Source organism: Neolamprologus multifasciatus, chromosome 5 (genome assembly GCF_963576455.1).
Source record: "Neolamprologus multifasciatus chromosome 5, fNeoMul1.2, whole genome shotgun sequence".
Classification (NCBI taxonomy): Eukaryota; Metazoa; Chordata; class Actinopteri; order Cichliformes; family Cichlidae; genus Neolamprologus; species Neolamprologus multifasciatus.
The window spans coordinates 23,264,979-23,403,763 of NC_140443.1; the positions used below are offsets into that span (position 1 = coordinate 23,264,979).

Genomic DNA, 138,785 nt, shown 5'->3' on the forward strand with positions numbered 1-138,785 from the left:
CTTTCCGCACTCCTTACTGTCTTAAGAATTGTAAAAATGTCACTTCTGTAGTTATCTAAATATTTACCATTGGCTAACAATGACAAATGGTAGAGAAAGTGTTCCTTTAGGAGAAGCAGCACCTGTGTAGTCAGGTGTATTGAAACACCTGACTACACCAGCAGACAGGCAATCACCACTGAGAGAGGATCTGTATCTGTATTTGTTAAACTTTATCACTAAAGATGTGTGTTCACAAATGAACATAGATTCAAAGAGAAGCAGCATCTTCCCTGCTGTCATGTAAGAATGTTGCTCTTCAAATGGCTTGAAGGAAACTGCAACTTTCTGATAAAGGCCTTCACCGGGCTGTGCATTTCACCTGCACAGGCTCTTGATTTACAGTTGGTATGTAGTTCATTCTTTGCAGGTCTGTCACATTAATAGAAAATGCAAGAGCTGCTTTTCAGTCTGAATTTTCCACCCAGTTTAATTTCTGCTCTCAGGTCCTACACTCTAGCTTTACCCAGGCCGAGCCACCTGACAGTTTTTCCTTCCCACTGTCGCCACGTGCTTGCTCATAAGGAATCACCCGATTGTTGGGCTTTCTCTGTAAACGAGAAAGCCCAACAATCAGGTGATGGTATAAACGGCCGTGAGGCAACAGTCATTCGATACTATACAAATAAAATGGAACTGATTTGAATTAACTAATAGAAAACTTGTTTTTACCTTTATGTGCCTTTTCTCCTTTTGTGTATCTGCTGGTATGAAGACTGCTTATTTTGCAAAAAGCTTCTTTCAGTAAACTTCAGAAGCCTCTGAAATGTACTGGGCAAACTGCATCTTCCAAAGATCATCACTGTGTATTGGAGGAAATCATCGGGTAGCATAAATGTAGTTTGGTCAGCTAACGGGGCCAAAGGACATCACTAGATTCTGTTTCCTTCCTGAGATGCTCTGCCAGCATCTTCATTTGCAGCTTTCTTGAGTGTCTTTCTAACTTATGTCAAAAGCACGCTCTGCTGGGTGAGATCAGGTGATTGTATTGTTATGGAATAATAAGAGATCACCATGAAACTGACTGTCAGTTCATCTTCACCTGATTGACGTCAATTAATGACATCAGTATTAAAGTAAAGACAGTGGATGGTAAAACAGAAAAGCCTGAGAGGTTTCTATAAAACATTCTAACTCAAAGGCCAGATGAAGTGTTTATTGGTACAGTTTGAAAACAAATTGTCACAATGAAATATTTTGGGTACAAAGTGTTCATCATAAAACAAATGGCAAATTACAAGAATCTATATTTGACTCAAACTGCACACAAAGGCACACAAAGTATGTTTATTTCAGTTTTTGCATTCATCCCTGTGTAGTGCAACATTGTCAGTAGCAGTAACGCCACACACTGCAAACATTCGGCGTCAGAGCAGTGCAGCAGAAAGTGTGATAGTTGTGTTCTTTGGCTGAATCACTGTGAATTTACAAATTAAAACTAAAAGCTTTCCTATGCTGTCTCAATACTGTAGGTTACAAAAAACCCTCTTTATTTACTGTGATGACTGTTGCATGGCCTGAATTTTGCTGCAGCACAAAAACTTGTGTCATTCTTCTTTCTGATAAAACCCTTTAAAAGTTTAAATCTGTAAAACAGCCTGCACACCTCTCTGTGGTAATAAGACAGTTTGAATCGGCATAAACAGTTTGATATTCAGCTGGAAGACCCTGATAATGATTTAGGTTTAAAAAAAGAAAAACCTGAACTTATTCCCTTCTTAACATTAAAACACAAAAAGCTTTTCTTTGGAAGGCATCGGAGTGTCTGCCAACAATCTGACACTGGGCTCCTCTAGAGGTAGTCCTTGGGTACGATTGGGTCTCCGTACATGCAGTCCTCCTCTACTGCCAGGTTGTACTTACTGCCACTTCCTCCCTTGTAGGCACTGGTCACGATCCTGAGCCAGCCCTTTTCACCCTGAAGGCAAAAATAAAGAAGCCAAGACTTAAATAATAAAGTCATTCTTTTAAGAAATCAGATACAGGATTTCTTTCTCAAATTAAATAATATTCTTGTATTTGTGACCATGAAAATGCATTTGATTTGATAAAACCGGCTGTAAACAGCAACGAGAAGACATTTCATTAGCTATCTGGCATCGACTCACCCATGGCTCTCCCCAGGAGTTGCGTACGATCCAGTATTCGACATTGTCTTCCACTCCCCATCCTGCCACTGACACGATGTGGTTGATGTAGGCCTCCTCCTGGTACTCAGAGTAGAGACCTCCAGTGTACGCATCCAGCTTATCTGTGGCCATAATCCCGCAGCTAAAAAATAAAAATCATTAAACACCACAGGTTACTTCCTCTTTCTGCTTAAAAATTGCAGCAGTCACTGATGAGTTTAATGCTCTGCTGCACTGACAACATTTCAGCAGCAGATGATCGGATGCTGAAATGATGAAGCCTAGAGAAGCTACTTTAAACCACAGATCTTCTTGACTGCAGATAGAATTTAATAAACATTTATTTCCAAGACAGAAACATGATTCAAAGAAACTACAAAAGCTGCTCAACCCACCACCTTCTAAACAGAGTCAAAATGGGTCAGGGTTGTCAAACTGCCAGGGACAGGCAGATACACTTTACTGACATCACACTATAATAATTGTAGCTTATGTATGTACAGTATGTTCCCCATCACCTCCTAGACGAGCAGACCGACCTTCATGAAACTATATCTATATTTCGCATTCAACTATTTTATGTGATTCCCACAATCGTATATATTGGTACGTTTGCTAGTAATAAATAATACAAGGCCCACTCTTACAATCAAACCTTCAACAAAAACTCAACTAGCTGCCATCACACAATTCAGTAAGTGAAGCACAAATATATACTTTGCTCACAAAAATCCTTGTGTAAAAGCGAAACACTATGCCTTTCATTGGGTTTTTACACATTTCCAAAAATCTCAACATGACAACTCAATGACTGTGGGAAATGTCAAAAAAATTGGATGCTTATTAAAACCTAAGAACTACAAATACTCTCATCTGTCATTGCATCACTTTATAATCTGCAAATAACGAGGATTTGCCCTCTGAGCTTTAAGTTTGACATGTGCCTATAATGCCACAAATGACAATTCACTTTCACTGCAATCGAAGGCGGTATATAAAATGACACTTCTGTCCTACTGAAGCTCAACCCAGAGACAAACTGTTTCAGTATAATCTTTATGTAGCTCCAACAGCTTCACACCTCAGATTTCAACTAACAAAAACGAGACAAGAGGAAGTAGGAGTATTCTAGCTGCACCATATTTAGTACCCGATCACACTACAAACTCTCGTGGATCATGTGCTTATTGTCATCACATTCATATACTGTATTTTTAACAAAATGTGAGTACATTGTTTTGAGTGGAAACTGAGTTGATAATGGAACCAACCCTTCAAAGGGAGAAAGGTCACATGAGACATACTTTTGATTCTTTTAAAAATCTGCGGGTGGATCGATCCAAATATTAATTTGTATAGATACCGTTGTTAGTGTTGCTATCAGATCAATACTTGTGTGTTATGATCCATTCAGTATGTAGCCCACTTCATTGTTTTAAATATATATATTTTTGGGAATTGAAAAAATTATGCCTCAAACATGTACTTTTTGTGTTGACTGTAGCCTGTACCACATTTAAACAAATGAAAGTTGGCCCAGAGAACTAATTAATTATTAAATCAGTGATTTCATGTTTACAGAATTTGTATATCGATGACAAATTTTCTCATAAATCATGACACACTGCTCTCCCCTACATAAGTATGGAATGACAGGAAACGGTTTAGGGTGGAAATCAGGATTCTAACTAGTGTGCTGTGTTGGTTTGGGATATCTGCTTAATTATTAAGATTGAATTATCAAGTAAAACAAAGCAACCAGAATGGACTGTTTTATAAACGTATGAAAAAGCTGCAAACCTGATCGGCCCATTAGTGTAAATCTCTGCCATCATCTTCTCTCTCCCACTGACGGATCCGTAATCTCCCACCTTCCACAGAGTGTAGTTACTCACAATATTGCACACTCCAAAAGTGGTGCAGGTGCCACATTGGTTGAATTTATTGCAATCTTTGGAGAGAGAGAAACAGAACATACATGGCTCAGCCTCACAGGGACATGCAGCAGCCAGCCAGGGGAACATTTTGACCGACCATAAAAACACAAATGTATTGTCTTCTAAAAAATTCTGATGAAGTCCTTTAAATATATTTACTAATCTTAGTTGTTGCATATTTGAAAGAGTCTGTCTACTCTTGCACATGCGGTGAAATACAGTAAATCCTGTGCATTTTAGCCTACACTGTGTAAAAACCTTTTAACGTCAATAATCCTATTCGCCTAGGTTATCAGAACAGCATTCATCTGTCTTGCAGGAGTGTCCTGAGCCAAAACAGGGCCTCTTAGATTAGCACTGAGTAAACGGCATATGATCATCACTCTGGTCACTGTGTACACTTTGAAAGTCTTACTCTGGTCTTTAGCCTGGTAGTTATTACAGGTCTCATCTGGGATCCCGTGATTATTAGCATATTCCCAAACCCCGGTGTGGTCTCCTCCGTGGCACGAGCCGGCATCACCGCAGTCGATCACATTCTGGACAGACAGGTAGGCAGATGGCCACGCTCCTTTCCGCTTAATGTTGATTCGATCTGATTTAATGCAAATAAGAAATAAGTAGCAGCCATTACTTTCTGTTCATCAGTGTCCCTTCTATGGAAAGAAGAAGTGAAAGCACACCTGTGTCATAGTCTTGTGATGCACAATGTGACATAGCTAAGCTTTGCTGAGTCATACCTGCCATCGCACTGGTGCTGCCATGTGCCCAGCAGGACCCACAGTACTGGGGAATGTGCTGGTTGCGAGTAGTGCTGGCGTAGTTGGTGCCATTGATGTTCCTCCAGTCCCACGACTTCGGCAGATCAGAAATGTTCAAATACTCGTGAGGACGAGGTACGGTCCTGTGAACATACGTGTCATCGCACACAGTTACTGGATCAGTCTGATGTTTAAGTTTAATGTCCCCGCTACAACATATAAAGTCTGTTTGAAAATTTTCTTGCGCTTCTGTTTCAGTTCCTCTCTTTAAAAATTACTTTTAAAGTCTTGATACAAGATGCAAAAGAATTGTCCTTCTCACTAGTCTGATGTGCAAAACCTCACATTACAGCTGCAGTATCGAGAAGAATATACCGATATCGTGTGCTCTGTCAGTCCATACCATATAGATTACAAATATGTATTACACATATTACTGGTATTACACAAATGTAATAAATCCCTTGTTTTATTTGCTTTTTTTTTGTAAAAAAAAATAAATTACAAGGCAAGTCTGGCTCCTTGGAAGCAAAATATAAAGACACGAGGGGAAGTTTGAGAGTTTGCAAAGCACTGCAAATTCTTCTTTAACATACCGAATATCTATTTTTGCACTGGTTTCAGAAATATGGCACAAATCAGTTCAAGTTCAAACTAAATAGCGCTCAATTTTATTCTTTTTATTTCACATAGAAGCGCAGATTGCACATAAAGACGCCTAGTATTTAATATTTGTTCTGACGGAGATTTGGGAACGACACGTTGTTATTTCTGAACTCCTGGCTGTTTAGCAGACCTGTTTTTGAATCTAAATGAGTCTTTGGGGGCTGATGGTTGAGCTGCTGGGAACTTCCGCAAAAACGGATCCGCCAAATCCCGTGACCGACCGAGAAAACAGTTTTCTTTTCTTTTGTTACACATTACAAAAACAAAGCAAATAAAACATGATTTTGACTTTCAGTACATGTTTCAGTACATGATTTAAATAAGCCGTACATGTGTACGGCTTATTTAAATCTTTTATATTGAATTATTTATTCATATAAATCTATTAAAGAATAAATAACTTCTTAGTTAAGGTTATTTACAATAGCCAGTTTAGCTAACAGACGGCTGCCGCGAGCCTCGGTTAGTTACTTAGATACTTAAACCCGCTTCTCTTTATAGTTTAAACTACTTGCTATGCTTTATGTAAAAAAGCGATATAAGCCTTTGTTGAACTTACCGCAGTCCAAAGCCGCCTCTCTTCAGTGAGGGGACATAGCACGGCTCCTTCTGCTTAAAAAATACTCCGGCCGACACCTCGGACAGCACGGCCGAAAACAGCACAAGAACCGCGGCTTTGAGAGCCATCTCTGACACCGAGCAGTGCTTTAGTTACGGGACCAGGAGATACTCACTTCTAGAGTTTTAGTCCGCTGCATAAACAACCTGAGAATGAGTTGGGTGGGTGAACGCAGTAAAGATTAACCGGTGCCGATACTAGTCACATGACCCCAACTACGAAAGCCCACGTGCTTTACAAGGAAATCACAAGTCATGTTGTGGCATGTGTGAGAATGGTCTTAATGTGGCACTGTCTGTGCAGCTCAGTTTTAATAATGTTGTAATGACAGTGAAAAACTATCCTAAACTACAAGAGAGGAATTATTACGCAATGTGACAAGATAAGATGAAATTAAACATAAAAGATTCGTTCTTACAATTCTTAAGACAGTAAGGAGTGCAGAAAGGCTGTCAGTATACACAAAAGAATAAAAGAAAGGTAGAACTAAACAATATGTTTTAAAGAGGTAAATTTCAGAAGCCTCTGAAATGTACTGGGCAAACTGCATCTTCCAAAGATCATCACTGTGTATTAGAGGAAATCATCGGGTAGCATAAATGTAGTTTGGTCAGCTAACGGGGCCAAAGGACATCACTAGATTCTGTTTCCTTCCTGAGATGCTCTGCCAGCATCTTCATTTGCAGTTTTCTTGAGTGTCTTTCTAACTTATGTTAAAAGCACGCTCTGCTGGGTGAGATCAGGTGATTGTATTGTTATGGAATAATAAGAGATCGCCATGAAACTGACTGTCAGTTCATCTTCACCTGATTGACGTCAATTAATGACGTCAGTATTAAAGTAAAGACAGTGGATGGTAAAATAGAAAAGCCTGAGAGGTTTCTATAAAACATTCTAACTCAAAGGCCAGATGAAGTGTTTATTGGTACAGTTTGAAAACAAATTGTCACAATGAAATATTTTGGGTACAAAGTGTTCATCATAAAACAAATGGCAAATTACAAGAATCTATATTTGACTCAAACTGCACACAAAGGCACACAAAGTATGTTTATTTCAGTTTTTGCATTCATCCCTGTGTAGTGCAACATTGTCAGTAGCAGTAACGCCACACACTGCAAACATTCGGCGTCAGAGCAGTGCAGCAGAAAGTGTGATAGTTGTGTTCTTTGGCTGAATCACTGTGAATTTACAAATTAAAACTAAAAGCTTTCCTATGCTGTCTCAATACTGTAGGTTACAAAAAACCCTCTTTATTTACTGTGATGACTGTTGCATGGCCTGAATTTTGCTGCAGCACAAAAACTTGTGTCATTCTTCTTTCTGATAAAACCCTTTAAAAGTTTAAATCTGTAAAACAGCCTGCACACCTCTCTGTGGTAATAAGACAGTTTGAATCGGCATAAACAGTTTGATATTCAGCTGGAAGACCCTGATAATGATTTAGGTTTAAAAAAAGAAAAACCTGAACTTATTCCCTTCTTAACATTAAAACACAAAAAGCTTTTCTTTGGAAGGCATCGGAGTGTCTGCCGACAATCTGACACTGGGCTCCTCTAGAGGTAGTCCTTGGGTACAATTGGGTCTCCATACATGCAGTCCTCCTCTACTGCCAGGTTGTACTTACTGCCACTTCCTCCCTTGTAGGCACTGGTCACGATCGTGAGCCAGCCCTTTTCACCCTGAAGGCAAAAATAAAGAAGCCAAGACTTAAATAATAAAGTCATTCTTTTAAGAAATCAGATACAGGATTTCTTTCTCAAATTAAATAATATTCTTGTATTTGTGACCATGAAAATGCATTTGATTTGATAAAACCGGCTGTAAACAGCAACGAGAAGACATTTCATTAGCTATCTGGCATCGACTCACCCATGGCTCTCCCCAGGAGTTGCGTACGGTCCAGTATTCGACATCGTCTTCCACTCCCCATCCTGCCACTGACACGATGTGGTTGGTGTGGGCCTCCTCCTGATACTCAGAGTACAGACCTCCAGTGTACGCATCCAGCTTATCTGTGGCCATAATCCCGCAGCTAAAAAAATAAAAAGCAATAAACACCACAGGTTACTTCCTCTTTCTGCTTAAAAGTTGCAGCAGTCACTGATGAGTTTAATGCTCTGCTGCACTGACAACATTTCAGCAGCAGATGATCGGATGCTGAAATGATGAAGCCTAGAGAAGCTACTTTAAACCACAGATCTTCTTGACTGCAGATAGAATTTAATAAACATTTATTTCCAAGACAGAAACATGATTCAAAGAAACTACAAAAGCTGCTCAACCCACCACCTTCTAAACAGAGTCAAAATGAGTCATACTTTTGATTCTTTTAAAAATCTGCAGGTGGATCGATCCAAATATTAATTTGTATAGATACCGTTGTTAGTGTTGCTATCAGATCAATACTTGTGTGTTATGATCCATTCAGTATGTAGCCCACTTCATTGTTTTAAATATATATATTTTTGGGAATCGAAAAAATTATGCCTCAAACATGTACTTTTTGTGTTGACTGTAGCCTGTACCACATTTAAACAAATGAAAGTTGGCCCAGAGAACTAATTAATTATTAAATCAGTGATTTCATGTTTACAGAATTTGTATATCGATGACAAATTTTCTCATAAATCATGACACACTGCTCTCCCCTACATAAGTATGGAATGACAGGAAAAGGTTTAAGGTAGAAATCAGGATTCTAACTAGTGTGCTGTGTTGGTTTGGGATATCTGCTTTATTATTAAGATTGAATTATCAAGTAAAACAAAGCAACCAGAATGGACTGTTTTATAAACGTATGAAAAAGCTGCAAACCTGATCGGCCCATTAGTGTAAATCTCTGCCATCATCTTCTCTCTCCCACTGACAGATCCGTAATCTCCCACCTTCCACAGAGTGTAGTTACTCACAATATTGCACACTCCAAAAGTGGTGCAGGTGCCACATTGGTTGAATTTATTGCAATCTTTGGAGAGAGAGAAACAGAACATACATGGCTCAGCCTCACAGGGACATGCAGCAGCCAGCCAGGGGAACATTTTGACCGACCATAAAAACACAAATGTATTGTCTTCTAAAAAATTCTGATGAAGTCCTTTAAATATATTTACTAATCTTAGTTGTTGCATATTTGAAAGAGTCTGTCTACTCTTGCACATGCGGTGAAATACAGTAAATCCTGTGCATTTTAACCTACACTGTGTAAAAACCTTTTAACGTCAATAATCCTATTCGCCTAGGTTATCAGAACAGCATTCATCTGTCTTGCAGGAGTGTCCTGAGCCAAAACAGGGCCTCTTAGATTAGCACTGAGTAAACGGCATATGATCATCACTCTGGTCACTGTGTACACTTTGAAAGTCTTACTCTGGTCTTTAGCCTGGTAGTTATTACAGGTCTCATCTGGGATCCCGTGATTATTAGCATATTCCCAAACCCCGGTGTGGTGTCCTCCGTGGCACGAGCCGGCATCACCGCAGTCGATCACATTCTGGACAGACAGGTAGGCAGATGGCCACGCTCCTTTCCGCTTAATGTTGATTCGATCTGATTTAATGCAAATAAGAAATAAGTAGCAGCCATTACTTTCTGTACATCAGTGTCCCTTCTATGGAAAGAAGAAGTGAAAGCACACCTGTGTCATAGTCTTGTGATGCACAATGTGACATAGCTAAGCTTTGCTGAGTCATACCTGCCATCGCACTGGTGCTGCCATGTGCCCAGCAGGACCCACAGTACTGGGGAATGTGCTGGTTGCGAGTAGTGCTGGCGTAGTTGGTGCCATTGATGTTCCTCCAGTCCCACGACTTCGGCAGATCAGAAATGTTCAAATACTCGTGAGGACGAGGTACGGTCCTGTGAACATACGTGTCATCGCACACAGTTACTGGATCAGTCTGATGTTTAAGTTTAATGTCCCCGCTACAACATATAAAGTCTGTTTGAAAATTTTCTTGCGCTTCTGTTTCAGGTCCTCTCTTTAAAAATTACTTTTAAAGTCTTGATACAAGATGCAAAAGAATTGTCCTTCTCACTAGTCTGATGTGCAAAACCTCACATTACAGCTGCAGTATCGAGAAGAATATACCGATATCGTGTGCTCTGTCAGTCCATACCATATAGATTACACATATGTATTACACATATTACTGGTATTACACAAATGTAATACCAGTAACATACAAAATGAGTCTTGAGCCACCCCTCATTTCTTTAGATTTTGCTCAGAAAATGGGAAATCGGTGCAGTACTTTATTGAAATACAGTATATTAAGCAAAAACAGGGTTTGCACAGTTCTAACTTATCTTTTGGGTCTTGTGTCTCAGGTCTTTTTTTTTCGCTATTTCTTAAGGACATTGTTTATCTGCTGCAGAGAGGTTTTTTTTAAGCCCTGCAACATTTTCATTGTTCCTCTATTTTTCCAGTTTCCTTAATTTTTAAGGACACACTACACTACATGCTGTCATATGCCAACTTTCCAGCCAATAGCACAGCTTGTTGAAGAAAAAAATACTATTTTATATCTCTCAGTGTGTGTTTCATAGATTTAACAGAAGAAATTGGAACAAACAATTGTATTTATGTTAGGAAAAATGGTTCTTTATTTGTAGACACAACACTGGTTAATCCCTTGGTCAGGTCAGATACAATGACTAGACTAAAAAGGAGAGAAAAAACAGACAATGTCCAAAGAAAAACTGTGAAAGACCTCCTGAGAGCCTGAAGAACTACTTTAAAGATCACATTAAAAAATTACAAGGCAACTCTGGCTCCTTGGAAGCAAAATATAAAGACACGAGGGGAAGTTTGAGAGTTTGCAAAGCACTGCAAATTCTTCTTTAACATACCGAATATCTATTTTTGCACTGGTTTCAGAAATATGGCACAAATCAGTTCAAGTTCAAACTAAATAGCGCTCAATTTTATTCTTTTTATTTCACATAGAAGCGCAGATTGCACATAAAGACGCCTAGTATTTAATATTTGTTCTGACGGAGATTTGGGAACGACACGTTGTTATTTCTGAGCTCCTGGCTGTTTAGCAGACCTGTTTTTGAATCTAAATGAGTCTTTGGGGGCTGATGGTTGAGCTGCTGGGAACTTCCGCAAAAACGGATCCGCCAAATCCCGTGACCGACCGAGAAAACAGTTTTCTTTTCTTTTGTTACAAAAACAAAGCAAATAAAACATGATTTGGACTTCCAGTACATCTGTGTAAGGCTTATTTAAATCTTTTATATTGAATTATTTATTCATATACATCTATTAAAGAATAAATAACTTCTTAGTTAAGGTTATTTACAATAGCCAGTTTAGCTAACAGACGGCTGTCGCGAGCCTCGGTTAGTTACTTAGATACTTAAACCCGCTTCTCTTTATAGTTTAAACTACTTGTTATGCTTTATGTAAAAAAGCAACATAAGCCTTTGTTGAACTTACCGCAGTCCAAAGCCGCCTCTCTTCGGTGAGGGGACATAGCACGGCTCCTTCTGCTTAAAAAATACTCCGGCCGACACCTCGGACAGCATGGCCGAAAACAGCACAAGAACCGCGGCTTTGAGAGCCATCTCTGACACCGAGCAGTGCTTTAGTTACGGGACCAGGAGATACTCACTTCTAGAGTATCTATCCTAAACTGCAAGAGAGGAATTATTAAGCAATGTGACAAGATAAGATGAAATTAAACATAAAAGATTCGTTATGTGCTGCTGTTTTGTATGCACATTTCTAGTGTATTACTGTCAGTGAACACTTTATTAGGTACAACTTGGTTCCTGGTTGGTTGGAACTTTAGTTGTCATTTGAGTACAGTGGCCTCGCTGTCATGTTCAAGAAAATGTAATCCCCACACCATTACACCACCACCGCCCTGAACTGTTTTGGCAGGATGGATCTGAATGTCGCAAGAGAAATCAGATCATCATTTAAAAGTACATCTTTCACATCTTTTATGATCCAATTTTGGTGAGCCCATGTGATTTGCACCCTGTTTCCTGTTCTTAGCTGACAGGAATCACATCTGGTGTGGTCTTCTTCTTCTGCTTTAATGTTCCATGTGTTGTATTCAGAGATGCTCTTCTGCTTATCTTGATTATATTATAATGGGTTACTGCTACCTTCCTATCTGTTTGAAGCAGTCTAGGGATCCTCCTTTGATCTCTGACACCAACGAGACATTTTTGCTCAGAGAACAGCCGCCCCCTGGATCTTTTGTTCTTTGTTTATTCTTCTTGTGCAGGAAAATCCCAGTAGTTCAGTAGCTTCTGGAATAGGCCACCCAGCAACATCAACCATGCCACATTCAATCTCAATTAAATAACTTTCCTTCCTCTTTCTGATGCTCAGTTTGTCTGTTTGTCAGCTCATATGAGCTGTTCGCACTAAAGTAAAAAGCACCATCACTTCATGCGGATACCCTTTCGGTGCCAGCTGTGGTTGCAAGGCTGGAGCCGAACAAAAACACCCTGATAACGACTGTGTTTAGTCTGTAACTTCCCACTCCATGCAAGGCCACCTGGGTTGGCTGGAAGACTGTTTACTTAGCCTAGCAGGGCGAAGGACACTGTGTCAGCTGAACTCTGGACACGCACACACATACATATACACTGATATGCACACACTCATCCCCCCTCCCTTTCCAAACGCCTTCGATGCTTGTTCCCTCCTGGGAACACGGCGGGTCTGAGCCCGCTGGAATGGTAGCGCTGGGCAGTAGGGCTGCTGTGTTTGCTTCGGATTACTCCTCACCCCCCACCCAACCCTGTGGCTTGTCACATGTTCCATAATGCTGTGCTGTGGACATTTATGTGCTTTTTTGTGCAGAGGAGTTTTTTTGTTTCCTGTTCTCATGCTGTCCTCCCAGGAGCCCAGCATGAGTAGAGGTCTCTTTTTTTCCTCTTGTACTTGTCCCATTGTAGTGTATATTTCAGTGGGGTTTTTTTTTTCTGTAATGTAGCATCCCTGGCTGAATGATGGTCTCTTATACTGATGCTTCACAGAGGTTTTATTGGAAATGTTTTTATTGAAACATTCAGTGAAGACACCGTAAGAGCTAGGAGCAAAACAAAACCAGCAATATTAATACATTAATATTAATAACATCAAAGGAAACAAATTTCTCCTGCTCACATATAGCCTATACATCAAATTTACATCACTCAATTCATTATATCACCTCACTAACTTACAACTACACATAAAGGTCAAGGTTAACAACATAAACTCTATTAAACAACATTTTGATTCCATGTAACTTATTCCGTTAAAGGAAACATTAACAAACCTTGTGCCACTGTCAGCCAGGTACTAATTGGCAAAGAAAACATACATATTTTACACTTTAAGGCACACTATTTATCATATCCTAAAAGAAACGTTACTAACAGCCCTTTAACGGTTTTGTGCCAGTTTCCTGTTTCAAAATAAAAGCATGGGTTTCAAAATAAAACCGAAGTAACTTTCAAACAAACGTAAAAATATTTACCAAATGTAAAGGTCATTTACACTCCCACCAAATCATGAGTGTTTTAACAAAAGGGAGAACCATAACACAAATGATTTTTAAAAACAAATGACCTTAACCACAAGGCATTTTACATAACGAAAACAAAGAATTATCCATGCAAGAGCCTGCAGGTAATGTCTACAAGTCTTTATACAATAAAGGATACAGTCATTGTCTTAGACAGCCTCTAAAAGCAAGATCAGTTTCTGAATGGGCCGTTCAACAATAGATGGCTTGCCAGAACATTGACCCTCCCTTTTCATTTTCTGGTCTCCAAGACGAATCTTAACTTTCCTCACAAGCCCATCTTTATCAGCGACTGTTTCTTCAACTCTGGCTAATCTCCATTCGTTCCGTTGCAGATCATCCATCCTTTCGATGACTATGTCACCAACTTTCAGATTCCTTCTAGAAATATGCCAACGTTGTCTAGTGGCAATATTAGAGAGATACTCTCTTCTCCAGCGGTTCCAGAATTGCTCTGCTAGATACTGGATATGACGCCATCTCTTACGAGCATACATGTCTTCTCTAATGAACGTCCCAGGAGGTGGTAAGGCTCCAGTCGGTTTCATAGTGAGTAGGTGATTAGGAGTCAGCGGTTCTGGACCATTTGGATCATTCAGGTTATCCACAGTGAGTGGACGGCTGTTCACAATAGACATTGCTTCGTAAAACAATGTCCTTAAACAGGCATCATCTAATCTTCCAGGTGAGAGTGAAAGAGTGGACCGAAGTACATTTCTTACTGTTCTGATCTGTCTCTCCCAGACACCTCCAACATGGCTTGAATGGGGAGCATTCATAATGAAGTCGCACTGCCTCTCAGCCAAGAATGCAGTCAGACAATTGACATCCATCTGTTTCATCGCATTATACATTTCATTCTTAGCTCCAACAAAATTGCTTCCTTGGTCACATCTTATTTGTCGTACTGCTCCTCTTATGGAAACAAAACATCGGAGGCCATTAATGAAGGCATCTGCTGACATATCATTCACCATTTCAATGTGAATTGCTCTACAACAAAGGCATGTGAAAAGCAGACCATAACGTTTATTCACCTTACGCCCTTGCTTTGTAAAAAATGGCCCAAAGCAGTCCATTCCGCAATAAGTGAAAGGTGGAGATGGATCCACCCGCTCAGATGGTAGGTCTGCCATTCGCTGCTCCTCCACTGATTCCCTGAGTTTTCTGCATTTGACACACTGATGCACATAAGATGCAACAGCTCTGTTCATTCCTGGGATCCAGTATCCATTTGATCTAATCTCGTTGATGGTTATACCCCTTCCTTGGTGTTTAACCTGTTCATGATAAAAAGCTATTATCATCCTCGTTATGTGGTGGTCCTTTGGAATGATCATTGGATGTTTCTGAGAGGCAGGGAGAGATGCATTTTTCAGTCTTCCTCCCACCTTGAGGATTCCATCTTTGTCAAGAAAGGCATCCAATCGAAACAGTTTACTCTGGCGTGGAAGTTGTAAGCCATTACTAAGTAGCTGGATCTCATCTGGATACACTCGTCTCTGTAAATCTCTTATAATGATGCACTGTGCATCCTCTCGCTCCTGAACTGTGCTGTGACTTGTTGACTTGTCACTCTTGGCTCGGCGAAGAAGTCGCGCAACAGCTTGTTTGACCTTACTCCATGGAGAAAACTTTGACAAGCGGTCTGAAAGAGTCACTTGTTCTGCAGACTCCAAATTTAGTGCTTGAACCTTTTTAACTTCAGGGTCCCCAACTGGGATTTCTGGGATTACCTCTACCTCTGGTGATACCTCTTTCTCCCATAAGAACTTGGGTCCAGTAAACCAGTTCGATGTCAGAAGCTTGCTTGCACTAGAACCTCTCGATGCAAGGTCTGCAGGATTCTTGTCAGTAGAAACATATCGCCACTGCTGAGGAGTTGTACTGAGATGTATTTTCTGAATCCTATTTGATACAAATGTGTGGAAGCGACGTGCCTCGTTGTTAATGTACCCCAGTACAACCTTGGAGTCTGTCCAGAAGTATTCATCAATCCCTGAAATTCCCAGTTCTTCCTTTAGAGTATTGCTTGCTGCAACTGATACAACAGCAGCAGTAAGTTCTAACCTGGGGATGGTCACAGCTTTGATTGGAGCAACTCTGGACTTTGCCATAATCAGAGCACAATGAACAGTTCCATTTTCATTCACATGTCTCAAATATGAGCACTGGCCATAACCATACGTGCTTGCATCAGAGAAGTGATGTAACTCTCTCTTTGTGACCTTTCCAAAGTCAGCTGGTACATAGCATCGGGGTATGGTGATTTTATCCAAATTTGCCAGATCACTCTTCCAGGATCTCCAGACTGGTTGCAGTTTACTGATGAGTGGGTCATCCCAACCTGTACCATGCCTACACATTTCTTGAAGAACCCTTTTCCCAGTTAGCAGGAAAGGAGCAATAAGCCCAAGTGGGTCATAAAGAGAGGCAACAGTGGATAGTATACCACGTCTGGTTTCTGGTTGGTCCTTCAAACGGGCATGGAACCTGAAACTGTCTGACTCAATGTGCCAGTGGATTCCTAAGGCTCTTTCCAGCGATGAATCACTAAAGGCAAGATCAAGAGCCTTTACTTCAGTGGCACGCTCAGATGGTGCTATACTCTCAAGCACCTTCGCATTGTTACACACAAATTTGTGTAGTTGCAGACCACCCATAGCACAGAGCCTTTGGGCTTCTTTTGCAAGCTGAATAGCCTCATCTACATCTGCTATGCTTGTGACACCATCATCCACATAGAAGTCCCTCATAATGAATTGGGAGCCCAGAGGAAACAGGCTCTCGTTCTCCTTAGCGAGATGTTTCAACCCATAGTTGGCACATCCCGGTGAAGATGCAGCACCGAAAAGGTGAACTTTCATACGGAATTCCTGCGGCTCCACACTGAAGTTTCCATCCTTCCACCACAGGAAACGTAGGTAGTCTCTATCCGCTTCACGCACATGAAACTGATGAAACATCCTTTCGATGTCGCACATCAGAGCAACATGGTTCTGTCGAAATCTGATAAGAACACCAGTTAGAGTATTTGTCAAATCTGGGCCAGACAGGAGATGGTCATTTAGGCAAGTTCCCTTGTACTTAGCCGAACAATCAAAAACCACTCTGAGCTTCTCTGGTTTTTTGGAATGATAAACTCCGTGGTGTGGAATATACCATGTTTCGCCTTCCTTCTCTTCACAGAGAACTTCTTCAGCATCATTGTTTTTAATTACCTCATTCAAAAACGTTACGTAGTGAGTCTTGTAGTTCTTGTTGTTCAGCAGCTTTCGTTTGAGATGGTTGAGCCGGATGATAGCTAACTGCTTGTTGTTGGGAAGGTAGGGTCTCTCTTTAAAAGGAAGAGGCATCTCATAGTGACCATGGGCGTTCATGTGAATGCTTTCCTTTAGCATATTCAGGAAGAGGATGTCATCTTGAGACACTGTTCTGCTGTCCTTGCTGATGTCTTTAAAGTCAGACTCAAGTACTTTAATGGCATCGGATGGCATCACTGGAGGAAGCTCTTTGACAGTTACTCTATGGCATATGTTGGTGACAGGAAGAGATTCAAGGTGAGGTGGTGAGCAGCCTATGATGCTCCATCCTAGGTCTGTGCGGACTGCATAAGGTTCATTATCTCTTCCTAGGATGACCTGTCTTGGTGCTAGTGCCTGTGAGCAGTTATAGCCTATTAGAAGACCAACTTCACAGTCTAAATGTGGCGGAATATCATCTGCTATTGCTTTGAGATGATTCCAATGCCTCGCCGTTTCACTGGTAGGAATGTGCCTTCGATTCACTGGTATGCAGTCTTTGGTATAGGCAGGAGGGAGATCAATGTGATTTGTGGAGGTATAGCCACGCACTCTGAGACCTGAGACTCTTTCACTGTGTGTTACTGTGTCCTTTCCAATCATAGTGGTTAGCTTTAGCCTTACAGGATAGGTCTTGGTTGTCAAGCTACGACTAACATCTTCATCAATAAACACAGTGTCACTCTGGGTGTCAAGAAGAGCATAGACAAGCCTTTCTATTCCTGGGTTGTTGGAAGAGGAAACCCAGACTGGCAAAATCATGGATGTAGTCGTAGATGTGTGCTCAGTCTCTGTATTGAGAGACAATGTCGTAACTGCTTCGTCTGTATTCTGATTAGGGGCTAACACAGGATTTATGTTGGAATATCTGTCGTCATGAAGGCAAGTTGGGTGTCGTCCCTTACAGATATCACTTAAGTGTCTGTGGCGGCAGTCTTTAACATTATGGCCTGGTTTCAGACAACCATAGCAGAGTTTGTTTTCCCTTACATACTTTCTTTTCTCTTCCAGAGGCGTTCCTTTAAACTCTGGACAACTATGTAGGTGGTGTTTGTTATCATGACAGAACGTACAAGGGGGCTTTAAGCTTGTCTTGGATGGTACATTCTTCTCATTCTCTGTAAGTGTCTGTGTATGGAGAACAGTAGATTTATTTTTCTTTCTTTCAGATGATGTTTCTCTGCAGGTAAGTCTGATAAACGTAATGCATGGAGGGAAGTTACTGGGTTACAGGCAATCTCTGCTTCTAATGACATGAAGTTGACAAAGTCCTGAAAGGCTGGAAATTCCTGTCTGTCCTTCATAAACTGGGTCACCTTCCGGTTCCACCTTGAAGCTGTCCACTCAGGTAACTTTTGGACCAGCTTTTGGTTCTCTTCACAGTCATTCAGAATGTCCAGCCCTTTAATATGAGGCATGGCTTGCTGACATGCATGTAGGAAGTCGGCGAATGCTCTGAGTTGTTCTGCATCCTTTGAGTGGATCTTTGGCCAGCTAGCTAGTTTTTATCTGAAAGCTCTCTGCAAGACGAATGGTTGACCGTACCTGCTATTAAGATGAGAGATGAGATGATGAGATGAGATAGCCTTTATTTGTCAGTTGCAGGTCTTTTGCCCACAACCGAGATGACAGACCTTGCCGACCGTACATACAATACACAAACATCACATTGGGGAGACAGGTCAGGCTAGGTAGCGAGGAAAAAAAACATCGAAATGTGTAACACAAAAGGATAATACAGGAATGCACAGATATCAACACACCATAGCACAATAAACACAGACAAGCAACATGGGAAAGAGTTCCAGTGTGTACATCTGATCTGGGACCGCTGCAATCTTTCGACTGCGCCTCCAACTGACCCGATGTCCACATCAGAGGGGAGGTAAGCGTTGGAGGTGGCGTTGGATCCAGGGTAGGGAGGGTGATGCGTCAGTGAGTGCTTATCAGTATCAGTACATGTATGTGTGTGCGTGTCGATAGTTCAGCTGAGACAGTGTCCTTCGCCCTGCCAGGCTAAGTAAACAGTCTTCCAGCCAACCCAGGTGGCCTTGCATGGAATGGGAAGGAACAGACTAAACACAGTCGTTATCAGGGTGTTTTGTTCAGCTCCGGCCTTGTAGCTGGCGCCGAGAGGGTATCCGCATAAGTGATGTTATTTTTTTACTTTAGTGCGAACAGCTCATATGAATTTCAAAGCAGTTCTACAGTCCAACACTGGTCCCATTGGAGAGCCGCGAGCTTCGCCATACTTGCTTTCTGTGATGTTGTCATTTCTTGTGCTCAAGGAGCCGATTTCTGAGAACTCACGGCAGTGTGCCTCCCCGAGATGTCATCCAATTTTGCGCCCAGAGATGTTATTCCGGGCTAGCCCTTCCGAGATGTAATCCAGTCTGCAGTCAGAGATCTTATTCTGAGTATTCACAGCAGCCGTAGCCTCTCCAAGATCTTATCTGTGCTGACTCAATGAGCCCATTTTGAGAAACTCACGCCTCTCCCATCGTTCCAATCCCAGCGGGCAGCCTTGTGGGGGTTTGAACAGCCGGTTCCGCTTTCTTAATTCTTCGATAAGTCAGGGCCAAGCCAGCTCCGATCCGCCAGAACCCTGTTACCATGGTTCCGAATAGGTAGATATCTTCAGCACTCAGGCTCACCCAAGCCCAAACTTCTCGTTGAGAAAGGGGTGTCAATTGCATTTAGGGACCAGTTGATCCAATCCATAATTCCTCTTTTAGGTTTTAGAGAACAGACTGTGAGAGAATGTTCCAGGGAAAATACAAAAAAACCCCACGAGACTAGACAAGGACATAAGCAGGGAAGATAAGGGAGAGGAGAAAAGTGCGTCCGCCTCCTCCGAGAGCCAAAGATCCCATGCATCCTTATACGCTTCATCATCCTCCTTGTAAAAGATACCATCAAGTGTCTTTCGTGCAGGACCTCCCACATATCTTCTCAAGTAATGCAGTTTGTCAGCTGAACATATGTTCCTTTTATCTATAAGGGATATGAATGAAGATTTCCATTCAATGAACTGAATTGGGTCGCCGGTGAATACAGGTGGCTCTGGCATTGGAAGTCTGTTCATGGCTATGCTGTCTTGTATTGCTTGAGCTAAGTGGGACACATCTGTCTGTGGAGGTGAAGCTGGAAATCTTATGAGATGCTGAACTGGAGCCAGAGACACAGCTTGATGTGGGTGCATATGTTCCTGGTTCCTTAGTTTGCTGTTAGCAGAGCATAAGCTGCCCTCCTGCATTACGTCTTGGTTGTAAATTGACAATGTTGCTCGTGCTGCTCTTATATCCTTTTCAGCTCTTAGTCTTTCTAGTTCATGTTTTTGAGCTTCAAGATCCCTTTTCTGTTGCTCTACTAAGAGCTGGATCCTTTCCTTTTGTTTTCCTTCCGCCAATAACAACTCATATTCTGCTTCCTTTGCTGCTAATTCTGCTGCAGCATCTGCTCTTTTTACTGCGACAATGGAGTCTATAGTGTGTTGACTTGGAGGTGAAACTGTGGAACCATATATGGAATGAGCATAGTCTCTGTTAAGGAGCTCACAAAGGCGTTCTTTGACTGCTTCACTATCATAGTCTTCGTCAATGCCTGATAATCTTTCATATGCAATTTTAATAATGTCCTTTGTTACGGCCTCACATGCATCAACACGACGTCTCGTTTCACTGGATGGTGTGAGGTGATCTCTGATTTGTACATAAATGTCCGTAATATCATTCATGCATTTCTCTAAGATATCAATGAGAGCTGCGATTTCACTTTCTGGAATGTCTAGCTTTAGCTGATTTCTTGCCTTACGTGCCTGGATCTTCCATTGATCATAAAGGTGCATGAGCCGCTTCTCCCTTTTGTGTGCCTCCTCTCTCTGAAATATAAGCATCTTCTCCGTGGGATTTCTTGGGCGATCAGATCTGCGAAGTTCCTCATCCTTGCTTGCTTGACAGATGTCTGTTATTTGATCTGAGCCTTCTGCTTCTGCAGTTAATATCCGAGATGCTTCCATTTTGAGCGAGTGTCACATGTAACGCTACCGATCTCCGACCTGTATCCCCATGTGATGTCTGTGTTGTGTGTGTAAGGTGGTGGTGGTGGTAGGGAGGGGGGGGGGTCTTTACTGCAGAGCAACCTGCACGTGGCGAATAAAGCCTTGATTGATTGATTGCATGCCTGAATTTACTGAGCTTTAGTCATACCAAGGTTTAAGTCTAAAAACACCCTATTTTGTGTGACATTTTATCCAATACAAGAGGCTATTACTCACACACACACCACACATCTTTAGACACAGAGGGACGTTTTAACCTGGAGATGATTAGGACAATGCTTAATCATCTCCTACTTAATCAAAATACAATGAAATCAGCGTGGTTACACACACACACACACACACATAAATAAAATTGAGTTGCACTGAATACTTTTATTTTAGGTGTTTGGCTATTTTTTAGGTCCCAATGACTTCCTGGTTTTTTGTTTGTTTTGTTTAAACAAACAAGCCTTCAGCTTATTAATTCTGTAGTGACTGAATCTACATACACAGATGACAGATGGCACCACCTTTATTGAAGGACAACACGATTGTCATACGAAGAGAAGAAGAAAAAACAAACTTGTTTGTGCTGGAAATGAACACTTCAACTTACAGTTAACGTCTGGCCTGTGTGTTTTGTGCTGACAAAGCATATCAGCAGTCATGTGACAGAGTGAAACTGTTAAAAAGTGCAGTGAGCACTCATTTTGGTCCAGAGATTAGGCAGTCCAAAGATACAAAGCGTTAACAAAGTGCAGTTGTTACCAAAGAAAACACGTCTATCTTCACTGATCTTGAGCCAGTGATTTTCAGAACGTCTAAGTACAACATGTATGGCATTATTCTCTGTTTGCATAAAGCATGAAATTACAAAAATTTCTGCTGATGAAATGGACACTGGAAAGCAACATTTGAGGTATGAGGTAAAAAATTCAACTGCACTAATTGTAGAATCTGGTAAAAACACAAGCAAAAAAAAAAAAAAGAAGGGAAGAATGAATCAATAATTAATGTAACTAAGTTTGCTTACATTTTAATATAACCAATGAGAACTGAATAATGAAGAAGCTATTGAGGCAATCAGTGCGGCAAGTGCCACGTAACGAGGACAAATGAGGGCCTGTGTTTGATCACAATCATTTATACCACATCTGATTGACTCATTTTTATCTGGTTTATTCGGTCAAGTCAAACACAGAACACAGACTCTAAAACATTTTATCTCTAAATTGGACGAGCACTTGCTTAAACAGTTTGAGTGTGTGGTAGCACAGGAGCAGTCGGGGGAGTGAACCGTGGCGTGTTTTTTTTCCCCTTTCCCCTCATTAGACCAGTCTTCGTCGTTTGCAGTCGCGCTCCATGTGGTCTTCGGACGCGTTGGTGGTTGCACCCAGAGGAGAAACTTGGTTCAGCATGGAGTCATCGGATGCCTGACCAAACAGGGCCATGAGCAGAGCAACACCAAAACCTGTGGCACGCTCTCCCTGCAAGAGAGAAGAAAATAACCTTATCCTCCACTTTCCAATCAGTTATTGCCACCATAATCTCTTGTTGGAAACCTGATTCATCATAAAAGTTGCCACAATAAAGCTGTTTAAATCAATTTCTAACACAAGACAACCACAAATATGGAGATTTATTAGAGAGAAAGCCTGCGCAAGGACTGTTGTTTATGAACTGAATCACAAGACCATGACAGAGCATCAGGAAACCACCTGCAGGAAAGTTATAAAACCAGTTTATTTTAAAGGTAGACCAGTCACAGCTAGTAAGGTCAGCTGATCTTGTTTTGTTCAAACACAATAGGAAGTTTCACAGTGTTTGAGGAAGCATACGCCAGAAAGCAGCTCCTCTAGTCTCTGTGTAGCAAGGAAATCAGACAAGTGTATGCACATCCCTGATAGAAAGAATGTCACGGCATTTACTGGCAACCACTTTATTCCTGTTCTACACGTTCGTTTTTATGCACTTCCGAATACGCTCTAAACCTAAACACCACTGGATTGACACAGCTGGACAGTTTGGTCAAATAACGGTAAAGTCTCATTTTAAATCAGTGCTAATTCTCCTCTCAGCTTTATTCACACAGTCTTTGCAGATTGTGTTTTATAAGCTCAAACAAAGGTTTCCTTAATGTTTAGCTCAGAGGTGAGGCTTTACAGTGATGTTTGGTGCCAACTTCCTCAAACATTCAGCAAAGTCCCTTCTTAAGAGTCTTCACTCAATATTTACTTGACTTGGCACAAATTTGTATGTGTGATTAAAGCCAGTACTCTGAACAACTTCAGTGATACTCTACAATTTTCAACCTGAACCTGAAGCAAAAAACATGCTGCACTCCATCTGAAGCCGGAAACTGGAAATTCAGAATCGAAATTTCCTCCTCAGAAAGTCAGAAAAGCACCACCAACCCTGACTTCACAATCCAATAAACGTAAACAGTAGTAAAACTGAAAACCCTGCACACTGTGACTCACTAAATAAGCCATACGAAAAGCAGCAAACAGACTCTATCCATGTGCGTGCTGCAGCGGTGTTTTAAGTGCACCGCACTGTATTGCTGGTGATGTATGAACATGAACAACATAATGATTTATTTTAGTTATTTTAGTTAGCTTGCTTTTTAAAAATCACATCCACACAGCGAAGCATGGGATACTCACAGCATGAACAGGAGAGGCAATGTCAACATGGACCCAGACACCGGGCCAATCAAAGCCCAGGTGAGATGCAATAAAGAGGCCAGCACAGGAGCTCTGCGCGTTCTCCCGATCCTGTCAATGCAAAACACACACGCACCTCAGCAACCAAGCCTGAATAAATTATAACAGCCATTGAAAAAAATACTAGTGCTGTCAGTGTTAATTTTGTTAAAATGACGTTAACGCCATAACCGCATTATCGCGGGAAATCTCCGTTAGTGAGTTATCACGGATCACCCTAAGCTTGGATATTTTGGAAAATCGTCAGACTTGTTATCAACAAGTCTGACGATAACAAGTCTGCACAAAATTCACAAAACCATACAACTCATAAAACCTTCTGTTTCTTTTCTTCTCTTTAGCAGAGATCAGTGGTTTTATGTGCTGTAAAAACTTCAAAACGGTGAGATCACGTCTCTTCATCCAACCATGTCAGGTCACTTTCTGGAATCACATCTCCCAGATTTTGTCAATATTAAAGGACTTAATGGGGGGCAAGGATAGCTCAGTAGGTAAAGTGGTTGCCCCATGATCGGCTCACTGAAGGCTACCTGGAGGTACCCCTGAGCACCGGGTGCTGCACTGGTGGCTACCCACTGCTTCACTGGGTGAATGGGTTAAATGCAGAGGAGTAATTTCCCTACGGGACTAACACATACACACACATTATACATTAAGTAAGGAATGTATAATGATTTACATAACAATAAAATAAAAATCTCATTGTAATTTATACTGTGCAAACATCCTGAGCCACCCATGTGATAGTACCAAGATGAATGAGCTAAACTGAGCTTGTTTGAAGTAGGTGGTGAAATCCTTACTGCCACAGAGTTCTTCATGTCAGCCATAGCAGAGGTGAACTCGCTGAAGTGCAGCTCGGGGCAGTAGACCAGAGGGTGAGCGAGATCCCCGCTGCTACGGCCCGCACGCACAACTGCAGCTTCCCACTGCTCACTGTTTGTCATCACAGCTGCGTGGTGCTTTCCTGTGGAGATTCCCTGAGCAACAGAAACAAAGAGACTTCAGCTATGAAGCAGCACCTGCCTCACAGTACAGAATGTGTTGATCTGGGCACCTGCAGTGGTTGGTTTAGTGAGTCACCCACCTGTGCACCTGTCAGTGTAGCCATATCCAGAATAATATCAGCAGCCAGGTCTTTGCTGGCATACACTACTCCATCAGCCAGCACCAGCCTGCCCTCTGCATCGGTGTTGTTGATTTCCACTGACCTTTAAAGGGAGAATGGACATTTAATACCACTGCCCACATTCATTCCTCTCGAGTTAGCGTGGAAAATGATATCGGACGCAGTTAATGTGCAGTCACACTTTGATGGCAGAGAGACATTGAATACAAACCACACAGGTAATTTGATACCAAGTGTGTCAAATCAATTTCCAAGCAAATGATATATTACTACTTAAAAATAAATCAATAAAAAAAGTCTCACTTTCCAGAATAGAGAATGTGGATATCATCAGGTCGCGTGGCTGTGGGTCCAACTGAGTTCTCTGCGAGGCAAAACACTGCATGGAGATTATCCTTAAAGCCCTGAAACAAACAGAAGACAGAGGATGATTAAAAGACCTGCTCAAGCCACAGACACCAAGTGGCCTACAGAGTGGTTGGCAACCATGGATGATAGTGGATGATAACCATTGGTTGCTTGGGGAAAATAATTTCCTGTATTCCCCAGCTGGTTAGTAAGTGGTTGCAGGAGGTTGCTTGCTGCTGCTACAGGAAAAATTGGTCACAAACAAGTATAAAGTGCTGCACCTAAAACTTCCTTGTAACCGCCAATGTCGCTAGCAGATTGTCACAGTTGCACATACTTTGTATGAAAAAGAAATAATAATAAAAAAATACAAGCAGCCAAAACAATCAAAAAGAGGTTTTTAGTGCAGCAGCCTCTTCACGACTGGCTTTATTTAGCAACAGCCAGCAACTACTTCCCAATTAGTCATTTGAGACTGAGGCCTAAATGACAGCCAGGAGAGCTGATGTGGGATCCTTCTGTCACCTCACCTGTTTAATGGTGGCCTTGAATGCTCCCAGAATGGCAGCAGCTCCACCACAATCTCTTTTCATCCCTGGCATTGTGGTCTAGAAGAAGGAAAAACCACAACTTATTTACATGTAATGGATCTCTTCTGCAGTGAGCAGGACAGCAATCCAGTTGTCTATAAATTCATTTACAGTAAGAAAAGCTTTTTGGCTGAACTAGTGAATGTAAAAGGTGCTACTTGCTAACAGATTACTGAGAATAGGCTTAGAGCTTATTTAAAAGATCAGCGTGGAGGTTTCCAGGATCATCCAGACTGCCCAGACAGTGGATGAGGAAGTTGTCAAACTTAAGAGAGCAGACAGAGACTTTGGAGGTGCAACATGGTCCACAAGATCACAGTGAAGATTAATGTTTGGGGTACACACAACAAATTCTGTGCTAACACACCATGACTCAGTGCACTGTTAAGGTGAAATACATGAGTTAAGCCAAATATTGTTGCATTTTTCCACTTGATTAACATAATTTTCTATTCCTGTTAAATTATATTTCTATATACAGACAACTCTCACCTATCAGCTATCCCAGTAACACTGTAAAATATACTCAAGTGAGACATGCAGGTCTGTTTTTCTAAATAGATGATTAGTTATCATCTCCACAGGAAACAGAAGCATACCTTTCCCTTAATGCTAAGTCCACCAGTGTCATACACAATTCCTTTGCCCACCCATGCAATTGTTTGGGTAGCGCCTTCAGGAATGTGACTCAGTACTGCTAACGCAGGAGGGTGCTCTGCTGCCTTTCCAACACCATAAATACCTGAGAGGGTGAAGAAAGAAAACGGATGAATAACTGTGACCAGTTACAGTTGCTGTGGCTTTAACACACCACCGCAGGTTTCTGAAAATCTTCTAGAAAATTAAAACCAGTGATCAATTTTTGCCCGCTTTTAACCTTTCTATTTGCCCATTTTTCTTCAGAAAAAGGAACGTAAACCAGAAAAGGGAGAAGAAACAAATTTACAGCACAACAAAGACATAGAGGTAACGGGGGCATTTTCAACGATCTAAAATGTTCAGACTTTTACACAAATTAAGCTTTGACCCATGTTTTGACTTACAGGCACAGTTTTCTATAGGTGCCCATTTTAGCCCTTAAAGAATAAGTCAATTTTTCCATTGAGTGCATTTTTCCTACTACAGCCTGCCACTGATTTGTCCTTTTAGGATCACATTTTAGCTAGCACTTCATTACTGCCTCTTATACACTAAAAACTTTAAAAAGAATATAGAGCCTAGCTTCAAAATATGCTACTAGGGATCAGTCCCAAAAATCTGGTGTCCCTAGGGAAATCTCATCCAAGTATTTCCTGTATATATGCATGTTTAGTATTTGAGGAGTAAAAAGAAATGTATTAGATTTTTTTCCTTAATCCTCTCCATGCTTTAAAGCTAGCTGAAGATTGTTGGCATCTTCAGTTGAAACCAGACACAGTGAACAGCGCAGCTGACTTTCTTTCCATTAGAGTTGCACCACGAGTCTCTCTAGCTAAAGCACACTCAACAAAAAAGTTTGACATAACAATTCTGGAGAACTGTGACAATTCAATCTAAAAATAAAGCACACAGGCATGCGCAGAGGTCGTACCTCCAAACCCTTTTTGTTTCAGTTCCTCTCCACGAATGATAACTGGAGTGATTCCAAGTTCATTCCCCACAGCCCTGATTTCCTGAAACAAAAATTTATGGCTGTGATGAAAAACTGCAGTAGAAATATTAAAACTAGTTTTAACGGATTTCAACCCTCCTTACTTCTAAATTAAAAATTAAAAAGTATTCAAGTGTACATAAAAAAGTATTGTCGATATGTAAGTGATGCAATGGGTTTGCGAAATTAACTCCTGATATTGTAAACAAATATCTTAAGATATTCACTTTCTGTTACTAACATCAATAAATAGACGACAGTTTGACTTAACTTTATAGCCTAATGTGAGAATGGGCAAACTGAAATGAGGACACAGAAGCTTAACAGGTAACGTTTTCATGGAAACGTGTTCCAGGTTAACAAAGTTTATGCAAATCAGAAACTTTCACTTACATCTAAGAAATGATCTGTGTTCATCTCATTGCATGGAGTGTCCACAATGCGAGCACTCAGTCGAACTCCATCAGCAGCGTTAGAAAGACACTGAACATGGGAAGAAAAACAAAGGCCATTAAGTGATGGCAGACCACCCACACACACACAAAAAAGGCAATTATGAGCAGCACTAACAATTAAAACCCAAAACTTTAAAGTACCTCAAGCTCTGCAGCCTCCAGGGGATTGGCATCTTGCCCAACAATCAAAAACTCCACGGTCACATGCTTCTTCTCAGTTCTGCGTGAGGATGCGGAGCGGCGAGAGAAGATGGGGAATGCCCGGGCCATAGCACATGAAGATGCAAACACATCTGAACGCTCACACACCATCTGGAGAGCAGAGACAGACCTATGTGTTAGCTACTTCGTGAAGCAAACAACCTCACCACTGGATGACCCAGATTTGAGTGCCATGGGACTCCCAGAAGTCCCATGGCACAGAAAGCAGGCATCTATAAAGAACAGATTTGTTCTGTAGCTTAAAGTAACCTCTGACTTCCCCGAAGAACAAACAGGAAACAATTCTGATTGAAAATACTGACCACAATGCAGCGGTTATTCCCTCCAGGAAGGCAGGAACGGACCAGGCGGGACACAAAGTGGGCAGAAGACGGGCTGTTGTGCCTGCTGACCCTTGAGGGAATGGCGGCCACTGTGGCATAGTTGAGGTACAGGGGGCAGCTGTCCGTGGGGTTTGGGTTTAAAGCACTCAGAGCTGCCTGCCAGATCTGAGAAAACATGAGGAAAAATTGACATTTCTGACTCACCACAAAGATGTTAAAGCTTTGAAAAACACTTTTTGAAAAATCCTCTAATTCTTTTACTCTTTGTAAACTAAGTACAAGCAGTCTGGGAAATCAACAATCTCTGATGATGTAATAATAATCCACTATTAATATTAAATATGTTATTCCAGATGTTTATGACAGGAATCTACAAAGCGGTTTTGGGAAAGTTTTGGAAAGACTATAACCAGTCAGCAGTATGTACACAGTGCTTCCACCAGATTAAAATCAGAGGCAAGTGAACCAGTAGGTGATGGGAATTTGAGATACTGGGTTTGAAAAATTCCTAGTGTCACAATGTTTCCAGATGCTTTCACACTTATCACCTTACATACAGAAGGTAAATACACATGCTCAGAATAATCAGAGCGCTTCATGGAGCAGGCCAACAGTGTCTAGGCAAATCACTGTACACAGTCTGACGCTCTGACTGGAAAACTGTCACACTCAATGACTCTGAGCGTATTAGTCTGGCCACCAAATCCACCACCAGTGATCTAATCACTCACCAGGAGCACGTTGGACAAACTCCATCGACAGTATGTCGACTATGTTGAAAATAAGTTTACACATATGCGATATGCTGCAGTAGTACGGCATTAGTTATCTGGATACCGAAGACTGGGACTTTAACCTCGTCAATGCTCCAGTTGTAAAATCCTATTCGGAGAAAGGTTAATGACCACTGTCTGGGTTTAAGTACTGCTTTTCTAACTTAAAATCATCCAGGAGTTATGTGACAGTCGGGCAACCGTGGCAGTAAGCAAAATACGAATTACTGGTGTTGTGAGATTTACTTCTACGGTCATACTAATAATAATTGTGATTATGACAATAATAATAATGATAATGGAAAAAAAAAACCCTAAAACAAATAAAACCGCAAACATCTCTTGACTATTGTAGCGCTTAGCTTACTAAGTAGCCTACACTGACACCGTTATAGCTTTGCTCTTTGGACTCTTTTTCGCTAGCTGTGTCATGAAATAACTTAGCTGTGCTAGCTTTTGCTAACTTTTGCTTAGCGTGACGCTAACATTAGCCGGTACCGAGCTTCTGTTATCATTTATAAGATTACCTCTTTGCTAATGACCGGCTGGAGTTTTCCTTTGATCTGGCTCCAGCTGACCTGCTGCAGGTTGGTGTGCTGCCCGATGATCAGGACAGGGCGACTCTGTGGCTCTGAATCACCGGCAGAAACCTTAAACTCCAGCACCACATTCGCCATTTTGGTGACTGAAGGTGCTCAAGTGGACGGCGACGGACACCCCGGACCGGCGACGGCAGCCGGGTGAGGACAGGCTTTAGTGACGTGCTGCGATTTTTATCGACCTCCAAGCACCAGGTGGAACAATATAAGAGCAGACTGTAGTGATTTACACCAAAGTTAAGGTGGTAGTAATAATAACAAAAGCTAAACCAAAACTATTTTTATTTGAACAATTTAGTCAATCAAAATAAACGTATAAAATAAACTAAATAAATAATCCAGGAAATGAAGGAAGCCTGTTTCCCCCACTTTTGTTTTTTTGGCCATCCACAGGTCAATATGTTGAGTTACCTCAAAATGTCCCATTAGGTATCATAACATTTCGACTTAATCACAAGTTTTTTGGCTCTAAATACAAGATTCATGGAGACCATTCAGAGGGTTGGTGTGAGAAAGGAATAGTGTAACACACAGTTCCAGATTAGCTAAAGATCAGGCTATAACAAATAAACAAAACTAAAAGTAATATTTAATACAATAAAAGGGTAACAAGCAAATTCATTCAAGAAACTAACTGAACTGAAAACCAAAATTAAAAAGATTTTCATATAAATCTAATCTGATGTATTCAAAGTTTCTTTGACAAAAATGAATCGAGCCAGTATAAAAATCTGTTTCCTTACACAGCGGGCATCATCTCTAAGGAAGAACACAAGGGTGCAGACAAGACGATGAGCCCAGATGGGTGCTTCCGTTTATCAAACTCTAATAAGATTTTGAAATAATAAAATAAAGACAGCAAGACTTCTTCAGATGGTGGTGATTCATTTATTCCGGCCTATTATGAAGGCCAGCCACAACCAAACCACACTTTCAAGCTGTGACATCCTCAAATTTGAGTAACTTGTACGGAAGACACAGTTTGCTCACATGAAACGCTGCAACAGAGCAATTCCTGAAGTTATTCACAACATTTCACTACACATTGTGTTTAGAAATGCCTAACAGATTTTTTCCCCCCTATTTTAATCCAAACACAACACCATAACCCTAGGAAGGATGCCCTCATTAAAATGTAAACTTTGATGTCAGAGTGCAAATAGTTTAAAGGCATTTTAAGATAACACAGAGGCTACAAGTAGGAAGAAAATATCTTTTGGATAAATGGCATCAGCTGAGCTGCAGGTCTGGCCTTTGACTTAGACTTAAAAAAAAAGGCAAACATTTGATGCACAACACTATTTATAAAAAGTTTGATCTTTAAAGAGAGAGGCAGTGAGGCTTGTTTGTAGCAGCACAGATAATTTTATGTATCTAAATTAATTTGTGGTCACCAATTTTCTTTATAGCAATGACAAAAGTTTGCAAATGTTTAACAGGAACAGATCAACGCTAGCTCCTGTACACGTGCTGTGACTCTGGGTTTCTTCCCCACTGAGATCTTGTATAGAAAAAAACAAAACCCCTTATAACTCACCTAACTGTTCATGCTTTATGATTAAATCAAACACGAATTTTGATAATAAAGCATGTCATTAAAACAAACAAAAAACAAGCTGGGTATCTGTTAATTCCAACTTCTCAAATGTGTGTGTTTGTGATAGATTATAATCATCTTTGGGTCTTTAAACGTTTATGAGAAAAAATAATTCAAAGATGCTTTGGGACTCAAAATTAATTCAACAATTACTATTTCTACTCGACATTTAAAGCCTTGTGAAATTTTTTAAATGTATTTAAAGTGTTCACAGCAACTAATGCATTGATTATTTGCCATTTCTCTCTCTGGATTATTGAACTGATATACTTTACTCATAGTTTATACGAGTATGTAACATCCAGTCTGAGCAGTGCTTGTTATTGCACCGGGATTACAGTACACACTGACCTGAGGTTAATCCAATAATTTGGGATTTTCAAGGTTAACTTCATTTTAAGAGTGCTATATACACTAAACTTGTTAAATTCTCATTTAAACTATAAACATGCTTATGGCTGGTAAGCTAACTGAAGTTTTAAATCATGATAATATCAGAATAATAGGTGGCTTTTATATCAGTGTAGTGTTTGCTACACCCTGTGTAGGATAAGAAAATAGTGCTATTAATTGCATAAAAAGTTTACAGCACCTGTTAGATATATTAAAATATTTATATTTAGAAGCAGCATCTAGTAATATGAAAACTAAGCCAAACACACACACACCACACACACACACACACACACACTAAACACCTGAGCATCTGTGCACTCGTATCAACTGAAGACAAACATGGAGTTTTGAAATTATGTTGCTTAAATAAAAGTAAATACTGATAGTGGATGAGGTTCAGGTGGGGAGGCTTGTGTTGTGTGCTTATTTTAAACCTTCCATTCATATCTAAAGATTAGTACTTCATTAAAATAACTACACTCTTAATAGAGAGAATAATGTGAAAGCTAATATTAGAGTAAGACTAGGTTTTATGCTACTGGCGAGCAAGCATATGCTGTCATGTATAGAAATGCCATGACACGAGAGAGAAAAAGCTATGCATGACCACAGGTGTTCATGGTGACTTTGGGTTACGCTGGGATGAAGCTGCATTTTTGTCACAAAAGTGGCTTACAGGCTAACACTGACTGACAGTGTGAATTTGATGGTCCTGTGCTCAGGCATGGCACAGGTTTCCACTGGCCCCGCAGGAGGCAGCAATAGTGCAGTTCTTCAGGATGGGGCTGAAGTGGGAGGCTGTGTTAGGACCAGCCTCTCTGGGAGGGAAAGGCTTCATGGTGGAAAGGATGAGGGCCAGACACTCTGCTACGTTTTTGTTCGGGGCACAGGCCAGAGCTGGCGTGTGGCCTGCAGAGGATAAAAAGGCAAATCAGTAACCCACACAATCCTCCGCAGGTTGAACATACCTGCTTTGGTATTCTTATCACAGAAATATAATCCCAACCTACCTTCCTCATCTACAGCCATGACTGCTGCTCCTCTGCTCAGTAACACCTGCACAACAGTCGCCAGACCTTTCCTTGCTGCAATGTGAAGCGGCCTGCATGAGAATAAAAGGTCTGACTACAGTGCACTGAGGACAGATTAAACTACAGTGAGATTTATGTTTTTCAGAACAGACATTCAGATTTGTCACATTTTCTCTTTGTCTGCAGAACAAGGCATGACATCGTGTTAACACACAAGTGAATGCTCCAGACTGGCAAAACTGCCAAAACCTTCACTTTTATAGAGCTGCTCATGCTTGCTGAGAATCAGTTAATCTATTTTATTTGATTAGCAGCACCTGGAAGCAGTAAGAGTGCACTTCGCTGCTTGGCTTAGGTTTTGTTTAAAAAAAAAGAAAAAAAAAAAGGACGCAGTGTAATAGGTCATGTCTCACACTGGTCATTTTAAGACCTGCTAAGGATAAGACTATTTTTTTATTTTGTCAGGGAAGGTGTATTTTCTTTTTACCATGATTATATGTTTCTGGGCTTCCAGTGTGGCCAGCCAATAATACTTGGGCAACAAACAGAAACCAGAAACCTTCTTGTGCCAAAAATCTTCCACAGACTCTGCTGATAACTGTTTATGGAGATCAGCTGACTGCTACGTCAAGACAACTCACATTTGGAGAGCGTTGTTTCTTGCATTTATGAGTGAGGAATCGGTGATCTCTCCCAGAATTACCAAGGCACACATCTCATGACCCTGCAGAATAAAGCATGTTAATGTTGTTAAAACCATCCGCTTTAATCAGTGAAATTCAGAACAAGTACTTAGTATTATGAGCCACTACAGGTTTCATATAAGAAAAACTACTATTAGAATTAATTCAAATTAAATCAGAATTATACTCCAGACAGGCCGACAAACAACAGTTATGATACATATTAAACTTGATTTTCATGCATTACATTTCTAATCACCTTATGTGACGGATGTTAAACTGATCTCCTGCTACACTCATGCAACTATTTGTGTGACACTGCATGCATTTAGTGCACCCATTTGTTTGTGTGTATGGGACCTTGCTGCAGGCTAAGTGAAGGGCTGTGTTGTTATTGAAATCCACCAAGGTCAGGTCTGGGGTCGCCTTGTTCAGCAAGAACTCTGAAATACAGGAAGTAAACATCAACAAACCCAGACTACTACACCTCAAGCTGTTGGTTGGTGTTTTCACATGACAGTGCAACAGTGGAACAAACTGGTTTATTAAAAGAAACCATCACTGAGGGATGTGAGAAAAGAAGCTCTCCAGCTCTAAATAGTCTAGATAGTTTTTAAAGGTTTCCAGGTGCAGAAAGAAACAAAAACATTTCAAAGGACTTCCTTGTTTCACACATACCAACAGCTCTGGTCTGTCCACAGGCAGCAGCAACCATCAGAGCAGAGCATCCACAGTGGTCCACAGCATTAACCTGTGCTCCCTGGGCCAGAACCAGCTGCAGCCCAGCAACGTTCCCTGAATATGCAGCAGCATGCAGTGGGGTCCTGAACTCAAGCAAGGTACACATCAAAATACTAGATGAGCAGAAATGTTCACAGCCCACGAAGGAGAAAACACTGTCCAGTTTGGGAAAGGTGATGCAAAAAATTAAAAAATCCATTAAAACCGAATCATACAAAATAACTTGTAGCTTTAGTAGTAGTATCAGTAGCTCTTCAGCAGCCTAGAGCCTGTTTATGTAATATATAAAAAAAATAAATAAATCACACTTTACATCTCAAATTAGGCCACTTTTAAATGAGTAGCAATCATAAAAAATAATATGAGCAGTGTATTATGACTGCTGGGAAATGTATGCCAAGTGTAAAATAAACCTAAAACTATTACATTAACTTTACTGACACCTGCTGGCTGTGTTGTATGAAACCGTCTGAATGAAAGTTACCTACCTTCCTTTGGCGTCACTAATGCTGACAATTTGAGGGCCAAAAGTCTTCACTAGAAGGTCTGCTGCAGCTTCATGCCCTTTAACTCTGCATGTGGCAAACAGAGATGTTTAAAATGTGAAGAACTACACTAAATTTATTTAAGCTGACTTCTAAAAAGCATATGTGTGCACATAATAACTCACAGAGCACAGTGCAATGGGGAGAAGAGACTTCCTTCCTGGATGCTAAAAAGTTTGTTTTCAAGTAAAATGCATAAACATCCTTCATGACCTGAGAAAGGTTGGAAACAAATAGAGACATAATTGATGTTTACATTTTTATTTAAATGACTTAATGCACAATGAAACGCAGTGTCTCTTGATACACAAAAATTATGTATGAACAGGCAGGTCTATTGTGTTGAAACGGCTTAATTATAAACTGCTCATTTGACATGAAGTGCTGCTCTGATGTCTCACCGTGGTAGGCAGCCCAGTGAGTTGGTGTGTAACCTTTGTAGTCCAGCATGGAGTCCAGAGGGTCAGCTTTCTTTGCAGCTTTTAGCAAAGAGCGGAGCAGTTCCGTGTGACCACAGGATGCTGCGAGGTGCAGCGGGGTCCTGCCTCTAGAGTCTCGGCACAGAGCAGAAGCTCCATGTTCCAGCAGAGCAGACACACACTCCTCACTGCCCATTATGACCTGCAGGATGAGTACACAAGATATCATGTGACAGGAGGCATCAGGGTGGTGGCAAAGGTATAATCTTCTATTTGCAATAATTGGTGAGTGCAATGAAAAAAAGTCACATGCGACATGCACACACTCACAGCTCGGTGTAAAGCAGTGAAGCCTTGTTTGTCTGCAGCATCAGGCTTTGCATTTTTCTCCAGCAGTATGTGGACGCAGTCGGTGTGGCAACCGAGAGCTGCCAGCATGAGAGCCGTCCTGTACAACAAGCAGAATTCAGTTGTAGGCATGATTCTGTCACTTCAACTATCTGCTGATTTAGGCTACGTTCACACTGCAGGCGAAAGCACATCAAATCCCATTTTTTTGACCCTATGCGACCCATATCTGATCATGGTATGACAGTGTGAACGGCACAAATCTGATATTTTCAAATCCGATCTGGGTCACTTTTGTATGCGGTACTGAATCCGATACATATCTGATGTTTTAGAAAGCGACTGCTGTTTGAATGGTCATGTCGCATTAAATCCGTCTTTTACGTCACTGACACAAGACAGACGCTAATTATCAGCTCCGGAGAAGCGCCCGATAAGACATCGTGAACGCTTCCTGTCCATCCAGTGTAGATGTCAGTGAAACTGTTGGGAAGACAACGTGAACATTTTATTTGTACTGTATAATCTGCAGATTCTGACAGAAATCTGCAACTATCCATTGAAGCACCGCTCCTCTAAAACAGCAACAAGGATAATTATTAGGTTATTTACATTATTATGTAAATAACAAAATAACTTAAAGCAAAAATTGGGAAATGTAAAGTCCGAAGTATTTATATTAAGGGCCATCAGTCAAACAATATTGTTTGCTCTGGGTCTAAACAGAGCGCTTTGTGTGTGACGTCTTCTTTTGCGCATGCGGGCAGCTTTGAGGGTTCACACTAGAGCGCGTTTGCTGTCGCATTTTATTTGTAGTGTGAACAAGCAGACAAAAAAATCGGATTTGATTAAAAAATTGGAATTGAGCATTCAGACTTGCAGTGTGAACGTAGCCTTAGACTTATGTGGTGAATCTTTGTAGAACCTAAGAGGCTGTTTTATAATCAGTGCCAGCCCAATAAAAACAAACACAATACTGGGACTATTTTCTCCTCACAGGTCTTCACTCCTTGTGGTGATCAATGTTCCCTCTAAGCTGCGCACGTGCGCAATTGCGCACTGCTGGCATGGTCTGGCATGCAGAAAATCTGCGTTGCACACAACAAAAAAAAAAAAAAATCTAACCTGAATTAAAATTAATACTTTAACAATTTTGTTTTGCAGTGTTAGTCAGTAAGTGACTGGCTGCTCCAGTATGGGATTAGAACGATGCTACCTTATCCCATAGTCCAGCCAATAACGTGATTCACATTCCTATATACGCAGCTAATCAACGTCGTTGACAGGCTATGACAGCGTCCTTATGTGCCGACACATGTGTTTTAGCTGGCAAAGCGGCTGATGAGGAGTGAAGCCACGTTAATGACAACGTGTACAACCATTGGAGATGTGAGCAGGACAGACGAACAACTGACGGAAAAAGTGTGGACTTTATACCAGTTTTTAAATTGTGTTGATAGGCCACGTAAAACCAGAGTTATGATAAAAATATATGTAATGTTTGGTTTTCTTTCTGAATACTATCGTTGTTTATATTTACTGCGGGAAGAAACGGTAAAAACGGCGTCTTATAAGGAAAACGCTTGAAAGCGCTCTCCGCCTGTGAGCGAAAACAACACCAGAAAAACAACAGAACAATGAGGCGACTGCTGAGTGCTACAGGTGTTACAGAAGTGATACATCTCCTGTTGTCAGGCCTGCAGGTATCAGCCTGTTGTTCTCCTTTATATTATAGTGGATAGAAATTATTTTTTGGAGTGGCACAAATAATTTGTGTGGCATCAGATTTGATGCAGAACAGCTGATTGTTCTGTAAATAGTTTGAAATGTTTATTTTTAAAAAACGCCTTGGCAGCATTTTTAGGTAAACAGCTGCAAAAAAAACTTTGTTTGCAAAACTCATTTACTTTTTTGAAGAAGTAACTATATAATTAATTGCCCAACATTGGTCATTATATACTGTATTTTGCAGACAGAGTTACAGGACTCTCTCCCAGACCACAGACTCACTCATAATACAAGTCAGAGCTTTATAAAAATAAAAAAGAAAGAAAGTTGTGTTTTCAAAATTGGAGTTCAAGTTATTTTCGTTCATATGGTGTCTGAGCGAACACACTCAGACACATGGTGTTCGTGTGTTTTTTGTTTTTTCAACGAAAGCTAATCATATTTGACACTCGAGTTTTTCCACTTCTTTTTACATTCCCCCACATATGTTCCAGTAGTTTTTGCAAAAAAGTAGCCAGAAATGCACAGGAGGAATCGACGGTAAGAAACAGGCCAATCACAATAGCCTCAGACTGCATGACACGATGACTTTTGCTTCAGCTTTTCACAGAAGCATAAATCCCTCATGGTTATTTGCATCCTTTTGCGGTTTCTCGTAGTTGTTCAATACTTAATTGTTTATCTTCTTATTTTATTTTACTACCTTAAAAGACAATGTATTATCAATATACACAACCATTGCTTTAATGTCTGATAAAATCAGTTCCTTTCTGCGCTTACCTTGTTATCACGCAATCAGTATCAGTTTAATGAAAATTAAATCTGGTTGGACCATGACACACACTGCTGAAGCCTATTTACTTTATAAGTGTCATGTCACAATAAATAATTAAAATCGCCCACAAATAACCATGTTTACGTGACTAATAAATAAATAAATACAGGGAACACAAAATAAAGATGCAAAGTGACTCACTGTCCCTGTGTGTCTGGGCTGTCAATGATGTCAGCACTTTGTTCCATGTTAACTAACAGGAGGATACAGTCCACTTGGCCCTCAGCAGCTGCTCAAGCAGAAGGGACACAAAGATAAAAACACATAAGTTTAAAAGAAAAAACAAATCTTAACCAAAAAGCTGCATTGTTTACTTTCAGAACAAAATCAACCCAAATCCATCAATGGGGCACTAAAAAAATACAAGATAAACACACTTAAGAATTATTGTATGGGCACAAATATGTACTGAGATGCACACACCTGCAGTGTGAAGAGCTGTCCACTTGTGCTTGTGCTCCTTCAGTGTGTAGGAGGCTTGATGTTTCAACAGTACTTCTACACATGGGGAGAAGCCCTTCTGAGCAGCGAGGTGGAGGGCAGTTTGGCCTTCAATGTCCCGCACATCCAGACTCACTAATGTCTCACAAAGCAAACGCAGAGCTTCACAGTGGCCAAAATATGCCTGCAGTGACAAAATGCATGAAGACAATACAGTTGAAAGCATGTAAACTAGCAGGACATCTGCTAGTTGCATAATTTTCAAGGTTTTTACTTTATACTCACAGCTAAGTGCAAAGGACTGACTGGAACATTACTTTCAGCCTCCTCAAGACAGTTGAAAGAAATTTCCAAGAGCTGGAAAAGTAACAGAATTCCAAATAGGTCCAGATTGCAGTCAGTTAAAAAGTATGTATGAACTAAATGAAAAATGAAAAGACACCACTGACCAGCTCTAAATGCTGTTTGTTCCCATAAGCAGCTGCATAGTGAACGGCACTGTATCCCTTGCTGTTCTTCAGAGTTGGGTTCGCCCCGTTGTCAAGCAAGTAGTCTAAACACCTGATCGAAACAAGTTCACAGTCTCAACACTTAAACATTACAAGAGGTTAATGTACGTTAATGTACAATTCTGTGTCTTTGTGAACTAACGCCAAGTTCCATTAAAGTCATTTTTTTCTGACCTCTGATTTTGTTCTTATCAACTCTTTAAATAATTCCTGATAAAGAACATTACTAAAAGTTACCCAAACTACCTCTAATTGTCTGTGTAATTTTAATTTAAAATGATAATTACTCTAGATTCTGCATGGTAAAGCACAAACAGTATAATATATAAATGTGACGTATATGACTTACAGAGAGGCTTCATGTTGCTTTTCCACGTTGACGTCTGAGTCAGAGTTTGGACCCCCTCTGTGGAAAAAACAGATGAGCACTTTTTAAGCTACTTCAACAAGGTGCCAGAAACATTCCTCATATTGGTCCATAACAGCATCACACAGTTGCTGCTGATTTGTCGCCTGCACATCCACAGTGAGCATCTCTCGTTCCACCACACTCCAAAGGTGCTTTACTGGAAGTCATCTGAGTGCAGTGAACTCATTGTCATATTCAGGAAAACAAATTTCAAGCTTCGTCACAGATTGTGTTATCTTGCTGGAAGGAGCCAACAGAAGATGAGTACACTGTAAATATCGTCAGGAGCTATACTCATGTAGGCTGTGGTGTTTAAAAAATATTAATTGGTGCAAAATGGTCCAAAGTGAGTCAAGAAAATTCTGCCACCGTTACACCACCATCAGCAGCCTGAACGATTTATACAAGGTAGGATGGATCCATGCTTTCCTGTTGTTGAGTGAAATGTGCAAATTTAAAATGTCAGTAAAGACTCTTACCCACAGAAGGTGTGTGAAGCAGCAGCATAGTGCAGGGGGTTGCAGCCCGTCAGATCCAGCTCATTGACATCTGCACCAGCTCTCACCAGGGAGATGGTGCACTGGCTGTTCCCATTTGCTGCAGCGTAGTGCAGAGGAGATCTGCAAAGCAAAAACAGGACACATCAGGTAACACCAAAGTTCAGTTCTTACCTCCAGCCATTCAGGACTGCTTACCTTCCCAAATTGTCTTTTATATCCAGCTCAGCACTGCTGCTTAACAGCAAATTAACACACTCGACATTCCTGCAAAATAAAAAAAATAAAGACTTACAAGTGCAGTGCATAGCTCACAAATATTTCTGAAGTTTATCATTTAAGCTCATTTTCTGTTGATTTATTTCTCCCTCAAACCTTATGACTCGGAAAAAGACACAACAAATAATTGGCATTACGATCTTTACAATAGTTTTACCCTCCTTTGACATTCGTAGTGTATCGCCGACTGACCTCTGTGTTGTGGCTGAACAACACAGAAAATTCACAACATTACTATGTTCTGAAATTTACACAGCTACTGATAACTAATAATACTTGTCATACATGGATGCACTTATAATTCAGGCTTCTATTTACAAGTTCACAAGGACAAAATTGTGCCAGCTATTAAAAGCATTTACTTAGAGTCTGCACCACTCACCCTCCAGATGCAGCTGCATGCAGGCACGTCCTTCCATGATCATCTAACATGTTTAGGTCGAACCCCACACTTTGGTCATTCGTCAGCATTGGCGCCATGTTGTAAAACTGGCCTGAACAAAGACGAACAACAGAAACGAGCTGGTGTTAGTAATTAAAATGTAACAAGAAAGAAATGTGATTCTGAAACGAGGTGACTCAAAACAGATTCTCACCGTTAGACAGTAACTTGCGACAACAGTCTGGAAAGCCGTGGAGCGCCGCCAAATGCAGTGGAAGCATCCCATTAATTCCCTGTCTGCAGAGATGATGACATTGTTACGTTTGGTAAGTATGTGCCAAGTTGGAAAGCTACTTGAGACCGACAGAATCACTGCAAGGGGGATGCGAGGAGGCAAGGATGTCATAATTTTGAATACATTTTATACAACTTATCAATGACTCACAGACCTACCTGCCTTTATCAGCACCGTTTGTCAGCAGAGTACTGACCAGCAGCTCCTGACCATGTCTGGCAGCAACATGAAGAGGAGCGTTTCCATTACTGTCAACACAATCAATCTCTCCCCCTACGTAAGTGGGAGGGAAAAAATGTGTGGATAGGTGTCTCTCGAGCTTAGATATTTTAAGAACCCTTTTCATTATCAGTCACATTACATAAAATTTTGCACTTTGTTACCATTTTGGATGAGAATCTGCGAGCCAGTGAAGCGTCCGTGCATTGCAGCCATATGTAAAGGGCTCATGTCTTTCTTATTCTGTTTATTAGACAAAAAGAAAACATTCAGTCCTCCAGCCAATTATCCCCTCAACCAATAGATGATTATTTTCTTATTTATCATCCTTTTAACCTGTACGTTGACATCAGCACCATTGTTGACTAGGAGCTCAAGACACAACACCCCGCTGGAGGAGGCGGCTGCCAGATGTAATGGTGTGTTGCCGTTGTAGTTGGGTTGGTTGATGCTGGCGCCACTGTTCACCAGTTCAGTGGCCACAGTGTCTTGCCCTGTGTGACAGGCCATGTGGAGTGCTGTGTTCCCAAAAATGTTGGGCTCATCAATCTGGAAGCAGATATCAAAATATATAGACAAATACATAAACCGATGGAGTATAAAACAGTTTGCTGTAAATAACAAGAGCCCAAGAAATACTGCAGATTATATCAGTGGGCGGCTGACGTAGATGATTATATGTAAGGTTTTAAAAAATAAATAAAAAATGTAATGAAGTATTTGCCCCCTTCCAGATTTCATATTTCAGATCATCAAAAAATGTAATATTAGACAGATAACCTGAGTAAATACAAACTGCAGTCTTTAAATTATGATTTCATTTATTAAGCGGAAAAAGGTATCCAAATCTACCTGGCCCTGTGTGAAAAACACTATTATAACCATTTATTCAAGGAAATGTTAACTCTTTCCAGACTTATCATCAGTTGTTGAGTTTCTTTAGCTCGCTGCATGATGCGTTTCTTTTTTAGATCTTTTAGCCTGTTTCACTTTGTCAGACAGGTTCCATTTAAGTGACTTCTTGATTCAGCAGGTCTGGCACTAATTAGGTCTGGGTGCAGTAATGAACTTGAACTCAGCTTTCCAAAAAAAACCCCATGATTATTCAGAGTTATTTCATAGTGCAACAAGGGCGGGCATTAACTTTTTCAAACAGGGCCAGGTAGGTCTGAATAGTTTTTTCTTTCTTCATAAACGAAATCATTATTTAAAAACTACATTTTGTATTTACCTTGGTTATTTCTGTTTAATTCTGTCTAATTAAAAATTTGATGATCTGAAACATGTGTGACATATGTGCAAAGAAAAAAAAAAGGAAATCAGGGAGGGGGCAAGTACTGAATTTATGCATCTATTTTGGATTCACTCACAATGCAGCAGAATAAGTGTTGGTACAGCCTGGAAAACAACATAAAGACAATCCTGGAGCTCCACACAACACAAATTATTTATGCCTAACCTTTTATCAAACCATTTATTACCACTGACTGTCTGGTTTGGGGTTTAAAATTGAGCAGAAAGTGTCTCAATATCTTAATTCTGAAAAAGAAACTCAGCAGAAAGCTTAAACATATTTAAAACTTTTTGTCCTGCACATAATAAACCAAACATTAAAAAAATACCAATTATATCTTCCTGAGACCCAGCTTATTCTTTTATTCCTCTGTAATGGAAATTTGTTTTGATTATCTCTTGATTTATTTAAGCTAACCTACTAAGTCCTGATGTGCTGAACAGAGGACATCCTGGGCTTTTCATTGACATCTCATGGCCTCTTTTAGCGCCAAGGAGGCAGGAAATCACAACAAAAAGTTAAACTGAAAGATACTTTTTTTCTTTGGTTCTTCGGAGGATATATTGTGGGAAAAGCAATGTATCCCAACCACAGTAGACGTTACCTCCACCCCCAGTCTCAGCAGATATTTGACTATGTCTAAATGTCCACCGGCAGCTGCAACGTGGAGTGGAGTGTAACCACGCTTGTCTTTGCACATCACATCTCCACTGTGAGACAACAGCAGCTTCACAACCTCCAAATGTCCTTAGAAAAAAAGAGAAAAAAAAACAAGAGCGAGAGATTCATATTTACTACAAATATTTGTGACGCTAGTGGATCTCAACACTTGCTAGTTACACAGCTGGATTAAACGGCACACAGTCTGGCCAACAGCTGGTCTCATTTGAATACACTGGTTATGTGTTTGGTAGCATTTGAATGTATCTGTGTTATCTTATCTATAAACAAGAAAAGTTTTGAATGAATTCTGATAAAACTTCAATGTCAGCTGAATAATTTACTGGTCGAAAGTTGACAGAAAGACTTGCAACTTAGAAACTATGATTGTTACAAGTGTGGTGTGTATTGTCAACATATAGAAACTACTGTATAAAGATTTAAAATATCTCACATTTAAACCTCTGACCTATCCTCTCCTTTCTGTTAAAGGACTCTTGCACACTTACAATTGTGTTTTCAGCCAAGCACAAAACATAAACTGGTGATGACAACAGACAGTGTTATTTTATCCCAAAAGCATCCCACTGTTAAGGTCAAGGCCAATCCCTTCCAGTTTATACATACTGCTAGTTACTAGAAGACTTCTGTTATTCTTTAAAACTCATAAAAGAAAATTAAATTCAAGATACATTTGTGTCTGTTAGGAGTGTCTCTACTCACCGAGGGATGCAGCCCAGTGGACTGCTTGTCTTTCCTTCTTGTCCTTGGCACATGCATTTGCACCTTTACGCAGGAACATGTTCACCATCTGTTAAAGGCACAATATCAGGATGTAGCCACTTCATCTATGTAAACTCATCTATGATGATTAATACAACCTAACAGGTAATTTTTTTTTAAACGTGCTGCAACAATTACCCAAACCCCAGAAACGTATCATTCGCTTTCCTAATGGAAATCAATGTAAAATGTTATATATAATAATATAAAATATCCTAAATGTTACCTATTAAAAAACACCTAATAAAAATAGCTTTTAATAGTTTTAAAATAGTTAAACGTCAGTAAGAAGACTCTTCAGCTTACCTCCCCATGACCACTGTGCGCTGCATGATGTAGCGGTGTCCTTCCTGACTTGTCAGTTACATCCAGGCTGCAAACATGTGGTATCAGGGCTTTGGCACAACCTGTAGCCCAGTTTGCAGCTGCCATGTGCAGGGGTGTATGCCAGAACTTGTCCCGTGCATTAACCTCTACTTTGTGTTTCAGCAATAGCTCCACAGCCCTCTGACAGGAAAAACAAAATAAAAGGATAAGTCTAACATTAAGAGCTAACTGTCACTGACTTTTTAAAATCCATTTGACAATAGTAATTTACTTCATTTCTTGAGGCAGCTGCTCGGTGTAAAGGAGTCAGCAACCCCTGGTCCTTGGCGTTGACATTTGCACCTGTAAGAGAGCACAAAAAAGCAAAACTAGGTTTTATTGCTTGTGCAGTTTTGAGGTATTACAGTTCTTTTGCACATGACTAATTTATATCAGTCATTACAACAAATATTTTGTTCTTACAACCACACAATTTTTTTTTGTCTTTTACCTGAACTAATAAGTAGGTCCATAACAATGACATCGCCCATATAAGCAGCAGCATGTAGTGGTGTGCTTTGTTCTTGGTCCTGAGATTTAAAAAAAATATAAAATTATAGTCTAAATACAAATTTAATGTGCAATCGCAAGTAGCCTTCAGCATGTTGTAATTTGTAACACAACTCCTGAATTAAAACTGAGTAACACTACCAGTGAGTTGACATCTTCTTTGTGGTTCAGTAAAAATGTCACATCTTCTGTGTTCCGGCTGAATATGGCCTGGACCAATGGGGACTGAAAGAAAAATTAGTACAGGTAAATCAAACAACTTTTTTGTAGACATATACATATAGGACCAATTCAACATGAAAATCAAAAACTACAGGGACATAAATACATGCATGCACAACCTCTTTCATCAAAGCTATATTTTTAATGCTAAAATATAAGTAATGTGGTTACTCACAAAGTTTCAAATTTACTTTTTTACAAAAAAGCTGAAAAAAAGCACATCATTAGTTTTTGATTAAGATACCAAATTAAAGTTATTTAATTTAATTATTAAGTTATTCCAAAATGGAAAACTTAGTTTTAGTTGTTGACTGACCTATCTGGCTTCTCAGATAAATGTGCAGGCTCAGATTTAGGTAGTTCAGATTTAATGACCAACTACATAATTCTTTTGACAGATTTCTAAAACTATATCTGTGTTTTCTTATTTTCATGACAGTTTGTGTAATACATTTGTTATGCACTGTACAGGAAAGATTACAATGACTCAGTTGACTTTCGTAAAAAGTCTAATTAGACTTATGAAGCCTGCTTCAAAGACAGCCGAAGAAAAAACTACAAGCATTTTAATTTGTCACTTATGTCACTAAAGAAAAAGAAACTGAACTGTCTCAAGCACGTCCACCCACACATCCATTTTCTTCCTACTGGGAATATTCAGAATGCAGTGGCACGTAATTAAGTGTGGACTAATCAAATCTAACCACTGTACAAACTACAAATATATGTGAAATGTATATTTACAATAATTTTTGTGGGTTTTCAACTGTATTTACAGGAATATCAATGATCATAATGATACAGTTTCTAAGTACATTGCAAGATTAATGCATTAGACATCTAACTCTACAGAAACTCCAGCTTAAACTACATGTATCTTTACGTGGTGAGGAGTCTGTGACATTAGCCATCCTTGCAGAAAACAGCTAACATGACTAGCCAGCTGATTGCAGTTGTGAGAACCGGCAGGTTATTTAATGTTAAGTTCAGAAAAAGCTGTATTTACTACCTGGTCCTTGATATTTCTTAACTCCATATCCCAACCACCCGTGAAGCCCCTTCACTGATACTTGGGGTGAACTTGACTACATTGCAATCAATAAGTAGCAGCTAATTTAGCTTTAGCTTAGATAGCAGCTGGGATTGTATACAGCAAAGCTCCCAGAACATCGCGAGAAAAGTTAAAGAAACGTGATTTAAGTGTTTTTTTTTTTTCTCTGGCTGTCTTTGACGTAATGTTAATAGTAGTAATGTTAGTAATGTAAATTTGGGTCAGATATTTGTTCTCGTATTTTTTTTTTATAAACATAAAAAATACGATGTATTTATGTAATTTTAGTTTAAGCTAAATCCCTGGGGAAATATTTTGCCTTTAACGCAACTACATTTATTTTACTCATTAGATAGTCCCTATTTTTTATTTTTTTTTTTACAACAGATAATAATTTTACTTACTGATAATATACCAACTTTTTAAACCTGCCAGGTTTCGCTCAGGGCAAAATACAGAGTAAAATCTAGATGACGTCACTACGTACAACATTTGCGCACATGCGCAGTGTGACTATAGCCTGCCGTTAACATGGGTAACAAGATACTTTGCCGGATTTTAGCTTGGTAACGTGTTCAGCTACTCTCAAGATCTAAACACATGGAACAAGTTTACAACCAGCCTTAATTTTCACGATCAAAACGCTTATTTTTTTGACCCGCACAGCACACATAGGTATGTTTCGTTTTTGTACTTGGTGGAAGTAACATTGGCCTAGCCATGCAGCTAATATATCATGGAAACTTGTTAGCTTGGTGGCTCATAACAGTAGTACAGTGGCATTGCCACTGTAGATTTATATGTTAGCGGATTTGTCGGGAGGATAGATGCCTGAACTTGTTCTGGAGTTCTGGGTGGTGTTAGGCAGTCATGTTTCTCTTTTTTAATAGCTTCCAGGTTCACCTTGATGCAACATAGTTTATATTTAGTGTGGCTCATTGGCATGAGTATCAGGTGCACAGTACTATGGTGATATAAATTTTCTAGCTAGGAAAAAGCAAACAAAAATAAAATAGCAAATAGTGAGTAAAATAAAATAATTGAACTGATGAGAAATATTAGTAGATAAGGAGAGGGACTGACTGACTGAATGGCTCATTACTGCACTTGAAGGTGAAAACAAGGTGGTAACAGGATAATTGCCAACCAATATCCGTAAAATCAAGTGAAAGCAACGTCCCTAATTAATATATTCACTGGGAGTTAGTGGAGTTACCCCGTTAATAAGGATCATTGTATAACCCCAAAGTGTCTTAAATGAAGAAGGATCATCGTCTCTTGTTACAACTTTTACAATGACAAAAGATGCCATAATAACCTAATAAATGCAGTAAAAACACACACTAAATTACCCCTGTTTTAAAGTTTAAGCATAGTATCTTAATTTTAGTTGATCTTCAAACCAAAGTCAAACTGGGCTTTTCTGAAGTAAGGATCGCTGGCTCAGTTAATACTACACGTAAAGTGCGTGCGTTTCCTTGATAGACCGGGTTTTTGCAGTAGTCTATCCTGGTTCAAGAGTTTAGCTCTCATTCGACCAGACTGTGTTGGACAGACCTGTGTGCTGGCACTGAATTTGGATATATATTTGGATTTATATTTTGGGAACAGTTTTGGTTCTGCTTATTTTTCATAATTTTTTAAATTGTCATGCATTTAGAGAAGCTGGTGTATCATGATCATTCTTTTTTTGTTCTTTTGTTTGTTAGTTTTTTTGCTTATTGTGACTTATTTATATAAGATCTTTTTCAACATAGGGCATAAAAGTCCTTGAGGGCTGTGACATTAGAGACCAGTTTCTGTTTGGGAGTTGTCTTGTATGTAGTGATAGGAAAAGCTGCATCTTGCAGATTAGATTCATTAATGTTCGTTGGGCTAAGTTAACAAATGGCTGACTAAGCAAAGTGAATTTTTACTACTCCAAAAAAAAATTTCTTTTTAAAAATTAATTTAGATGAAGATAGTAAATCCAACTTTACAATGTGTTAAAATTGTAATGTTCGACAGAACTGATGAAATAAGTTGACGTCTTTGTAAATGTCACACTGGTGACATTAATAAGTCATATTTATATTAAATGCAGAATCACGTGATTATGATTGAAATCAACTCACTGCTGCTGGAAAGCTGATTTTCTTTCATCACCGTTTAAATGTTGACCTCTGTGGAATCAGAGTTGGCACACTGAAAGAGTTACACAATCTATGATTCTAATCAAGGTCACGCTGGGACTAGTACAGCACACATCCACACCGGAATGTGAGGCATAGGGCAGATAGCTTTATTTAATTTACTTTTTTGCTGTGTCTGTCCCTTTTTGCAAAGCTGCTTCTAGCAGTGAGCGTAATAATAAAGTTGTTGACGTGTAGCAGTCCGGTGTCACACATGACTGTCAATGCGCAAACTGAGATCTTGGCAATAAACAGTGAACCTGAGTGTGCCGTCAGTGCAGAAAAAATCAGGTTGATCAAAAGTAGAATCTGAATATTTTCAGAGATCGCTGTGTGTCTGTTTGTTTGAAATAAGAAAACAAAAAGTATACACACACACGTGCGCGTGGAAGTGACAGGACAGTTAACTGAAATTTCTCTTACTGCTGTTTATGTGGAGAAACAGAACCTTTGCTTTAAGACATGATGGCGTGAGATCAATTTTATGTTTAAAAACTTGTGCAAGGAGTGATGGGAGAAGGGAGTCACATGGTCATTAAGCTCAGGACAATGCATGAGTGCATGCTGGGTGGTCTCTGTTAAGGGACTTGCTGTGCTTTTGTTAGTCCAGAAAGTGATCCCTATGTTAATAGCATGACTTTGATCGTGAATTGTTTATTAGCAATTGCTTGTTCATATTTCATGGTTATGATAACTACACAATAATGCCACTCTGCATAGTTGCAAAGGTATTTGAAACCTTATTTTCAGTTTCTCCAGTTGTGGCTTCTGGCTTTGACTACAGGAGAGCAAATGAGGCCGGAGAGGCCTAAAATGAAGAAAGTGTTTTGTGGCCCAGAAATCAGCAACTTAAATCCTGGTGGTTAGATCGAAACAATTAAAAGCTTCATTTAAAAAGTTCATTATGTATTTATTTATTTTTTGATTTCTTCATTCATTTTGTGCAGTTTCACAAAGGTGCGAAGAGGTGCAAAAACAAGTTAAAATAAAATATGTAGCAGTCTGTAGCAGCTGTATGGCATGTCAACAGGAACGAGAAGGATCATGGACAGCTTGATGTGGAAATTTGACAATTTTACAATCATAAAAAAAACTTGCTGCTCTAAATGAACTTTTTAAACAGAAAACAGGTGGAAACTAAAGGCTTGAGGTAAAAAATTAGATCGTTTTAATAGCTTCAGTAGAAATGTCAAATCACATTGTCCAAATAAATACATTAAAAAATATTTTTGAATTTATTTAGTTTATGCATTCCCTTTTAAGCTTTGTTTCTTAGCTTTCTGACACATCTTTAAGACTGTTAATTTAAATACTGCTGCTGAGGAAACTTCCAGGGAACATGTCGTCTTATAATGCGCATTAATCAGATCACACGATCAGGTGAAAGAAGTGGCACTGGAAACTTTGGTGGTTGGAAAAGCTGCCGAATCTTCACCATCTGCTCCTTGTCACATGGTCCTGCAGTGTGACATGTGTGGCCCTTTACTCCCTCTTTGTCAAACATCATGGTGTTATAAAAGTTATTTTGCAAGACTGAGGTTTCACATTTAAGTTCTCAGTTTATCCGTTACGAGCAGCACAGAGTGTGTGGTAGAAGTGAAACTTGGCTGACAGTGGTCAGCTCAGTGTTTAGATGATCCCATTAATGTAGTGTCCTTTGACTTGCTTTTAATGTTGCTTAGTCATTGTTATGACCTTCAATGTTCAGTGTTTTTCAATTTGTTTTCTTAAAGAGGAACAGAAATTGCTGCACAGTCATTCTCGTGTTAAATAGTTTGTTCTTTCTGTTTGAAAAATGTGTTTTGTTATAAAATTCTGCACTCATGTTTTAATTCTCAGATTATGCAACTGTTTTCTTTTTGCAGGGAGGCTGATATTCATCCCTTATCTTCCCAGGGATCCCTCAGCCTGCCCTGATGAAGCCCAAGCAAGACGGAGACCTCCTGGAAGGTACATGTTTAAGATGACTGAAACATGACCCTTAAAATACAGACCCACTCAACATGTTGTCCAATATTAAACACTTTGGACATTTGGCTGTGGCTGGAGGCATATTCGGAGTCACAGGGAGCTTAATATTCAGATTATAATCAGCAAAAAATCTGAACGAGAATAAATCAGAAGAAGTGTAAATGACCCCGATTACTTCCTGGCTGACTACTTTATGCACACCTGTGGTGATATCTTGTCTTCCCAAAAAATAGCTTCCTCCCAGCTGAAATGATTCTCTGTGAAGAGATTTAAGAGCAGCACAACAAAACCTGAACAGACTGCAGATATTCATGTTCAGAAATCTGAACCAACAGGTGTCAGAAAACTGACAAGAAAGCAATTTAAGAAGTCAAATGCATTTTTCCATGTAATCCCCACTCTGTATTATAATTACACCAATTATGACCGGTAACATGAGCCAGTGAGTGCACTGATAGCTGCTGTAACAGTGTTTTCCTTTACGACTTATTTATTAATAAGTAATTATTTATCTTAAAAAGATAAACATGGTCCATCTTTTTAAAAGGCACACAGTGTGTTTACTGTGATTAACAGTAAAAACTCTGACGCTAATAAAACTTTGGCGCTAACTCAGATTCTTTGAAAAACTGTCCGTGCTTTTTTTTTTCCATGTGTGAGAAAGGGCGGGTTTTGTAATGTATTGACTTCCTCGAGCACATAGTGCATGCGCCATATTTACTTCTCTCTCTGTGTGGGTCATTTTTAGAAAGGCGGGGTCACAGTGTCCTCGTAACAGCTCATGTCTAAAAAAAAATTATGATAAAGGCAACGTCATATAAAAGCTAATACTTAGGCAACTGTGGACTTTAGGACCTTAGTGAGTTGGAGATGGAGGGGGCAAGACATGAAAAGTCCAAACTCAGTGAGTAGCAGTTCTCTGCATTTACATGCACTTTGAACAAACTATTATAGATCTGTTGCTTATTTTAATCCTGGAATTGTTTTTTAGTTGAATTTCTTTTGTTTTCTGGTGTTTTCATGTAGTTCTTTTCTTTTTTGCTGGAGTTTCTGAGGTTAACATGCAAACAATGTGGAGCTAATTACAGGTTACTGTTCAGCGAGTAAAGGCTTGTAATTTAAAGTCTTAGACCAAAGTGCTTGTGTTGCATGTAGATTAGAAGCAAGGAGTTTTTTTGCCTTTTTCCAGAGGGTGTACTCGTGCTGTTAGAAAGGCCCTGGATCCCAGACAAGTGTTAGATTGTGTGTCTCAAACGTTTTTCCAAGTGCAGTTAGACTGACAGAGTCAATATTTGATTATTTCAAGTATTTTAAGCAAGCTGCAAAACCTGCCAAAAAAACCCCTTCCCTTAATTGTCATAATTTAACGCTTTTTGTGTGAATTAGTGAATTTAGCTGAGATTTTTTTCTATTATAGTGATTATGCCACATCCATAAATCAGAGTTTCACAATAACTACACAGAGTTTAAAACAGCGCTTACGTCCAGATATAATAATGCGTCGCACTGGCACAAACTGGGTTGTGGCTTAATTTTTCTCAGTGCGTAAAATATAGGGAGGAGAACATTTAAATCAAGCAAATGTTCAGAAAACAGCGCAACCTTTTCAAATTAACTGCAAAATTAACCACGCCTATGACCGCCATTTGGGGATTGTGCTCACACGCTATTTTGCCCTCTTTAGTAAATCTGGCCCTTACAGTTTTTTTTTAACTACATCTACATTGCTGCAATGCGTTTGGTCAACAGAAAACTCGGGAGGATGTTGACAATGAATGAAAAGACGTGTAACGCTACCTAAGGGTACTCTGTGTGATGACTAATGAGAGTCCCTCTGTTTGTCCTGCTGTGCTTTTATCAGAGGACTCCCCTCAGGAGAATGGAGTCCACACAAACCAGTACAGCTCCATCTCCCCTCCTGCCTCACCTGTGGCCCAGGATGAACCCTTCTCCACATACTTTGAAGAGAGGGTGCCCATTCCAGACAGTGAAAACCAGGTACCACTACCATCACAAACAGTGTGTTTCATTTAGACACACAGGAAAAATATTTTATTTGTAAGTATATGTTTTGCATATTATTTGATTTAAAAGGAAAATTCTGTTTCTGTTCAGTTGTTCAGTTTCCGTAAGCTCTGGGCTTTCACTGGACCGGGGTTTTTGATGAGCATTGCTTATCTGGATCCGGGGAACATCGAATCAGACCTGCAGTCTGGAGCTGCAGCTGGCTTTAAGGTGAATGAAAACATGTTGATCCACCCAGAAAAAGAAACTGCGGGTGTAGTTTTACGGGCAGCGGAGGTAGATTTAGGAAAATAACAAGTTAACTATACTTCATGTTTCAGGCTTTAATCCTTTCACTTTATATTTCAGGAAGTAATTCTGTCTTCAGATACTTTTAAAAATATTACTGCCTTTTTTTTATTTTTTATTTTTTAAGAAACCAGGGTCATATTTTGTCTCTAGCTCAGTACTTCACTTGTATAATAAGCTGCATGATTGCTTTGTTGTCTGGATCTATGATAACTCCCTTTTATTAATAAATAAATAAATATGTTGTGTTGCAGATAAAATGCTAATTTGAAATCTTAGTTTTAACTCTTTACCCCTTGAAAACTGATTAGAAGTAACTCTCAAGGCTTTTTCCTAATCTGGTCTGAAGGGTTTATGTCATATTTCAGGCCTGCTCATAAAACAAAATGACTGGGTTTGCATCAGATGTGAGGGAAGGTGATCTCTGCCCTTGCAGCTACTCTTTGAAAATCTATATTCATTATTTACTGAAGTGTTCAATCTCGTCATTAAGGGTACAGGGGAGGTTGTCAAAGGTCATTTTTATGTTGGAAAGTCTTAATGCATCTCATTGTATTGAGCGAACATGAACTCATACAAGAAATCTAGGGGTTTGTGCAGATGTGGCCACATGTGCTGATTTCGTGCTTCTTCTTCTTCAGCTCCTATGGGTTCTCCTTGTATCCACTATCATCGGGCTGCTGTTGCAGAGGCTGGCTGCTCGCCTCGGGGTGGTCACAGGGATGCATCTGGCTGAAGTCTGCAACCGCCAGTATTCCACCGTGAGCACCCTCCTCCACCCTCAAGACACACCTGAGTCACATCTTTCTTGTCTTTCATTATTTATAATACATTCTATTTAATTTCAGGTTCCTCGCATCATCCTCTGGCTGATGGTGGAACTGGCCATTATTGGCTCAGACATGCAGGAGGTCATTGGCTGCGCCATAGCTCTCAACCTCCTTTCTGTGGGCAGGTAACGTCTTTGACACTTGTACTGGAAAAGTTTATATGATTTTGCAGATTTACAAAAAAGGATTCTTTCTCGTTCAGGATCCCACTGTGGGGAGGAGTTCTCATCACCATCACAGACACATTCGTGTTCCTCTTTTTAGACAAATATGGTATGTGATTTGTTGATGCAGATATGCAACTGATGCAACCAGATTGGAACCCAAGTGATTACATATGTTTATATCTCTGCAGGACTGAGGAAACTTGAAGCTTTCTTTGGCTTTCTGATCACTATAATGGCTCTTAGTTTTGGTTATGAGGTACATTTTGGTCACATTTACCTGAAGCATTTGTCACCCAGTGTGTGGCTGCATCACAGGGTTGATTCTGTGTTTTCTCCCTGTAGTATGTGCTGGTAAAACCGGACCAGGGGGAGTTGCTTAAGGGTATGTTTGTACCCTACTGTGCTGGCTGTGGGCCTGTGCAGCTGGAGCAAGCAGTGGGAATTGTAGGTGCTGTCATCATGCCCCACAACATCTACCTGCATTCAGCCTTGGTCAAGGTTAGAAGCATCAATGTACTGTTGTGTGTAGACTAAGAGAAATTAGATTTTCCTCAATGAATGTGAAAACTGTTTCATGAATAACCTTATGAGTGGAAAAAAAAAACATTTTAAAGTAAAGTTTTTAAGCTTATTGTTTTTTATCTCCCCTCCTTATTCAGTCTCGGGAAGTCGACCGCAAAAATAAAAAGGAAGTCAAGGAAGCCAACAAGTACTTCTTCATTGAGTCGGCTATCGCCCTCTTTGTCTCCTTCCTCATCAATGTGTTTGTCGTCGCAGTCTTTGCTCAGGCCTTCTACAATAAATCCAACATGGACGTGGTGAGTGTCCATGGCGCCATACTGAGGACTGTTGAAAGCGTGTGTGGGTCATTTTGAGATGCAGTAAATTATAAGTGAAACAGTGGTGATCAAGTTGTTGCTGACTTTGTTCCTGCAGAATGCAGTGTGCAATAAAACTGGCAGCCCTCACACAGATCTCTTCCCTCTTAACAACAACACACTCGAAGTGGACATTTACAAAGGGGTAAGTCCACAGTCTGTAAGTCTCTGCAGTTCTGATTGGGTGAGCAGGTTGCATAATGTCTCATTTTGGAGCTACTAAAATAATACAGAATAACATTAGAGGGTAGAAAAGGGAAGGAGCATCTAGCAGTTTATGGCTTGATTATCTAATTTTTTTAATTAAAAAAAGCAAATGTATTCCCCTTGTGTGACATTAAGACATCGTAGAGGTATTTTCACAAAATAGCTCCTTGGGTGTTTAGGTGTGTTTCTAGAGTTGAATCAAAGTGTTTTTACTCTCTACTTTCCTATTAATAATATTTAAAAAGGCTAATTTACACATTGTGTGAGTACCAATTTATTTTACCATTCATCACTTTGAAATGGCTGTTTGTCCTAGATTAGACTTTACCCAGATGAATAGGTGTGTGTACACTTAACTTTGTGTTATACATGCGTTCAGGGGATCGTCCTGGGGTGTTTCTTTGGACCAGCAGCTCTCTACATCTGGGCTATCGGTATTCTGGCAGCTGGACAGAGCTCCACCATGACGGGCACGTACTCTGGACAGTTTGTGATGGAGGTAGGAACACATGTTGGCACAGTGTATTTTATTTATATACCATTTTCCTCTGTTTTAAAAAAAGGAAACAGCTCTGCACTGATGTTTCTGCTTTTGTGTTTTTAAGGGTTTCCTGAACCTGCGGTGGTCTCGTTTTGCACGGGTGCTGCTGACCCGCTCCATCGCCATCACGCCTACACTGCTGGTCGCCATTTTCCAGGATGTTCACCATTTGACTGGGATGAATGACTTTCTGAATGTGCTGCAGAGCCTGCAGGTCAGCACGAGTATCTTCCCCTCAGTGCAGTTTGTACTGAAACATTTTTGATGTTCTTTTTGTGTTCTTGTTAAAAATATTCACTCTTCTCATCCTTCAGCTTCCATTTGCTTTGATCCCAATTCTGACCTTCACAAGTCTGAAATCCATAATGAACGACTTTGCTAACGGATTGTAAGTGAAATAAATGTTTTAATAGTTTTTATTTTCTTCTTTATTAAGTACAAACTGTATGCATTTTACTCATAACTGACAGGATAATTATCTCAAGAAGCAAGCTTTTCTTGGCCCTTCATGTAGTTGAAGTCTGTGTACGATCAATGAATTTAACACATATTAAAACATTAGCAGCACAGTCCAAAGCATCTCTTCCCGTAGCTTCGGAGTTTAGGGAAATAATGATGGACTGAGGCCAAGGAACAACTGATTTAGCTAAGTCCATTGTTTGACCCTGTTTGGTCTTTATCCAAATATAAAACCAAGCAACACAAAGTCCGGACCCCCAACCGTATTCTCTGGATGTTTTACTCAGGTCAGCATAAAAGGACTGGACTGACTCAGGTGTAGACGTGGTGTCATGTGACATGCAGTTTCTGAGTCGACTCTGCTCAGAGTTGTCATTGTGACTGTTTACTTATCTAACGCACAGACAGGTCATTTATTAAATCAAACATTTATTTATATTTAAGCTGTGTGACATGGAGTTGCGCAAAATAGGAATTTATGCAGCAGTGTGACTAACAAAAGTGAGTCTGTGTGTTTCTGGAAAAAAAGTGTTTCTGGTAAATTTGCAGTGTTAGGAAGTATTTTGAGGACTCTGTTAGTTTTAGAAAGCACGGGATTTCCCAATTGTCTAATCCAAAGTCTGTTTCCTCTAGGGGGTGGAAGATTTCAGGAGGTATCCTCATCCTGGGCGTTTGTGCAATCAACATGTATTTTGTGATTGTTTATGTGACGGCGCTGAACAGCGTGGTGCTCTATGTTTTAGCTGCTCTCGTCTCTGTAGCCTACCTGGCCTTTGTGGCATACCTGGTGAGTTATGATTGCTGTTTCATGTCTAAATTGTTGTCTGTTGATGCCTGTAGTCTAATCTCATGTTGATAGGACTGCAGAGCATGTTTTCACACATCTTATTTTCCAATAACCAGAATTAGTCCTGGGTGGTATAACCAAAAGTCTGTCCATCCATCTATTTTCTGCCATTCATCTGGGTTATGTTCATGGGAACCCAGATCGCCAGACCTCTCTCTCTCTCTCCAGTGAGACAGAGGTGTTTCAAAGCCAGCTGAGAGAAATAATCTCTCCACTATGTCTCGGGTCTGCCCCATAATCTCGTCCCACATGCCCGAAAAGCATTACCCAGGAGGTATCGTCTTGAGATGTCCAAGCCCGCTTCAATTGGCTTCTTTTGATGGGTGCCACAATCATTTCTTAATAAGTTTCTGCCTTTTTTATTTTATATTACAGAATTATCTTAAATTTTATGCATTTCTTTTATTTTTAGTTTTTACTGGTGTTTTTTTGTTAGTAGGTTTACAGTGACGTGCTTCTATTGGGATTATAGAGCAGAAAACATTTGAATGTCATCAGAAAAATAAAGTAAAGAATGGTAAAACAAAATCTATTTTAAAAAAACGTGTGTGCCCACAGCACAGAAGCAACATGACAGGAAATGAAGCAAGATGAGACTAAACTTCATAAAACCCTCAATTCCAAAAGTTGAGATCCACAGTTGTTATACTGGCAAATACAATATTACATTAAATCTTTCTGGCTGTGTATTGGTGGCTGGAAAAAGCAGGATAACCCACCCAGCAGTAATCAGAACTTGTCAGTAGCAAATGAATAATATTTTGTTATAAAATTTGAATGCTTCACTTTCTATACATTGAAAAGGTGCACACACACACAAAGTCTGTAATGTCCTCTCGCTTCTTCCTCCTTGCAGGCTTGGCACTGTCTGGTTGCCCTGGGCGTCTCCTGCCTGGACTGTTGTAGCAGGGTAAGCAATCGACCCGCTGTGCTCATAGAGGAGCAGTCAGAGTATGACTCCTAAAGCTGAACACGACTGTAACCAACAGCATGTCTCTTTACTCTGGGCGCCCCGTACACAGCTGGGACTCTTTAGGATCTTGAAAGCACATTTGACTTTTATTTTTTAAAGGGCTGGATATCTTGTTTTTTTTAAGATATCTGTCTGGGAGCCTTTTTTTTAAGGCTCCCAGACATTCATATGACACCAGCGCAGGATGTTATCTTCCAGCATTTGATGCTTCAGCCAAGTAGAAATGTGATGATTTTTAAACTCTAATTTAACCTATGATTTGTCCTGCTCTTAATCACCCTAATCCTCCCAGTGTGAAGCCACACTGCACATTTTATGATTCCCACTCAGTCTACCTCAATATTTTATTTTTTTTAATCTTACAGTCAGCTCTCTTCAAGTGTGACTCATTAGCTTAAAAAAACAAATCTAATACTGCTAGATAATGTCTAAAAATAATACTATGACACATGAGAGTCAAATGTCCAACAGATATCCAGCCCTTATATTACAGGGTTTTTTTGTTTTTAGCATTGTTGTCTAGCCTATCAAAGAATTTACAGTGGCATTTTTGAGCATCATGCACATCTTTCACTTGTTGCTTCTTGTGTTTGGAGTCCTAGCTTAGAGTGCACATGTAGTTAATGCACAAGTCTGTAAAAATACATTTTAAATCAGAGCCAGAAAACAGAAAAACTGACTTGAATGGAGGAAAGTCTGAAAGTCACCTTATCATTTCCAAAATTGGTGTGTGTCTGGCCCCTGAAAGCTGCTTTAATAATGTTTTTAATGCACAAATGATCAATGAAATTAATTCCTGAGTGCACATTAGTGACACAGGCAAGCAGGGGAAGCTTTGTGTGACTGCAGCATCATCCCCTGAGCCTCTGTTAGCGCCTCTGTATTTTATGATGCCAGAGACTCAGGTTGAAGTGAGCCCGTCAGTGAAATCATACTTGTGTTTTTAGCAGTGTGCAGGAGCGTCCTTGGCTTTCAAGCCTTTATTGCATGTGCAAAAAAAATGATTTTGTGCATTCTTTTTATTTTTGTTTGTTTTCTGCGATACCAAGTTAACCTCAATGCTATATTTGTTATTTTTTGTTGAACTTCAGGTATACAATAGCAAGAAGTGTATAACTGATGGGGAAGGTGGATTTATGTGCTCTAGTACAACACTGTAATCATTTAAAGTTGTTAGGACTGTGTTTGAGTAGCAGCCATGACAAAGGATGTTGTGTTTATGTATTAAAATCCATAACCACAAGTTTGTGTGTGCGGTACAAAGTTTAGAAATCTCACAGCTCATATTAAAATGCAGATTCACTCATGTGTATATATTATACAGTTTCCCAAGCTAATGACTCCACTCTGAGACCTCCTAATGTTTTACTGTGAAGTTAAGTAGTCACATGATAGCATGATTATCAAGTGGGGAATAAAATAGTTTTTTTTATTGCCTTATTTATTTTCTGTCCTGGCTTTGTTAGTCAGACCAGTTTGCAGGACAGTTGTATACCCCGTTTTTATAGCAAAACAACAGACACATTTTTAATAAAGCAATAAAAGATTATTCAGGTGAGGAAAGGTGGATTTTAGTTTTTTTTATAAATGTTTTTGTTTTGGCTGTCACCATTTGTCAGTTCAGTTTCAGCTGTGACTGATGTTAGCCTTCACACAGCCCTCACTCAGCTGCTCTTTGTCCCGGTAGCATTGCTTGAGTATCAGCAAAGTGACGATGATTACACTGTAAATGAGTTTTACCAGCCAACACTGACGAGCCTCTTCTTCCAGTTTTACAACAAAGAAGATTAAAATTGCTGTGACATTGCACAATATAATAAACTGTATTATATTAAAGCTCCTGACTTGGCAATATCCAAGTAGCATGTACATACTGACCAATAAGATGAGAGTATGATGAGCTGTGTGGCGTACTGTAAACACAGTAAAGGCCTCGAGTTTTTTTCAGACGCTTTTGTGGTAAAATTCTCTCTCTGGCGTGGTTCTTTTCTGCTCTTGTATAAAGTTCTCAAAAGCTTTTCTAAGATTTCTAAAGCTGTTCTTAGACATGATAGAAATATGTTTCAGGTGAACGTGAGTTCATGTCTTATATGAATAGCTTCTCTGGCAATAAAACAAACATGACAAACGCACATTTGAACTGTTACAGAGAAAACTGTGTCTACTCTCAAATTATATCATGTGGTTCTCTGGTCATTTCTGTTTTCTTCCCTCTTTTGGAGGTTGAATGAAAAGCTGTTATTTTTCTGCTGCTGGATGAAGCCGCTATGTCTCCGAAATAAATTCACATTATGGATATAAGGACATTTGTTTGCGTCTTCTGTGTGAAAGTCCTAACATGGACTCAGGATTACTGTGTTTTTAACTTTTAAGTAGCTGAGTAAATGATCATCTTAAAGCCCATCTTTGTTTTTTAAAAGATAACTCTCCTCACTGTAAAACCCTAAACAGTAGAGTAAAGGTGTTAAACTGATGTGTTTTGAATAGTTAGCTAAATTACAAAAATCTTCATTTCTCCTTACTGGTGCTGTTTGAGGGTGTAGCACCTCATAGCAGGCTATAGAAATGTTCTTTTTCAGGACTTTCCAGGATTAAATGAGGAAAGTCTGACCCAAGGTGAGCACATTTTAATGAATCTGCAGTCATAAAACAATCAATATCAAATCCTGAATTGATTGAACTCTATTAATCACCAATCACAGTGCATTGTTGATTGCAATGATTTAGTTTAAAACTCTGACATTTCATCCTGTTTGCAATCCATATTCTCCTTATTATGGTCTAACTAAAAAAGAGTGAATAAGACGTATGTAGAGTAACATAAAAAGGATTTGGTAACACAGATGGTTTCCCGAGTCATCAGAAGAAGAGAGTGTGTGTGTGTGTGCGCGCGCTTAGTTTACTATATTTTTATTTAAGCAGATGCTGACTCTCCACTGATTTCTCTAAATGTTAACATATTTTAAGAGCTTACATTTTCTATGAAAACCAAAACAAGTTCTGGCAAAATCAAATAAAATGCTTAACAATTAAAGCTGAAGGTGAAATCATGCTCAGCTGATTTATCTTCAGCGTGTGACTGTTCCTCTGAGTAATGAGAGCTCCATGTCCTCTTCTCTTGCAGATGCAGCTGGGAGTGTCGCGTCACACAGACATGTACTTACTGAACGATATGGACTCTAATGCATTGGTGGACAGATGAAGGACACTCAGAGCAGGTGCTTGACTGTGGTGTAGACACCGTTAGATGACCCGACTGAAGCGTGGGACCACTGAAACTCGGCTAGTATGTGTTAGTCTTCACCCCCTCAGTGCCTGAGGTGTTTTTAAAGTGTCCTTACAGAACGCCCACGGATGATCGTGACGTTTTCATTCACAAATATCTCCAGCAGCTTCGGCTCTTGCAGAAGAATAATGTTTAAGAAAGCAGTGTTTAATTAGAAGATGTGTTTAAACAGTTGCTGTGGCTGTAACTATATAAGGTTAGACACTACAGCCATGAAGCAGACAAAATAAACTGACAGTGCGTGATGTTGAATTGCCCGCGTCGTAATTCAGAGAAATAGTGGTGCGCTTGAGGCTGCACGCTATTCCACATGAAGGTGCTTGTGGTTTTTGTTTTAATTACCCTTTTAACTTGTTCCTGCTTTACCTCACATGATCTTAAAAAGAGATATCATTGGATCTTTTAGACATCCTCACATAGTCACAACAAGAAGGCAGAAAACCAATCACACTCGAGCGCTGTAGGGTTAATTTATATGATGTTAAAGTCAAAAGCTGCTGCATTATGGGTTTTTTATTTGTTCAAGACAAAAGAGATTCCTGTTACTCTATTTAACGCTGCAATAATGAGATTCAGTTAGATGTTAATATCAGACCAATAAATTGATAGAATATATTGAATATGTACATAACCCTTGTTGATCTTATTTATGTGTCATTAGTCAACATTTTTCCCCATTTTTAAGTCTCTTTCAATATATTGCATATATAGACGGCGACAGTTTTATGTCACTCTCATTTTGCAGCTGCTTCTTCGTTGAGATGAATCCCTCCAAACTTTCTTTTTTAAATTAATTTCTTTTTTTAAGTATTAAGTATTCAAGATCTCCTTACTGCAGTGGGATTTAATAAGTGTCCAAAAATATATTTTTTTTAAAGATGCAGACTTTAAATGAAATATTAATATGTCCAGTTTTAGCACATTTACATTCCCATTAAATGCATCTATGAATTTTCCGTCATAGCAGTGGTTCAAAATGACTAATCAGTGCAGAGATCAGAGTCCAGTCAGCTCAGTGTTTCTCTTTTGTTAATTAATTTTTGTGTTATTCATTCTTCCCTTTTATGTTCTTAGTTTTTTCCTCAAAGTTAATCTTATGGTCAGTTTATTCCAGTATTTTATTTATGCTGCTTTGTCTAGTATGTTGTTTTGTTTGATTTGTTTTAAATGCTTTTTTTAGCTTTGGCTTTTGAGAGTGTTAGAGATGCCTTTTTTCTTTTTTTTTGATTATGCCAAATGTGCGCAGAGGTGTGATGTTCACTGTGTTATCTACAGAGAAACAAAGCGATTGTTTAATTCTGAAATCTTACTGGGAGAGTAAAATTGGCAGCTGAGGGGAGCCGGTGGAAAACGGTGTAGCTCCAAGCCATCGACTCTGGTATTTCTTGTTGCTGAAAGCTGGTTTTCAAGTCCTGGTGGAGTTTGTTTCCAATATCAGAGAAGACAGTGCCTAACATCAGAGATCTTATATGAGAAATTGTGATCAACTGTGAAACACTGATGCTTGTTTGTTTGCTCCACAACAGTGAAGATGTAGTACAGGGAAAGCACTGGACAAGACAACAGGGAACTGGCAAAAATAATAAAATGAAACTATAAGCAAATCTGAAATAGGACACTTGAGAAGCAGTTTAATGAACCGAAGCTTTCCACTGACCAAATATGAACTGTAGGTTATATTTACTGTGCAGATGACCACAGTGCCTCATGTTTTTACCACTGTGCCTCATTTAGGGCATCCTGAGCACAAAAATAACAAATCAGCACTTGATTGCAAAAGAAGTGTGTAATTGAAAGAATGGAAATTACACTTTAAGCTGTTTGTTTGAGGGTTTATTTAATTTGGAGGACCATTAATGGGTTAAATGCTAGAAACGTGTGTGGTCTTTTATGCAAATGTCACTGAACATATCTCCATGTTGAGTTGTATTTGTTAGAATAAGACGTACGTCTCTCTATGCCACCTTGGCAGTGTTACGAGGTTTTCTCTGATTGGTGCATCACGTTTCACGTTGTAAACATGATTTGAATTCAGAAACACTTCCGAAGACCATTTTTAGGTTTCATGTCTAGACAGAAAACTGATGCTGTATTATATTGTGATTTTTTTTTGTAGCACAGTATTGGAACATCTATCTAAAGGGCCCACAGCTTTAAATTACATGCTGTCTGTATTGTTTTTTGTTTTTGTTTGTTAGTTTGAATGGTGCTCTTGGTAAATAAAAAATAGACTTTATTTCAGTTCTGTCTTTCCTTTGTTAAATTCATACTTGGATTGAATGTTGAACAACTTCTTACTCTTTATCCCTCATAACGTTTTCTCTGTATCGTTCTCCCTGGTGTTGGACCTTTTTTTTAGCATCTAAGTAACAAATATGAAATTAGTTCATGTTGACAGTCACAGAATGTAAATGTGACCATCAATCAGAGCATTCAGAGATATTGCGAAATTGAAAGATTTAATAATCACCTAGGAAAGGAAGAGAAAGTTATTAGATTTGTGAACGTGTTTCCAGTATGTTCCGAGACTAACTTATTACAAGTAAAAATTAAGTGTTTATTGATTTGTATTTTATTTTATTTTAATTTTTAAATCTTTTACATAGTTTTGCTGTCTGACAAGAAAAAAAAACTAACATTAGTATCAGTTGCTCATTATTCTGGTGGTCTGCATTTGGTTTTATAGGAAAAGAGTAGGAAGAAAAAACAAATAAAATCAGTGCTTTTGTTCAGTCTTACTGTCCAAAACCACCAGCCAACTACCCCTTTCTATTGGTGTAAAGTTGTTTAAGGACAAATTTAATGCTATTAAGTATGAGAAAAAGAAGTGCAAGTCTCAGTTTTTTGCATGATAAAGAAATGTTGCTGCATTACATAAATAAAAATGTACCAGCATGAATAAATTAATGTTTAATATGACAAATTATTAAAATTAAATAAAAATCCTATCGTTAAGTGATGACGTAATTTCCGTTTCCGGATCCAAACACCGTGTTCAACATGCCGCAGTGCTGTGTTCCTTTTTGTTTTAACTATTCTGGATCAAAAAAACACATGAATTTGTCATTTCAACCGCTTTCCTTGTGACGAGAAGAGAAGCAGAAGTGGCTGCAATGCGATAAGGTACGTTACAGATTCCAAAGTGAATGAATAAACTTGTAAGTATGAACGCAAGTGTGGTCTTACTTTAGTTAGCTAATATAGCTAGCGTTGAACAATTAAAACCCGCTAATAAAAAAACAACCATCCTACTTTGGCGAACCGTCCTAACGTACATAGTTTTGAACATTTCTGCTCTCACACAATAATTCCAGCAATTAAGCAATTAATTTTACCCGTCAAATTATACTTCTAGCCTATATTCACAAACATAGGACTGTTTGCCACTTAATTTTGTGTAGGACGGATTCCCAGAACATCCTGGCTTCTACGAATTTTACATAGGCTATGGAGTTTTATCATGTTTTCTATTACGAAGATATCAACGCGGTTTGGATGTCATTTTTATTTCTCTAAGCAAAGATTGAAAGCTATGGGTCAATTTGCTATAGCTACACAGCTTTCTACTCTTGGAGGATTAAAAATGACACACGAAAAGCGATGATGTCGTCATAGTAAGAACACCCACTAAAATCCATAGCCTACGTGAGAGTTAATGACCAAAACAGAGACTAAACCACCAAATGGTTAGCTATATTTGTCAGCATTTATCTTTCTGGTAAGCTTAGGTAAGCTTAAAAGCCAATAATACACAAAAAAGTTGTGTAAGATTATACTAATTACGGTCACTGTTAAACATAAGTAACAGAGGGCTACCATGTGATGAATAATTTTTCTCTCCCTTTTAAACACTTCTACAGCCGTCTTAACTTCACCCCAAACTGCAACTCAAGAGTCTGCAGCTGGCATTTCCCTCAAGGAAAAGCTGCGGGGCCAACAAGATTTGCATGGAACGAGGAGTCTTTTCACTTCTCCGATGAAGAAAAACACCCTGTGCATAAAAAGAAAAAAGAACAGGTCCCAGCTAGTGGTGAAAATCAGTGTGAAAGATCAGATGAGCTACATCACTCCAACAATGCAGATACACAGACAGCTACTGCAAGCTCCTCAAGTTCTTCCAGTAGTCTTGTGGTGCTTAAGATTGAGAATGACATGCTAAGAGAAGAGAATGAAAAGCTAAAAAAACAATTGGAGAAACAGAAGCAGACGTTCTCATTCAGTCAAATATCGGACAATCCTGAAAGAGTCCAGTACTATACTGGATTGCCCGATGCTGCTACTGTCCTGTTTTTAGAATCCCTTCTTTCCAAATTTGAGCTCAAATATCATTCTGGTTGGACTGTCCAAATGTTGCCCATAGTGGACCAGTTATTACTAACCCTAATGAAGCTCAAACTTGATTGTGGCCATGTAGACCTTGCAACAAGGTTTAACTGCAGCACAGCCACAGTAACTAACATTTTCACAACAATTGTTAGTGCACTGCATGACATTTTGTATGTTGGCATGTTGGAAAAAAACATCGCCTCGAGAGCCAAGAATCAGACATCGCTGCCGGATTGCTTCCAGCCATTTCCTAACTGCAGGATTGTGCTTGACTGCACAGAAGTTTCTGTTTCTGGCAGAGAGAGTCGTGACACACAAAGTTGTTTGTATAGCCAACGCAAAGGACGGATCATACTCAAGGCTGTAATTGGTGTGGCTCCAAATGGTGTAATAACCTTTGCAAGCAACTTGTACGGTGGGAAAGCCTCAGATAAGGCGATAACAGCTGACTGTGGAGTACTGCGACATTTACAACCAGGTGACATGGTTATTGCAGGTAAGGACTTCACAATTCGGGACATCCTCCCAGAGGGGGTCTCGCTGAACATTCCATCTGTCAGTGGACAGTTCACACAGCAGGAAGTGAACAATAACAGGCTGATCTCCTCTGCAAGAGCACATGTAGCACATTCCATTCAAAGACTGAAACGTTTCTCAATTTTGAATCTCGTCCCACATCAGTACAGAAAAAATATTAATAAGATACTGAAAGTATGTGTGTGTCTTACAAATTTACAGACACCTGTTATCCATGAAACTGAATGAATTAGACTAGTGAAAGTGCAGAGGCAAAATTACATGGTGTCACTGTCTAACTACTTGTCGACCCGACAGTACAACTGTTGAATATGTTTATTTTTATTGTTTGTACCTTTTAAGTATTCTGGATTGTTTTGTGGATATAGTCAGGATGTTACATCATTTTTAGTTGCATAGTTTAAAGTTGAAAATTCTCAGTTGTAATTGGTAAAATGTTTAATTTTACTCTAAGTGTTTTTTGTTTCATCAGTGGCTTGTTATATTGTTCATTTCATTCCAGCTTCCTGATTACTGCCTAGTTGTTGTGCCGAACATTTTCATTAAAAATAAGGAATACAAGATAAATGTGTTACTCTTTATTTTCAGAAACAGTTTTTGTCCAAAACATTTTCTTGTTAAAATCAAAACTTAATTTTAATCATTTATCTGAATATAATTACAAATGTACAATTTACAAATATTTATAATTTATTTAAAAATGAACTGAAAACAGCTGGACCGATGCATCGCTTGTGCAGATATGAATTCATAGCTGTGATAGACGGTTGGGTAAAATGACATTTCCAAAGTTTCAGTGTTAACAGCCCAAGTTTGTTCTCTGTCAACAGGGGCGATCGTGGCTCAAGAGTTGGGAGTTCGCCTTGTAATCGGAAGGTTGCCTCGGTCTCGGTCATTGTGTCCTTGGGCAAGACACTTCACCCGTTCTCTGGTGGTCAGAGGGCCCGGTGGCGCCAGTGTCCGGCAGCCTCGCCTCTGTCAGTGCGCCCCAGGGTGGCTGTGGCTACAATGTAGCTTGCCATCACCAGTGTGTGAATGGGTGGATGACTGGATATGTAAAGCGCTTTGGGGTCCTTAGGGACTAGTAAAGCGCTATATAAATACAGGCCATTTACCATTTAACAGGCAAGATTACAAAGTCACATGGAGTCCAACACATGGAGTCCAACCAATAAAGTGACAGCTGTTGGTCCCCTGTGAGATGTAGATAGTTGCGATGCTTTTTTAATACCAGGGAACCACTTGCCTCATCCAGCTGTAGGAAAAAGTCCTTCCTTTCTACAGCCTGCAAGACAGTTTTGGTTCTGGCTGACCATGAGCATTTCACCTCAATCGTGCAGTCATCAGAGACTGTCCCATCTGGAGAACTGCCAAGCAGGCCACTGTTGGATAAAAAAACAGTCCCCTCTCCTCAACAACTGCACCAGTACAGTCAGTGTACAGCTGCCTTTGGGGATGAGAATATTACTTAGTTATAAATGCATTATTAGAAGCACAGACCCCTTTTTACTGACAGCTTACTTTAGATCCTTCTGTCAGGTTGTACTGGCCAAGCAGAGTCTTAAATAAGGAAGGCGGGTATGAGCTCTGCTGGACTACAACCAAGACCAAACCTAAGTTGCTGGCCATGATTCTCTTCTTGCGATATGCTGCCCTTTTATTAAGAAAAACAAATTAAGAGAGATGGTTCACTCAAATTTCTTGCTTAACACCTAACATAATTAATTTCAAGGCACCTTTTTTTTCCCCCACCACAATACTTTCTCTGTTTGCCCAACTGTTGCTTCCTCAACCTGTTTCTTCTCTTATGCAGTCACAGTGAGTTTTGCCAGTACATAGCAAGCCTTGTCTTCAGCTTGGCAAAACTCAGGTTCCTCAGCAATCCATCAAATGTCTTGGCTGGTAAAGTTTAGATTTAAAGTAAAAGTAAAAATAAATACAATGTGAAAAGTTTTTAATGGGACCAAGAATGTTTGACCACAGAGTAGAAAAAGTAGAGTATACAAAATACATATAAAATTAAAGTGGGGATAGTGAAGACAGACAAGAGTTTACATACACGTATAATTTATACTATGTATTTTGGTAAATATCAAATTACCATATGGCCTTCTGGACTTAAAAATCAAGCTCATCCCAGTAAAACGCCCCCAAGTTTTGATAGAGATGCCAGTGTCCATTCTTTGTCCTTCTGGGTGACAGGTCTTTTAATTTCAGTTGAAAAAACAAAACATATTTTTTAGTAATCTAAATAAGTAGTAATCTAAACAAGTAATAATTTCAAGGTCAGATACTATACTATTATTTAGGAGTATTCACTTAAAGCACATGTTTGACATTTTTTGATGAAGACTACATGTGTGTATCAATATAAAACACAATGCTTTACATAAAATTAAGAGAATAATTAGAACAAAGAGAGAATTTTAAATAATGACCGACCTTGTGTAGTTGATGGCGTCATCTCAGACACTCTTGGTAGCAATTTCTTTTGCTTTCACACACGTTCCACGTCAGTGCGAGACACATTCTTCTCCACCTAAATCAACATTGCAGCAATATAATGGCACTTATCTTTGCAAATCAGACACTCGGGAGCTGAACCTCACTGACTGACCCTCAACATGCACCCATATTGAAAGCAAATTAATGCTTACCCCAAACATTCTAACAAACACCAGAAGTGCTGCTGTGTGTACCAGTACCACTGTAGCTAGCCAATGGGCAGGAAGATAATCTCAACTAGGCTAACATAACTAACTCCAAAATCTCCCTGTTTTGTAGATTTCCATCTTGGTTTACTTCCACTGTTATAGCAGTGCTGTATGCATGTGTGTTTTATGAAATGCATCAGCCAGTACAGAACATATCATGTTTAATCATCAGCTAGATAGCTTACTCCTAACCCATCATTGTTTATTCAAGAGCATTTGGACCCGGAAATGTCAGCTACGTCACCTGTAACATCAGACTTAACAAGCAGATTGTAACCAGTAAAAAATAGGAATTTTACTCGGTTTTAATTGTTATTGTTTATCTATTAATTAAATACTTTGGCATAGTATGTATGGCAATGATGGAAGTCATAACAGCAGGACAAGCTGTAAAACTTCTGAAAACATAGTTAAATGTCAAAAATATAACACTTCCTTCATATATTCCAAAAACCTCCAGATAGGAGTCTACCGGGCCGATTTTGGGCCCCGGGCCTTATGTTTGACACTCTTGCTCTAACACAAATGACCCTGGCTGCAGAGTAGGGAGCCAGCAGGGATCTTCCCGCCCACGTGGGGGCGCTGCACGAGCTGTCTCACGCTCCACGTACCCGGTTGCTACGTCACCACATTTCACCGAATACGATGCAACAGCGTGGAAAAGCGTAAAGGTGTTCTCCTGGCGGCCCACAGAAACAGTAAGTTGAATGAAAAGTGGAATAAAGTGCATCTCTGTGTCAGTATTAGTAACCCGGCTGCTGAGCTGCAGAGGGTTTTATAGCAAACGGTGGCTGAGAACCTTCCGGCCGACTTACTTGAATGTTTTTTTGTTTGTTTGTTTTCCTGTGTGATGCTGAAATGTGCGCGTTTAGAGGCAAAATGAGGGAAGCTGCTCTCCTGCTCACACACTGTCTGCTTGTGTGTCTCCTCCTGAGCTCCAACCAGGCGGCCAGACAAGGACAGGACCTCAGATGTGGAGGTGAGTAACCGATTTGACGCGCAGCCTCGGCCGCACGCACAAAGAAAAGTCTTAATCTAATCGGTGTCTGACTTCTCCTGCACCTCCCCTCCCCTCCTCAGCCTGCAGGGCTCTGGTAGACGAGATGGAGTGGGCCATCTCCCAGATAGACCCGAAGAAAATGATCCAGACGGGATCTTTCAGGATCAATCCAGATGGGAGTCAGTCCATCAGAGAGGTGAGGCTGTAGTAGCAGAGCCACGTTGTAGTCTGGGTTCAGCCCCCACTGTAGACTGCATCATAACAGTGTTGACCACAAAACAGGGCCACACTTTATAGCAAGCATTGCCCTGCCTCTGAAGGTCATTATCTCATTTTAAAGATATCAGTTAGTTTCAGTGGGTTGGCAATAAAAAGAACTTATGAACTTTGACACCACCAGGTTCCTCTGGCACGCTCAGAAGGAAACCTCCTGGAGCTCATGGAGAGCATATGCGAGAGGATGGGGGACTACGGCGAGCGCACGGATCCCTCCACAAACAGGAAGTCGTACGTCAGGATCAAGTCTCGGAGCGGCGAGGCCATGGACCTGTCGGAGGCCTCGTTGGATTCAAGGGTTACAGCCAGCATAAAGTTTGCGGTGAGTATAGTTTTTCCCGCTTAGACCTCCAGCACACCCCAAGGAGGAGCACAGAAAAAAAGGATGTGGTTTAAGTGTGTATTTTTCCTTTGTTTTTTCAGTGTGAAACAATAGTGGAACAGCACGAGGATGAAATCATCGAATTCTTCGCTCACAAAACGGACAACGTTAAAGACAAACTGTGCAGCAAAAGGACAGGTAGGTTGAGGCCAAATGCATCAAAATGCAAACATTTCTTTCTGTTCTGATGTTCCCCATGCGTTCAGCTGTTAATTCACTGTGTTGTTTCTGTGCTGTGTGTCCCGCAGACCTATGTGACCACAGCTCTAAAAATGACCCATGATGAGCTTTGATATCCTCTCACCATAGCGACTGTCTCTCCTCAGCTCAAATGGAGACTTCTGGGTGCTGTAGTGTTTTCTATTGCCACTTATCACCTGTTTGTGTCAGGGCAGTGGGACAATCTGCCTAAAAATCCTTATGATAAGAAATAAAAACAAAAAGCATTACTCCTGTGATCATGGACACTTTGAGGACCACTCTGCTACTCTTTTTTTTCTTTTTGGGGGGGGTCATATCTCATTTTATGTGATACTGTAACTTATTAAAAAGGCTCTTATTGGTCTCTGGATAAAAACTGTAAAACTGTAAAAATGAATTTGGACTTTATGCGGAGATATGGCTAAATTTGGTTGGGTGGTCCTCGAGCCCTCATTCACGCATGATGGAAAAACTCTCCTGAGGTCGAATCAAAGTGATGCTGAAATAAGTTGGCCTGCTCTTGAATTACACCGCTATATAATGATAAGTGTGACTTTCAAGTTCAAGCTTTAGAAGAGTTTTTTCATGCTCGTCAGTATTTATTTAACTGTCCATGATCACAGGATTAACTGATACCAGCTCGATTCTCCTTCTTATATTCCCCCATGAGATACTTGTTCAGGTAAAACGAAAAGTTGAGGGCCTCGGTTTTAAAAGTACATCATGTAAAAATAACTTCAGATACGGTTTCAGTGTAGTTCGAACGATAACGTGCCTTCATCACCAAACAAAATTTCCCAGGTAGTTTACCCCTTCCAACAGCAGCAATGTGCTCTCAGCAGTATGTTTTATTTATCCTAAATAAATTTGGCTAAAAGACTCATGTTCCTAAACTGTTGGCTTATAACCCGAAATGTTTTAAGGCAGCGGTCCCCAACCTTTTTTGCGCCACGGACCGGTTTATGCCCGACAATACTTTCATGGACCGGCCTTTAAGGTGTCGCGGATAAATACAACAAAATAAAACTAGTACCGGTACCGAAAAAAAGAAAATTTATTCATAACACACGTGAAAAGACCAAGGAAAACAGAGTAAACGATAAAAACGATAACAAAATCACGCTGAAAACCGATTTAAAAACCCTGAAAACCATACATTTCACACCTGAGCCTCAACTCTCGCGGCCCGGTACCAAACGACTCACGGACCGGTACCGGTCCGAGTCCTGGGGGTTGGGGACCGCTGTCTTAAGGTGTTAAAGTGCTTAGTACACAACATTTGCACAATTAGTATCCACATTCCTGTTTAACCTCCAGTGACTTTAAAACACTCCTACTGCTAAATAAACTGCCTGCATCTTCTCAAGTTAAACCTCTCACATGCTGCTGACAGAGCACGACAATTATCCTCACGTGTTGGAGCCTAAACTCGTGCACACAAAACTTCTTTGCTCATTATTTCACATTACCTCGGAGTTAAACACTACCAAAACCAGCTGCCATTTACTTGAGCTCGAGAATCGAGATTGTAGCAAAGTTTAGATTTCCTGGCTTTGTAATAAAACTGACCTCCTGCGTAACCCCACCAGAGTGCGCTGTAGGCAGCAGTGCGAGCACACCAGTACAGCCACAGTAGAAAGATCAGGAAGTATTTTTGGTGTTATTGTGTGAAAATGAATTTGCCGTTTTGTGATCATTCTCCTGAGATGTCTTTTTAATATAAAATTTGTACATTTTCTGACCCTGCTTTGTCTTCAGTCAATGGAAATGTTTGGTTTTGTTTGTTTTTCTTAATAACATCAGCACTACTCGATCCTTCCAACATCTACTTTGTTTCAAGGATGATCTTATCCTTAATTTTTTCTTGAATTTTGATGATAATCATCTGTTTGACTCCATATAACCCACATACAGTTGGAGCTTAAGTAGTGTTGAAATTTGGGAACACACAATTAATCATAGAAGCAGTTCCTGAACTATTTGTCCTTTTTTTGTTTGTTTTAAAAGCAGCTATTATTATTTAAAGTTTTAATGCCTATAATTAAAAAAAACCCACACAGACACACTTTTGAATGTAGTTTCCGTGACTGGCAATCTAAAACCTGTTTGTCTTTATCAGGTTCTAACTACATCAGAGATTTGTGTCTCCTCCCGGGATCAGCACTTGCTAACATGTATGTTAACTGTTACACAAAAATGTAAAACGAATATTTAACAATTAGTGGTTAAAAATGGCTCCGGTTAGTATCCTTGGAATATAAACCTGAATAAAGATCATGAAAGATTTTTTGACCTGGGAAAAAGGTAATCAGTCGATCCATTTAGCAGCTGTTTCAGAAATTTTATTCATATCACACAATCATACTTCACAAGTTTGTCTAGCTGCAGTAAACATGCAAAGGTTTGAATTTATTTATGTTTTTGTAACTCTAGAAAAGTATTTTTTTCATCCCATTTCAGGAAGGAAAAGTTCTTCTCCTCTTCGCTGTCTTCCATTAAAGACCTGCGAAATCTTTAAAGGAAATAATCTGAACGTGTTAGTTTTTTATGCACTCGAGTATCTATTTACATTCAATACACACCTCTGTTATGACTCTATTATTACCATAAAACCACTCCTTTTAAATCACCAAATATTACAGTATTTGCTTATGACTATTTTCATTATCTCACAACTGCACAAAGCCATGGAAATAGAAACAGACAAGGAAAAGTACAATAAAATGTACTAATCGTTTAAAGGTAAACTGTAGTAAAATAGCCTAAATAAAGAGCTTTTAAATATTATTGTCAAATAGAGGGGTCTCTGTAACAGTGGTCCTTTTTGCTCCTCAGACATCCAAGCTAAAATCTTTAAGGTGATGCTGAAATAAAGAAAAAAAACCATCTGTTTCTGAAAATATGTGCTGTGAAGTGCCATGGAAATACGGATTTATGTTTGACTGAGTGTTTAACTCACTGGACCAGCTCTTTGATTACTGTCATGTCAGAGCTCTATAACCTCACACTCGACCTCAGTTTCCATGATCTCTGCTGCACACTCCAAACTCAAAAAAGGCTCATTTATGTCCGCCTCATCTTCCTCCTCTTCTCCTCCGTCAGCCTCGACGTTTACTTCACTAGAGTAATGCAGCTCTGCTTTAGCTGTCTTAAACACCTCGGTCTCCTCGGTTCTTTGCTCCATCTCTGCATCACGTGCTGCTTCCCCCGCCTCGTTCTCATCTGCTCCAATAACAGTGTCTCCAGAGCCGTGGCTGCTGGTGCTGCTGCAGGACAGCGTGTCTTCCTCTGTGTCTCCTCGTACCTCTTTGTGATCATGCTGGATGTCTCCCACCTCTGCACACTCCTCTGAAACCTGTTGCTCGACTTCATCAAAAGCAGCCTTTTCAGAGGTCGTGTCTGCTGCCACATTGTGGGATCCTAAGTTCTCTGGATCCCACAACTCGGTCACCTCTTCCTCTTCATTCTCGGAGTCAGGTGCTGTGTGCTTTCTAATGCGATTTACCACATCCCACAGAGATTTTGGATACTGTAACGCTTGTTTGTGTGCCTCAGATTGGAGAAAGTCAGGGGATAGAGTCAAACCTTCCTGTTCGTAAGGAGGAGTAGAGCTGGGAGGCAGTACAGGGGGTGATTCAGAGAAAAAGGAGGGTGAAGCCTCTGGGGAAACTGGAGGAGGGAGCGTTTCGGGGATGGCACCAGTAGGAGCAGTGTCAGGATGTAGGGGTGAAGTATCCAAAAGACAAACACACTCGCACTCAAACGTTGGCTGATGAGGAGAGGGAAGCTGAGGGAGGAAGAGCTCGTCTAAAGGTAACAGAGACACCTCACAGTCTGCAGCCAAGGGAGGAGAAGAATTAGACAGATCAGTCTGTGGGTCAACATCCTGCAAAATTTCAATCTGTGTTTCACTTTGAGAGTCTGAAGAGTTGTTTTTGCACAATATCTGTTCCCTAATGTCTACAGTAAGTTCATCTGAGTTTGTCTGTAACTCATTTTCAGTCATGTGACTCTCTTTTATACAAAAAACATCCTCATCTTGGCCACAATCAAGTTGTTGAAGGACTTCGGCCTCTGTTTGATCTGCATTTTGCTCACATTCTTCATCTACTTCAGACAACTCTGCTGGAAGGCCTTCAGGTTGTTCTTCACTCACATGACTCTCCTTTAAGCACAAAATACCCTCAGTTTGGACACTTTCAAGATTTTGCTGCAAACTGTTGATGTCGTTTTCTTCCAAAGGCTCGATCGACTCTTCGTCAGCTCTATTATTTTGTTGCTCATCATTGACGCAGGCATCATCATCCAGTTGACCACATTCATGCTGTTCCTGTGACATCAGCACCTCCGGCTCATTAATGAGGTCACTTTGAGTTACATGTAATGTTTGTGCCTCTTCCTCCTCTGGGCGAGATGTTTCTACAGCTGGTTGATCAGTTAAAACAAGAGGAGGAAGAAGACACTGGGAATCTGCGTGGGAACTGGATAGTGAGGAAGACTCACCATCCAGTGAAAAAGATGGCAGCTGTTGCAAAGGAGAAGGGGATGAAGTTGCAGGAGGAAGTGCAATATCTGCAGTATTAAGAGCAGCCAACTCAGGATCAGGCTCTTCCTCTGTGTTTGACTCTGAGCTATTTGAGGGAGAATGATGATCAGAAGGTATTAGTGAAAGAAGGTCAGAGGGTTTAGGACGCTGAGTCTCATGATCGTCTTCCCGACCATGTTCACTTGTACCCTTTTCACCAGTGGATTCAAGCAGAGCATCCTCAGTCTTTTCAGTTTCACTTAAAGTTTTGTTGCCTGTTTCAAGCGGGACATCTGTGTCACTCCTTTTATGCCTGTCTGATGCTTGGTACTGAGAGCCCACAAAGTCACCACCATCTTCACTTGCCACCTGATCTCTGGAGTCACTGTGGTTGTTTAAAGACACGCTGTCCTTGGTTTGGTGATCCTCCAAGGGATTCTGGTAGGGTTCATCCTCTGCTGCGTCCTCTGGAGTTTGTTTAAAAGCGTCTTCAGTGTCTGTTTTAAGTGGAGAAGGCTCACCCTGCTCATCCTGCTCCTCTGCAGACGACTCGACCAATGACATGCCAGCTTCAGGTTCAGTGATGCAGTCGTGTAGAGGGATCCCTAGTATACGTTCTGCACGCGCCTCTAAGGTTTCTCTTTCAGAAACATAAGATGACAGTAAGCAAGGCAAAGAGATTAAACTTTCTTGTTTGCCTTCCTCTTCCTCCAAACGTGTTGAGTCCACATCAATCTCAGGTTTTTCAACCTTGCAGGAGGAGGCTTCTTCTGTGCTTTCATCAGTTGTGACATCTTGATTTAGCTGAAAGTTTAGTTCAGGAGAAATATTTGCTTGAGCATCGAGCTGACTCTCTTCAGCGAGTGCTGCAGTGCTTAAAAAGTGAACCCGCTCTTTTGTAGGCGAAGGAATCTGTTCCATTTTCACAACAACGCAGGTTGTGTCGATAACCAGCAGGCTTTTATTATCCTCAGCATTCTCCTGGTTGTCCAGCTGTGTTACTTCAGTATCTACTGGAGGACTGCTTACATTAACACAATCGTCTGACAGTTTATCCTCACGGTTTCCTTTCAAACAGCATGTGGGGGGACTCTCAGTTTCAGCTTTGCTTGTGAAACTAGGCTCCCTCCATGAAGGATATTTTACTGACACCGGCTGCACTGACTGACCTCCCTGTCTGCAGACATCATTTGCATTTTCTTTCTGGGGGGGAACAACATCAGCCTCTGCTTTCTTTGCTTGATTATTTTCAACCATGTCCTTCTCTGTGCAGGGTGGCGTCTCCCTCTGTTTTCTTCCAGCACCATCATCTGACTGCTCTGTGAGTGTTGGCGATTTGAAGTCCACTTCGTCTGGAAGTTTTTGAGTAGCCTCAGTCGTGGCTCCCAGAAGTTTAGAAGCCTCTCTTACGTCTGTGTGTTCAATGCTCATTTTGGAGGTGCAAACGGGCAGAGATGGGGTCTCGGTGGGGCCGGCTATTCGAGAAACCAAACAGAATATTGTCATCCCTCCTGTCTTTTTGCTTAGCCTGAATTTCCTTCCTTCTATGACCTTTGAGGAGGTTTCCCTGTTTATTTCTGAATTCTGAAACACTTGTGGATGTTGCAGACGCAGTTTACCATCATCCTGTATGTGTGTCTGCTGGACACTGATGGGGCAAACCGCCTGTAAAGCATCTGCTTCAAATCTTTGGCGTTTCAATCCTTCAAACTTTGGGCAGGTTTTACTTTCACACAAATTTGTCAGTTCTTCTTTTTCTCCCTTGCTCTTATCTTGCAGCTCTGCAGACACATGCTGCTTTCTGCGTGTGGGCTGCGAGTAGCAGTGTTGCTTCTTGGTGTCCTGCTCCCAGACCGTGTCACTGCTGTGTGTCACAGGTGAAGGCTTATGTGGGCTGTTGTAGGGAGGAGGAGCAATATAGCCAGGAGGTTGGTTATATATCTTCCTTTGGTAGCTTGCATTTTCCTTCATGTCCAGCACGTTGCTTGTGTCAGGAGCAGGAGCTTGTGATGGATAGTAGGTGGGAGTTTGCTGTCTGCCTCCTCTGTCCCACAGTCCAGGTTGTTTGACATGTTGGGGATCCGAACCTATCCTGGTGCTCTCCACCAGCCCCTGAGAGGCTCCCCTTAATTCTGCTTCTATACGCCTTCTTCTTGGCAGGGAGTGACTGTAGCGAGCCGCCCAGGCCTCCAGCTCTCGATAGCTGCTGTCGCTCCTCTTGGTAGAAACTTCTCTGTTGTAGCGGACAGGGCTACAGATGTCCCACCTCCTCTGCCACCCCTCCCTTAGAAATCCTCTCTCATGATCCCTCACGGGTCGATGGGCTGCTTTCCACTCTCTGTCTCTGGCTTCTTGGAGCTGGTACTCTCCCAGATCTTGGTGGTGCTGAGTGTGGCGTCGCAGAATGAAAGGGAAATGGGAAGAAGGAGGAGGGGCACTGAGCTCTGGGTCCATCCAGTTGGTGTACTCTTGTAGAGCTCCTGCTGATCTTGATCCTGGTACAGTCCAGTATGTGGACTCCCTGCTTTGATCCTGCTGCTCACCATAGTACAGTGGATAATGGGCTGGCTGATGTCTGTCGTGATAGCTGGGAGTAGAATAGTAGAGAAATGTTAGCAAAATTTAGCAAACTTTAGCAAGATTACATAATTTCACAGACCATTTTAAATTAGTCTATATGGTTACATTTAATAGATAACACAAAATGTTCTGTAGGATTATGTGGAACAATATTCCCATCTTTTCAGAGCTCTTTGCAGAGTGTTAGCGGTAGTGGAGAGCTAGATAATCTTGCAGAGACTTGCAAAAACTTTGTGTCAGCCGGAAGTTAACTATAATTTTTGTGCACCTCAAATGTAAATTTGCCAAACAAGCAGTCATAAATGCAAAGATTATACTGGCCCAAGCAATTTTCATAGCATCCAACTCACTTCTGTGTATAGTTTCTCCCAGGAATGGTACCATATTTGGAGTACAGATGAGACTGCCCCTGATTTTCAGGCCAGAACTCCATCATTTGGTCTCATCCACAGATCTGAAGCATGAAACTTAAAAAACAAAAACAAAAAACAACTTAAAAATATAGTACATGCATTTACTTAGATCGCCTTAAATGAAAGGATTAAAAGCATGTAAACACGTACCTCCAGCTACTGTTTTGAAATTCCTGTCCTGGCTGCTCATGAAGTGACACAAGGTCTAATGAAGTCCAAACAGGACAACTTGTTTTAAGAGGACAGTGGCTTCTAGCACCCCTCCCACTCTTCTACCACGCGCGCACACACACACACACACACACACACACACACACACACACACACACACACACACACACACACACACACACACACACACACACACACACACACACACACACACACACACACACACACCATTGCCACTGAAAGCCCGTCCTCTTTTCATCCAGCCAACATACAGTTTAAATACCACTGAGGAAGTTTTTAATCAGCTGCTTTAGAAGAACTAGAATCTCTGGCTCAATCATCTTCTCTCTAAACTCACTCAAATTTAAAGGGAAGGCAAAGTGTGCGTCACAATTTTCAAAAGTGTCTTTAATTAACATGTATTTGGGTGTAAAGTTTGTAAAATTTAATGCTATTGCTTCTCAAATTGAATCCAAGCGTCAGGTTAAAATACTATTAATATTACTTTACCTTATTAACAGTGACTGACTGATAACAGCCAGTGCTGACTTATAGTGGCTTCATCTACTTTTAATGAAAAATGAGGTGGACAATAAAGTTCTCATGGACTAATTCAGATCTTATGCAGATCGCACATTTTCTTATCTGTCTCTACATCATTACTTCCTTGCAGCATGCAGGTTTCTTGCAACAGTCAATATCAACCAAACCCAGCTATGTGCACAGTCGCGTGGGAGGTGCTGGGGCGTGAGGCGAGCAGACTCTGCATGGAGATAGGGATCTGTTGTTTTGTCGGCTGAATTGTGGCACAGAGAGGGACGGGCAGCCGTTCGGTCGTCTCCCTTTTATTGAAACTCTCCAGCGTAACAAACAGGCTTTCCTTTCCTGAACAGAAAATCTGTACATCAGCAGAGTGCAGCAGAGAGGGGATGAAAGACGGGCAGACAGCAGGCTGCGGGAAGGGCGGGCTTTTGGTGTTGACAGAATAGCTTGGAGTGAGATTTATTTTGGATTTTGGATTCATATGTCACATGGTGAATGTTTCCATGCCCAGTTAAAACCTTCTTTATTGCAACAAAATTATACAGAAAACATGTTAATAGTAATTAAAATGACAGTAAGATACCAACAACATCCTGTCCATCCCTTCATGACAGTGTACCCATCATGCGCCATGTCACAAAACTCAAATAATCTCAAACTGGTTTCCTTAACATGATAATCAATTCAATGTATTCAAATAACTGCCAAGGTCTCCAGACCTCAATCCAATAGAGAGGCTTTCGGATGTGGTGGAATGGGAAATTCACATCATGGAGGCCAACAAATCTGCAGCCACTGTGTGATGCTATCATGTTAATGTGGACCCAAATCTCTGAGGACTGTTTCCAGCACCCTGTTCTTAAAACAAAGGGGGGTCCAAGTCAGTACTAGTAAGATATACCTAATGAAGCGGAGTGAAAGTAGGTTTTCATGAAGAGATGTTGCTTTTGGAGATTTTATGGTATAAGAAAGGTTTTTTTTATCCACTGCACTGAGAGAGAGGGATGTGATAGCTGGTTTAAAGCTTTTTTGACTTTTCTGTTATAACCATACAGAATATTCATGATTAAATCAGCAACTATTAAAATTAAAGGTGTGATAAAAATATAAACTTAATGACAATTTAACCATTTAATACATACATTCAAACTTTTAATTACCAAAATGTCTCAAGGAAAGAATTACTCTGGCAGAAGATATTAATTCATGTTAAAATCACTAATAGTAAGCACTCTATAAACAAACATGGTTTTCAGGGCTTTTAAATCTGTGACTGTTTTCAAGGTGAAGATGCTGCTGTGCACCCTGTACTGACAACATGAGAGATCAAAGCGTTTTCCAACCAGAGGATAATCAGAAATACTGAAAACAAATACGAATTTCTGAAATAACAGTTCTGGAAACGCACCTTCAAGCTCATCTTGGTGATGCGTGACGCCTGCAGTGGGTAAAGGTTAAAAAGAAGAACTGTAACTTCAGACCTGATCTTCATCTCACTGAAAACATGGTGAAAACACTTTAGTCCAATGACTGAATTTCCAATCAGACAAAACTCAAGGCTGATTTATATAAAATCATGCTGTTTTGTCTTATAAAATGCATTCATAGTGTGTGTATGTCTGTGCTTGTATGTCATTAAAGTTCTGAATTTCATTTTCTTCCCAAATCTCAAAAATCACAGGACACATTCTGAATACATTCGCTTTTAATTAAAGACAAATGACATGTGCAACTGTTCAGAGATAAATAAAAATAATATGATTACATTTAAATTCATTTAAAATAGCTTTAGCTTTTATAGGTTCTACAGTTAGTGAGATGTGAAACTCAAAATAATTTAAATAACAGACATAAACTCATAATTTTATTTATTTATAAAAAGCAGTAGGCCGTCCCTCCTGTCGTCACTGGCCTGTTCTTAAAGACGCCCTGTAGATATTATTGTTTTGTTTGTCGTCTCGGTGCACAAGCTCCACATTGAATCTGCTCGGTAGATGCTTCTCATAGAAAGCTGCCGTTTCGTGCTCATCTCGCATTTTGGATGAGAGATACGCTGCGGCTCCTTTACCACACAGATGAGCTAGTGTCTCCACTAGTGGGAGGTATGTCTCTGGCAGGTAAATGATATCAGCACAGAGCACCAAGTCCCAGTCAGAGGAGAAGTTCATGTGATCCTCACCCCAGGACAGAGGGAGGACGGTGGGAGGGAGAGAAGGCCACCCGCTGGAAGGCTTGTTAGCAGAGACATTAGCATCAAGCTGTGGAAGAGCCAAAGGAAGGTCTGTAAGAGTCACCTCTGCTCCTGAAAGAACAGGGATGAAAGCCTGATCCCACATGCTGCTGATCAAAGTCTTAAATCAAGATCAGAAGAAATTAAAGACATGAGCATGTGAAATAACAGACACGGAACAAACATGTGTAAAAGTGTTCTTTTTTTTTTAGCTAATTGTTTGTTTTCTGTAGTTAGTTTTCTGACTACAAATTAAAAGCTACTAATGTGTAGCTGTAATCAAAACACTGACTGCCCCCCAAAAGAGTAATGACTTGGATTTAACTAAGCTAAGAGATAGATAAGGAGCCTTCCTTTGGAGCATTATTTCTGTGATTAATATGGGCTTGCAAGAGGGTATTTAACCTTAACTGATAAGTGGGTTCTGAGTTTAAATAGAGATCACTTACACATTTGGTGAAACTATGTTTAATAGTTAAAGTAAAAGCATTTCTATCCACACAATGGAGCAATTGAAAAGGGTCATGTGGTCTGATGAGTCCAGATTTGATGGCTGCAACATAATAAGAAGACAGGTGGATAAGGTGGTGCATCATCAGGCCTAGTGTCTACTGTACCAGCCAGTTTTGACAGTGTTATGATTGGGTGTTTGCTTCACTTGATCAGGATTATATTAAGTGAAAAATTAGATGAGTTGACCAGCTAAATATACTTAATGACCAGGTTTTTTTCTTCAGGGGCACGGGCATATTCCAAGAAGACAGTATGGGCTCAGACTGTGGAAGAGTGGTGCAGGAAGCAGGAAAGATGTTTTCACAGATTCATTTATCCCTTTCAGAATGCTTTGAATATTAACAACATGGCCATTAAAGTTAGAGGTGACCCAAAGAAGTACTGTTTGTGACTTTTTATTTATTGGGCTAGGAGTTTATTTTATTTGTTTTGTTTTAATTTCCCACCAAACAATGCTTTAAAAATATTTATGAGAATAGAATTGCCTCTTATTGTCGGTATAGAACGAAAATAACCTTTTACACTGCCGAAACCCGGGATCGAACCAGGGACCTTTAGATCTTCAGTCTAACGCTCTCCCAACTGAGCTATTTCGGCGACGACATCGCTGCAGGCAGGAGTTGTTATGGATTCTTTTTCTGCTGTTTTACACAGCAGAAAACGCTATATCTATTTATATACACAAAAACTAAACACATAAGTGAACTTGATAGTGAACACCATGTGGTTCAGAAGCAGCTGCACGTGTGGGGGTGTAATGTGACACTGAGCCACAGGAGACTCCCACTCCGAGACACATTAGTTAGTAGTTAGTTAGTATTTAACATTAGTTACACGAGTTATTTTACAAACACCAAATTTACCCAAGCGAGCTGCCACAATACCGACCACACCGGTGCCTGCTCCGAGCTCTATGAGCCGCTTTCCCCTCAGCTCCACAGACTCGTTCTCCAAGTAACGGCACAGGTGTAACGCCTGCGTGTGTACACAGACACACACATAGATTTCATCACTGCACAAAGCCCAGGTTTACGAAGATCATCTAAATAAAGTGAGTGCCAGTCTGCTCCTTACAGCCTCCCAGACCGGTGCAGCCACGCCGAGGTCCGCACCGAACAGCTGTCTGATCTTCACCTCCTCTCCCATCAGCGTGTACACGGACTCCAGAGAAAACGTTTCCGTGAACAGACAGTCATCTACAGGAAACGGGTCGTCTTCGTCCTCGGTGTGAGACATGTTTATTGGCACTAAAGTCTATTATTGTTGGTAAGAAAACCGGATGTTCTCGATGCGGGAGGGCAGCTGCTTTTAACTTCCGGTCAAAAAATAACGTTATAGCGAATGTTTTGTTTTTGTCATAGACACCATAAAAATGTTGTTAAAAATGTTTTAGTATTAATGTTAAATATTTTAAAATAAAATATTTATTTTATTTACTTCTTCTCATTTTTTATTTATCGCAACAGAAAACAAAAAAATAAAATCCGTAACTTCACAAAAAAACCAAGAAAACTAAAGTGTTTTTTTCATGTTGTATCAATCTAGTAGTACTATAGATGTAAGACTACAAGAGGCTTTTACTTTGAAATGTAACACGCATATGCCAAAAGCGGTGCACATCAGAGATTGCGGTCTGAAATGCAGCGGGTATAAAACAATCTTAAATATATTCAAATTATACATTATTGTTGCTTTTAAATAGTGAATTAATACTTATTATTTTATCAGATATTTCATTATTTTCATTTTTATACTTCTACATGTCAGCTTGTTGATATTGTTAAAGGAAAATAAATGTTGTTGACAGTATCATGACTGGATAATACACTACAGGTTTATTTCTTTGTTTGTTTGTTAGTTTGTTTCCTTTTCATCACGAAAAATCCTTTGGTCACTGGTCTCTAGTAAAGCTATGGCTGCATCCAACAGTTATTTATGTCATCAATTAATTCTTCTTCTTTCTTTTGCTCTTTTTAAGACTCAGCACAGCAGATCATCTGCCTCGATCTTACCCTATCCCTGCCATCCTTCTCTGTCACACCAACCCTCTGCATATCCTTCTTTGCCACATCCACGAATAGTGAATATTCTCTCTGGACTGTCAAACATATCCACTGTATGAAAATCTTAACATCTTATATTTTGTTTTATTCAGCCACTATCCCGCATAAGTTTATCCAAAACATTTTCTTTCAAAGTATCCAGGATATCAGTACTTTTCTCCCCTTACACTGTGCCACGAACATTAAATTAAATACCAGCAAAAACCAGTGTCCCCCCCCCCCAAACAGAACTAGGACATCAGTTTCAAAATCCTGTGTGGTATCTCAAGTTATTGCAGTCACATCTCCAGAAAGCTTGAGCCCTGAACTCGAGATCTGAGCGGTTGGTTGAAGTTTTTGAGTTCTTGTTTTTCAGACCTGAACATTTCATGTGGCTCAAGAATGCAGTTAAAAAAATAATTTGAATATCACAAAATTTCAACCCATTCATGTGTACACTCCAGGAATTTAATAACATCCCACTAAACTGGTTTGTAAATACAGTGGTGTATTGCTTCTCATCACCTTTTATTGAATATCAAAACCAACAAAAATGTCAAGAAGCATAAGCACCATACACTGGTGAAGCGATAAAACTGCAGGGTAGTGTCCCCCCGACCTTCACTGATTATGGAAGTAAGTGTCTTCCTCATGGACAAGCACAAGCTCTAAAAATCATCCTGTGGGACCTCAGCCCACTTATCAGTCAGTGCCACCTGGAGATGCTCCTGAGTCTGTGGAGGAGGATTGCGATGTCTGCCTGTCATGCCATCTTTTCCATGGGCTTTATATCAGGGACTTATTGCCCCGCAACTTATCCACGACACTATACCAGTCAGGTTGTCATGGCATTCTTACAGAAGTCATTTTCTCCAAAGCCTTTTTCCAAGGTTGGTTGTGTTTGATAGAGGAGTGTTAATTTTGGTTTTCTCCCCCAAATTGTGTTTTGAGAGACAAGACTACTCACAGTAATGAGTCGGGGATGACCAAATCCCACATGTTGGGAATTATCCCCAACCCTACATGCACATGGGAAAAGCTCTTCCAAAATCGAACTGAAAATAGAGCGGTGCATTATTAAATCCCTTGAGTGGGATTTTGGGCACCTGCAACTCTGGAATTTTAGTGTGAGGTCAAAATTTTGCATGGCTTCATTAAATGTGCTAAAGTTTTAAAAAGAAAAAAAACTGTGTTAGGTAGGTGATTTTTCATGGAACAGATGTTTAAATTAATAGTTTTTAGTGTTTAATGTGACCTTTGTTTGCAGTTAGTACCATTTGTGCAAGACGTGAACACACAGATACGCACACAACTCATGTTCCAGGTTTATTTTTTAAAAAATTAAGCTGCTGTCTCCTCACCCGTTTGGTTTCCAAAATCAATACTTAAGTAAAGTACCACTTGGACTTCTTCTTTTTTTTACATACAATTTCACATCAATGACGAAGATGATTTTACACGTAAAGTGTAGAGTTGAGTACAGATATTTAAACAAAGCGCTCCATCGTTTCAGCTCATCAGACAGCCAAATGAAATGTAATGTGTAAATCTGAACAAGGAAGAAAGGGGGGGAAAAAAATCACAATGCGGTCTTCAAATGTCTCTTCATTGTGTTGTACTACATCCGTTTCCTCAGTGGAGTGATTATTAACTGTTGTGCTCAGACTACACATACACTCTATTCAATTTACAGCAAACCTGACAGAAAACAAAAAAAATCTCTGGGTTATATGAAGTTACTTGAAAATAAATAATTTGCTTATCATACAAATGACAGTAGTATTACATCCACGACACCCCGACCCATTCCTACCCCCTAGGGCTCAATATGTGCAAACTGCAAGGGTTTCTTAAAAAAAGGTAGCACTTGGACCATGGAGAACAAAAACAAGTGTTTTTAACATGAGCACTTCATTAGAGCGCAGCAAGCGTTCAACAGGTATGAAGTTAAAATGAAGTGGAGGAGATGTATGGCTGCATAAACCCTCCTCAGCCCAACCGTGTGGTAACAAGGACCTTAGTATTATTTTTCTAAAGTGAGGAATAAACTGATAAAAAACAGATGGTCCTTTGGTACTGAATGGCTGTTCTGATCTTAAATGGTACTGCCCTCATTTTTAAAAAAAAGTTCTCAAGTCTTTCACAGTAAAATACTGAGCTGGGATGTAAATATAATGCTAAGATGAAAATGTCCAGTTGAACAAACCTCTGTCAAAGTCACTTAGGAAAAATAGACACTGTTGATTGTTTTTTTTTTTCTCATTCAAATCCGTCAAAAATAACAGGAAAAAACAAAACAAAAATCTAACTCTCCCATTAAAAAAACCCCCATCTCCACTAACCCACAGTGTCCCCACAAAGATTTCTTCTTAGCATTTCCCGGTTGGTGTGAAAGACAGTAGAATCAAGTCCAAGTCCACACAGTTGCACAACAAACACCCAGGCATAAAACAAAAACGGAGGAATGAGTGATCAGAACTTTGTTCCAAAAAGAATAATAATTAGAACAATGACTATGATGAAAAGGATCAAAATGACCAGCATCTTTCGGTTTTTCTTCTGATACTGTTCTGCCTGAAAAGAAAATAAGAATAATTTTACATAACACCATTCACTTTTGATGAATAAGTACAAATGGGGTCTTTTTACACCACAGGACAGAAAAAACATCTGGTCAACAGGCTCTAAAATTTCCTGAAACATTATATAACAAAACATCCAACAGCTTGTAGAACGACCTTTAGCAGCAACAACTTGAAGTAATCGTCTTCCGTATGACTCTATCAGTGTCTCACATAGATGCGGATAAATTTTGCTTCACTTTTCTTTGCAATGTTGTTTCAGTTCTTTGAGATTAGCAAGCCTCTGTCTCTGCACAGCTCTCTTTCAGTCAGGCTGAGGTCTGGACTGTGATTGTGTCATTGCAATACCTTGATTGGGATCGCTGTCCTGTTGTTTAACCCAGTATAGGGCTGTTCGACAATATATATATAGCGGATGACGATATAAAAACGTCTATCGTTTCATTTTACGCTATCGTTTGTTTCGTGGTGTCGCAAAATAAACTGTTTACGGCAATATTTTTTCATCGTTTTGATGGTCACTGTAGTGGCTATATTAATTTCTTAAAGTTCTCTCTTTCTCTTATATTTAATATAACCACACTACGGACGGACAAGCGCCTGTTTTTATGCGTTGTCGTTAGCAACAACGACGGTAACACCATCGCGTGTCCGGTGGTTTAGTTTCCACATAAACCTTTGACAATAAAGCTCAAGATCCTGTTGAGACTTTTCAAAATAAACTGAATCACGTGAAAGAGTATGCAGAGTATTTATGGATGAGAAGCAAAAAAGAGCCGTCAGGTGCTAAAAAATAAACCTTAGACTCAAACGTTAGAACAGTTTTTTCCCCGCAGCACGCCGTGTAATAAATACTCACAAAGAAAACGGCGGCCTTTACAACTTATGTCTAAAAATATATAGTTTCATGCATCAGTTAAAAAACTTGACTCCAGGTACACGATGCCCAGCTGGAAACACTTCACGCAAGTCGAGCTGCCCGAGATTCACAGAATTTACAGAAAATGTTACATTTTTGTGATTTATATCGTCATCGGACGATAGATGTCTTATATCGGGATATGAGATTTTGGTCTCATCGCACAGCCCTAACCCAGTATTAACCACACTTTAGCTGTTGGACAGATGACCTCACATTTGAGTCTCGAATACTTTGACATACAGAAGAGTTCATGGTCAATTTAGTGCTTGCAAGGTGCCAAAATCCAGGACCTCTTCTCCATCGTGCTGACAGCTGGTATGAAGTGTTTGTGCCGATATACTGTGTTTGTTTTTTGCCATTATGGTCAAACATCTCCACCTTAGTCTGTCCAAAAGAACACTGACCCTCATTTGCTAACACTGTGTATATCACACGCATGAATGTTTCAGGCACAAATCAATAGATTCATTTTTTTGTACTTTATAAATACATTTAGAAGTGCCTCTGAGCATGTGTATGAACAAATCACAGCCTGGCTTTCATAGGAAATTTAAACGAGTCTTTAAAATAAGTTCTACCACCAATACTGCTACAAATAATTATAATACCTATTATTTCACTTTGGTCATTATTTACAGTTTTCATTCCATAAGCCAAAAAGTGTTTAGAATTACTTAAAAAATGAAATTGCCTGGAAAGAAAACAAGACACTAAATAAAGAAATTTAGTGTTTACCTTTTGTAACTGTTTCAATCCGTCTTCTGTTTTAACACAAGCCTGCTCCACATTGAAGTCGATTCTATCAAGAACGGTGCCCTAGAAGGACAAAAAGAGTGTTTTTTTGGTTTAAGGGAAGAAACTCATTATAATTGTAGATCGTGTTTGCAGTTTTGTAGCAAAACTCCTCACAAGTCTATGTATACTCTTCCTTAAAGATCAGTTCAAAGTGTTTTTTAAAAATAACATCTTAAGTTATTTTGTTCAAATACTATTTATACAAACAAAAGTAATCTGAAAGCTCCTGCCGAATAGGATCAGAATGAGCTTTATTTAACTAAAATTCAACCTAGCTCCTTTTTGTTATTAATGATTGATAAAAATGGATCTTTTTTCCATTTTCACATGTGGCTGATGCCTGTGTGTGCACGTTTTTCCTGTGGTAGCTCAGTGAATTTGCTTCAAATACCTGCTCCACCACCATTCCTGCCAAGTCCCGGAAAATCTCATTCAGATCTGAGATAGACTGCACTATCTGTCGGATCTCCCGCTCTCGTTCTTCAACCATGACTGTGTTCTGCTCCACCAGCATCAACTGATCGTCCGTGAACCCCTGAAAAATGACAGATTCAAGAACAAGGCTGAATATACAAATGTTATAGACTAGACGGACAGCGGCAGGGTAATGAGCTGTTTTTGTTTTATTCAGACCAATTTCCATTTCAATAACACAGAAGATTTTACAGTAGTGTAGTGTAGCCAATGTGTTGCATGGCCAACACACAGAGGCCGACAACCATTCCCACTCACATTCACACCTACAGTCAGTTTAGAGTCTCCAATATAACCCAACAACATGCACATCTTTTATAGAGACTCCACACAGAAATGGATGACTTTAAACCCAGGACCACCCATTTTATAAACAAAGCATTTATTTAATTCCTCCACTGAGGCCATTTCCTGTCCGTTAAGAAGTACCTAAACACAATGTAACTATTTTTAGTACAAATTGGGAGTTAAATGTGTAAACATTGGTAGATGTACAGATTATTATTATTATTTTTTTTTTTAAATCTTAATGGTACTGATAGTCATGGATACTTCTGCTTTTGGTTCACTGTGTACACAGAGCAGATGTGTATACAGTGTCAGCATACATGCATTGTGTTCAGAGATGTAGGCCAACAGCCACTGGATTTATCTCAATTACTGTGTTTTGTATTAAAATATCCTAAAACTCTGAACTGGTGACTTTATCTGAGCCGGAATCAATTTTAGAGCCTTCTTATTGACAAACGCATCAGGCATCCTGCCAGGAAACGCCAAAGAAAATAAGGAACAGATAACCCAAAAAATAAAAAAACAACTCAGTCTGGTTTGCTGGACTGAGCCGTGCTGATGGGTTTCTTTGATTTACTGCTTATAATGAAGAAACACTGTTAAAAAAGCTGTTATTTTTCTTAAACAGCTCATCATCTGGAAAAGGCGTTTGGTTTGCTTGTTATGATTATTTTGCACCTGTTTTACCGGTCTGTTCCATTTAAGCTTAAGAGCAGCTCTCTGTGGACACCCCAGCTCTAAACATGCTGTCCTCACCTTGTCATATAGAGCTAAATCTTCATCCTCTTCCATTAAGGGCCCCGAGTCAAAAAAGTGCTTTGATCTCTCCTCTCGATTCTTCATACCTGTCAGACAAGCCAATGGCACAATGAGGACAAAAATACTTAACAACAGTTAAAAAACCCAAACATGTAACATGCCATGCAGTCCTTACGTTTTAGATAGCTGGACTGTGTGTGCCTAAAATTGGTTGACAGGTCCTGCAGGCTCTGTGCCAGAGAGGAGACCACATTTCTCAAGAGTCGCTCCTCCTGCTCTGTGCAGTGACCACAGCGAGACTGCAAACCAGTCACGGCTCGCTGGCATCGATGGAACATCTGCAAAAACAACAACGACTCTACTTGTTTCATTTCTAAATTCACTTCAGGCTCCATACTAGAGCGTGCTCTCACATAAATACTTATTTATGTTCAAATAAAAACAACCGCTAAAACATATCCACGCAGATTTTCAGCTGAAAGAAAAGAATCAGCATTTCACGTCTAAAAAAAAAGCAGCATACATATCACAGTGCTGCTAAATTATCTCACCTGCGTGATCTCCTGAGTTGTGATTTCTATGGCGTGCTCTTCTTCGCTGCTGTCATCCAGTGTGGGACGATTTCATGTGCTTGTCATGAAGCAAGGCCAGTTCCTTCATCTTCTGCTGGATCCTTGTGATTTCATACTGGATCTGAAGACAAAATGTATTAATTTATTTGCTGAATTTCACTTTAAAGAGACACTGAAGTAGCTGCAAATTTCTACTACAGTTTCAGTTTACCTCATCTACTCCATCTACCCATTTGGGAGGCAGTTTCTTGGTGACCCCAATCGCGGCTTCGGGATCCAAACTGATCCCTGAAACCAGGGCCATCCGATCATCGGCCAACTTAAAGACACAAGAGGATCCATTAAAATGTTTTACGTGATAGAGGGTAAAGATGACGGTGTTCCGTCTTTTAGTAAGAGAAATGACAGTACCTCATCAAGCTCCTAATATGATTGGCAGATATCAGAGCGGTCCCATCCAACCGAAAACAAGCAAAGGGAGAAAAAAAAAAAAAAAAGAGGAATAGAAAGTGAGGCCCATGAAATATAAATATCCATCCACTCCCACTGTTAAATTACTTTGAATTAGGAATAATAATCACTGTAAAAGAGGCTGTTGACATTCATTGTACATTCAGTGTACAGTTAAACTAAATATCTAAACTAAAAAATATCATCCAGAAACCTTTTTCTGAATCATTTTACTTTAAATCAAATGATTACAAGGAGGAAACAGTGTGAGAACAGAGAGAGCAGAAACCTGTGAGTCTAAGAAAAGGAAAATGAGTTTATGAGTTTTAGATTAAATAGAGTTCATTGTTAGTTGCTTTGTCTTCTTCAGTGATTGATTTGTCAGTAAAAAAGCGAGAGGCGACTTGGTTTGCTGCCTTCTTATTTCAAACCTGAGTGTTCAGCCAGCAGCAAAATGTTCTTCGTTTCTAACAGCTAACGCAATTTTAGATGCAGCTCTAAGCAACTTAATGGTCCTGCTGTAACAAAGCAACTAAAAACCACCTGAGCCAAATATTCTAACAGCTTCAATGTGACGGCTTGATAACGGCCGACTGGTCTAATCAGTTTAGCTCCTCATAATTTTAATGACCAAGCCTGTGAGACATTTAAATCAACTGTGTTTATCCCCTATATCGATGAAGCGTAACACGACGCCAGTGTCAAACACACGTTTGTTACAGTACAAGACTGAACCTGCACTTCACACTTCTACCTGTATTTTTTAGCCATTTCAGACATAAGATAAAGTGGTTGGAGCAGTTTCATTGAAGAAGAGACTAAACAATTTGAACAGATATTGAGAAGATGCTCATTCGGTCACAAGAGATCGTCTGTAAATCCAAAATTTCGATTCTGTTCCAGGATTTCACTCATTTCTTTACTGTTCTTCACTGGCAGCTAATATCCTGCTAGGTAAAACACTCATTACAACATTTTCACTGTGAATAGTTAACAGGGAACTAAACCTATCTGAGAAGAGATGATGGGCACAGAGATAAAGTCAACAAACAGGTGTGCAGGCATGCAGAGGAGGTAGGGTTGGGATGGGAACCGTTCCAGTTGAGAACCACTATCAAATTTTCTATTCCCCTGGAATCTTGTGCCTCAGAGCTTAACAATGCCTTTCATTAATGCTGACATGTTTTTTCTGACAGCTGACAGCAAAGTCATTGGGCTGGAGTGTTTCCATTAGTCTGTTTCTACAATGTGCTTGGACTCAAGAGATATTTCAAGCAGAAAATGAATAAGGAATGAATATATAATAAGAATCAATGATGGAATTGGTATAAAAAAAATCTATATCAGTGTATGACCCAACACATGTTGGGAGTGTAACTATCCAAAGCCAAATGTCTGGGCTCTTTTACACCAGCTGTTCTGTAGATGAAACAAAATGCCAAGAACTGACTGAGTAATCTTTTTTTTTTGTTTTGGTTCTTGGAAGGAAAAATAACAGACATTGTATGACTAGCTCATGTGCCCTATTAGGCATGAATCACCCTCCCAAAAAAATGAAGCCACAGCAATGCTTCTATCTTCCTCACTCTGAGCTTGCTCCCTGTTGATCCTGATCTAAACCCAAACAGGACACTCTTACAGAGAGGTAGTGTTGTTCCAGGAGCCACAGCCATTTAAAGGGCTCCACTCTGTAGATGTGCCACACGGGTATTTTTGAAAATGGAGATTTTCCGTTTTCGTTTTAAAAAATAATCCCGTCCACACGTAAACGCAGAAATGAAGAAAAACGCTGCTAGGAACATGCCAAAGCAACAAGTGGCGATATATTCCTAACCGTGTAGAAATGTTGGCCAATCAGAAGTCTAGAAGCCTCGGTGGGAAATAGTAAACAACGATTGGGGCATAAAAGCAGAACAGAGTCGTATGTGTGGAGGGACAGTAACTGTGTGTGTGTACGTAAGCCTTTAAACACTGCAGAGAGTACAAGTAACAGTAACAGTGTTGTAGAAATTCATTTCACTGAAACAATAACGTGGCGCACAGTGTGACGTCAAAAAAGGCACACACCTTTGACGCTGCGTTTTCTCCGTTTTTCTCGTCCACAGTAAATGCAAAAACAGAGTTTTTGAAAATATCCACCCTGGCAGGCGTTTTTAGAAATTTCTGTTTTCAGTGACCGAAAACGCAGTTTACGTGTGGACGAAAGGTGCAAACGCATAGAAAAATCTGCGTTTTCAAAAATACCCAGGTACGCGTGGACGTAGCCTGAGAGATCGGCATTTCCACTTCGCTCAGCGCCATGAGGAGTGGCAGCTAAGTAACAAAGGCCGGTTTTGTTACTAAGAATTTTCCCCAAACAAATGCAGAATGTGTTAACCTTAAAAGTTCATGATCTCTGGGCTTCCAGCGGGAAGAAACTGATCTACACCAGCGTGTGGGTAGCACGATAAAATGTTCACAGCAGAGTGTGAATATTCACGTGTGGCATACACCTGCCCGCTTGAAGAAGCTTCAAAACTGTGTCAGGGAAAGTAATAACTTTTGTACTGTGGTGGAGTTTAAGCTAAAAATATAAGTAGGTCATGGCAGGATTTTAATTTCTTTCTTTTTGTTTTTTTGTGCATCAACATTAAATTCAGTGTTTTTATCACTGCTAGTAAAAAAAAATGCCAGCATTTAATGTTTTAGCTCTCCAGCAATAAGCTCCATGCAGCGACTGCTGTTTTTAGAAAAAAGAAACTAAATCATTATTCAGTGTCACGGAAATCACTATCAGAAAGAACAGCTCTGCTATAGAGGAACATATAAATATATTCTTCTTGTATCGTGATCACTAAAAAGCTCACTTGTTTTTCATTATATCTGCATTATATAGACAAAAGTATCTGGCCACATTTCTTAATCATTGCTTTTATGTGCTTTGGCCCTGAACTCTTACTTTCAGAGAAGGGAAATCTGAATTGTGCAGCGTGTTTCAGTATGATTGTGCCCTAGTGCACAAAGCATGGTTGGATGAGTTTGGTGAGAAAGAACCTGACTCCTCCACCAACACAGAGCACACTGAACTAGAAGAGAGACTGCAAGCAACCAACATCAGCCTCGGACGGCACAAATGGCCTTCTGTTTAAATGGGCAAAAAAAAAATCCACGTGTTGAAATGGAAAAGTGTGGCGATCAATTTAGAATGGGGTGTTATAACAGCTACTGTGACATGCGGGTGGCCCACTACTTCTGTCCATATAATTTAACAATTAAAGGATAGGTAGTCTTTCTTAGTGACAGTTTCCAGGAAGCTTTCATTGCCTTTGCTTTTCAAATTACTGTATTTATTTTTAATAACTGCAGAAGAGAATCAGCTGCACTCTAGATCAGTTACAGGTCACGACTCAGTATGATGCGGGCTTTTGAAAGGCCACAGCAGGGTTTTTTTTGTTTTGTTTTTTTTTACAGTGAGGCACACGAGAGGATGCGAAGAAAATGAAATCAACCATAACCCTCAGTTAACCTTGACCTAAATATATATATAAAATATATATCCTTGTCATTTAAAAAAAAAGGGCGGTTATAGACATTTAACTAGCTAAAAGCATGCCTGCAACACTTCTTCATCCTCCATCATCGCCTCACTGAGTCACATCACTGTGAACCACTGAAACACTAACGTCGTGGAGGTCATCCAGGATAATAACTAACAGCAGCTACAGCTATCACACACCTGGATCTAGCTAACAGGGATCGGTGACTGGCTATACGCAAACACACACAGTAAAATGTCAAAACGATGCAGACCACTCACCGCAGCATTGCTACGTGTACTCAGACGGGGGTCGTATGTACTCACTTGCTCAGCCAATATCTGCCGGTTTTGGATTGCATTGTTCCGCATTAACAAGAAGGCATCTGTCAGACGCCTAGTGGCCATGACTGCCTTGCGTGATAATCTAAATTAACAAGGGGGCAGAGTGCGGATCGAAAGATCCTTTATTAAATTGAGCCAACTGCCTCTGACCAGCTGCTAACACGGCGCTAGCTTTAGCTTTGCTTTGCCTGCGATGAATGGTGAGAAAAACTCGCGATGCAGCGCCTACAGCGGGAGACACACGGCCTGAATCATGTTGATCCGCTAAGCCGCTCTAATACTGAGGTAAAGAAAACTAAACATGACCGAGATTTTCTGGTGAAATGTCCGCTTTAGCGTCAGACTGGTAACGTTACTCCGCTTTAGGTAGCTACGGAAGTAGGAGAACGTAAACATCTGCGTGAAGCAATTCTTCTTCTGCTCATTAACTGCGCTATCATCTGTAACGGAAGTCAGTCATCGCCACCTACCGCTTCAGCTGAGAACATCAGACAGAGGCGTTTCCAAGGCGGTACCAGAAGGGCCTAAACCTGTTAGGGAAATTGGAAATAAAAACCAAACAAAAGCACTTGAAAACTGGTTGTAAATTCAGTGAGTTTACATTAGAATACATAACAGCCTAGTTGTAACATAGCAGCCTCCTTGAAACACAAGGTTTAACAGTGTTATACCGGGCTCATTGAAGACATAACAAAGAAGAGACAAATTAGAAATTTTTACTAAGCCAATTTATTAATCATAGCCTGAGAGAAGATGAATATAAGAAAGCTAGGTGCTAACCTATAGACTTAAAATAGGAAAAACTATGACACAACAAAAAGAACACCAAGTTAGCTGCCTGAAAGGCACCAGCCTTCCGGGACGAGGAGAGCCTTCTTGGAAGGAAAGCAGCTTATATATGCCATGTTCCAGACACCTTGGAACTTGAATGTCAGGAATCTCAGGAATTAATGTCACTCCCAAGTTAGCAGTTTTCAGAAATAGTAAGGAAAAACAGGATTTGTTTTGGTGTTATCAAGGTAGAGTCATTCAGGTATCAGCAGCATTATACTGCAGCATATACTTGGATAGAGCCAGGACAATGCTCGGCATATGACAAATACACAATACTGGCAGTACAGATTAAACGTTTTACAGTTTTACAACTATTTACTTTCATCTTTCATCTTGGATTGTTAAATTAGGGTTGCTAAGGCTGCTCTGACTTTCCAAGTAGGAAATCCAAGTTGTTGGTGTTCAAGCTTTCAAAAATCTAAAAACTTATTGTTTTCTATCCAGAATATAAGCAACATAGAAAATGGGGTGTTACACCTCCTTATCTGGCTTTCAAAAACAAGAATTGGGTGCACAAATTTAAATTTAGTTTGGCCTTTCCCTTATCCACACATTAGGCAATTTTTTTAAGGCAATTTCTAAATGTCCCAAGTAAAGTTTTTTCCCCCACATACTCGTTTCAAATTGAGGTTTTTTTTAGACTGAAAAGGAGAAATACTGGAAATGTGCTTATGTGGAGATTTACATATGTTTATACAGAATAGAGTGTTCTGCATCACGATGCTACCAAGGAATAGATTTTCCTCAGTTTGCAAACCTGAAAAGAACCACGCAACTTTATTTTGTTGGCTTCATGAGGGCACCTGTTTAATTCATCCTGAGGTACCATGAGTGTCTGTACCAACCTTTGAGTCAGACAGAGCAGGACTGATATTTCAGAATGGCTGATATTTGTCAAGTACTCCTTTACAAAGCACATTGTGAAAAACGCTTGAGATTTCTTTATAAATTGTGTAATAACTTGTGTAATTTGTTTCCCCTGTCTTACTGTTTACAATAATTTCAGCAGTATTTGCAGTACATGTAGAAGAATAGCATCAACTAATCACATGGTGGTGGGGAGGCATCTTCACTAAATAACTAGCACTGTGAAATTCATCGCTAGAACGTAAAAACAATGCCCCTGTCATCTTTTCAATATAACTTTAACAAACTGTATAAATATAATAAATATAAATATATAAACTTATATACTCACCCATTCACTGAACTACTGCTCTTTTAAGCAAATATGTAATCATCCAATCACATGGCAACAACTCAATACACTTAGGTATCCAGACATGGTATAGTCAAAATTTGGTGTAAATAATCTGAAAGCATGGATCCAGCCTTCCTTGTATTATGTATAAGGATTTTATTATTCTCTAAATATTGGCATTGACTCAAAAACCCACTGGTAACACCAACGAAAAAAGAACACAATTGAAGCCAAGGGCATTTAACAGTTAAATAGCTGTCCCCCTCAATAAAAAGATCTCTCGACCCCACCAACATCTGTCTGTGGCATAATGTCTACATGCAAGAGTCAACAGTCACGTTTTGCACCAGAAGTCATAATTTACGACAAAAAGTCAAAAGAACATTCAGGGTGGAAAACCAGTATACTGTGAAGAGTCCACGCACAAGTGGGACTAAACTAAAAAACGACACGTGAAAGCCGCTTCACCGGTTCGTACTCTGACTTTTCATTCAGTCACACCTGCTCATGCATTCCGCTACATTCCAGCTTCCAGGCTGAGAGCCGCAGTGTTTAGATAATTGTGGTGACCTGTTGTAAGGGCACAATAGCGCTAACGAGTGTGCGCGCGTGCACCTTTCTGTGCGTGCACGCGCTAGGCGGTGCCACTATCTGTAATTATGTAGCGAAAAGCTCCTCCTCTGCCCATTCTTAATCCCTTATCCGCTAATACCGCAGCAGACATTCACCCACAACCACCAGCTGCCATCAAACAGCATAGCAGCGGTGTGTGCTGCTAGAGAAGCTACGAGAGACTTTATTCGCTTCTTTTTTCTCCATCCTCCGTCCCAGGAGAGAGAGTCAAGGTAAGAAGCCTGTTAGAGTTCACGAGCCCTCCTCCTTCTGTCCGAGCACCTGTGCAGCACTTCGAGAGCGGAACAAGTTAAAATAATATGTAAATGTGTGCCTTTGTGTGGTGTGTGTGTGTCAGCCAGTCTGACATCCTGGCTTCACATTATAATCCTGTTTGACGGATGCCCCCTTTTAAAATGGGTCTTAATTGCTGCTTTGCTCATTAAACTGATGGGAAGTTAAAAAGTGGTTTTAGCCGGACATGTACACCTGCACAACCAGAAAATCTACAGGCCAGTGTTACATCTACTCCTCCGCTTCTCTGCTGCTGGCAGTTGATCGTCAGTATTCACAATCTGGAGCTCTTGATGTTATTACTTGTTACTCCTCAGCTCCATGTTTACAGGATGATACAATCTGATTTTCACTACTCTTTCCTTAAAATCAGCAGTGGTTAGTGAAGAAATGTTGTTTTAATAGCAAGTTTTTAGATTGGTATCCATTAAGAAAGGTATGCTCCGTTCATTAGTGGCAGTCCCAGGAATGGAGGCAAACCAGTTCTGCTGACACAGAACACAGAACATGACGTAAAACATGTTACATGTATGGCTGCCTCTCCCTGGCCAGGTTAGTGCTTTATCTGGGTGCTGCCTGTGTTATTGACACCTCTGTGAATGTCCAGTCACTGTTCCCTCATTCTTCAGGAAGCAGACCAGGATGGCCTCCTCTGATGATACAGAAGGGTCTCTGACTCCTGTGGATTTTATCCAGCTGCAGCACTACATGGAAGGTAAGTTTCCATTTTCTACATTGTTTTTTAACCTGTAAGTAAAGTAAACTGGAACAATAATCGTAATAATAATAATGTTGACATGTTTATTACAGATTTAAAATGTATATACAAATCCATTTACACCAAGCACTTGATGCACACAAGATACACTGTTGTGTTTGTATCAAAGGCATAAAACTAAAGCAATGAGTGATTACTGAGGCCAAAGACGACAGCGTCCAGGACAGAATATAAAAACAATGCGTGCATTCAAACTGTAATTAGAGCCATGCAAGTCTCAAGTGCATTCTCACTAACAAAATGCAGTGTAACTCAATACTCTGGCAAATTTCTCTGTTAAATTAATAAAGCAGCGGTAGCTCAATATGCCATTTATTTCACAGTGTCAGTTTATGTACACTGAATTCAAGCTTTCACCTTTCTGAGGATGAACTGGCGATGACTGTGTTATGATAGCTCCGCTCTCGATCTGTGTAACTGTCTTCCATCTAATCTCAACCCTAACACTCTTCTTGGCTGCACAGACACTGGACACCACATCACACATTTACAAAAAAGTGTAATTTTTACTTTACTTTACACTTTTGTTTCACTCCTTTTTAATGAATTAAACATCTGAGCATTGGACAATGTGAGAATAAGTATCGGAAGTCTTCAGAATGATTTATGAAGGCAGTGGGGAAAAAAAGCAAGATAAGTGGAGACGGGAGTGTCGCAGGCAAAGTCCAACAAAAATATGAAAAGTTAACTTTGTAGATCCTAACCTGCAGCACATGTGCACTCTGCTCCTGCATGTAGGCAGAAATATTTCAGTTAAAAGTGCAGTCGGTATCACTGCCTTACTTTAATGCTACTCATTCAGCATCCACCCAAAATCACAAGCGGCAACTCCCAAACATAAGTGCATGCTGTCCCTTCGCTGCACATGTTGACAAAAAAGTGTGCGCTAAAGGGCTGAAAATAATCCACTGTCCACTCAAAGGCTTTAGAAGAAATGAAATGGGTCTGTAGGCTTTTAGTGTTTGCACGCTGGATAATGGATGAATGGATAATTACACTTGCTCCTCTCCAGACCTGGGAAAGGTAGTGTGTGCATTACCTCACACTGCAAGGCCCAAACCCAGATTTAATGACTGACAGTCACAGTGTATCCACATCTACAGCTACGTTTTGACCTTTCTGATCTTCTCCCTGCAGAGAGCAATTTGAGGGTGAAAGATGTGATTAAGGAGTTTCATCCAGGCGGTCGATTCTCTCAGCACAGCTTTGGAGAGGTAACTTTTTTAGGCAATCATATACTATATTTCCCGTGTCAAATGTTCCTAATACTCTACTTATTACAAACAAATCAAACATGAATTTATTCATATGTATTATTAGTTGTAAAAGTTTGTTTTACCTCTATTTTTAACAATGTGCTTGATTAAAAACACACACGATCTTTTTAGGAAGCTTTCTACCACGTTTTTATGACATTTTCTAAAAATCATAGTCAGACTGTTGCTCTGAATGGAAATGTTTTATCCTTTGGTCTCATTTGGAAATAACTTCAACTTCTCTCTTTAGTGCGTCGATGCCGAGGGCTTCTGTCTCTTTCTCAAGACCTACTTAGAAGTGGAGGACTTCCCTGCAGATTTCTGCCAGCGGCTTTTTCGTTATTTCCAAAACGTGGAGCAAAACGGCTCCTCGAAGAGCCCTCAGCCCAAAGAAGGTAAAGACTTTTTATATTCTGACTTTGTTGTCCTTTAACAAAACTGTGCAGCACATTTTTTGGGGGGAAAAATGTTCTTTGCACTCCCATTCAGTCCTGGATGTGACTGGAAATGTTACACAAAACTCCCAGAAAACTACCAAAAGAAAGACTGATCTGCTAAGGTAGTATTTTTTCAGTGACTACCTGTTTGTGTGCTTATTATTTTTTTCATATCTTGCTGTCCGGTCACAGTAATGAGGCTGTAGGCCGAGCTTTGCAGATTAGTGCACCTGGTCCAGCAACAAAACTATGATAAAATACTTACTTTGATATTCCACCAATTTTCATCTACTGCTTTTTTTAAAAAAAAAAACCTCACTAAATCTGAGGACTGTGTTCGTTCCTTGTTTTTTAGGTGGAGTCTTTCTTCGTGATGTGTCCTGTTACTTCTCAGTGTTGGAGAAAGAACAGCCGCGGGAGAAGCTCGAATGTTGGTTTTACTTATCTTTTGATCATATTAGGAGTTTTTATTGTAGTTGCAGCTGCATTTAATCCACATTTATTGCTGAAAATGTCTTAAAATTGAGGATATGCGACTGTAAAACCCACTGTTAGCTAAGTGACTAACTGACTTCGTTTGGTTCTAGTTACATTCAAACTTTACGACAAAGATGGCAACGGACTCCTGGACAGCTCTGTAAGTTACTCAAAATTACTCACAAAGGTATAGAAATAGATCTATGTGTATAGTGTAAAAAACCTGTTGATTCATGTTGAAAAAATTAAGGTACTGAAATTTATCTATCTAGAGTTAGACTTATATCTCTACATGTGGACTCAGTTTTGGCCAGTTCTTTGCATTTATAACTTCTCTGGCTGTAGCATACATAATATTTTAATTTTGCGATGTTTTAAGTGCATTGCACTTGGCGCCTCGCTGACTGTCTTAGATTACTTTTGCGCGCTAGTTTGGATGGATACAGTTACACCCAATCTCACCAGAACTCTTTTGTCTCTCTTTCAGGAAGTGGATCGTATAATCACTCAAATGATGCGTGCCGCTGATTATCTGGGCTGGGACGTGACTGAACTCAGACCAGTATGAGTCTTTTTTTTCTGTTTGTTTCTTCTTCTTATTCTGCATGGCTTTTGAACTTTTTTGTTTACCAGCCCACATAAAGTGTGGCACCTGAAAACACAGGCTGAGGGTGTGACAGAAGATTCCTATAAATAACTGGTGTTTTGTGATGGAACAGGTGCTCAAAGACATGATGACAGCGATTGATGTGGATGATAGTGGCACCGTCACTCTGGAGGAGTGGCTGAAGGGAGGCATGAACAATGCACCTTTACTTGTTCTGCTGGGGCTGAAGGTGAAATTTTTTTTTTATGCAATCCTTCCTTTCTTTGTTAAACTGCCTTGACTTAACTAAAAGATCTGACCAACTGCTGTTATTTTCTCTTCTTCTCAAAAGATGACGGAAAAGGATGGGCAGCACATATGGACGATGAAGCATTTTAACAAGCCAACCTACTGCAGCGTGTGTGAGAGTATGCTGCTCGGCCTTGGGAAGCAAGGACTCAGCTGCAACTGTAAGAGATCACAACCGCCACCAGGGGGAAGCCAAGCTCCTCTTACCCTGTATAAATGAGCTGGTGGAGACGTGCATTTTACAGTGACACCTGTACACTCTGCTTTCTGTCAGCATCGCTGCAGTTTCTTATGTTAAACGGTGAGAACCTTTCTCACCCACTGCATTTTCTCCTTCTAGGCTGCAAGTACATCGTCCACAGCCAGTGTGCCAACAAGAATCCCGAGCCCTGCGCTCGTACCTTTGTCAAATCTAAACAGGAAATTGGTGTAAGGAACACAATGATTGATTTTAATTTCCCTTTGGCTTATGTATATTTCTGCTTTTAGATATCTGGTTACATTTACAACAGCGCTTACGTTTTATGCAAAATGCTATTTTCAGTGCGTTTATGGGGATATAGTCGCATCTTCTCTCTTCACTTGTTCTCTTTTTAAAAACCAAACGGCAATGACCACAAGCACATTAAGAACAGGGAACATTAGAGTGCATTAGTCAGTAAGTGCAGCCTCTGTTTTTTTCACAGTTTTTAAAAAAAACGAGGATTACTGCCTGCACAATCTGCTCTGTACATCTGTTAAACGTCCCACTTTTGCACAAGCACAGATAGTGGCCTGGTCACTTTCTTTCCTGGCTGCAGCCACAGCAGACACAGTAAAAAAAAAATCAGTAATGAGCTGCTGTGGGAGGTGGAACTGGTTTGTTTTTATTCAATCTGCCAGTTCAGTTCCATCATGAAGCCATAAATCTGCAGCTATTTTCCACAGCTGCTTAGGAGCAGGGTGTATTCTGTACTGAGTCTTTTAAAGTCAGCTATAACATAATTTTTCCTGCAGCCATGCAGGGATGGGTTGCCACATAAGTCGGCTCGAACAAGCCAGCATGAATGAATGAATATGTGAACATAGCGCTACCCATTCCTGCTGTCAAATTAGTTGTTTTTTCCAGATTTCAAAAAACAAAAAAAGTGATCCCAGTGATTTCTTCTGTGATGTTTATACACTAGATTAAAGCAGGTAGACTCTTTGGTTCACCCGCATCTGCTGGTTGAACTTATCCACCTTTAAAACTGAGTATTCACTTTGGACTTTCTGTAAATATTCATGACTCACAATCTGAAAACAATACCAGACAACGTTGCCACTGGTGCTAAGTGGCAGTTTGTGCATAATGCCTGTTTCGTGCCTCCTCTGCATCTCAGATACCAGCTCATGACTGGATCAGAGCTGATTGCGGTGCCAGCAAGTGTGATGTCTGCAATAAGAAGATCAAAACTTTGGCTGGGAAGCGCTGCGTGTGGTGCCAGGAGTTGGTGAGTACATTAGTGAATACAGAAATTGCATGTGATCAGGCCTGCTCAGCATCATATCACTGGAATCGGAGGTAGAGCAGGGTCCTCCACCAACTGGGTGGCTACCAACTGGCTCCTCCAGTCAGTATGTCGAAGTATGATGACTCCAGTCATCATACTTCGAGTGTGTGTGTGCACTCAGGCATGGAAAAAAGTGCTTGTATGAATGTGTGTAATTGGCTGAAAAGTATTGCTCTGTCTATATAGCTGAATGAGTAAGAACAGATTACCATTTTTAATTAACTGAGAATTGTTTTGTTTTTTTAAGCGTCACGATGAATGTGTTTTGCGTGGCTTATCGAACTGTGACTGCGGGCCGCTGAAAGATCATATACTGCCTCCGTGGGCCATTTACGCTGTCTCAAAGGTAAAATGACTCTAAATTACTCTATGAATGTAGATTTTTAGGCCATCTGTCTGTGAGCTGGTCACTAAGTTTTTGTTTCTGGCAGGAGGAGGACACCAGCCTGTTGAATGTCACTCTTGATGGCCACATCCTGCAGGTCTCCCAATATCAAATCTCATTAAATAAACTGAATTTAGAGCCACCAGAGCTATTATATGTATATAAAACATATAACTCAATGTCTGTGTATTTTGCAGATGACTTACATAATCTAATGGATCCTAATCTGTGGGATTTTTTCAGATTGTTCCTGTTCCTCATACCCACCCTCTGCTGGTGTTTGTAAACCCAAAAAGTGGAGGAAAACAAGGCGAACGGTAGGCAGCACAGTCCTATGGGATCAGAAGTTTCACGCTCCATACTAAAAAATCTGACATTTTGGAGATGCTTGCTTCCATATCAATACATAGGATAATACTGTGTCATTGGCAGTTTATAACACCTTTAGCTTTGTCTTTGCAGAGTGCTCAGGAAGTTTCAGTACCTGTTGAATCCACGCCAAGTATACAATCTGTCCGATGGAGGTCCTGCTCCAGGGTACAGCAGTGCACATTAAACACATTATAGGACTCTATAGGATTTCAAATGCACATATCATTTGAGTATTTTTATGTTAATGCTGACTCTGTCTTTCAGTCTGCACTTCTTTCGTAATCTGTGCGACTACAGGATCTTGGTGTGTGGAGGAGACGGCACCGTTGGGTGGCTTCTGGATGCTTTAGGTAATGCGTGTCCTGCTGAGTTTCAGACAGCAGGTTGAGCTAACCGTCTGAAGCACTAAATAACATCTCTTGTGATTTTAGACAAAGAAAACCTCCAGGTGAATCCTTCTGTAGCTGTGCTGCCTCTGGGCACTGGGAATGACCTGGCTCGCTGCTTACGCTGGGGAGGAGGTAACAACAATCAAAACAGGAACTTTAATGAAAGTGTCAGATGTCAGTTACATATTTAAGCTGTTTCTATCATAATCCCATGAAAGGATACGACGGGTCAGATTTGAAAGAAATCATGAAAGAGATTGAAGGGAGTGAGTTGGTCCCCATGGACCGCTGGAGTATCCAAGTGATACCAAATGACCCTCATGAGGCAGGAGACCCTGTGCCCAATGAGATCATTAACAACTACTTTTCCATTGGAGTGGTGAGTCACGAACTCTACAGGGAGTTTGTGCATTCATCAGAAAAATGAATGCATTGCATGAAATATGATTCATGAGGAATGTGATCGTTTTTCATGTGATTGCACTTTCATCCTTGTGTGCAGGATGCTTCTATTGCTCATCGTTTCCACTCCATGAGAGAGAAACATCCCCAGAGGTTCAACAGCAGGTACGAATTTATGTTAGCAGTCTGAACCTTTCCTCATAAGAGGTGTAACAGAGCTCAGTCTACTTCACAAATAAATTCATGTTTTTTTTTATTTGTGTGTTTGTTTTTGGTCAAATTGTTGTTCTCTGTCGTTTTAAGAATGAAGAACAAACTTATGTATTTTGAATTTGCCACTTCGGAGACCCTCTCATCGTCCTGTAAGAGGCTGAAGGACTGTCTAACGATTGAGGTTGGAATTTCTGCCACAGTCAGGCTGTTTTACCAGAACTATGCATATTTGTGAATAATGCTGAAATGTTTTTATTTTGTTTTGTTTTGTATTTGCAACACCAGTGCTGCGGAAAACCTCTGGACCTGACTCGTGTCTCTCTAGAGGGCATAGCTGTCCTTAACATACCCAGCATGCACGGAGGCTCCAACCTCTGGGGTGAGTCTAAGAAGTCTGATGGCGTGGCAGGGCTGGAGCAGAGTGAGGTTATCACTGACCCCGAAGCTCTGAAAATAGTTTCCCAAGGTGAGACGGCTGTTTACACTCCTGAATCCTCACATATCATTGTCATAGATTGTAGTGCTGATTTGACATTTACGAACACGGTTAATTTACTCTGCTTTTTAACAACTCCTCAGATATAAGCGATAAACGATTGGAGGTGGTCGGGCTTGAAGGGGTTATAGAGATGGGACAAATCTATACTGGGCTGAAGAGCGCTGGGCACAGACTGGCACAGACCTCCCAGATTACCATCAGGTTGTGAACTTTACCTACTAAACAACAGGAATATTTTTCAGTACCATACAGTGTGTATATATAGTGCAGTATAATTACACATTGCTGTTATTGCTCCCTATGTGCAGGACATCTAAAGCATTTCCAATGCAGATCGATGGGGAGCCCTGGATGCAGCCTCCTTGTACTGTAAGCATTATTAAATAATATGATGAGGGGGAAGAGAAGAGACAACGGCAACATAATGCAATCTAAAACATTTATAAATGTCTTTTGATCAGAAATTGAATCATGTTACTTCTACAGCAAGTATAACCAGAATTGATTGTGATTAATTTAACTTAAAAGAGACACTTGAAGTCCAAGTGTCCATCTTTACTGACCAGCAGACATTAACACAAGATCATTGGCTCTCGCTTAGAACTGAGTGGCAGCGCTACTTTCAGACCACCTCACTATTGTTATGTGGGTAAGACAGAAAGAGGCAATCATGTGCAAGTATTATGGGAATGTTCCAAACGGTTTCCTTGTTGGAGACATGTTTTGGATTTTGTGGGCCAATATTTGAAGTGCAATTTGCCCTGTTCACAAAAAAGACTGTGTCCCCTTGGGGACAGGGGTGTCCTAGCACAGCTGGATAAGTCGGTAATGAAAGTATTTTATTTATAATTTAGACAGTTGAAGAGCAATGGGGATGGTTTCTGTGCGTTCATATCCAAAGACAAATTAAAATATAACTTGATATGAGCCACATAGTATCTACTGACAGCTGGGCAAATGAATAGTTACCCAGCAACAAGGAAGGATCTTAAACTCTGTGGCTAACCTAAACTAACCTAAATTGCATCTTTTATGAATTTTAGATCCACATAACTCACAAGAACCAAGCTAGCATGCTAATGGCTCCACCTACCAAACCATCCAGCTTCTTTCACCTCAAATAGAGTCGTGGCTCCTACGTCCTCTGGCCCTCTGAGGATCACTGCAGCTCACCAGCGTTGGATTGAGTGTGTAACCGTGTGTTTTCATTGTTTACTTCCTTTGCCCCCAGTTCCTGACATCATTTTAAGATACTGCTTTCATAGACAGATGCCACACTGACAAACCAATATCAAAAGTGCAAATTTGACAAGTTTGACTGCTGCTTTTGTGTGCCAATTTTCATGCAATGCATTATGTTTCTATAGATAAAGGATCAGAGCACATTGTGTACCTACAGTATAAGCACAAGGAACATGCATGTACTAGCTGTATTTTATGTTGTGATGTTTTGTTGTGCTAAATCATATTTACAGTAGTATCTGTACTTCCTTGTGCAGCTTGTGACAAAAAGCAGTTCACCAAATAAACTGTCCTGTGTGTTGACAGGTATTTCATTGCCAGTGTTCATCCAGTTGAGAGACAAGAAGATAGATAAGAAGATATTCATGTGAATGTTTTGACTGTTTCTTAAAGAACTGTTGATAGAATAATGCAAGGAACTCTTGATTGAATGTAACTGAATATGTGTTTTTTTGGGGTTTTTTGAGTTATGAAAGTGATAAGGAGAGAGGCATTCAATACAGCCCTCCCATATTTAACGTGTTTAGTGGCAGCAGCATTCCACTGTGTCTAATACGCCCGGTGTACATACCTAAAATCATATTTAATGTTAGCTTCTGTACCACTTTTGTCCTGTAACCTCACTTTGTCAATTTAATTCTTTGTGTCAACACTTTTATTAGACTCCTTCACTCTGAAAAAGCTTCTCAAACACACAGACATGACTGATGAGGTCATGCTAACATTGGGTGGAAGCTAGCCAAAGTATTCTACTTTGTGATTGAATAAATAAAGTTTAAAGTTAAGATATTTTTTCGGCAATGTGTTTTCAACTTTCAGTAGTCTTGTGTTGGATATTGAGTGTACTTGTTTACACTTGCAATATGCTTGTACTGGGTTGCAAACACTTTTTCTTTCAAAAATGCCTCAATTCTTCTTGGAACTGATTCAACAAGTTGCTGGAAACATTTCTCAGAGAATTCGGTCCACGCTGACATGATAGCATCACAGTTGCTGCAGATTTATCAGCTGCACATCCATGACATGAGTCTCCTGTTACATCATGTCTCAAAGGTGCTCTACTGAATTTAAATCTGGTGACAGAGACCACATAAGTGAACTCATTGTCATGTTTGGGAAACCGGTTTATGATGATTTGAACGTTGTGACGAGGGATGTTCACTGTGAAAGATGAATACATTGTGGTTGTAAATGGATCAGCAACTATACTCAGGTAGGCTGTGGTGTTTAAACGATGTTCAGTTGGTACTAAGAGGTCCAACGTGTTCCAAGCCACTGGCCATTCTCCTTTGACCTCCGACATTAACAAGGCTTTTTAACCCAGAGGACTGCTGCTCACTGGATACTCATTTTATTCACCAGATGATTGTGTGGGAAAATTCCAGTAAGCAGCAGTTTCTGAAATATTCAGACTGGCACCAACAATATTAAACGTTGCTCAGTTCTCAGTATGAACTTGAGCAGGTTGTCTTGATCAGGTCTAAATGCACGGAGCTGCTGTCATCTGATTGTCTGATGAGACATTTGTGTGTGGTTGTTTAAGTCTATTCAACAAATACTTTTTGTTTTCTGTCCTTCGGATGTGTGTCTACACTATAATGTTTACTCACGAAGGTCTTGCAATAATTTTCTGAAGATACAAAAGAAAAATCTCTTTATTCTTATTGTAAATGGGAGGTTAATCGAGATATGGAATCTGCTACCTGTTATTGTTATATTAATTCACACATTTATTTACCTAATAGGGATGACTATGGAGCATTTCCCTTGTACTAAAACAGGTCAGCCTAGAGTGGGGCAGATTTTGCGTTGGCGTGGGAGGAAGAGCATGAGGACTAATCCCAAGGTAGGCTACGTAGGTTTGGTGGAGAAAAAAAGGGCAACAGCGGAAGTTTGGTGTGACCTGTTTGGCATGTTTGGGCAGAAAGCGTCAGGCGCTACCAGAGATGAAGATAGCGGGTATGAAAGATTAAATAATTTTTTTTTTTTTTTTTGCCATTAAGCCATTTTAAAAACACGATCGCAATCCCAAATGATAAGAGCAGTAATCTTATATTTAGATATGAAATCGTCTTTGACTTTATTTGAATACACAGAGATGATTTAACGCTGCTGGCTCATAAAAAGTCTCGCGTTAACAGTTCAACAAAAATTCATCGAAAGCACAACAGCAGTCACTATTTATCGTATTTATTTTCACAAAATCTGGCAAACGAGAAAAAAAACCTAAAGTTAATTTTTAATGAAACCTATTAAGCATGCTACGTAAAGCATTCAGAAAACTAACACTGGATGTGATACTCTCCCTTTTTATCTGCGTGTGTGTTTTCCACCGTGAAAGATAAAACACAAAGCCCCGTAATTATCTCTGGTAACTGCAGGCAGCATCTGCAGCTGCGTCAGCGTCAGGTCTCCGGTCTCAGTTGCTTGAACAAGCCCCCCCACTTTCTTTACGCAAGCTGGATCATGCCCAAGTATCCCCAGAGAGGGTTCAAGTGTTCAAGAGCGTGCTGGTTTGCAGTGTGCGGGTATTAAGTGATGTTTAAACTAATGCTGACAAATTTACAAAGTAAATGTAAGTTTAAATTGTTTGATAATAGTTTATACAGGACTCGGGGTATTTATATTCTTGAAACAGAAGTGCTTAATAAGCACAGACAAAGAGATTTAAAGGTCATTTTTGATCTCAGAATCACATCAATTACAAAAAAATCTAAACAAATTTCTGTTTGAATATTACATATCTGTAGAGTTAACTGACAGCTCCAAAGAAGTTTACTGGGTTAACAGTCAATATGCTTCAGAAGTCACTGACATATTTGGAAATGTGTTTCATAGTCCCGGTCGGGTTTGGACATGGAGTTTTGAGTCTTTTGACTGAAGTCTTGCTATTTGATGTTCTGTTTGGTTCCTAATACTTTTTACTTCCTTCTTTATATTTTGAGCCTTTAGCACTTTGTATTCCCATTTGTATTCCAGTTATTTATTTTAGTACGTTTGCTTGTATTATTTTTCCTAGCTTGCCCCCCAATGTTCTTGTAAGCCACATTTTAATATGTTAGAGTCATTGTCTCATGTTTTTTATATTTACTTTTCCTTTATAGCCTCATCCCTGATAGCCTCACCTATCCTTCTTCACCCAGCTGCCACTCAGTCTTATTAATAATAATGATTAATTTTGCATTTGTAATTAAAAATTGTAATGGGCCACGCTCTTGAATAATTTCAGCAATTAAAAAATGCGAGTAAAAGTATGAAGTAAATATAAAAACATAACAAGTAAAAAGTATATTTCCAGTTAACACGTTTAAAAGTGTTTGTGATGCTTTCCCCCCCAAAGCGTTTAGTTGCGAAACAGTAGAGACTTTCTATTTTCTGAAAAATTGAAAAGAAAATATGCAGGTGTTTCCCGGTCTGATACCTGTTAACTTGTATAATATCTACATTTCCAGCCAAAAAACGTCTGCGCCTCTAAATTGCGGTTATTTTTAGCATTTTTCATCCAGTAATAGCCCCACGTGAACGCCGCTTTCGTTGCGGTGTATTTTTAGCAGGTACGCTCCCTCGGATCTTGCGTCAATGGAATCCCGTGCGTGCGTCACACGGAAGAACGTCTGCGTCGAGCCCAGAGCTGATTGGCTGCCGACCCGGAACGTTCCACCGCCCCAAAACCATGTTTGGGCACAGGCACGCCTTTTTGTCGATGCAGCCCAAAATAAAACAAGAGTGTGGCGGAGTGGAGCCCGTCTGCCTCGGTCTGACCCGGAGTGTGTTGTGTGTGAATGTGTCTGAATGAGTGTGTGTGCTGACAGAAGCTAACCGAGGTGACATTTATCTTTTTCTCTCTCATTTGGAATAAATGAAAAACGTCAAATTCGGGATATTTGCATAAACCAGGTGAGTAAAAAGTGGACTTTTAGTGAGTTGTTATTGTTTTTTTTATTTATTACTGCTGCTGTTAGATGCGCATGTTTGCATCTTTACTTCTAAATAAGTATCTCTGTCATAGCTTAAGCTCATAAGGCAAAATGGTTATCAGTAGCTTGAGGTTTGCATCAGTTTACTTACTAATATAAAAACTAATTTTCTAATGGTGTCATATTTGCTCTAGTTCAACTACCTGCCGCAGGTCATGATTTTAAGTGTCCACTTGATTTGGCTAGACCCTCGCTGGTATAAAAGAAGGGATATGGGTATTATATTTAGCCATAATAAACTTAAACAGTGCAGACTGATATTCTTCAAATTCTTATAATATGATGAAGTGAATTATGGGAGTGTATTTTGATATTAACGTGGACATTTTACAGTATCTGCAAGTACTAATATGACTGCTGTGACTCTACTATTTCCATTTGTTCAAATTTTGTCCTCTGTTGTCAGTATGTGCTTGTGTTAATGGCTTTCATGCTCTATAACACTGTTGGGAAATGAGAAGATTCATAAAATTGTTTGCATTTACATGCTGAAAACTATTTGGGCCCTTCGGCAGTTTTGTTTCCACACAATTCAAATATAGCTGTGCAAATTTAAGTTCAACTTTCAAAGAACATGCTTCAGCTTCTGTATTGAGAAAAAAAAAAGCTATAAAATGAAGAAGTAAGGACACTTGTAGATACACGCCCATCCACCCATGCACATAAACAGGCTTGCCACTATTCCCATTTCAGCTGGCAGTCAGCCCACCCCGACATACAATCTGCAACACACCCCAGTACAGGCGTTGTGAAAGAGGGGTTGCCCTCTACTGAAGGAGGTTTTTAGAGCGTTAACAGCCAGTAACACAATATCTGACAATACCTGACTGCTCTTCTGGACCACCCTCTGCATTTTTTTCAAGGGGACGGATAGGCCCCTTGATGAAGTTAGAGGCATGTTGGGGAAATGAGATGGACATTTCAGGTGTTAATGTTGCCCTCTATTTAGATTGTTATAGAGGAAGCATTAAGAAATGCTGACCAACATGTTATATAGTTATATATCCAGTAGCAATATCTAGTTTCTAACACATGTTTAAAGAGTCAGCTCATTATTGGGGCCATTTGTCTCGAGTGATTTAACTCACTTGGTTTTATTTTGAAAAATGATCACAAAGTCATATTTACTGCACCAATTTGAGATGGGAATATCTGACTTAGACTGTGTTGCTTTAAATCTACCTCACAAAGATGCAGTGTTCAGATAGAGAATTTAATAAAGTCACGCTTGTTACCCAGAAATGAATCAGTATTTATCTTTAAGGATTTATTTTAGTTGTTTTAAATGTTGGTTTTCTCTTTCCTAGCAATGCCCTGTGTACAAACCCAGTATGCATCCCTGCCCCATGACAACTACTTCAGCTCTGAGTTCTTGAATCCTGACCTCAGTGCCACACTGGTGATGGACTTCAGTGGCCAAAAGGACCAGCTGTCCACATCTTCATTGCCCAGCATCAACACTTTGGTTGGAAATGGCTATGTCGGGGAGTTTGATGCATATTCCTGTAAGATTACCACCTCTCCTCCTGCCTCTACGGTTTCATTCAGCCACACAGGAGTAGCTGAAAGCACCAGCTCTCAGATGCACAGCCAGGCCTTCAAGCTGGATGATCTCCAGGTGTATGGCTGCTACCCAGGATCCTTTGCACTCAACTGCCTTGACGAAACGCTGTCGTCATGCAGCTCTGACTACTATGGCAGCCCAGTCTATGCCACTGCTTCTCCTCCAACACCAAGCTTTCAGACAGAGTCTGCACCTGTCTGGGATTCCCCTTTCAGCCCCTACCCCTCAGCCCCCCTGACCTCTGTGGCTGACAAGGCCGCCATAGCTCAGCAGCTTTCCTTTTTCACCTTCAGCTCTGCACCAGAACAACACTCCCCCATGGGGCAGCAGCACCAGGATGCTCAGCCGAGCCAGGAAGACCACTTCTTCCTGTCTCCTCAGCAGCATGTCTCCCCACTTCACTGCCCCCCAGTTTCTCTGGAGCATAGACTTCTAGAAAGCCCCAAGATAGCGGAGGGTGCCATGATGTCTCCTAAAACGCCAAACCCAGGATCCAGCGAGAGTCGCTGTGCAGTTTGTGGTGATAACGCTTCCTGCCAGCACTATGGAGTCCGCACCTGTGAGGGATGCAAAGGTTTTTTCAAGGTAAAAAAAAAGAAGAAGATATTTAGCAGCTTTAAGATTACAGATTTGTTTGACTGAGTACATGATGCTGCAATCATCAAGGAGAATAAACCTGCAGTCATAGCTGATATATCAGTGTGTGTGTCATGTATGCAACAAGTAACAAAAAAACTGCAGTAATTATGCATATGTGCACATATGTTTCATATATTTAAGATGATTTAGATTCACTGACAAAGCGAGCAAACCACATCCACCAGAGAGCAGTCATGTTATATTTTTTAAACTGTGCAATCACGGCGATAATTCTTCAAAAATATATTTATAAAGTGAGTTTGTGTGTGCTAACGTAAGAAACAAGTGCACAGCTTCAGTATTGGCAAATAATAAAATTATTACATTGTTTTAAAAATATTTTCAGCACTTATACTGAGCAGTAATGTACCAGTTATCACTGTATCTTTGTTTAAGAGAGGCCCACAGTTGATTGATCAGAAATCCATTAATCTGTTTTCTTAACCACTCATCCAAGTCAGGGTTGCTGGTGATCAGAAATTGATGCTATAAACAAAAATAAGACTTGTGCATTTCAGTCACTTGCAGTCATACATGTTCACCACATTATGATTCCATATTAATGTGTTTTCTTTGTGTGTTTGACAGCGAACTGTCCAGAAAAATGCAAAGTATGTGTGCCTTGCCAATAAAGACTGTCCAGTGGACAAGAGGAGGAGAAACCGATGCCAGTTCTGTCGTTTCCAGAAATGTCTTGCAGTGGGAATGGTCAAAGAAGGTAATGCAATGTGATACTCTTTCAAAGCTTACAGTGGCTAATGCATGACAGCCACAAATCGGGGTTAGTAATGACAGTTTTGCAGCAGCAAAGCCTGGAAGCTCAGAGACATATGTAACCAGAGCTTTACATTGACAATTAAAGAAAAAGGGAAACGTCAGCTGATACAGCTTTTGTTTTTCAAATGCCGAAAGAGCCATGTAGGAGTCATAAACATGTTCCTCGCCTTGTCCTCTTTTAGTTGTTCGTACGGACAGCCTTAAAGGTCGCAGAGGTCGCCTGCCCTCCAAACCCAAGATCCCAGTTGAGGCTTCATCCACGACCCCCAGTGTCAACATCATAGCTTCGCTTGTCAGGGCTCATCTAGACTCAAGCCCAACCATCGGAAAGCTTGACTATTCCAAGGTAACTCAAAACTTGTAGCTAACCCATGTCTTCTTCATTTGAATTTACACTGGTGACAATGTAGAGTCAAACCAACAGCACTAAATAGCCCTCTGAAATTCTCTTTAGCGAACTAACCCTTTCCCCCCCCTCCTCAGTACCAGGAGACAGCAGACAGCTCGAAAGAGAAGGAGGATGCTGGTGATATCCAGCAGTTCTATGATTTACTGACTGGTTCCTTGGATGTGATAAGGAAATGGGCTCAAGCCATCCCAGGATTCACGGACTTCTGCACAGAAGACCAGGAGCTGCTCCTCGAATCTGCTTTTGTTGAACTCTTTATCCTCCGCTTGGCTTACAGGTAAATGTTCTTTCTTCTGCAGTTAAAAAAAAATGTGTGGTTCACTAATATTTTGCTACATTCCTTCACGTTGGTCAATGCTCTCACTGACGTAATGGTTTAAAATAATTCAGGTCAGATCCAGAAAAGAATGAGCTGATCTTCTGCAATGGCGTGGTGCTCCACCGACTACAGTGCGCTCGCAGTTTCGGTGACTGGATCGACTCCATAATGGATTTCTCACACAGCCTTCGCCGCTTGAACTTAGACGTCTCCTTGTTTTCCTGCCTTGCAGCCCTCGTCATCATCACCGGTAAAGAAGCTTTGTCTGTTTTTAGAGAATTTCATCGCATTTCAAGGTTGTCGTTATATTTGGGGTTTCTCATGGAAACTTCTTTTGCCCTTAGATCGTCACGGCCTCAAAGAGCCCAAGCGGGTCGAGGACTTTCAAAGTCACCTCATTGCTTGTCTAAGGGAACACGTGAGTGGAAATGGATCAGAACTGAGCCGGACGCAACCCAACTATCAGTCTCGCCTTCTGGGCAAACTGCCTGAACTGAGGACTCTGTGCACACAAGGCCTGCAGCGCATCTTCTACCTGAAACTGGAGGACCTGGTGCCTCCTCCTCCGATAGTGGAGAAAATCTTTATGGATACGCTGCCGTTTTAAAATGAACAAAAGAGTTCAAAAGCACCAAACGTGAGGTTTTTCACTCCACTCTACTAAACCTCCTTCTAGCATACGGAGGTGTGCTAGCATAGTTAAAGAGACCATTATTTTTTTTATCTTTAAGTGCTATTAAATATAGTACCTGTGTGAATGCTGTAAAAGATTGATATTTCATGACACTGTTTATATATATTTCGTGTGCATTGGTAAAGGTGACTTTTTTGCAGTGCTATTTGTGAATGTTGTCCTGCTATGCAGCCTATAACACATGGATATCATGGTAGATGCCATGCAGTGTTAAATACTCAGAAACACACTAATTTTTTTAAAGCATGTTTTCAGAATTGCTTGATTCGCCCACTCAGAGGCCGAGATTGGAGATGACAGGCAGCTGTGAAAGAGTCCCTCTTTTCCACAATGAAATACTTACTTATATCTTTCTATGGAAACTATAGCCACAGTACTAAATATGCTCATGTGGAAGGTCTTGGACCAAAGTTTACCAAAGTTTTTATTTTGATACTACCAGTTAAAAACCTAATTGCCTTAAGCTAAAGAAAATAATCTGCCATATCACTTCGCCTGTCACTTTTCAGCACCTTTTAAAGGCTGATTCAGGCGGCTCTCCTGTTAAACTGCATACACCTGTGACGACAGGCTTCTCGGTCTTTATGTAAGAATGAAAATTGACTTGCTAAGTGAAAATACAAAGTGCCTTTTCATAAAACTTCACTCCATCAACCACACTAAGTGAACCTTTATTCCAAACATCACATATAGCAAGGCCCTTTTTATCACAGGCATGAGTCACTCTCAGAATTCAAGTGTTAGTGTTGCTAGTGTTAATGCAGTATGTCAAAGAGCGTCCAGTACTTCACACTGTTTAAACTGGAAGGTCATTAAGTTGTGACAGGCTGTTTAAGACATGTAAAATTAAATTGTTATGTTACAGAGGCACTGAACGTTAGAACCACGGTGGCGCCGTCCAGATTTAACTAGATTGTGTGATTTGTATAAATTAATGCCAGAAAATTCAAATTCGCAGGCAGACATATTTCTTGTCTTAGGCATCAGATACATTACATGTTGTGGACCTCAATTCTGTGACTGTAAATCTCTCCACCTGTCTTCCATATTTTTCAGAATTGTGCAGTTTTGTTTTGGTTGTTTTTTTATATACATGTTGGATTTATATTTTGATTTCAAAATGACCGAAAGAAAATTCTTAAGGAATCACAGTGAAACGTGATGATGTGAGCAGCTACGAGCACTTGAGTGTTCAAATGGTATGAAAAGTACTTCTTCTGTATGAGTTTGTGTGCGTGCAAAATAATGCCAGGCCTTTTGTAAAATGGTGCAAAAAAAAAAAAAAAATTAAAAGGCAGCGAATACTTGATATTGAATCTTTTGGAAATCACCTTGAATTGACTTTGTTTAAATGTTAGGAAATAGGTAACTGCACAGATTAGAGTTTCTACAATTTATCTAAAAAATGGTTGAAAGATGATAATTTAGCAGTTTTCACGTTCACCTAAAAAGCAATACATCTGCGGTTTATTCCACGAGAAGCAAATGGGATTGTGTTAAGATGAGCATGTCATGTTAAAATTTGCCACATCAAAAGTGTGGAGCTACTGTGCTGTGGTGACTTCTTGTGAATAAGGGAGCAGCCAAAAGTAACTTCTAAGCCTAAAGGCAGCCCATGAATAAACAGTTATACTTATTGAAAAGGCTTAAAAATGACCACAAAAATAATTAGGAAGGTAGTTTCTAACAGTTCTTGGCTATTGGTAAACGATGGGTTTGTTTGTGTTACATGGACTATCAGGATATTGACAGTCAATTATAATTAATTAATAATTGTGGTTTCCTTTCTTTATTCCTCATCATATGCTAAAGTAAGATGAACGAGTAAGAGCTCTATGCTGTGGTGCGTTACACATTTACTTAACAGCAAAAGGTCCCCGGTTTGATCCTGGCAGGAGACATGAATCTCTTAGGGGCTCCATCAGGAAGGTATCCGGTGTAAAAATCTGCCAAGTCAAATATGCAGAGCTACCTACACTGATGATCCCATGTGAATAAGGGAGCAGCCAAAAATGGCTTTTAGGTTACACTAAGATTGCTAGCATGGTTGAGATCTCTTTCCTTCAATGTACATTGAAAATTTCCACCTTAAAATAGCAACCAAAAGTCATGCAGTAGCTGTGAAACCATAAGCATTGAGGCCCATTAAAGAGACACTTGAGAAAGAGAGGCCCGAACGAGATTTAAAAAATGTAAGCAAAATGCTTTCCTCCCTCACTGAAATGGAAATTAGAACAAATAACAGCGTTATGACTCAAAGGTTCAAAACCTCAAATTTGATGCAGTAAAATTAAGAATTACACATTAGTTCTTGTTGTACCAGTACGTGGCGGCCTCCTCGCTGACTCTGCCAGGTTGCCCTTGTTGCATTTTTAGAACAGCACGGCGGGGACCTCCAGGACTGAATGCTAGCATGCCAACACTGTTGATAAGTTAGCAAGCTGCTGTTAGCATTAACTTCAAAGCATGACTGTGTCTAAATCCAGCCTCTCAGAGCTGTGTATTTAAAAAAAGTATGTCAGACATTTAAGTAGATTCAATGTTGTTGTGCTATAAGAACAAAACTGTCTAGTTGGTGGTTTCAGTGCAAGAAACAGCGCTTAGACTTTATTTAAGGCACTGTCCACTGTGCTGCTGCTTGTTACATATTAATGATGTGATGAAAAGTGACTAAACAAAGTCCTTTTCACCAAGTCCATGTTGTTTTGTCACACATGGTGTTAATGTTGGCAGCACCCTTGATGGGAGGAAGATGACACCGCGGCGCTCTCAGCCACAGCGATCTGTAGCCGCGGCTGCATTCAGCCAGTCGACACCTGATCCTACTGTACACCACGTACTGGTCAGCTGGATTTTGGTGTTGGCAGACACACTGGAAAAAAAGTGACAAGGGAAGAAAAGAGGAGGGGGCTAGAAGTGTTCATTATGTTACAAAATGGCAAACGTGCTGCCCAAGTCAGGCGTAATGAGAGCAGCAGGCGATTCGTTTCATAAGGAGAACTCAGACAAACGCGGCGGCTCTGAGAGTTCCTTTAATTGTTACGAAAAGTATAATCCTTTTATCTGACTTGATAATCTGTTTTGATTTTCAGCGTTTCTTGTCATGTTGACTCAGGCATGCTGTCCCTTCAGATTACTCTAACCCATGTTGAAAAGATATCCTCCTGTGAATATATCTCAGTGTTTCTTGACACCACCTTTTTCCAAAAGTGGAAAGCTACCCTTTGGAGATGCTATTTGCTCCTTAACTTTTGACCTGACAGACTAAACGCTGCCTTCAGCCTCTGCCTTCTGCCCCTCACACACACTTGTCATGGTGATTTGTTATGCATGCGTGCCAAACTCCAAAAACCTTCTTCACTTTTGCTTCTGCATCTTCTGCAGACGAAAGGCCTTTTTCTTGATACGTGACATGCTTTATTGTCAAGAATGGTCTTCCATAAGCTTTTTTCATGGCAATTTAATTTTGAGTATATTAATTCAATAACCTGATAGTTACTTTGCAGACATGTAACTACTGTATAGCTGTGGCCACATGCTGAAGTTTTCTTTAGATAAATTTGGCCCGTGGCCCGTGTTTCATACTATGACTAATTTTGCATAATAAAGAAATCAGGTATAGTCTGCTATTTATAATACTTGCCATCTTAGCTCATTATAACATTTGCTAATTAGCAAAGTTAGGAAAGACTTAGTTTAAAAGAATTTGGACAGATTAAATTTTTAACTTAAAAGTGGAGAGTTAATTTGTATCTATTTTTTTCAGTGGCCATCATCTCCCTATAAGCAATGCACAAAGGCACTGGGAAGTCTCCTGCTGTTCTGGACTTTAGCTTTTGAAAGCTCAACATTAAAGCTTAGGCTGCTGCCAAATTAATTTTTGGAGTCAGAAAGGACCGTGTTTAGACAAGAGAGTAAAGTCTTTCAGTCTTTAAAGAGTCTTTCAGTTCGCTTGGCCACATAACATAAATTTTGTCATCAGATGGTGAGGAAGAGGCTATGTGTGGACACCGTGTGCCTATAAGTCTGTGGAAAATTTAAATTACAATGGACCAACTGTATGTTGGATGGATTTCAAATAAGTTTAACAGAAATGACAACTCGTCCTTGGTTTCTACGGCTGTCCTTGTCCATATCAGACTATAACCACTGGTTTATTTATAAGCTAATGGCACCCCCCCCCCCCCACCCCCCGCCCCTGCCCAAATCAGAAATCCATATCCACTCACTGGCAGCTTTGTTAGTTATAAATTGCTAGTTTCTGCTTGCCGTCAGAACTGCCTTAATCCTTTGTGACATAGATTCAACAAAGTGCTGAAAACATTCAACAGAGATTTTAGTCCATATTGACATGAAAACATCACACAGTTGTTGCACAGCCCTCCACCCATAATGAGAATCTCCACCCAATCTCAACTGTGCTCTAAGACTAAGCTCTGATGATTTTGGTCATGTTCAAGAAGCCACTTTGAGATTATTTGAGTTTGTGACATGGCGTGTTATGCTGCTGGAGCCATCAATAGATCGGTACACTGTGGTCATAACGGGGTGGACATGGTTGGCAACAATTCTCAAGTAAGCTGTCGTGTTTAAACAATGCTCAGTCGGTATTAAGTGGCTGGAAGTATGTGAAGAACATTTCCCCCAGACCATTACACCACAAGCAACCTGAACGTTTGATACAAGGCAGGATGGATCTATGCTTGACTCTGACCTATCTGAATGTTGCAGCAGAATAAAAGGTTCATCAGATGAATCGTCCAACAACCATGCTGCGTTCAAAGTCACTTAAATCACCTTTCTTCCCCATTCTGATGCTCGGTTTGCCTTTTAGCAGGTAGTGTGGACCATATCTACACACCTAAAGGCACTGAGTTGCTGCCTTATGACTGGCAGATTAGATCTTTCCATAAACAAGCAGTTGAACAGGTGTACCTAAGGACATGGATTGATACTTGCGCAGTGTTTAGTTTAGTTTATTGTTCTTAGTGACTCACTCTCGTGTTGTTTATACAAAATTTGATGTTACTATTCAACTGGTCGTCTGCACTGCTTCAAGGTTTGCTGTTACTCAAACTCAAAGCTGCCTAGCCATTCTCCTCTGACCTCAAGAAGGTGTTTTCACCCAGAGAACTGCCGCTCACTGAATACTTTCTGTTTTTGGACGATTTTCTGTAAATCGTACAGATGATTGTGTGGGAAAATCCCAGCAGATCAGCAGTTTCTGAAATACTCAGACCAGCCTGTCTGGCACCTATGAGCATTAAAACATGTTTCTTCCTCATTCTGATGCTCCATCAGGTTTTTGACCATGTCTAAATGCCTAAATACACTGAGTTGCTGCGATACTAAATAAATTCTAGAATTTCTCTCACCAAAAAGCAATCATAACACAAGCATATTTAATGATCTATATTAGAGGAAACCATATTATTTGTCAGATAAATCATTGAAAGAGCTCCAAAAAGCTTGAATTACTCCTGGAACTGCTGGAAGAAAAAGTCAACGAATGAATCAAATAAAAACAGGAATTAACTTGCATTCTCTTTCTTTAATGTCATTATAAAATCCAGCAGTAACATGACTTGGTTGCATTGCTGTCATAGAGATGCTTGAGAGAGAGAGACAGCGGCCGACTGCTAGAGATGATATTGTTCCAGCGGGAGGAAAGCTAATACGTCTGTTTGTGAGGATGCTGCACCTGTCGTTTATTGATGGACTGAGCTGTAAATAACTTTCTATTCAGTGCTCCACGGGGGACCCTGTGTGCTTCCTTCGGCGTTCTTCCTTTTATTCTATACCTGTTCATGTACACACGCCTACACACAGGTGCACGCGTCACTCGCCACATTTCTGCACATTTTCTAAAGAGTCTCAGAACAGAGCAGAATCTCTTAGTCTTACCTCCAATAATGACAAAAATAAACACTCCAAGCGAAGATATACATACGTGTATATTGTGAAACAGTATCAGGTTGTGTGTGGGTGTGCTGCTGAGTGTGGAAAAGCCTCTCTGGGTGTATTTTTAGCATACCATTGTTGAGCCCATAGAGACCTCTGTAATTGGATCTGGTCTCCCTCACTAAGCGTGTCCGGTGATAGATGAGGTGGCAGACGTCATTGCTCATGCCATCTCTGTGATAACTGTATGCTCCACATCACTGCTCTAAAGCTCTTAGTCGCGGCCGGATTAAAATCGTAACTGATTGGTGAGCCGGCTGAATTATCATTCTGAAGCGTGTGAAAAGAAGAGATGGTGGAAACCCTCTTCCTCTGTGTATTTGTTGCTGTGTCCTTGGGTATTAACTTTGCTGGGCAACTTAATAAAGGTGAAAGACTGATGAGATCCTTGATGGACTTGATATAATAAACTGAAACGAATGGGCTCAATTTTTTTTTACTATAAAGGAAGCTGAAAGCAACACAGAATCATCTTGGTAAAGGTTTAAATGGCCTTTCTGCCTAATCATGAAGATTTAGTTTGAATTATTGTTAAATAAAAGAGTTTAAAGGGTAGATGTCTTTCTTTTATGATGGTTGCTGATGATTTGCAATGAGATTTAAGAAAAACTGACTCCATCAGCACCAGCAGAAGCTCTTCAGTTACTGCACTGCAGTGCCAAAAAAGGGACTGTGATGAAAAACAGGCTGTTAAAAAAATGTTGTTCTTTCTCACAAAAAGAAGCTTTATGAGAATACGTCAGACTTACTGTACTCCCAGGTTGGAGACAAATCAATGAATATAAGCACATTACTACTACATTTAAAATAGAGCTATTTTAAATACTTATACACTTGAATAAATGACGAATAAGATGTGAATGTTGTGGAGAAACACATTTAGCGAACTGGTATAAAAAAGAAAAAGTGTGTGCCTTTGTGTGTGTAAGCGTGTCTATGTTGGAAACTTCTCTCTGCTCAGCTGGAGAATATGAGAATGTTACAATTATAAAACAAGATTGACAGGATGGATAGTGTTGCACTGGCAGATGACAGTTCCTGGCTGCCTGCCTGGAAGTTATTCACAGCAAGACCCCCCCCCCACACACACACGCACACATGCACACATGCACACACACACACATACACACTTCAGAGAGTCCCAACTTGTAGATCAAGTAGTTGTGAAGAAGGAGGAGGTGGTAGAAAAGGAAAGGGTGTGGCGTGTGTGTGTCAAGGTCAGAACAAACACAGTGCAAACCTGAAAACACACACACTCACACAGACAGTTGGGTATACCTGACCAGCATTTAACAACTGCATCAATCAACATTTGGCTGTCTGATGGAAAAGCAGTGCCTAACTGTTAGTCTGTTTTAAAATTATTGATTTATTGGACTGTTTTGCATGCTTTCATATTAATAGCTTCAGAAGTGATGAAGTATCTCATGTGTCCTCAGAAATGCAAAAAACTGTCAAACATAAATAACATATAGCCCTTCATACAGTGTAAAGATGGAGCCTGGACATTCTTCACATTTGCACAGTGTGCTTCTCACTGCCCAGCATGTGTGTCATATTTTTATTTATTTCTTTTTTTGGCCTGAAAACTGCTGCTGGAGTAATTTTCTTTCCTGGATCATTTATTTTTATGCAAACAACAAATTTCCATGACTGGTTAGTGTTCCAGTGAGTACGACGAGCTCTTTTACCATTTTAGTCGTGCAGTGTTCGATAGCCATGCATCACTTTTTAACCATCTCAGACACTACACCCAGACTGGAAATGGGGAAAAATAACAGCCTGTATCCAAAAGCATTTCCTTTTTGAAGTGAAATATGAAATCAAGATTTTTGTGGGGAAAGTTAGGGCATCTAAAGTGGCCTTAGATCACACACAGCAAACACTAGATAAGCTGGGCAAATGCAAAATAAAAGCTAAAAAAGGGCAACAAAATCTTCCTGGAGCCGAAGTGACATGACAAAGACATGATTCTCATAGCGATGCGAGCCCCTTGGCCCTCACGCAGGGTTACATAAGAAGTCTGAAGTCTGAGTTAGTTGGCACCTCTCTAAGATCACAAGGTGCTGACCGTAAAGTCGGCTGTCAGGAGCTGACTCTAAGGGTGAGCTCTTGCCGCACCTCATAACTGGATGGGCAGTAAGGAAGGTAGTTTGCTTCCAGGACTCTGCTGTCTTAATGTGGATCTATTTTTAAATTGATATCAGCCACATTCAACAGATGGCTGAACATCTCAAATGCCAAACACACACGTTCTGAATAGACCTGGAGAAACAGAGACATGACAAAGCTATTACAGAGCTCTCAGCATAATGCTGGGCTGAAATGATGCAGCTTTTATCAGCTGGACAATTTAAAAAAAAAAAATTGTATAATTGGGATTCAGACTGAAAAAAAAAAAACCCTATGCCTTTGGGGTTGTATCAGGAAGGGCATCAAAAATGACCTAAATCAAATATGCAGAGCTACCGGCTGTGGTGACCTCTTGTGAATAAGGAAGCAGCTGAAAGCTTTATTGTTGTTCAGATTGACATTTGTGTTAGGTGAGTTACAACAACGGCTTGCACATGAATGAACAATATCCAGGAGGAGATGGTGTAATGACCTTGTTGACCCCCTGGACTTAATCTAGTACCAACATCAAGTCAAAATGATAGTTTGCTATTACATAACTGTCGACGAGTAATAATTAAAATTTTCCCCGATGGTTCATGGTTTCGTGTTGTGCAAACTTGTACAGTAATTTTGAAACAGTATTTCAAAATAAAAGCCGTTCAGAGCGTTTCTATGTTTTTTATTTTGAAGGCAACCTGGTTGGACGCGTCAGGTTGTAGTGGAAGGTTTACGGGCGATTTGCGCAGGTGAGTGCAGTGACGTCATTGCGCAGAGAGAGAGAGAGAGAGAGAGAGAGAGAGAGAGAGAGAGAGAAATGCGGATCTTGCCTACTTCTCCTGACATCAGCATTTGTGTGTGAACTTCCTGTCTGGAATGGCCGATCGCTTTATGTGCAAGTAAGGTTCAATTTCAAATGTAATTCATAAACTATCGTTACGTGATTTGCGATTATCGGGGGTTAAAGCGGAATTTGATTTAGACTTGCATGTGTTTAGTTTAGCAGCTGAGATGGGTGGAATGATTTCTGTTTGAAGGAAATTCAGAGACAGAAAAGGACACGTTTTGTTGCTGATTTTTGGAACTTTGTGATTTCTGCTTCACCTGGTCTGTTGGTAAACTTTCTACATGGCACCTGGCACACACACAGTGTTCTTCTTTTGGAAGAGGAACTGCACCAACACTTTGTTCGGTTCTCTTTCATACCTGAAAAACTGACTTCTCTGGGACCTATTGGAAAATGTAAAAAAGAAAACCCTTTTGTTTTGTTTTCTCAGTTTTGTTCCAGGCCGGTTATGTTCTCAGTGCTCAAGAAGGAATTGATCAGACAAGTTTTTCCTTTTCAGAGCCAACCAAACAATCAGCTGATACCAAAGCTGTTCTGGTGCTTCTTTATGCACAAAATGCAGCTTGTCTCTTTCCTCTTTCCTCAGTCTTTATTTAAAACTATTTTACAGCCACTCATGTAACACTGAAATGTTGAAGTTCCTTATATACCCAGGAGGTTTCACTTCCTCCTTTTTTTTTTAACGGTTACTTCCTTATGTTTAGCAGTTCTCAGGCAATCTATATGTTGTTAGACTTGCTGAGCATAATATTCATTAGACTCTTATCATACCTGTGGTGCTGCGTCATCTATGCTTAGTAAATGGGCTTTGAGGCTTGATGTAAATAGTGAGACAGTGTCTAATTCTTTGAACATGAAACAGGGGGCCTGTATCACATGGAAAACTGAGGAGGAAAATCTGGATGTAGCTTTACATGACAACTCCTGAATTGCTAGAAGAGAGAGTGCAGACAGTCCTAAGAGGGGTAAGCAAACCAATATAATAAGTTGTAAATGCAGTATAACTCTATTAGGAATTATATCACTTTGTACACTTCCAGATATCGAGGTTCAGAAAAGATCAGAATTAAGAAGTTACCTTTACTGTTGTGTCTCTTTCTTCCCTGTATTTTACATGCTTGGTTTAAAAAAGTGAAACAAGTCAAGACATTACTTCAGTGTTCAGCAAATTAACATAAAAATATATAGCATCGAGTTTCCTCCCAGACCTTTTTTTAACCCCTCAGCCATAAAAGGCTGATAGGGTATTGGTGGCATGGACACCCAAGTTTTTGAATACGATAACTTGAGAACAAGGCGACATTTGAACTTGATACTGTAGATGCATCTACAAAAATTTTTGGACGAGTTCAAATCTCAGTGACCTCAACCTCAAGGTCAGAGGTCAAGTTTTCGGAAAATCTTGTGAATGTGAAAACTCAAGAAGAAAGTCACCTAGGATTTTGAAATCGTCTACTAAAAATCTCGGACAGATTCAAATGTCAGTGACCTCGACCTCAGCTCTCATCTTTTTGTTATCAGGTGAAACCTGACCTGTAACCGGACTAATCTCGTCTGTCGCATGCTCTTTTCTTCTTTTTGTTGGAGTGTCATTCTTATTAAACGTTATAACTTCTTTAGAGGTTGACAGGTCAGAGCAAAATTATCTAGTGAATTAGAGCTGCTGCATTTTTTTTCCGCATAAGTTTTCAATCCTTCATATGTATGATTCATGTCATTCCCATTAGCTTCAGCTTTATTTTGTCTTGAGTGCTAATTAGCAATCATCCTATCATAACATTGTAAATCACGGTGATCAGCCTACCCCAACTTTATTATCATAGCAGGTTTTCCTGCTTTGCATCAGCCTTAGATTAGAGTACTTTTACTCAAAGCACTGTGATGTGAAACTCACATGTTTATTTCTGTAGTTTGCATCTCTTCTCAACAGCCTATTTAAGATTTGTATACATGTCCATTACAGCTCAGAGTTAACTCTTCTGTGCTATTCACTACATGCACTTCCTGGAGCTGGTGAGATGGAGGAAGCTTACATTGAGCTCTACCAGCAGTTTCTTCGCCTGAGGTCACTTTGTCTGAAACAGGCAGCTCTGCTGCAGCAACTCACAACAGCCCTGCAGAAACAGCAAGGTCTGCATATGAAAAAACACTAATGCTCTAAAACAGCTTCTCAGTCGTAATGCTTCAAACCTTAAACACCTATTTTTGTGCAGGTGCATCTATTCCTAATGGAGAATTAAGTAATGTGATGTCCGTTCCTGTTCAGTTTACCCATGAAATCCCTACATATCTCCTTGAGAAACCTCAAACATTAACATCCGTGACACAAATCCCTGCAGCACAGTGTGGCGCTGATTACCATTCAAGAAATACAAAGAGCTTCCCCGATCTCCTTGCTGATGATATGACCAAGCTCTGCGTTGATGTGCCCTCTCAAAGAAAGGAAAGTGTTAAGGCGGAGAACAAATTCCCATTGTTGTTACCACTGGACTCCTTGGCGTGCCATGGAGCCTCTTACAATGAATCCAGAAATTCAAAGCAAAATCATCCTGCTGGAGACAGAACTCTACGCACAATCAGGGTAAAAGACGAGCCACGACTGTAGATATTTACACTGTGACTCTGATTTACTGCGCTCTTCACATACATCTTCTCTGTGGTTCTGTTAGATGCCTCTGATGGACTGCTGCACCCTGATTAATGACTTCCAAGGTGGATCTGGTGGGGCGATGTTGTCGGACGTGGCTCTGCAGTCTCACATTTGTGAGTTTTGCCAGGCAGTTTTCCCTGGACACACAACTACAAGAGGAGAGTTCCTACGACATCTGAACACTCACGTCACCTAGATTAAATGAAGTTTCCTCTTGACGTATGACTGACAGTATGTGTTAATATGATAGTCTTTGATGATGCATGCATAAACCAATCAGTCTGATCCCAGGATTGAAATGGACCTGCAGTTTAGCTTTTTGTCTCTGAATGAACTGTGCAGATGCTGATCCAGCTTTTTGGTCTCTTTTGTCTAAAATGAAAGGCAGAAATAGACTTTAGAGCTTAAATGATCACAAAGTTCTGGGAATGGGCATATTAAATACATAACTTCATCTGATTTAAATGAGCAAATTCCCCTTGGTTAAACTCCAGTATGCATGATGTTGGTGGTCCACAGAGTGACTTTTTTAAAAAGCAGCTGTGATGGAAGCTGTCTGAAGATGCCCAAGAACTGACCCTGAGGGGGAGATCAGTCAAATTTATATCAGGTTTGCGTTTTGATTTTTATCAGCCTCTTCCTGGAACCTACTATAATAAAACCACCATGACATCACTCACTCACCCATTCAGTCTGTGGACTGTTGAAGCCTCACTGAGCATTTTGGCTGTCACCATCTGGGATCCCCCAGGTGGGTCTTACTGAAACACTGAGGACAGTGCACACCAATGATACCGACTTACACAAACCCTGCTTCATTGTCTGTTTTACTCTAAATGAGACCATAAATCATGAAATGAACATAATGTGAGGCAAGTGTTTACCGGAGTCTTAAATCGAGCAAAATGGCAACATTTTCTCAAAGACTTCTATATAATCTCTATTTATCTGTACAGAGCATTCAGTAGAAGCAGTCTGTGCAGTCCATAGACTTTATCACTCGCTATTAATCATGGGTACATTACACCTAAGCTCTCTGTGTTTCTGACAAGACACTAGTAGCGTCATTTCTTTAGGCTATGTGGCGTCAAAGTCAATTTAAGGCAGCTGGTCTTCTTGTATGGTGTGATGTTTTAATGCAGCTAGAAAACACAAACTTTTGCCAACTAAAAGAATCCACTGGATTTTATTCTAAATAAATCTAAGTGATCAGAGGAATAGAACCCAGAAAAAAGATAGAATAGCCCATTTTCAATTAAGGTTTCTCCCAGTCCTAAAAGCTAACCTTTACCAATATTCATAAATCATGGGTTTACAAATTCATGCCCATGTTTATCTACTTTTGTTGGTTATTTAATTTGTGCATTGCTGATGAAGGCACGTATGGAAAATTAAACCCTGTGTTGTTCATGATCTCAAGTAATGGCTAGAAAAAAAGCAAGTAACTTTCCACATGGTGTCATCCTCTTCTAATCTAAAGCAAACCTGCTTAGATGGGTGACTAACCAGTTGATGGTTTATTGTCTGCTGGTTATGTGATGCTAATTTTACATACATCCATTCTGGATGGAAATATATTATTTTTTCTTAATTCTTATTCCTAAAAATATGCCTAAAAATATTTTAAACAATCTTTTTAAGCCTGGATGTGTAAATGATATCCATTAATAAAAAATGTACTGATGATTGATATAAAGTTTTCTTGGTTATTCTTTGGAACCACAAACACTTGGAACTTTGTGACATTGCCAAATAAACATGATATGCAGAAATGGCTGATCAGAACTATTCTACTAATCATCACGTCGCAAAAAATGTGAATGCTGATAATGTGAAGTCTTTTAACTTTTAACAGACAATCTGCAATTATTTTATGCCTTTAATCGGATCAGCTGTCTGTTGCTAAGCCGAGTAACAGAGGAAAAAAGACAGATCTAAGAATAGCCTAAAGATTTAACTCCCTAATTAATGGTGCTGACAGCTGATTGATGATGCAGCTCCCTTCATCTGTTGCCACATTGACTGTCTCTCATAATCACACACTAACTTGGATGTAACTGCTATTTTTTAAAAAGCTAAATGCATTTTTTAACATAAAAAAATCACTATTTACTACTTTAGAAGTGGTCCAAATGGTAGAGGGATTGTAATTCAATAACAAGACTGTAGCTGTGCTTTGAATGTCAGCACTCTAGCATGCTCAGTGTAGTCCAAGCCATGTTCATCCTCTGAGTGTGTTACCATGATAATATTTGCTATTTAGCAGTAAACCACAGAGCAACTGTGGCTGATGGGAATGTCATGAACATAAGTGCTGGATAAACAGATCATTTGATCAGATGGAGGCAATTCATCCTATGAGGAACATGGATGTCTTGAGGTCAAATTTATTACTGTGTAGACATGGATTCACTGGCCACTTCATTAGGTACATCTGATAAACAGCTGGTTAATAGATTTATATAATCATCCAATCATACAGCAGCATTTATGAATGTAGACATGGTCTAAACGACCTGCTGAAGTTCCAGCCGAGCATCAAAATGAACTTTAAATGAGGAATGGTTTTTAGTGCCAGATAGGTTGGCCTGTGCTGATCTGCTGGGATTTCCCTCCATAACCATCTCTAGGGTCAACAGAAAATCGTTTGCAAAAGAGAAAATATCCATTGAGCAGCATTTCTCTGGTTGAAATGCCTTGTGGATGTCAGAGAAGAATAGAAAAACTGCTTTGAGCTGACAGGAAGACAACAGTAACTCAAACAACCACTTACTGCAAACCAAAGTATGCAGAAGAGCATCTCTGAGTGTGCAACACATCAAACCTTTGTAGAATAAAGCAGCAGCACACAGGAGCAGGTGCTCTTCCTGCTAGCTAAGAACAGGAAACTGAAGCTACAATTCATACAAAGTCACCAAAAGAAAATGGGAAAAATGTGGCCAGGTCTCCAATTCCGCTGCAGCATTCAGATTAATTTAATAAACAAGTCTACCTGAGTACTGTTGCTAACCATTTCCACACCTTTATGACCATAGTGCACCCATTGTCTGATTTCTGCTTCATAAAGAGCAACATGCCATGTCACAAGGCTCAGATCATCTCAAAATAGTTTCTTGAGAATGGCAATGAGTTCCCTGTACTCAAATGACCTCCACTGTGACCAGATGTTAATCTGGTAGAGCATCTTTGGGATGTGGTGGAGCAGGAGCTTCTATTCATGGGTGGGGGGTTTGCAGTAACTGTGCGATGCTCTCATGTCTATTAGCAAGGTGTACCTAATAAACTAACAGGTCAGTATATTTCAGTCTGGATAACCAACTGAATGAGTCCCTGCACCGTAAAGCTCAGTTCAACATACTAAAACTGCAAATACTTTTGATTTTTGTTACAGCAATGAACCTCAAAATAATTGAAAATAGCGAAGCTGATCCCTCCGGGTGGTCTGATTCTTGTGTCTGTGTGGTCTCTGGTGAAAAACAGCTGCGTGGAGGAGCAGTGTTGACATCACTGGCACAGGTGAGTCATGCCGGCATCGAGGCTTGATGCGGAGCGTCAGTGCAGCTAACAAGACGACAGCAGAGGTGTTGCTGGCTGTGTGACGCAGCTCCCGCAGCCTCTTGCTCAAACAAGAGCTGCCAAGAAACAACTGAGTCTTTGTGGAAAACGATGCAACACACTGTAGCCTTAATCAGTAAAATAACATTTATTGAGATCTAACAAAATAAATAATCTGTTTGCAACAATGAACTGAGGAGGTTACTAATGCTGAAGAGACGAGCAGGTGTAATGATGCACAGCGGCCTCCCTCACGGGCATACTCTGAGATTAGAACACAAAATCATAAGACTGTTACACATTTTAACACCCTGTGTGGGGCCCAGAGGTTGATTTCGCTTGTACGAGATGCTGTTGTAAAAGTCAAGCTCCAGTAGATTTCTCCCCGTAAATTCCTGCCTGTGTTTTTATTCTCCTAATGTGAGATTAGCCACCCTCAGAGGTATGTGCCTCAGATCACAGAAGAACTGACATACGGTTCACCTCGTTAATCTATGACCACAAAAAATATCATCCCAAAGACAAACTGCCATAGTGTGTTTCCAGTACACCTACAAAAAAAAAATCCAATCCATAAAAAAAATATTAAATCTTACAACTTAGTTTTGAATGTAGGTTTTTCAAAGGCTGTACAATGGTGCCTTTAGTGCACGAGATTAAACTGCAGATGACAGAGAGGAGCAGCTGAGCTCAAAGCCGAATTCTTCCCCCCGCTGAAGGAACCTCGAGCGAGACGCTGTAACCAACCCTGAAAGCTGATTTCACAGTCTACACTGCTCCTGTTTCATGCCATGCAGCTTAGAAACAGTGCTCCGTGTTCACTTTCACATAATGAAAGAGGACGAAATGTTGCACCATCATCACTTCAACCATGTGTGAACAGAAAGTTGTGAGCGAGGTGTGTTTTTATTTTTTGTTTGTTTTTTAAATCTGATGGGATGTAAGCTGATGCAGCAAAAGACAAAAGGCATCTCGTCCTCATAGTTGGGTTTGCCTGCATGCAATCTGGATGAAAACATGTTCCCCCAAAGTCTCTCTTAAAAATATTCTGTCTTTAACACCAGAACATCCGTCTGTTTCCTGAGAGTGAGGAGCTTCAGGGGGGGTTAATCCTACTGCTTTTATGCTCTAACTTGTTGCAAGTGTTATTAAGTACCTCTGCTAAACACAACTACAACGAGTCGCTCAGTGCGGAGGAACTGGAGGATTAGTTTCCAAAGTTGCAGTGCCCCCTGCTGTGGTGAGCCCGTTTTGTCTCAAGCAGGTGGCACATCCAACACACAGCAATGATCACAACAAAGTAATTCAGTTCTTTTTTGAGCATTTTTTTCTTATATCAGCTCAAATCTGTGGGACATTTTTTCCATGTGTTAAAAAATAAAACAACAAAAGGAGTCTCTTCCCTGTGTATTCACTGAATATAAAATCAAAAACATTTTGAACTTCATTCACAACCTCAGGATTCAGAAGTCACTGCAGATTTATAATATCAGTTGCTGGTAATTTCTCACATTTCCTGTACTGGCTTGAAGTCAGTAAGAGTCTTCCTCTCCATCAGATGTCAGTGAAGTAAACGTGGCCTGTTTACAAGTCTCTGATTGGAGCTCAGTGGCAGGCCCACGTTTGAGGTCCCTGATAAGCTCCTGAAGGTTTCATTTCCCTCGGTGGTTGGAGTCATCTTTGGTGACACAAGGGCTACTGCTCCTGCACGTTGCTATCGAGCTCTGCCTCTCCACTTTAATGTCATGGTCTGTGGAGAGATGCAAATTTGAAGAGAGGAAAGTACACCAGTCAGCCCCAACATTAAATAACCTCTGACGGGTGAAGTGAATACCAGTGATCACGTCAATACAATCTGGTGATCTGCTGGAAAACTTTTGTGTCTCAGCATTCATGTAGATGCTACTTTGACAAGCACCGACTGACTAAACAGTGATGCAGACCAAGTGTGACACCCCGAACCCAACACGGTGTAAAAAGGGATCAGGAATTACTATAGGAAAAACTCAGAGGTGCTGGTCTGATAACCATACTCCACAGATTCCAATCTAACTGAGCATTCATGGGAAAAACACATGATTCATGGGGGAAACCCACTGGATCCAAACAAACAGTCACAGCTCTTGACTCCACATGATACTCCTACAGGTTCACACTGTGACGGATCAGGGATGTTTTCCCAGTTTTAATGCCCTGGCTGATCAGCAAGTACATAAAAAGCACAGAGAGTTAAAAACAACTCCAATCCAAAACAGGTGGTTTTTGGAGGAATAGATCTATTCAGATTGCCTGAATTTTCCTGATTGACGTAAATCAACACCACATCACTTTAACAAAAGACAGGCAGATGTCACATGGATGAGTATGAGTTAGGACTGCACAGCAATCAAGATTCAACTAGTGATTAAGGGCGTTTAAAAAGCCGTTTGGGGAATTCACCAAGAAGTTCTCCCACATGAAGTGAAGTCATCACGGTTTGTATGACCGAGCAGCTCAATAACAAAATGTCTCCAGTGTTGCACAGAGAGAGATAGACTGAGTTGAATTATTATTTTTTGGCTGGTAATAAAGCAGCGATGAAGTCAGCAAATCAAGTGAGCAAGACAGAAAAGACATGAAAAAATAAAAACAGAAGAGGCCGATGATCACCGTGTTTTTGTAGCGAGCCGACGACGTAAACACACTCGTAAATCTATTTCATTTACTTGCTCCTCGGAGTGTGTGTGCATGTCTGCATGAGACATAAACAGCATTATTTTTAATATGAGAGAGAAAAAAAAAATCACACCATCCGTAAAACATTGTATCATCATGAGGATTTAAAAATAAATTACATACATGTAATGGAGTATGTAAACCCATATCCTGACTAGATAAGACGACAGCAAAAGATAAGAAAGCAGAAACAAGCCAGTGACGTTGAGGGGAAGTGAGAGAAAGTTCTGATTAATGAGCGAAACACAAGAAGGAAACTTGGACGAGTGAGCGAGCGATAGGGAGAGAGAGGGAAAACGACAAAGTGAGTGAGATCTGTGCCAGAGATGAAACATATGTCATTTTTTTTTGTTTCCGCAGTCCTTTTGGTAGAGGGAGAAGATGTATAAAAAAGACTGTGCCATTTCCCTGCCCACAGGTTTTTATTTTTGTACACTGTCGCTTGGTGAGTCAATGCAACGCCCCTCCAATTACCTCCCACTCTTTCGCCCCCACGCCCCATCCATCCCGCCCTTCAGCCCACGCACCTAACACACTCTGACGTCAGTAGCTGCTGAGAGTCGGGGGGGGGGGGGGGGGGGGGGTGTCCGATTCTGCCGCCCACAGAGTACTTCCTATCCCCCCTCCCCTCCCCCCCTCCCCGCCCCCTCATGTCTTTACTGGCTTCCTTCTCCTCCTCGCCTCATCTCTTCAGCTGGCTATCACAGCCCAGAATGACTAACTTGCCCAGATCACTTTTTTTCCCTCCTTCTTTTCTTTTTCTGCGAGAAACTGTGATGCATCAGAAAAAACGCTTCACTAACAGGGTATTAAAGAAGTGCTATAACAGTGTAGCAGCCCCCCCCCCCCCGACTCTTTTCCTCTCTATATATCGCTCTCCACCTCCTTCTGTTTCCCCTTCTAACTTCTATCCTCTCTAATTTACAGTCTGCTGAAGTTCAGATGCGCATGGTGGGAGGCACCTCGGAGAGATTGTGACTCACTAGAGTTCAAACTGTAGAGCTTTAAAATATTCATTGTTAGGAGAGGTTAGGGAGTCTCTGTCTGTCATTTTCAATTCAACCCCATCATCTTCTGTTTTTTATTTTTATTTTATTGTCTGTGTACTCACAATATCAAGCAGGAGTTTGGCAATTTAGAATGCATTTTATTTATTTTTTAATTTAATGTTTTGGTTTATACTTAGAGGAACATGTAGATGCCTCTCTCACCTCTCTGTGATGAATATAAATGAGCAAACAGGACAAAAACAAATTAATTGGTGAATGTGCTAACTGGCACCCATACCTTCCTGCTCGCCACATGTGAGTGGATTAATTTTTTTAAAAAAAAGGAAAAAAGTAAATAAATGTGTCACTCAAAATGTCAATCTCCTCTTTAACTGGTACAAAACTGGGCAAATATCACAAAATTTCCTTTATTCTCTGTGCAGTTTCAAATACATAATACTTGTAGGTCATTACTTGAATTGTCACCTGTGGCATGAGCTCCGTCTGAACCTAGGCTGATCTTTCCCGCCCGGTCATGTGACACCATGCGAGCCAGTCTCAGCCCTTCGTCCATGAGCGTTTGCTGTATGAGGTGGCGACTCCAGCTGGCGGGGTTGGAGGTGTCAGTGTGAGGACGGGGAGATGGAGACTGGTTGCACTGGGAGCCCATGTCTACCAGAACAGACAGATCTGGGTTTTAATGCTGCCTTTAAAGAGTTTTTATAAAAACAAACACTTTGACAGATCAAAACCCCACAAAACAAACAGGTTTTACTACTTTACAATTTGTTTTTTGCTAACATCAGTCTGATTCTTCTGTTTTTTACCATGTGATACACTGTCCAGGCTTTCTGCAGATAAGCTGTCGTCATCTGCCCTCTGAGTCAAACTCTCGGATCCCTCCACTCCGAGGAGTGATGACACACTCTCGGGCACGACTCCCTAAGATACATCACACAAGCAACACTGTCAGTTCGGTGCTGATGAACCACTTCAGATGACTGCCAGTGCACCCGACACTCACCTCGAGCCTCGCTCTCTTCTGGGGCAGAAGGCTGCTCTCGTCCGCGTTCGTCCTGCAGTGGGGGGGACACAGTGGCGGCAAATGAGTGTGAAAAGCACATGGTTTCACCCCTCACAGAGGTGAGGATTCTACCCACAGAGAAAGCTAATAAATGATGACTGCAAAATCAAGACAAAGGAATTTTTTCACTGTGAATAAGTAAAAAATTTATTTTTATGTGTAAGTAAAAGGTGCCTATTGTTAGATGAGCAGACTGTGAACTTGGTATCTATTTTTCAATCATCAACAATCGAGTATAATAAATTATGATGCTGAAAAACTGAAATATAATTACAAAACTACTCCTGTTTAGTTATGGTTTGTGTACACTGACTCATTCTGTTTGCCCCGCATGAGAAACCTATGTAAATGTTGTGTGCAGGTTAACAAACACACGGAGTATTTTTGTACTCTTGTAACGGCTTAAAAGTTGGCTCATTTAACTAACAGTACAGAGGTCGGAGTTTGATTCCCACTGAGACGTGAACTAGGTTAACTCTGAAAATGAATCCACTGGTTGGTTGATGACTCACATAAATCACCTGTTGAACATGCTAAACACAAACTATAAAATAATTTCATTCAAGTTTTTTCACATGATGCTCCTCAGTCTGAAATAACCATTGTATTCACTGCTGCGAATGATCTGGTCTTTATGGATCTTTCAAGCTACACTCCTGATTCTGTAACAGTTCTTTTTCTTTCTTGGTACACAAGCTCCATTAAAACACAGCAGGCGTGAGGTGTTTTGCTCTTCTCTGCAGGCATCTTCTTACCTTGCATGCTTTAGCGTGGAGGTGTAGGCACATTTTCTCGCCACCTGCCGAGCCAGAGAAAAGAGCTCCACCCGTCTCAGCAAAAGGGCATTGTCACGCATGCAGAACTGGGCTGCAGCTTCATTGATGATCAGCTGAGAAGGAAAAACACTGAGTGAAGAAGGGATGGACACTGATTGACATTTGATTAAAGCTGCACTCTGGTATGAAGTGCAGCTTTAATCAGGTATAAAATGTGTTGCGATGCATTAAAATCTTCTTCAATTTGATGCTTTTACCTCATGATGTGTGAGTTGCTTGCCTTCCCTCCTCTTGGAGTCAAAGCGCCCATAAATAAGACTGTATTTCCGGATCTCCTCTTCCTTGTTCACATCCTGGGACCCCATTCTGAAGATGTGTCCCACAGTCTTTGCCATCTTCTTATTCATCCTCAGCAAAGTCTTCACCTCTGCAGGATCTGACCTAGGCAGGGTCGTGAGGAGCCTCTCCACAGTCTCCACCACGGCCCTCGCTGTCTCCCCATCCAGCTGTCCTCCGGGCCAGGCAGACGGAGCTGCCGGGGTGAAAGATGCAGAGGGGCTCGGAGACGTGGAAGGACCGGGAGGACATGTTGACAGTAGAGGTGGGCTGGATGGCTCCTCTTCTGTTCCAGGTGCAGAACCCAAAGTGCAGTTCCCATCATGCTCTGGGCTGAGCCAGTGTGGATCCATAGGAGAAAGTTTTTCCCTGTAGTGTGTGTCTGGGGGCTGTGGGGAGGCCTGGGAACAGGGGCTTCTTGGACTCCCGCTGTGCATTGGTGTAAGGCACATCCGATCCTCTCTCTCACAGGGGGATCCTGGCTGCCCATTACTCACAGACTTTCTGGGCCCGCCAGCTGATCCACTTGTGCCAGTGCCATCAACTTTAAAGAGCGGGATGCCCCCAAGAGGAACATTAGCAACAGGCTGGCTGAAAAGGGCAGGGTTCGCCGCCCAGTCTCGGAGGGCCTTTTGCAGCCTACGCACATGCAGTGGCTTGGTGGCCATGCCAACTAGTGCCATGATCTCCAGGAACTCCTCCTCCGCTGCCTCGCAGAGCTGCTGGACATCGTCACCACCCTGCTGGATAAAGGTTTCATAGTAGGCCAGCAGGTTGGCCCTCTGGAGGACCCGATACAGCTGCAACTCACCAAGTGTGCGTGGCAGAGACATGGCACACAGCACTGGAAAGTTTAGGCAGGAGAAAGGAAAGACATGAACCTGCAGATGGAGAAATCCTGTACAAGTTAATTATTTAGATAAAGACTTTGGCATCTGGACCACACCTAGTATATACAGAATACAAAATACAAATATAGTCAAATAATAAAAACTGATAAACAGTTAAAAGCAAGTTTAAGCATCCCTTGGGGCAGAATAAGCTCCTATCTACTCATTATATTTTTCATGACTTAATCTTTGAATACACATAAATCGCTTTTTTCTTACCTTCTTTAGGTCAGGTTTACAGATGTGTAAAGAGGAAACCGGCGTAATTTAGCAAGGGTGTCGCTCCAGCCACCGATGTCACGGGTCGGATCTGCCAGAGCAATACTGACAAAAGGAATAAAAACTAAAATCTCCTGATCACAGACAGAACCGCATTCAGACTGCACTAAAGTGAAAACACTCGTTTTTTGGCTCCATTTCAAATAAAGCCATCGACTGGAGGTAATTGTTTACTATCCAGATGTTAAAGAGGCGAGCACCCAAAGACGACGCAGTTATTATCCCATTCGTTTCTTACCGTCTTACCTATTGCCGACAGCTTCCTCGGCGCAGATTGGCGTAGTAAATCCCCTTTGCGTATCTTACCTCGTCTGAAATCACTGGCAGAAATCCTCCACCGGCGCACCGTATTGGTTGCTGGCTGCCTTTTTGCTGTCTGTGTGGGCTGGAGAATGACGGGGGCGGACTGCAGCACGCCATCTGACCGAAAAAGAGCCTTCCTCTCCCGGTAGAGAGGCGGCTTTCAAATTGGAGATGTGGGTGGTGGTGGTGGGGGCTTGAAATTAACCCTCTGCGTCTTCAAGATTAGTCCTTTATGCAGAAGCTTTAGGGGGTTCCCACCGTTTTACTATGTCAGAGACTCCCAAAACAAGCAGCCAGCTATACACTATACAGACCTCTGTAGATAACAATAAACTGACGTGACAGATGTGGATTTTTACTGAAGACCAGTTCTGTTATTTCCCCCCATTTTATGTAGGAGGTGGTAGAGTGGGTGAAGCTCCAGCAGTTTTTAAATGCTAGTATTGTATTTTGTTTTGTTTGAAAAAGTAAAGGACCAAGTCACCAAACGGTGGCTTTAAATTCACTAACATTATCTCAAAGTAATTAAGTAAGTAGTAAATTCAAAGTCCAACACCAGCATCTCCAATCCTTTTTTTTTTTTGCCACATTTTATGTGATTGTTCTATTGTACAGTGATGGCCTGTAAGATATATATTGTGTGCCTATCCATTTGCAGTTTTAAGTTGCCTTTAGGCACATCTACACCACGCACTTAAATAAGGGATTTATTCACATGTTACAAATAACAACCCAATTACCCTTTTACTGTGAGCATAAGATGGAGTCTGAAAAAAATAAGCCAGACCGAAGCATCGTGGTCATTAAGCGTGGGCTTCTAACACGCAAATCTTAGTATTAAGGAAGACGTGTTATCCATTTTCCCCCGAATTTGATTAGCAGGCTACTATGAACTAAAAACTCACGTAAAAACACCTCGGCGTGGGGTTGCTGGGTTCCTTAGCCCGCATTTCTAAAGTTAGCCGTTAACGGTCAGCTTTTCCCGAAACATTAGATGGCAGCACAGTCCCGCTGTTGTGTTTTAACCGCGCGCAAACCGCGAAGAGGGAGCTGGAGGCGGAAGAGGAAGTAGAAATAAAGTGGGAAAAGGAGCCGCAGAAGAAGAAGAAGTGGCTTAAAAAAACAAAACAACACCGACACTTGGATGTCTGTTAACAAACAAGGTTATACAGTTATCCGAGAGGTATATATGACATTTCATTTGTTTTAATGCAAAACGCAGAATTATTTGCCTTCTTTGTTGCACTGGACGTCCCGGTGTTTAAACACGTCTTGGCGTTAGTAGCCAGACCAACCACACAGGAAGGGGAAACAGGCGTTTATATTTCAGTTAGTCCTGCTAGTAGCTAATAGTTCACTGCTGACTCGCTAAAAGCATTAACAGTCGCCTGTTTTGTCTTCGTTTGTGGCCTTATTTAGTCGAAATGTTGCCAGGTTAACTATCCAGAGGCAAGCTAATTTTAGCCCCCGTAGCGCCAGTCTGTCATCCTGCTTGGCTGCTTCCTCATGCTAACACCAGGGCTGCCTGCTAACATTGTCCGCCTTTTAAAACATCTGGTGATTTGAACACAGTTAACATGTTAAGGGTCTGACTGACTTCTTTATACTTTTTTATTTACTGTGAAAGGTTAAGAGATTGTTTATTAAAGGTCGGGTTTTACACACACTGCGTTCTTGTTTGGCTAACTGGATTAGCAAACAACAAAGCAGGGTAACTGCATGTAGTCTGTGTTTTCACATCTGTGTAAATACGCGTAAAAGTAGCTCCAAAGAGGGTATTTGTAACTACTTGATACTTATACAGTTGTACCGATGAAGTCGTGCAGCTACATTGCTCACTGACTACGTAACTTGTTAATTTATAGTTACCCCCTTTTGTTTCTTTTAAAACTTACAGTTTAGCAGTTATTATGCGCTCTGGTGTCAAAGCATTTGTCTTAAAGTAATGCTCTTACTTTTCAGTTGTCTGGAACGTCTAAGGTTTTTTCCTGCATTTAACCCAATACATTAAAAAAAAAAATCACTTGGAAACAAAGTTAGAGAGACAACGTGGAGATGTGGATGTTAGGGATTCTAGGGATAGTGTGAGCTAGAACTACATGGTTTATGGCTATATATGAAATCAGAAAGCCAAAAATAACAAGAACAAGGATTCACTTATATTAAGTAGGGTGACACAGACTTGTTGTGATATCAAAACCTGGAGATTGATTCATATCTGTTGCT

The 138,785-nt window shown here is 40.3% G+C and overlaps 14 protein-coding genes, 1 long non-coding RNA gene, 1 other non-coding gene and 1 pseudogene across 31 annotated transcripts in view; 7 read left to right on the forward strand and 10 right to left on the reverse strand.

Moving 5' to 3' along the window:
• Nucleotides 1-1,182: 1,182 nt before the first annotated feature.
• ctsz (cathepsin Z) lies at nt 1,183-6,369 on the reverse strand. Its single transcript, XM_085159191.1, has 6 exons — nt 6,092-6,369; nt 4,846-5,009; nt 4,521-4,700; nt 3,969-4,119; nt 2,148-2,310; nt 1,183-1,957 (listed from the first exon to the last, which is right to left on the reverse strand). The coding sequence occupies exons 1-6, from the start codon at nt 6,217-6,219 to the stop codon at nt 1,832-1,834; spliced, it is 912 nt and encodes a 303-aa protein (XP_085015317.1). The 5' UTR covers nt 6,220-6,369; the 3' UTR covers nt 1,183-1,831.
• Nucleotides 6,370-7,056: 687 nt separating this feature from the next.
• Nucleotides 7,057-11,904, reverse strand: LOC146518700 (cathepsin Z-like). Its single transcript, XM_085159192.1, has 6 exons — nt 11,595-11,904; nt 9,846-10,009; nt 9,521-9,700; nt 8,969-9,119; nt 8,024-8,186; nt 7,057-7,833 (listed from the first exon to the last, which is right to left on the reverse strand). Exons 1-6 carry the CDS (start codon nt 11,720-11,722, stop codon nt 7,708-7,710), a joined length of 912 nt encoding a protein of 303 aa, XP_085015318.1. The 5' UTR covers nt 11,723-11,904; the 3' UTR covers nt 7,057-7,707.
• Nucleotides 11,905-13,104: 1,200 nt separating this feature from the next.
• LOC146518701 (uncharacterized) lies at nt 13,105-14,969 on the reverse strand. The gene is made up of 2 exons (XR_014874047.1): nt 14,724-14,969; nt 13,105-14,601 (listed from the first exon to the last, which is right to left on the reverse strand). It is a non-coding gene; the product is annotated as an uncharacterized LOC146518701 (long non-coding RNA).
• Nucleotides 14,970-21,544: 6,575 nt separating this feature from the next.
• Nucleotides 21,545-29,962, reverse strand: npepl1 (aminopeptidase like 1). The gene is made up of 12 exons (XM_085158845.1): nt 29,754-29,962; nt 28,433-28,618; nt 28,050-28,220; nt 27,847-27,936; nt 27,394-27,475; nt 26,423-26,565; nt 25,764-25,841; nt 25,189-25,289; nt 24,844-24,967; nt 24,560-24,736; nt 23,697-23,807; nt 21,545-22,517 (listed from the first exon to the last, which is right to left on the reverse strand). Exons 1-12 carry the CDS (start codon nt 29,901-29,903, stop codon nt 22,359-22,361), a joined length of 1,572 nt encoding a protein of 523 aa, XP_085014971.1. The 5' UTR covers nt 29,904-29,962; the 3' UTR covers nt 21,545-22,358.
• Nucleotides 29,963-30,690: 728 nt separating this feature from the next.
• On the reverse strand, nt 30,691-46,201 carry ankrd52b (ankyrin repeat domain 52b). 2 transcript variants are annotated; one of them, XM_085158838.1, is made up of 28 exons: nt 46,024-46,200; nt 44,934-45,017; nt 44,734-44,812; nt 44,515-44,585; nt 44,223-44,423; nt 43,857-43,944; nt 43,078-43,220; nt 41,516-41,728; nt 41,344-41,422; nt 41,119-41,233; nt 40,880-40,962; nt 40,666-40,777; nt 40,203-40,271; nt 39,987-40,127; nt 39,448-39,504; nt 39,039-39,150; nt 38,875-38,946; nt 38,572-38,773; nt 38,290-38,377; nt 35,568-35,685; nt 35,220-35,439; nt 34,944-35,031; nt 34,762-34,845; nt 34,211-34,356; nt 33,893-33,975; nt 33,491-33,573; nt 32,829-32,920; nt 30,691-32,727 (listed from the first exon to the last, which is right to left on the reverse strand). In XM_085158838.1, exons 1-28 carry the CDS (start codon nt 46,048-46,050, stop codon nt 32,537-32,539), a joined length of 3,141 nt encoding a protein of 1,046 aa, XP_085014964.1. In that variant the 5' UTR covers nt 46,051-46,200; the 3' UTR covers nt 30,691-32,536. The 2 variants fall into 2 exon arrangements, 1 of the variants encoding a protein (XP_085014964.1); XR_014873994.1 differs by lacking the exon at nt 30,691-32,727 and having other exon boundaries at nt 33,792-33,975; nt 46,024-46,201.
• A 367-nt stretch (nt 46,202-46,568) lies between these two features.
• On the forward strand, nt 46,569-62,944 carry slc11a2 (solute carrier family 11 member 2). 2 transcript variants are annotated; one of them, XM_085158843.1, is made up of 17 exons: nt 46,569-46,740; nt 50,102-50,186; nt 52,069-52,205; nt 52,323-52,442; nt 53,162-53,281; nt 53,369-53,475; nt 53,553-53,623; nt 53,706-53,773; nt 53,860-54,015; nt 54,177-54,335; nt 54,454-54,540; nt 54,982-55,101; nt 55,208-55,357; nt 55,458-55,531; nt 56,236-56,389; nt 57,306-57,359; nt 60,547-62,944. In XM_085158843.1, exons 2-17 carry the CDS (start codon nt 50,153-50,155, stop codon nt 60,622-60,624), a joined length of 1,689 nt encoding a protein of 562 aa, XP_085014969.1. In that variant the 5' UTR covers nt 46,569-46,740; nt 50,102-50,152; the 3' UTR covers nt 60,625-62,944. The 2 variants fall into 2 exon arrangements, with proteins under 2 accessions (XP_085014969.1, XP_085014970.1); XM_085158844.1 differs by lacking the exons at nt 46,569-46,740; nt 50,102-50,186 and adding an exon at nt 50,215-51,111.
• A 740-nt stretch (nt 62,945-63,684) lies between these two features.
• Nucleotides 63,685-66,138, forward strand: LOC146518705 (uncharacterized; annotated as a pseudogene). The gene is made up of 2 exons (XR_014874072.1): nt 63,685-63,831; nt 64,569-66,138. The product of XR_014874072.1 is annotated as an uncharacterized LOC146518705 (transcript).
• Nucleotides 66,139-66,479: 341 nt separating this feature from the next.
• cnpy2 (canopy FGF signaling regulator 2) lies at nt 66,480-71,882 on the forward strand. The gene is given in 7 exon segments (XM_085158866.1): nt 66,480-68,983; nt 69,158-69,264; nt 69,366-69,481; nt 69,686-69,883; nt 69,985-70,081; nt 70,192-70,205; nt 70,207-71,882. Coding segments are annotated over 6 exon segments (555 nt in total). The 5' UTR covers nt 66,480-68,983; nt 69,158-69,164; the 3' UTR covers nt 70,237-71,882.
• Nucleotides 71,104-78,749, reverse strand: LOC146518707 (uncharacterized). The gene is made up of 3 exons (XM_085158837.1): nt 77,813-78,749; nt 77,600-77,716; nt 71,104-77,256 (listed from the first exon to the last, which is right to left on the reverse strand). Exons 2-3 carry the CDS (start codon nt 77,683-77,685, stop codon nt 73,131-73,133), a joined length of 4,212 nt encoding a protein of 1,403 aa, XP_085014963.1. The 5' UTR covers nt 77,686-77,716; nt 77,813-78,749; the 3' UTR covers nt 71,104-73,130.
• A 14-nt stretch (nt 78,750-78,763) lies between these two features.
• On the reverse strand, nt 78,764-82,510 carry LOC146518708 (EEF1A lysine methyltransferase 3-like). The gene is made up of 3 exons (XM_085158861.1): nt 82,194-82,510; nt 81,983-82,094; nt 78,764-80,678 (listed from the first exon to the last, which is right to left on the reverse strand). Exons 1-3 carry the CDS (start codon nt 82,353-82,355, stop codon nt 80,281-80,283), a joined length of 672 nt encoding a protein of 223 aa, XP_085014987.1. The 5' UTR covers nt 82,356-82,510; the 3' UTR covers nt 78,764-80,280.
• On the reverse strand, nt 81,644-81,716 carry trnaf-gaa (transfer RNA phenylalanine (anticodon GAA)). The gene has a single exon. It is a non-coding gene; the product is annotated as a tRNA-Phe (tRNA).
• Nucleotides 82,511-84,474: 1,964 nt separating the features above from the next.
• stx16 (syntaxin 16) lies at nt 84,475-94,298 on the reverse strand. The gene is given in 10 exon segments (XM_085158860.1): nt 84,475-85,735; nt 87,401-87,481; nt 87,852-87,995; nt 88,982-89,070; nt 89,160-89,322; nt 89,536-89,607; nt 89,609-89,677; nt 89,768-89,875; nt 89,968-89,979; nt 93,848-94,298. Coding segments are annotated over 10 exon segments (921 nt in total). The 5' UTR covers nt 93,929-94,298; the 3' UTR covers nt 84,475-85,633.
• A 2,302-nt stretch (nt 94,299-96,600) lies between these two features.
• dgkab (diacylglycerol kinase, alpha b) lies at nt 96,601-106,472 on the forward strand. Its single transcript, XM_085158842.1, has 24 exons — nt 96,601-96,745; nt 97,436-97,521; nt 98,722-98,798; nt 99,091-99,235; nt 99,633-99,707; nt 99,865-99,914; nt 100,242-100,316; nt 100,474-100,590; nt 100,693-100,810; nt 100,990-101,078; nt 102,011-102,121; nt 102,429-102,527; nt 102,613-102,663; nt 102,810-102,883; nt 103,029-103,103; nt 103,203-103,288; nt 103,370-103,459; nt 103,546-103,706; nt 103,830-103,894; nt 104,033-104,123; nt 104,228-104,408; nt 104,522-104,642; nt 104,750-104,810; nt 105,485-106,472. The coding sequence occupies exons 2-24, from the start codon at nt 97,449-97,451 to the stop codon at nt 105,563-105,565; spliced, it is 2,166 nt and encodes a 721-aa protein (XP_085014968.1). The 5' UTR covers nt 96,601-96,745; nt 97,436-97,448; the 3' UTR covers nt 105,566-106,472.
• A 2,928-nt stretch (nt 106,473-109,400) lies between these two features.
• Nucleotides 109,401-115,378, forward strand: LOC146518712 (putative nuclear hormone receptor HR38). The gene is made up of 7 exons (XM_085158841.1): nt 109,401-109,580; nt 110,968-111,809; nt 112,452-112,581; nt 112,823-112,986; nt 113,124-113,326; nt 113,440-113,618; nt 113,713-115,378. Exons 2-7 carry the CDS (start codon nt 110,970-110,972, stop codon nt 113,973-113,975), a joined length of 1,779 nt encoding a protein of 592 aa, XP_085014967.1. The 5' UTR covers nt 109,401-109,580; nt 110,968-110,969; the 3' UTR covers nt 113,976-115,378.
• Nucleotides 115,379-122,922: 7,544 nt separating this feature from the next.
• LOC146518713 (uncharacterized) lies at nt 122,923-127,328 on the forward strand. 3 transcript variants are annotated; one of them, XM_085158863.1, is made up of 5 exons: nt 122,925-123,034; nt 123,845-123,947; nt 124,946-125,112; nt 125,196-125,563; nt 125,652-127,328. In XM_085158863.1, the coding sequence occupies exons 3-5, from the start codon at nt 125,001-125,003 to the stop codon at nt 125,826-125,828; spliced, it is 657 nt and encodes a 218-aa protein (XP_085014989.1). In that variant the 5' UTR covers nt 122,925-123,034; nt 123,845-123,947; nt 124,946-125,000; the 3' UTR covers nt 125,829-127,328. The 3 variants fall into 3 exon arrangements, with proteins under 3 accessions (XP_085014991.1, XP_085014989.1, XP_085014990.1); XM_085158864.1 differs by having other exon boundaries at nt 124,978-125,112; XM_085158865.1 differs by having other exon boundaries at nt 122,923-125,112; nt 125,322-125,563.
• A 1,988-nt stretch (nt 127,329-129,316) lies between these two features.
• Nucleotides 129,317-137,564, reverse strand: nab2 (NGFI-A binding protein 2 (EGR1 binding protein 2)). 11 transcript variants are annotated; one of them, XM_085158856.1, is made up of 8 exons: nt 137,465-137,564; nt 136,197-136,301; nt 135,009-135,931; nt 134,731-134,864; nt 133,916-133,967; nt 133,719-133,833; nt 133,366-133,563; nt 129,317-130,937 (listed from the first exon to the last, which is right to left on the reverse strand). In XM_085158856.1, exons 3-8 carry the CDS (start codon nt 135,918-135,920, stop codon nt 130,840-130,842), a joined length of 1,509 nt encoding a protein of 502 aa, XP_085014982.1. In that variant the 5' UTR covers nt 135,921-135,931; nt 136,197-136,301; nt 137,465-137,564; the 3' UTR covers nt 129,317-130,839. The 11 variants fall into 11 exon arrangements, with proteins under 11 accessions (XP_085014982.1, XP_085014980.1, XP_085014979.1 ...); XM_085158854.1 differs by lacking the exon at nt 137,465-137,564 and adding an exon at nt 136,563-137,458; XM_085158853.1 differs by lacking the exon at nt 137,465-137,564 and adding an exon at nt 136,503-137,458.
• Nucleotides 137,565-137,618: 54 nt separating this feature from the next.
• The window catches only part of dnajc14 (DnaJ (Hsp40) homolog, subfamily C, member 14), a 7,670-nt gene continuing 6,503 nt past the window's right edge, over nt 137,619-138,785 (forward strand). Inside the window, exon 1 of the mRNA XM_085158840.1 lies at nt 137,619-137,742. The gene's annotated coding sequence lies outside the window, so the exon portion shown is untranslated. The remainder of the gene's footprint in view (nt 137,743-138,785) is intronic.

Excerpts from the sequence above, each read along its gene's own strand:
- LOC146518712 (XM_085158841.1), top strand. The coding sequence starts at position 110,970 with ATGCCCTGTGTACAAACCCAGTATGCATCCCTGCCCCATGACAACTAC. Across the intron at positions 112,987-113,123 it reads GAAAGCTTGACTATTCCAAG|TACCAGGAGACAGCAGACAG; the intron begins GTAACTCAAAAC and ends CCCCCTCCTCAG. Across the intron at positions 113,327-113,439 it reads ATCCTCCGCTTGGCTTACAG|GTCAGATCCAGAAAAGAATG; the intron begins GTAAATGTTCTT and ends AAAATAATTCAG.
- dgkab (XM_085158842.1), top strand. The coding sequence starts at position 97,449 with ATGGCCTCCTCTGATGATACAGAAGGGTCTCTGACTCCTGTGGATTTT. Across the intron at positions 97,522-98,721 it reads GCTGCAGCACTACATGGAAG|AGAGCAATTTGAGGGTGAAA; the intron begins GTAAGTTTCCAT and ends TTCTCCCTGCAG. Across the intron at positions 102,664-102,809 it reads TTGATGGCCACATCCTGCAG|ATTGTTCCTGTTCCTCATAC; the intron begins GTCTCCCAATAT and ends GGATTTTTTCAG.
- ctsz (XM_085159191.1), bottom strand. The coding sequence starts at position 6,219 with ATGGCTCTCAAAGCCGCGGTTCTTGTGCTGTTTTCGGCCGTGCTGTCC. Across the intron at positions 5,010-6,091 it reads AGAGGCGGCTTTGGACTGCG|GACCGTACCTCGTCCTCACG; the intron begins GTAAGTTCAACA and ends GTATGTTCACAG. Across the intron at positions 4,701-4,845 it reads CAGCACCAGTGCGATGGCAG|ATCGAATCAACATTAAGCGG; the intron begins GTATGACTCAGC and ends GCATTAAATCAG.
- LOC146518713 (XM_085158863.1), top strand. The coding sequence starts at position 125,001 with ATGGAGGAAGCTTACATTGAGCTCTACCAGCAGTTTCTTCGCCTGAGG. Across the intron at positions 125,113-125,195 it reads AGCCCTGCAGAAACAGCAAG|GTGCATCTATTCCTAATGGA; the intron begins GTCTGCATATGA and ends ATTTTTGTGCAG. Across the intron at positions 125,564-125,651 it reads GAACTCTACGCACAATCAGG|ATGCCTCTGATGGACTGCTG; the intron begins GTAAAAGACGAG and ends TGGTTCTGTTAG.
- npepl1 (XM_085158845.1), bottom strand. The coding sequence starts at position 29,903 with ATGGCGAATGTGGTGCTGGAGTTTAAGGTTTCTGCCGGTGATTCAGAG. Across the intron at positions 25,842-26,422 it reads GACTTAGCATTAAGGGAAAG|ACCACAATGCCAGGGATGAA; the intron begins GTATGCTTCTGT and ends TCCTTCTTCTAG. Across the intron at positions 24,968-25,188 it reads CACATTCTCTATTCTGGAAA|GTCAGTGGAAATCAACAACA; the intron begins GTGAGACTTTTT and ends CTCCCTTTAAAG.
- ankrd52b (XM_085158838.1), bottom strand. The coding sequence starts at position 46,050 with ATGGAGTTAAGAAATATCAAGGACCAG. Across the intron at positions 40,778-40,879 it reads TCGCAAGTTACTGTCTAACG|GCCAGTTTTACAACATGGCG; the intron begins GTGAGAATCTGT and ends GTCTTTGTTCAG. Across the intron at positions 33,574-33,892 it reads TTCACTTAGCCTGCAGCAAG|GGTCATGAGATGTGTGCCTT; the intron begins GTCCCATACACA and ends TTTATTCTGCAG.
- nab2 (XM_085158856.1), bottom strand. The coding sequence starts at position 135,920 with ATGTCTCTGCCACGCACACTTGGTGAGTTGCAGCTGTATCGGGTCCTC. Across the intron at positions 133,834-133,915 it reads AGAAGAGAGCGAGGCTCGAG|GGAGTCGTGCCCGAGAGTGT; the intron begins GTGAGTGTCGGG and ends GATGTATCTTAG. Across the intron at positions 130,938-133,365 it reads TGCCACAGGTGACAATTCAA|ACCATGACATTAAAGTGGAG; the intron begins GTAATGACCTAC and ends ATCTCTCCACAG.
- slc11a2 (XM_085158843.1), top strand. The coding sequence starts at position 50,153 with ATGAAGCCCAAGCAAGACGGAGACCTCCTGGAAG. Across the intron at positions 50,187-52,068 it reads AGACGGAGACCTCCTGGAAG|AGGACTCCCCTCAGGAGAAT; the intron begins GTACATGTTTAA and ends TGCTTTTATCAG. Across the intron at positions 55,102-55,207 it reads CTGGACAGTTTGTGATGGAG|GGTTTCCTGAACCTGCGGTG; the intron begins GTAGGAACACAT and ends TGTGTTTTTAAG.
- LOC146518700 (XM_085159192.1), bottom strand. The coding sequence starts at position 11,722 with ATGGCTCTCAAAGCCGCGGTTCTTGTGCTGTTTTCGGCCATGCTGTCC. Across the intron at positions 8,187-8,968 it reads TACACTAATGGGCCGATCAG|CTGCGGGATTATGGCCACAG; the intron begins GTTTGCAGCTTT and ends TTATTTTTTTAG. Across the intron at positions 7,834-8,023 it reads ACTCCTGGGGAGAGCCATGG|GGTGAAAAGGGCTGGCTCAC; the intron begins GTGAGTCGATGC and ends TTTTGCCTTCAG.
- LOC146518708 (XM_085158861.1), bottom strand. The coding sequence starts at position 82,355 with ATGTCTCACACCGAGGACGAAGACGACCCGTTTCCTGTAGATGACTGT. Across the intron at positions 82,095-82,193 it reads CTGCACCGGTCTGGGAGGCT|GCGTTACACCTGTGCCGTTA; the intron begins GTAAGGAGCAGA and ends GTACACACGCAG. Across the intron at positions 80,679-81,982 it reads TATTGTGGCAGCTCGCTTGG|GAGCAGAGGTGACTCTTACA; the intron begins GTAAATTTGGTG and ends CTGTTCTTTCAG.
- LOC146518707 (XM_085158837.1), bottom strand. The coding sequence starts at position 77,685 with ATGATGGAGTTCTGGCCTGAAAATCAGGGGCAGTCTCATCTGTACTCC. Across the intron at positions 77,257-77,599 it reads GGGAGAAACTATACACAGAA|CTATCACGACAGACATCAGC; the intron begins GTGAGTTGGATG and ends TTCTACTCCCAG.